This window comes from Lepidochelys kempii, chromosome 2 (assembly GCF_965140265.1).
Source record: "Lepidochelys kempii isolate rLepKem1 chromosome 2, rLepKem1.hap2, whole genome shotgun sequence".
NCBI lineage: Eukaryota > Metazoa > Chordata > Testudines > Cheloniidae > Lepidochelys > Lepidochelys kempii.
The window spans coordinates 45899326-46043504 of NC_133257.1; the positions used below are offsets into that span (position 1 = coordinate 45899326).

At 43.4% G+C, this 144179-nt stretch overlaps 3 protein-coding genes and 1 long non-coding RNA gene across 8 annotated transcripts in view; 2 read left to right on the forward strand and 2 right to left on the reverse strand.

The window, feature by feature from the left end:
• Positions 1–1918: 1918 nt before the first annotated feature.
• LRRC69 (leucine rich repeat containing 69) lies at positions 1919–55895 on the reverse strand. The gene is made up of 8 exons (XM_073330603.1): positions 55713–55895; positions 51637–51763; positions 43661–43733; positions 38378–38573; positions 35898–35969; positions 31122–31223; positions 22538–22717; positions 1919–2253 (listed from the first exon to the last, which is right to left on the reverse strand). Exons 1-8 carry the CDS (start codon positions 55893–55895, stop codon positions 2143–2145), a joined length of 1044 nt encoding a protein of 347 aa, XP_073186704.1. The 3' UTR covers positions 1919–2142.
• Positions 55896–60035: 4140 nt separating this feature from the next.
• On the reverse strand, positions 60036–84755 carry OTUD6B (OTU deubiquitinase 6B). 4 transcript variants are annotated; one of them, XR_012157135.1, is made up of 9 exons: positions 84566–84755; positions 81842–81996; positions 75366–75461; positions 72596–72908; positions 68935–68996; positions 67978–68084; positions 64901–66811; positions 62960–63153; positions 60036–60450 (listed from the first exon to the last, which is right to left on the reverse strand). XR_012157135.1 is itself a non-coding variant. In XM_073330604.1 (7 exons), the coding sequence occupies exons 1-7, from the start codon at positions 84657–84659 to the stop codon at positions 66727–66729; spliced, it is 912 nt and encodes a 303-aa protein (XP_073186705.1). In that variant the 5' UTR covers positions 84660–84755; the 3' UTR covers positions 64352–66726. The 4 variants fall into 4 exon arrangements, 1 of the variants encoding a protein (XP_073186705.1); XR_012157134.1 differs by having other exon boundaries at positions 60036–63153; XR_012157136.1 differs by lacking the exons at positions 60036–60450; positions 62960–63153 and having other exon boundaries at positions 64352–64978; positions 66633–66811.
• Positions 84756–96879: 12124 nt separating this feature from the next.
• LOC140906520 (uncharacterized) lies at positions 96880–108370 on the forward strand. Its single transcript, XR_012157137.1, has 3 exons — positions 96880–97814; positions 106399–106508; positions 107511–108370. It is a non-coding gene; the product is annotated as an uncharacterized lncRNA (long non-coding RNA).
• An 8516-nt stretch (positions 108371–116886) lies between these two features.
• The window catches only part of PIP4P2 (phosphatidylinositol-4,5-bisphosphate 4-phosphatase 2), a 60042-nt gene continuing 32749 nt past the window's right edge, over positions 116887–144179 (forward strand). Inside the window, exons 1-4 of one of the 2 annotated variants that reach the window (XM_073330606.1) lie at positions 116887–117087; positions 133558–133703; positions 135669–135775; positions 138010–138133. In XM_073330606.1, coding sequence (XP_073186707.1) covers positions 116982–117087; positions 133558–133703; positions 135669–135775; positions 138010–138133 — 483 coding nt within the window. In that variant the 5' untranslated portion in view covers positions 116887–116981. Of the gene's footprint in view, positions 117088–133554; positions 133704–135668; positions 135776–138009; positions 138134–144179 lie in introns of both variants that reach the window. The other variant, XM_073330605.1, reaches the window with a different exon arrangement.

Below are 144179 nucleotides of genomic sequence, written 5' to 3' on the forward strand. Positions count from 1 at the left end.
GAAATTAACACACAAGGCACTGAGTGACAGTGAGGTTGTGACACATCTGATACAGGCAAGGCTTTTCAAAGTTAAGGCTTATACTGCTTAACTCATCTTCTTATGCCTTGGCAATATAATCATTGTAATTAAAGACAGGACAAATCTATTAGCTCATTGAATGCATCCTGCTGGAAACTTTATGTAGTGTTCCCCAAAAGAGGATGTTTACAGATATTAAACCAATATTAATCTGGACCTTAGCCAAAAAGGAAAAAATGCAGCACATATTGTATTAGAAGCCAAGTAAAAATAACTCCACTGCAATAAAAGGAGGAGGCTAAGACAGCTTTGAATTTAACTTTTCTTGCTTCAGACAATTTGTGTCAAACTGAATTATTTTAAAAACAAATTATTTTAAAACCAAACTAACCAAATGTCTCTCTGAAGTGCCTATTAACTGAGAAAATACAACAGAAATATTGATCAGGCAGTTATTCATTCAGGGCATTAGTTATTTAATAGGACAGTCGAGACCTATGATGTAAATGTGTATTTAGAACATATTTAGTATGTATACCAAGTGTGTGCAATGCAAAGCAGATGCTCCTGTCCATGTGAAAGAGCAGAATTTCAGCATCCAAAGTTCCATCTACATCTGTTTCTTCATTTTTGATAATGTAATAAAAGTGGGATTCTCTCACAGCTTGAGTGATCACATTCTATAAGACTGTCCTACCTGGAAACTGTGGAGGATGGAGACCTTTCGCAGCTTCTACTCCATGCCCCCTGTCTGGGGTTCCTAGTCACTGAATCTGCATATGCACAGAACTGGCAGTTTGTTCCCTAGTCTATCCTCAATGCCCTCCTTCTTGTTTGTACTTTCAGAGAGGTATGGTGAAACCTCCCTTCACTCAGCCTGCGCCCACTATTATCTGCACAGCATTACCGTACTGGTTCCATGACATGCCCTCTGTCTGCAATGAATTTCACTTGAAGTGAGTACACCATATTATGAGACAAAGTTCTTGAGAAATGTTTTTTGGTGCTCCACCGATGCCTCATGGAAATGTAAAAATTACAAAAATATTCTATTTAGAGAAAATTCTGCTTGAGTTTTTTGGTATTTGTTAACTTGTTCTTTACTCCTAGGAAACATATTGTTTAAAAACAGTCTTTGCTCTTTAAATATGTGACTGTTCCTGCTTATTCTCACCTGAAATCATTCTGGACCCAATGCAGAAAGGTACTTAACCACATTCTTAACTTTCAACAGATGAACAGTCCCACTGAAATCAATAGGACTGCTCGTGCTTACATTTAAGCACATGCTTGAGCACTTTCCAGAAAAAGGGTCCCTGTTCGTAACATTATGATTCGTTGCAAAGGACAGGTTAATGACATTAACAGAGGATTATAAATTTAGGGGAGAAAGATTTAAAAATGCCTGTTTCAATCTAAAAACATCCAAAAGGATCAGAAAGCAGGGAAGAAAAGAAACCACAAAAAACAAAACATCTAAGAATTGTTTCTGTATAGAATGTTTTCTCAAAGTTTTCCATGAGGCATATGTGCCTCTTTAAAAATTAAAATTGTTTTATGCAAAAAAAAAATCTTAAAACTGGTAATCTTTCTTTTTCATTTTTAAAGCACTCATACATATTTGCTCCTGTGCTAAGACATTTGTATGCCAAGATACAAAACTTCTAAAAAACTGGATTTATAATGGCAATGAAAAAATATATAAGGAATCACTTTGACACGTCTCCATATATTTCTTTGAAGCTTTAAAATTTGATCCTAAATTCTCAGAAAAAAAAATAATTTCACATTAGAACATAACAAGACATCTGTCAATGAAGCCACAATACAATTTGTTTACAATTTACACTATAAAACTCATATTTAAACAATGTCATTGGTTTAATTCATCCACTTTTAGAAGCTGTGTTAAGTCTGCCAAAAAACATCAGCATCACACAGTTGAACGGAATAATTATGTATATGGAGATCATTTCTTTGTAATTCATTATCTCTCCATAATATATATTTTACATTGAGAACAGACACAATACTGAACTCTAAGAACTAGCTCTCGGGTAAGGGTAAACAATACCAAAGAGGGCAATCTGATTGATGTTCTGAGTGAATTCCTTGCCTGCTCTATGGTACAGCAATTCCAAAGAATCCATGGCCAGGATGGTTAAAGCATTTGTAAGAGCACAGCAATGTCCTTACAGGCAAGAGGTGCACGTTTCTGCTTATCTTCATTTTCTTTAAAAAAAAACAATACAATAAAATTCAATGTAAAAATTGCAAAAATAGAAAATATTTCTACACTACATACACAATTAAGGCAGAGCTGTAACACTGGTGTTTGATATTACTCTCAATAAAGTTGTCTCATAAGAAACTAATAACTCCCAATTTTCTGAACACCCTGTAAATGAAGTAAGTAATTCTTCTAAGGTCTGATACTGCAGGCCTTCTACAGGCAAAATCACATTATAGTTTTAGCTTGAAGAGTAATATTAAAATAGATATCCTTGGGGCCATCTTTTGTGCCTGCTGCAGCACTGAGCACATTAATAAAAACAAATGAACAGGAGTTTTGCCAGTGTAAAAACAGCAAGACTGGGTGCTAATGCAAGTCTAATATGTATAATCTAGCGTGAAAATGGATCAATAGGAGGAGTCTGTGGAAAATTTACTGATCTTTTGGTTTTGTTTTTTAAATATACTTGAAAATCAAGACACTACACCAAGAAAATGAGGTGATAAAAGACATTGAGAGCTTTGCCTCTTCCACTCTGTCTAAATAAAGCAAGCATTTAAGAAATGGAGCTATACTGGTTTCCACAGACCTCTGGAAGTTCAACGACTTGAGAAATACAGGGATCTACTACTACTACGTTTCTTGAAGTGTCATATTACAGTATTGCATAGAGGCCCCCACTGAGATTGGACCTCACTGTGCCAGGCACTGTCTGTACACAAAGTAAAATATCGTCCCCGCTTGGAACAGCATACAAATCTAAACAGACAACGGATAGGAGGGGAAACTGAGGCACAGTGACTTATCCAAGTCACACAGCAGGTCAGTGGCAGAACCTCGTAAGTCCCAGTCCATAGCCCCATCCATTGGAAGACCATCCAGGGCACAAGAGTTTCTCTTTTAAAAATTTAAATTAATTTTACAACGTTATTTCATTTGCAATATTCATTTTAATTTTAAACCTTTTTTCCCCTGCCCTTTACCATAGTTAACACATTCATAGACTTCAATAGCTTGTTGGGTCCTAAAATGTGTAGTTATTTGTAAAATGGCCATGACAGCTCTGAATTAGCAACCTAATAAAATTCTAATAATTCTATTGTAGTTTTTCAAGTCATGTTCATTCCTACAGAAATTAGTTAAATAAATTATGAGATGAAAGAGTGTACCTTAAATTGGTTAAACAACCCTGTCCTGGGTAGTTGTACAAGAAGCCAACCAACCTGTACAAGAAGTCTCCTTTAATAATGCCCATAATGAACACTCCAGCTAAATGAGTTTTATTTCTCTATTCCAAAATCTTAAGTTTTTTGTGGGGAGTTGGGTTTTTTTAAGAGCTATATATTTAAGCTGTCTGAATTTATCTGTAGGGCCAAATTTTCATATCAGACACTAAATTGTGTGGAAGTAAACCAACATAAGAACATAAGAACAACCATGCTGGGACAGACCCAAGGTCCATCTAGCCCAGTATCCTGTCTTCCGACAGTGGCCAATGCCAGGTCATCCAGAGGGAACGAACAGAATGAATGAACCAGCTTGCCAATACAAATGCAGGGGTCTGCAGGTTCAAGTACTGTATCAAGCATGAATTGAAAAAACCGGTCCTTGTAGTTTTACCTTCATACAGTTTGATTGGAAGCTTAATGGATTCAAAAACCCAAACAAACAGAGCTCAGCAGTTTAGTTACATTTACATAATAATAATCCATATGTATTCATGTGATCCCAAGTCTGAACTCCACCAAGGAGTTCAGAGACAGCATGCTCTAGTGGCTTTGAGGAAGGACTGGGTATCTGGTGACCTGACTATATCCCTCACTTTCTGCCAGTGATGTGCTGTGTAACTTTAGACCAGAGGTGGGCAAACTATGGACAGCGGGACTGTCCTGCCTGGCCCTTGAGCTCCCGGCCGGGGAGGCTCGCCCCTAGCCCCTTCCCTGCAGCCTCAGTGTGCCATGCCACCAGCGCTCTGGGCTGCGACCTCCTGCCAGGCAGTGCAGCTGTGACAGCTGACAGGTGTAGTGTATTAAATTGCTCCCCATAGGAACGTGCGACCTACCGAGCACCGGGACTGACAGCCATAAGTGGCACATTTCTACAGGGAGCAATTTAATACACTACACCCGCGTAGGGAAAGCTGTGCTTCCCAAAACAGCCTGGCTGCCACCCCCTATCCACCCCTTCCCACTTCTCACCCCGACTGCCACCCTCAGAACCCCAGACCCATCCAACCCTCCCTACTCCTTGTCCCCTTACTGCCCCCTGCCAGGACCTCCCGCCCCAACCCGCCCCCCCAGGACCCCACCCCCCCGCTCCCTGTCGGCCCCGACCCCTATCCCACCCCCAACCCCTGCCCCTTATCCAACCCGCCTGCTCCCCGCCCCCTTACCATGCTGCTTAGAGCACCAAGACTGGCAGCCGTTAAGTAGTACACGGTAAGTAGCACATTCCTACGGGGATCAATTTAATACACTACGCCCAGCCCCCCATACAGTTTCGGAACCCCAATGTGGCCATTGGGCCAAAAAGTTTTCCCGCCCCTGATTTAGACAATGGTTCATTAGCAATATATGATGCAACAAGGAGGCAGAGCTGTCAGAAAAGCAGTACATTTAATAAAGCTGTTTCCAAGAAAACATGCTCAGGATTTTACTGTTTCTATCTATACCACACGCAGGAGCAACCCACAGACTTATACTCACACCCCAGCTTCTAGTTCCTCCTGAAGCCCAATTCTCTTTCTCCAGTACAACTCATCAGACTACAGACTAGTCATTTAACCTTTCTGGCCTTATCTGCTCTAGTAAAATTAGTACCCATATTCCTAAATTGCTATTGTGGAGAAGCCTCAAGGATTTTTTACAGCATGCTATGACAATCAGGCTTGAACATGGGCATACACATTATTCCTCACTCAGAAATAAAGAATAAAAAGATGATGACATATGATACTTGGCAGGCTTGCTTCTAAACAGAGGGTCAAATTATCAAAATAGGGGCTTTATACTTAAATCTATCTCCACTACCAGTTCCAGGTTCAAATGCTACCACACTCACAAATGATTAATTAAGAGACAGAGTTCCATTTGAAAATTTGCATTAGGATACTATTCATGCCAACCAACATCCCTTTAAAAGGTCAACTGGATTTTTTTTCCCAAAGTTTAGATCTGAGTTGCTATTCCCATCTTATATGCAGCTGCTCATTCACAAGGGTCTGCTTTAGGAAGTTTAATCTCTCAACAAGCATGCATATATTTTCTGCACTGAACAGTGCACAAATCACATCCTGCAGAGCAACTCATAACTCAAGAGAACACCACACTGGGTCCTTCCTGTTTGCTGATGAAATAAAATGACTTCATTTTGGTCTAAAAGACATGACAATGTCCTCTTAAGTAATAAATATTTTGTAAGCAGACAATTTAGAATAATACTTGTTGTGGTAAAGATGTACACTGTGACAGAAATTGATTTTCATACTACAGGCAGAATCCTATCTCTTACATGTCCATGAATACTATCATCTGACCAGGAAAACTAGAAAAATAAAATGGTAATGGAGTTAAAAAGACCAATACATGTAAAGCAGGAGAGCAGAGTATTTGGGAAGTTACCAAAAACTTATAAGGCTTAGCCCTAGTCCACACTATGAGGTCAGGTCGAATTTAGCTGTGTTAGGTTGATTTTATAACCAATGCGTCTACACAACCAACCCCACTCCGTCTACCTAAAGGGCTCTTAAAATCAACTGCTGTACTCCTCCCCACTGAGGGGTGGAGCACTAAAATCGACTTTGCTGGTTTGAATTTGGGGTAGTACAGATGTAATTTCGACAGTATTGGTCTCCAGGAGCTATCCCAAGGTACTCCAATGTGACCGTTCTGGACAACACTTTGAACTCTGATGTACACAGGAAAAGCCCCGGGAAATTTTGAATTTCATTTCCTGCGCGTGGCGAGCTCAGCAACACAGGTGACCGTGCAGTCCTAGAATCGCAAATGAGCTCCAGAATGGACAAAACAAGAGACACTGGGATCTGATTGCTGTATGGGGAGAAGAATCTGTGCAGGCCGAATTCTGATCAAAAAGAAGAAATGCTAATATATTTGCAAAAATCACACAGGGCATGGTGGAGAGAGGCTACAACAGGGACACACAGCAGTGTCGCGTCAAAGTAAGGAGCTCAGGAAAGCCTACCAAAAGACAAAGGAGGCAAACAGTTGCTCCGGGTCAGAGCCCCATACATGCCGCTTCTATGATCAGCTGCATGGCATTCTAGAAGGGACCCTACCACTGTCCATGGACACCTGCAAGAGAGGAGGAGCATTTTGTGGATGAGGAGGAGGAGGAGGAGAATGCGCAGCAGGCAAGCGGTGAATCCGTTCTCCCCAGCAGCCAGGACCTTTTCATCACCCTGGAGCCAATACCCTCCCAAGGCAGGTTTCCAGACCCTGAAGCAAGAGAAGACACCTCTGGTGAGTGCACATTTGTACTACACTAGAGGCTTTAAAAGCAATTGTTTGATTTGCCCTGAAGAATTGGGATGCATTTGTGGCCAGTACAGCTACTGGAAAAGTCTGTTAACATGTCTGGGGATGGAGCGGGAATCCTCCAGGGACATCTCCATCAAGCTCTCCTGGAGGTACTCTGCCTTATTTCATCCTCCACGGTAGGACACTTTACCGCGCCAAGCAAGTAGCAAGTAGTCTGGAATCATTGCAGCACAAAGCATGGCAGCGAATGGTCCTGGGTTTTGGTCACATTCAAGCAACATTTGGTCTTTATCTTTCTGTGTTAGCCTCAGGAGAGTGATATCATTCATGGTCACCTGGTTGAAATAGAGGAATTTTTGTAAGGGAACAGTAAAAGGACCATGTTCATGCTGGGTTGTTCGCGCTTGGCTAAAAGGGATCATCCCGGAGAATAGCCACGCGGCGGGGGGAGGGGTGAAGGGATCATCCAAGAGAATAGTCACGCGGTGGGGTGGGGGGAGGTGTGTGCTGCACATCCACCCGAAAACCGTAGCCCCTCCTTTTAAACGTGAAACCCAACCAGCATTGCTTGCTATGGGAAAGGATGGCGCTGCAGTTTGAAACCATTCCCACATGTTACGAAGGTGTATGAAGCCAACCCCGTGTACCAAAAGGTTTACTGCGGCTGCATGGAAACCAAACACTGAGGTTATCGCAGATCAGAAAGCGAAAAAAATGCACACGCGATGACATGTTTTCCAAGCTCATGCAGTCCTCCCGCACTGACAGGGCACAGCTTAATGCATGGAGGCATTCAGAGGCAGAGGCCAGGAAAGCATTAAGTAAGCGCGAAGAGCAGAGGCAGGAGGCAATGTGAGGCTAATGGGGGAGAAACAGACATGTTGAAGCATATGTTGGAGCTGCAGGAAAGCCAACAAAAGCACAAACCCCCACTGCATCCATTGTATAACTTGCCCTTCTCCCCAAGTTCCATATCCTCCTCACCCAGATGCCCAAGAACGTGGGGATGGGAGGGGCGGCCCAAAGCAAGAGAAGACTGTCATTCAAACAGTTTTGATTTGTAGTGTGGCTACAATAAGCAATGTGACCTTGTTCTTTCCTCCTTCCCTCCTCCCGCACCGCACCCCACCCCACCCCACCCGGACTACCTTGTCAGTTATCTCACTTTTTTTTTAATTAATAAAGAAAGAATGCGTGGTTTCAAAACAATAGTTACTTTATTTCCTTTGCCAGCTGTGATCGAAGGGGGGAGGGTGGTTGGCTTACAGGGAATTAAAATCAACAAAGGGGATGGGTTTGCAGCAACGAGAAACACACACAACTGTCACACCATAGACTGGCCAGTCATGAAACTGGTTTTCAAAGCCTTTCTGAGGCACAGCGAGCCTAGCTGTGCTCTTCTAATCGCCCTGGTGTCTGGCTGCTCAAAATCAACCACTAGGCGATTTGCCACAACCTCCCACCTCACCATAAACTTCTCCTCCTTACTCTCACAGACGGCACATACAGCAAGCAGCAGTAACAATGGGAATGTTGGTTGCACTGAGGTTTAACCTAGTCAGCAAACAGCGCCAGCGAACTTTTGGACGTCCAAAGGCACATTCTACCACCATTCTGCACTTCCTCAGCCTGTAGTTAAACTGCTCCTTGCTACTGTCCAGGCTGCCTGAGTACGGCTTCATGAGCCATGGGAGCAAGGGGTAGGCTGGGTCCCCAAGGATAACTATTGGTGTTTCAACATCGCCAATGGTAATTTTCTGGTCTGGGAAGTAAGTTCCTTCTTGCAACTGCTAGAACACCCCCGAATTCCTAAAGATGTGAATTTCATGCACCTTTCCCGGCCATCCTATGTTGATGTAGGTGAAACGTCCCTTGTAATCCACAACTGCTTGCAGCACCATTTAGAAGTACCCCTTGCGGTTTACGTACTGGTCGGAAAGGTGGTCTGGTGCCAAGATAGGGATATGTGTTCCGTCTGTCATCTCACCAAAGTTAGGAAACCCCATTGTAGCAAAGCCATCCACTATGAGCTGCACATTTCCCGGAGTCACTACCCTTGATGGCAGACCGTCAGTGATTGCATTGGCTACTTGGATCACAGCAGTCCCCACAGTAGACTTGCCCACTACAAGTTGATTCCCAACTGACCGGTAGCAATCAGGTGTTGCAAGCTTCCACAGGGCTATTGCCACTCGCTTCTCAACTGTCAGGGCCCCTCTCATCTTGGTATTCCTGCGCTTCAGGTCAAGGGAAAGCAACTCACGAAGTTCAAGGAAAGTGGCCTTACGCATGCAAAAGTTTTGCAGGCACTGTGAATCATCCCATACCTGCAACACTATGCGGTCCCACCAGTCTGTGCTTGTTTTCCAGGCCCAGAATTGGCGTTCCACTGTATGAACCAGCCCTACTGCCACCATGATGTCCAAGTTGCCACATTTCAGAGTAACAGCCATGTTAGTCTGTATTCGCAAAAAGAAAAGGAGTACTTGTGGCACCTTAGAGACTAACCAATTTATTTGAGCATGAGCTTTCGTGAGCTACAGCTCACTTCATCGGATGCATACCGTGGAAACTGCAGAAGACATTATATACACACAGAGACCGTGAAACAATACCTCCTCCCACCCCACTGTCCTGCTGGTAATAGCTTATCTAAAGTGATCATCAAGTTGGGCCATTTCCAGCACAAATCCAGGTTTTCTCACCCTCCCCCCCCCCCCAAAACTCACTCTCCTGCTGATAATAGCCCATCCAAAGTGACCACTCTCTTCATAATGTGTATGATAATCAAGGTGGGCCATTTCCTGCACAAATCCAGGTTCTCTCACTCCCTCACCCCCCTCCAAAAACCACACACACAAACTCACTCTCCTGCTGGTAATAGCTTATCCAAAGTGACCACTCTCCCTACAATGTGCACAATAATCAAGTTGGGCCATTTCCAGCACAAATCCAGGTTTTCTCACCCCCCCACCCCCATACACACACAAACTCACTCTCCTGCTGGTAATAGCTTATCTAAAGTGATCATCAAGTTGGGCCATTTCCAGCACAAATCCAGGTTTTCTCACCCTCCGCCCCCACCCCCAAACTCACTCTCCTGCTGGTAATAACTTATCCAAAGTGACCACTCTCCTCACAATGTGTATGATAATCAAGGTGGGCCATTTCCAGCACAAATCCAGGTTTTCTCACCCCCCCACCCCCATACACACACAAACTCACTCTCCTGCTGGTAACAGCTCATCCAAAGTGACCACTCTCCCTACAATGTGCATGGTAATCAAGGTGGGCCATTTCCAGCACAAATCCAGGCTTTCTCACACACACACACACACACACAAACTCACTCTCCTGCTGGCAATAGCTCATCCAAACTGACCACTCTCCAAGTTTAAATCCAAGTTTAACCAGAACGTCTGGGGGGGAGGGGGGAAGGAAAAAACAAGGGGAAATAGGCTACCTTGCATCATGACTTAGCTATTCCCAGTCTCTATTTAAGCCTAAATTAATAGTATCCAATTTGCAAATGAATTCCAATTCAGCAGTTTCTCGCTGGAGTCTGGATTTGAAGTTTTTTTGTTGTAAGATAGCGACCTTCATGTCTGGATTGCGTGACCAGAGAGACTGAAGTGTTCTCCGACTGGTTTATGAATGTTATAATTCTTGACATCTAATTTGTGTCCATTTATTCTTTTACGTAGAGACTGTCCAGTTTGACCAATGTAAATGGCAGAGGGGCATTGCTGGCACATGATGGCATATATCACATTGGTGGATGTGCAGGTGAACAAGCCTCTGATAGTGTGGCTGATGTTATTAGGCCCTGTGATGGTGTCCAGTGAATAGATATGTGGGCACAGTTGGCAACGGGCTTTGTTGCAAGGATAGGTTCCTGGGTTAGTGGTTCTGTTGTGTGGTATGTGGTTGTTGGTGAGTATTTGCTTCAGGTTGCGGGGCTGTCTGTAAGCAAGGACTGGCCTGTCTCCCAAGATTTGTGAGAGTGTTGGGTCATCCTTTAGTCCATGCTTTCAGGAACACCTGTGTCCATGTCCTCATCACAATCTTCCTCGTGCTGGTGTCTCTTAGTCTGGTTCTGCACATACTCCACGATAATGTGCGAGGTGTTTACAATGCTCACAACAGCAGCAGTGAGCTGAGCAGGCTCCATTCTTGCTGTGGTATGGCGTCCGCACGGATAACCCAGGAAAAAAGGAGCAAAACGATTGTCTACTGTTGCTTTCATGGAGGGAGGGTCGACTCACGACAGGTACCCAAAACCACCCTCAACAATGTTTTTGCCCCATCAGGCATTGGGAGCTTAACCCAAAATTCCAATGGGCAGCGGAGACTGCGTGAACTGTGGGATAGCTACCCACAGTACACTGCTCCGTATGTCAATGCTAGCCATGGTATTGAGGACATACTCCACCGACTTAATGCGCTTCATGGGGACATACACAATCGACTGTATAAAATCGATTTCTAAAGATCGACTTCTATAAAATCGACCTAATTTTGTAATGTAGACATACCCTTAGGTGCTTAGCATTCAGGAAAAACAAGAGCCATAACCCATCCCCTCCTCACTGCTCAACAAAGCTGGCCCACACAAACAGAGTCCGCACTGAACCCTGGAAATGCTATAGCGGGGGCCACTTTGACCCACACATCCCCAGCATCCCTGGGGGAATTCCACCTGTCTAAGGGAGCTGCTGCTGCTGAGCAGTGCTTTTCACACCCCTATATTTCAGGGGCACAATGTAGGTATAACTCAGCCCTTTGTGTTTTGTTTTTAAAGTCTGTCCTGTTATGTCCATTTAGTTTCCAAAAGTAGTTTCTCATTCCTTCTATGTTACCTAGAAAACAATGAGACAGTGCTGTCTAGTCGTTAGGACAGGTCACGAGGACTCAGAAATCCTAGATTCTATTCCTGGCTCTGCCACTGATTTTTATGGTTTCAGACAAACTGCACGTTTCAGTTTACCCATCTGTGCAATGGGTATCATCAGAAGGGTGTCATAAAGCTTAATAAGACCCTCTTAAGCATGAAATCCTCAGATGTAAGGTATTATAAAAGTTCCAACCATTTTATTAACAAACAGAGTAGAGGGTGGTTTGATTTTGCTCACTGATTTTAGTTTTTCAGGTTCAACTTTGTTACAGTACATTCGTTGGGTTCAAAAAGTAGTCAAAAGGCAGGAAACAGATGGTAATAGTACTACTGTATTGCACTTCTTCACACTGAAAAGTAATTAAGAATGGAGACTCCAGCTCCTCCTTATTTTTAAGGAAGAAAAACCCCATGGCGGTGAAAGTAAGGCTTTCAAGAAAGAATGGCTATTCCAATGTAAAGAACTGCAAACAAGGAATGAACAATAGGTTCAGATACAATATATAAATACTGTGGTGGCATGCTTTAGTTAACTCATTATCAGAAGATAACATTATGTGCCAGGGTTTCTTTTAAAATGGAGCTCTCTGGCTATCACTGGGCTTCGTGACACATCACATGGTATGCTACACTGGCCAAGCTAGCGACGTGTGGCACCACTGCAGGGAGATCACAAACGCAGATAGCTATAGAATAATTAACTTGGGTGCAAACAAGAAAAGCTGCTAAGTCCTGTATCTTAACCTGGCTTGAGAATTACTATTGAATGTGCCAGTTCCAAACTACAAGTATGAGAGTAATGCAGGGTCACCAAAGATGCAAATTAGGGTCAGATTAGTCAGAACTACAGTTAATTTCCCAGATCTAGATATATGCATCTGAAAACATGGCTATCCAGACGGAAAGGCTACACCATATCTTTTTGGCATCATGGTACAGAAGATAAAAATATTATCCCAGAACAAGGAAAACAAGAAGACAGTATCTCAGGTCTACTATTAACCTTGTGACTTTTGCAAATATCTCACAATCCACTATTCTCAATGCAAAATTAAATAAATCTTGCCTGAAGTCCTATACACTCAAAAGAACTTCCTTGGTGAGAACTTGATGAGCATGAAGATTGTGCTTGTTGATTTCAAACATCTTTCCATTGTTCAAATCTGGATGCTCCAATGAGATGTCCAAATCCCATATCTGGGACACTCAAAAAAGCACTAATAAATTTGCCCTTCAATATGGCGGGGGGGTGGGGGTGGGGAGAAGCTCCGGGCACCGAGCCACTTCAGCGGATGGCCCAAGCAACAGAAGGCTTTCGTTCGAACAGTTTTGATTTTTAGCGTGGCTGCAAATCAAAAATGTGGCCTTGTCCTTCCCTCCTCCCCCACCCGACTGGGCTACCTTGTCAGTTATCTCACTTTTTTTTTAATTAATAAAGAAAGAATGCATGGTTTCAAAACGATAGTTACTTTATTTCCTTTGCCAGCTGTGATTGAAGGGGGGAGAGTGGTTGGCTTACAGGGAATTAAAATCAACAAAGGGGATGGGTTTGCAGCAACGAGAAACACATACAACTGTCACACCGAAGCCTGGCCAGTCATGAAACTGGTTTTCAAAGCCTTTCTGATGCACAGCGCGCCTAGCTGTGCTCTTCTAATCGCCCTGGTGTCTGTCTGCTCAAAATCGGCCACCAAGCGATTTGCCTCAACCTGCCACCCCACCATAAACTTCTCCTCCTTACTCTAACAGATATTATGGACCACACAGCAAGCAGCAATAACAATGAAAATGTTGGTTGCACTGAGGTTTAACCTAGTCAATAAACAGCATCAGCTAGCTTTTAAACGTCCAAAGGCACATTCTACCACCATTCTGCGCTTCCTCAGCCTATAGTTAAACTGCTCCTTACTACTGTCCAGGCTGCCTGTGTACGGCTTCATGAGCCATGGGAGCATGGGGTAGGCCGGGTCCCCAAGGATAACTATGGGCATTTCTTCATCCCAAGGGTAATTTTCTGGACTGGGAAGTATGTCCCTTCTTGCAGCTGCTCGAACAGCACTGAGTTCCTAAAGATGCGAGCGTCATGCAACTTTCCCGGCCATCCCATAGTGATGTCAGTGAAACGTCCCTTGTGATCCACCAGTGCTTGAAGCACCATTGAGAAGTACCCCTTGAGGTTTCTGTACTGTTGGCAAGATGGTCCGGTGCCAAGATAGGGATATGCGTTCCAACTATCGCCCCACCACAATTAGGGAAACCCATTGCAGCAAAGCCATCCACTATAAGCTGCACATTTCCCGGAGTCACTATCCTTGCTAGTAGAAGGTCAGTGATTGCATTGGCTACTGGGATCACAGCAGCCCCCACAGTACATTTGACCACTCCAAATTGATTCCTGACTGACCTGTAGCAGTCCAGCGTTGCAAGCTTTCACTGGGCTATCGCCACTCACTTCTCAACTGTCAGGGCAGCTCTCATCTTGGTATTCCTGTGTTTTAAGGCAGGGGAATGCAACTCACAAAGTTCAAGGAAAGTAGCCTTACGTATGCGAAAGTTTTGCAGCCACTGTGAATCATCCCATACCTGCAACACTATGCGGTCCCACCAGTCTGTGCTTGTTTTCCGGGGCCAGAATCGGCTTTCCACTGTATCAACCTGCCCCACTGCCGCCACGATGTGCCAATTGCCACATCCCATGCTTTCAGGAACATCTGTGTCCATGTCCTCCTCACAATCGTCCTCATGCTGGCAGCTCCTAGCCAGGTTCTGCACATACTGCAGGATAATGCGCAAGGTGTTTACAATGCTCACAACAGCAGCAGTGAGCTGAGTGGCTCCATGCTTGCTGTGCTATGGCATCTGCACGTGTAACCCAAGAGGCGCAAGACGATTGTCTGCCATCGCTTTCACGAAGGGTGGGAGGGAGGGAGGGAGGGGAGACTGACGACATGTACCCAAAACCACCCGTGACAATGTTTTTGCCCCATCAGGCATTGGGAGCTTAACCCAGAATTCCAATGCGCAGAGGAGACTGCGGGATAGCTACCCACAGTGCACTGCTCCATGAGTCGATGCTCACCACGGTATTGAGGACGCACTCCGCCGACTTAATGTGCTTAGTGGGGACATACACAATTGACTGTATAAAATCTCTTTCTAAAAATCAACTTCTATAAAATCAACCTAATTTCGTAGTGTAAACATACCCTTAGTTGTCAATGTTTTTGAACGAAAGAGAGCAAGTCGTAATGCAGCTATGCAGATTAAATAAAATACTGTATATTTACTATTAGTGAACTTTAGTCATACTTCTCAGTATGCACATGTTCATGACTAGAACAATCATGGTTAATTAGGAATTCTGTATAATTTGTCCTCCTTTTGTGCTTAATTATATATAGCAATAAACAAATACAAAGCTGTAACATATACAAATACATTACAACAGTTTTGTGACTTGGTCTATTTAGTTGTCAACTTCAACTGCTGACTGTATTATGTATAACTCAAACAGGTAATTTTAGCTCTTAAGCAAGTCTTTTATGCTGTAAATCATTAGTAGAATTAACAATATAAATTAAGGTGATGTATGCTTTCCTGCTGCTCAGCTGTGTTACTGAATTACATTTACAAAATGTTACAAAGTGTTACAAAATTTCATTTATTTTTCCATAATACTGATCATCCAAGTCACACTCATTTGGAGGAAGGCATATTTATTTTGATAGGTTTTGAGAGCCGTTTTTAATTATATTACATCATTTAATGCAGGGTTGAAAGTTCATTATCCAACATGAAAGTAGTTTATTCTCTAAACTCCATGACTTTAAGAGGATATAGGGAAAAGTTAAGATAAACAACAAAAAGAAATGAAATGTTCATATATATATATGAACACATACATAACCTGAGGGCTAGCTGGCTCAGGGAATTGCTAATGGAATTCAGAGCTTTTTACTTCTCAGTCACTGGGGCTTCATGACAGCCAAAGTCAGTAATAACTGAAAGCTGTTACTACAACCAAAGGTGTTGGCCTATGTGAAATCTGTTTGTTGGTCCAAGTCCTGTTCCTCGTGGAAAAGGTCTATTTTCTTAAAAAAAAATCATACTGTTGGAACTCTTGCAGGCAGTCTAAGCAGAGGCTGAGGACTGAATGGGCAGAGAATGCATTTCAGAGTTCTTTTCAGAGAAGGTTTGAGGCACACTACCACAGGGATTTATGTGTAATAGAGTTGGTGGCTGTAGTTTAGCTACAAGTGGGTGGTAAAGCATTTCAGTAAAGTATTTGATACTGTATTAAAAAATGTGTCATGAGAACATAATCCGAATTTGTTGGGATGGTAGTTCTGTCATGAAGATTGAAAACTGGTTGAAATAAAGAGTTAAAAAAAGACAGTGTATTGGCTAAGTGAGGTGCCTAGCAGTATGTGGCAAAGGTCAGTGTTACAAGGTCCAGTCTTATTTAATCTCCTCCCCACTAGTCTAGAAGAGGAAGAAAATAACATGTTAATGAAATTTGCAATTGCTACTAGAGGTGCAATGCTGCTGAAGAGAGAGAAATAATACAGAGAGACAAAATAAAAACAAAAATAAAATGAAATGAAATTCAAGTGAAAAAGCCAAAAGGGATGGGGGGGGGGAGAAGAGCTTGCCATTTGCCCGGTTGTGGTAAAAATTAGCTCCTTAGGAAGGAAGTGATTACTACTGCTATGTAATATTGCTGTCAAAGGAGACCATCTGGGCAGCTATGACACAAGAAAGGGTTGGGGCCAACCAGATGCGTTCTTATGCAACAACTTCAGCAGGCCCTGGGTCCAGTGCAGACACGAGACAACCAACTGCTGTAGACTAGTGGAGATATTTTGCAGTAGAATGATTTATGTGCAAAGATTCAAAGAGCTAAACATTATATCTTGGCTAAGAAATGAATTAGAGAGGTTAAGCATAGAACACATAAGCCTTTTCAAACATTCAAAGTGAATCAACACAGAGTTGATTAAGTATTACTGAACATAGTACAAAAGGGAATATCCCTGGGGCTGCTCTAATATATGCTGGGTCACTGTGGAACTCAAAGGCCATCCAGCAGCCAGGGACTGAAGGATAAGAGAACAACCCTGAACATACTCCTGCACTTCACCAGGACTTGCAATAGAAGGGGGGATGGCAGCCAGCTACAGCAATTCTACTTCAGTTGGGGGAATCCTCCAACAGATTTGGTGGCTTCGTGGTCACTTTGAACTGCCAGATCAGAACAAATGAGAGAATCTGGAATTCTGGATTATCTTTAATTAAAATGAAGACATTACCTCAAATCCCTTAGAATACTATCGTTGTGTCCTAAAACAGCTACAGGTTTTTTCATTTAACCACAGTCTTCCCTTAAGTGTGTCTCCTCCTGGTATCTATTTTCTATTCTATACAGGTTCTCATACCATGCTCATACTGTAGGATCCAAGTGCCTTCCAATAGCGCATTACACATCTGTCACAAGTTGTTTGTTCTGTCGTCCTCTCCCCAGAGGGAGATATATATGCAGTGGACTCTCTTAGTTTGGTAGGTCGGGTTTCATTTTTTAGTTTGGGTTTTTGGTTCTTTGTTTTTTTTTTTAAATATAAATATACCAGTTGTTCTGTGTTTATATTAGAGAAGGCGCATGGTCAAAGAAATGCTGCTTGCATTTGGAGTGGAAAATAGCAAGGTTTGTGATGGTCTGTAGTTGTTGGGGGAGTTCATTACCACATTGGGAAATGCAGAAAAGTTTACAGTGAAAGAGATTTCACAGAGGGCCGACACTGCAAGGTTCTGAGCCCCTTCTTCTTCCGGCAGCGCTTAGCACACTGAAGGATGATACTCATAATGTACAAGTTGAAATGGTATCTGTCATAGCTCATCTGTGCATGGCATTGGATAGTTGTCTGGGCGAGTTACAGCATTTAGCTTACAATAGTCCACATAAAAGTGTATTTTCCCATCTGGTTTGGGAACTAGAACCACTGGAGATACCCATGCACTTTCAGAGGAGTGGATTACACCTATCTGTAGCATGTTCTGGATCTCCCATTCTATAGCAGTTTTGGCTTGAGGAGCCACCTGGTAAGGTTAGACTCTAATTGTGCGAGCATTACCTGTGTCAATGGACTGGTATGCCCGTTCAGTCCGTCCTGGGGTGGCTGAGAACATCAGTGTTAAGCTAGTGCACAGCTCCTTGATCTGCTGTCGCTGCATACGTTCGAGGGTCATGGAGAGATTCACCTCTTCCATGTCACCATCACTTTTTCCTTCATAGTAGACACCTTCAGGCCACTCAGCGTCATCTCCTCCCTGGGCTGCAAACTGAAGAACCTTTAACTTTCTGGAATAGAAGGGCTTTAGAGAATTAACATGGTACACTTTAGGCTTTAGGTGGAAGATGCTATGAGATAGTTAACAGCTCCCAGGTGCTCTTGGACCGTGAATGGCCTTTCCCATGAAGCTTCCATCTTATGGGCCTGGAGCGCCTTCAAGACCATGACCTGGTCCCCTACTTTGAAGGAACGCCCTTTGGCATGTTTAACATACCAGGCCTTTTGTTCTTCCTGAGCATCTTTTAGGTTTTCTCTAGCAAGGGCTAAAGAGTCTTGCAGGGTGTTTTGCAGGTTGTTTACAAAGTCCAGAATGTTAGTTCCTGGAGAAGGCATAAACCTCTCCTATTGCTGCTTCACCAACTGTAATGGCCCCTTAACCTTGCGGCCATACACAAGTTCAAATGGTGGTACAGCCCTGTAGGCAAAGAGCAACTGCTGAAACACTAGGTTCCAATCGTTGGAGTCCTCATTTATGAATTTACTAACATGGCCCCCAAAGTTCCATTAAACTTTTCCACCTGCCCATTTGTTTGATGGTAGTAAGGGGTGGCAACCAAGTGATTCACCGCATGAGCTTCCCAAACGCTTTTCATGATCCCTGCCATGAAATTAGTTCCCGAATTCATAATGATGTCAGAGGGCCAAACTACCCAAGCAAAAATGTCTGTTAATGCCTCGCACACACTTTTAGCCCTGTGTTGCTTAGCGCTACTGCTTCGGCCATCGCATGGCAAAATCTATGAAAGTCAGTAAGTACTGCTTTCCTCTGGGTGTCTTTTTCAGGAAAGGATCCAGAATATCCACAGCTACTTGCTGAAATGGAACCTCCATTATGGGGAGTGGCTGGAGAGGGGCTATGACCTTTCCCACTCTTTGGTACACCTCACAAGAGCGGACATAGGAAGAAACGTCCTTGCCCATTCCCTCCCAGTAGAATGATCTCCCCAAACAGTCTTTGGTCCTGTTCACCCTAGTATGGCCACTAGGATGATCGTGGGCTAAGCTCAAGAGCTTTACCCGGTACTTAGTTGGAACTACCAACTGTCTTCGAGGATGCCCGTCGTCCTGGTGCCCACCAGAAAGAGTTTCCTTGTATAAAAGTCCTCTTTCTACAACAACCGGGATTGATTAGAAGAGCTGAGAGGCGGTGGGTTGCTCCGGCCCGCCGTCCAAGCTCTCTGGAGGCTTTCATCTGCTTCCTGCTCTGCCTGGAACTGTTCCCTTGATGCTGGAGACATCAGTTCCTCACTGGATTGTGGACCTGGGCTTGGCTCCTCTGGAAGCGATGCAGGGGATGGGGCTGTTTCCGTTCTCTGTGAACCGCTTTCCGCTGGTGCACTAGGTTGTAATTTAGGCTCCAGCAGAGCCTCTTGCACAGGTTTAGCTGCTGCTGCCAGTGCAGTCTCGGTGGTGTCCTCTGGTGTTGGGGTTGCAAGTGCTGGATTCAGTGCTGGCAATGGTTCTGGTGCTGGTGCTCTGTCAGTTCCGGTTTTGGGACAGGCTCTGGGTGAGTCTCTGCGACTGGATCCACTACATCTGTCACAGACATTGGCATGGGGTCCAGTTCCTCCACCTCAGTCTGGGTCTCTGGTAACACAGACGGGGCCCTTGTAGAAGGCTCAGGAACAGAGCTAGGTGTGAAGGCTTGCTTAGCCTGGTGTGGGTGACCATTCCCACCCTCTTGGCTACCTTCACATGGCTGGCCAAGTCTTCCCCCAGCATAGGAATGGGATAATCATCATAGACTGCAAAAGTCCACATTCCTGACCAGCCCTTGTACTGGACAGGCAACTTGGCTGTAGGCAAGTCAAAAGAGTTTGACTTGAAGGATTGAATCGTCACTTGGGCCTCTGGGTTGATGAATTTGGGGTCCACTAAGGATTGGTGGATAGCTGACACCTGTGCTCCAGTGTCCCTTCATGCGATAACCTTCTTTCCGCCCACACTCATAGTTTCCCTTCGCTCTGAGGGTACCTGGGAGGCTTCTGAGCCTGAGGACCTTTGGTGTGACCCTGGTGCAATGAACTGCAATTTGCTGGGGTTCATGGGGCAGTTGGCCTTTACATGCCCCAGCTCGTTACATCTAAAACATCACCCAGCTGACTGGTCACTGGGGTGAGGTGGGTTGCTGAAGAATGGTGTGGTGGGACGATAAGATGTCTGGGATTTTCTTTGGGGTGTAGGTGGGGCCTTGGGCTGCCCCTGGTGGTATGGTATGGTCTCGGGGTGTCCTTTCTGGTATCCGCCCAAACTGCAACCAGGGTTGTTCCTCTCTGCTACCTCCACCCGTTTTGTTCCAATTTGCCCCGCCTCTCTGGTGGTCTGGGACTGCTTGTATTGATCAGCATAAGACGCAAGACTTTCTGCTGAGTCCATTTTCTTATCTCATAAACACTGTTTTACATCATCATTGGTCATAGTCAGGAACTGCTCCTGTACAACCAAATCACATATTCCTTCAAAGCTAGTTACGCCCCTTCCTTTGACCCATTTATCTAACAGATCTTTCATCTGGTTTACATAAGCCACATTACTAAGTCCCTCTCTTAAGGGCTCTAAATTTTACTCTGTAAGTTTCAGGTGTAATTTGAAATTGTTTTAAAACCAAATCCTTAAATTTACCATAGTCAGAAGCATCCTCAATAGGCATCTTGTTGAATATGTCCAGAGCTCTTCCAGTCAATTTTGCTGTACCCAGTCAATTAGGTCATTTTTGGATCTTCAGGAATTCCATGGAGCATGCACAGTCTCTCAAAGGTGAGGAAATATTCAGCAATATCACTGGATTCCTTATACTGTGGACATAGTTGCTCCCATTTGTGGATTTTTGGGGAAATGGAGCCAGCTGCTGAAGGGTTCCGTCGTTTCCACTCCACCACCTTCAGTTCATGCTTCCTCTCTCTTTCCCTCTTCTTCTGAGCATGCTGCCTCTCTCTTTCCTTCTCCTCCAGTTCATGCTGCCTCTCTTTTTCCCTCTCTTCCTTAGCAGCTTTCTCTCTGGCCACTTGTGCAACAATTTCCATCTGTTTGAATTCCAGTTGTCTTTCATGTTCCTTCTTTCTTTCCTCAGCTTCCAATCTGGCTAATTCCATTTTTTTCTGGACCTCGCTTTCTGTCATGTTTGCTAACCTTCCTGACCTTACCGCAGCCTAGCCCGAGAGCTAGAAAAGAAAAAAAACAGCCTGTGAATTCTCTTGCTATAGCTTAACTCCTCTGCCATTAGGCAAAGAAAAAAAAAACCTCCAGCTGCTCTCAGCTTTAAAAAAAAGTGTCCTTTAAAAAAAAAACCTCCCTGGTTTTCAAGTAGCTAAAAGGAAAAAAATGTGTCCTTTTTAAAATCCTGAGGTCTGTGCTTCTGGTTCAAAATGATCCCACCGCGCTGCCACCACATCAGGGTTCCCTCCCCAGTCTGAACTCTGGGGTACAGATGTGGGGACCCGCATGAAAGACCCCCTAAACTTATAAGTACCAGCTTAGGTTAAAAACTTCCCCAAGGAGCTAATCCCTTCATTGTCCTTGGACTGCAGCCGCCACCAAGTGATTTAGACAAAGATTCAGGAAAAAGACCACTTGGAGTCCCTATTTCCCCAAAATATGCCCCCCCAACCCCTTCACCCCCTTTCCTGGGGAGGCTTGAGAATAATATACCAACCAATTGCCTTTAATAAAAGTACAGACCAGACCCTTTATCTTTAGGACACTAAAACCAATCAGATTCTTAAAAGAAGAACTTTATTATAATGAAAAAAGTAAAAGAATCACACCTGCAAAATCAGGATGGAAGGTAACTTTACAGGGTAATAAAAGATTTAAAACACAGAGGACTGCCCTCTGGACACAACTTCACAGTTCCAAAAAATAGGAATAAAACTACCTCTTAGCATAGGGAAAATTTACAAGCTAAAACAAAAGATACTCTAATGCATTTCCTTGCCTTTACTTACAATTTCTGTAATTTTAGATGTACCATTTCAGGTATCTTTTTAGGAGCTGGTTTACCTGCTTGGTCTCTCTCTTTGTCCCGAGAGGGAACAAAACAAAGAGAGCACAAACAAAACCTCTCCCCACCCCCAGATTTGAAAGTATCTTCTTTCCCCCCTTATTGGTCCTTTTGGTCAGGTGCCAACCAGGTTATTTGATTTTCTTAATTCCTTACAGGTAAAATAAAGTCTGTACCTCTGGCCAGAAGGGATTTTATGTTACTGCATACATAAAGGTTGTTACCCTTCCCTTTTATATTTATGACAGTATCCACAAAGATTCTTATCTTCAAATGACCAAATCACTTGGGAGCAATGTATTCCTGCAACCATGTGTTAGACAGACTATGGATTCAGTGCTGCCTACAAATATGCAGCTCTACACCAACTTTGTAAAGAAATCATTCCTGTGCTTGTGAACCCATTCTTACATGATTTTTCAGCTCAGAGATCTTCAAGTGAAGAGGAAACAACTGCACGTGAGTTTATTTTATGCTACTACGTATCTTCAGGCAGGACCAAGACCTATAATTTAAGGAGAAATTCATAAAAGGGTGATTTACCTGTCCGACATTCACAAAACGTACACATTCCAGCCACGTATTCAGGAATCCTTGCCCACACTGAGCACACTCTTGTTTTTTGGAAAGTATATTGCATGCTTCCAAGTTCTTCTTTACTGCAGTATGTAGAATGGAGTCCTCTTTGGTTAACTGACTGAAAATAAATCTTGCCGCTATTTCCTGGATAATTTAACAGATACAGAATACAACTCTTGAAATATTTTCACAATATGTGGTATTAGGTCAAAATAAATACTATTTTGCCACCTAAAACTTTGAATGATGACTAATCCCAACACTGGAAATCATGTTATGCACCTAAATACCAATTAGCAGTTAGAACAATGGTGAACTACGTGTACTGCTGCTGCCATTAATTGCACTGTCCATAATGTCATTGCCACTGCAGCTTTGCCATTGCTATTCAGTTCATTAACTCTGTGCTGCTCAGTCAATTTGCTGCCACCTGAACTTGTCTTCACATTTCTCACTTTCTCCCTCTCCCCTTTTCATCTTTTTCTTCTTTCCCACACCACAAATCCCTCCTACATCCTGCTGTGTTCTCACATGCATGACCCTTGCACCTCCATTAGCACGGTCAGTCACTTTTGCACAAAAAGGAATTAAGGAATTTTTAAAAAAAATTACTATGATTATTTTTAAAAAATTGTTTATAAACAGCAAAGAAAATCTATAAAAAACGCCCCCACTAGAGCCATCAAGCAATTGCTTCATCTTATTTACATTGCTCTTGTCCTCTGTTTTCCTAGCTTCCTCCCTTCCCCCAAATCCCTTTGTCATCATGATTATTTTAAAATTTAGATTGCACATTTTTCTGGGCAAGGACTGTCTTATTGTTCCACACATGGTCATGCACATCTATGGCACTGTATAAGTCACCACTTAACTTACTATATTTTTTATTGTCTACATTCATCACCTAATATTCAACTTAAATGTAATGGATATGTTATATGCTTAAAATACTTCCTAAATTTTGTTCAAGTATTGCATTCTTAGACTAATGCAGCAATCCGGACGTAGGCAGAACTCTCACTGAATTTCAGTGGGGATTCTGGTGGAGCAAAGTGTACTAGAGCAAGCTTTAAATCATTACTTTGTTCATATACTGCTCAGCCTAAAAGGACTTTCCAGATACTCATATACAAGTGTATCAAAGAAGAAATCTGACCAAAACTACAGCATATTTGTCCTGTGCAGATATTAACGTGGACTTGAAAATCTAACTGGCCAGTCCTCATAAGATCATTCTCTTTATAGCTGTGCCTTTAAGACAAAGTACACTTGTTTCTTTTCCAAGAAATAGACTTCTATAAAATTCTTATACAACTTGATTTTAATGTAACTTGTAATTTCCCAACTATTCATGCATCATTACTATTCTTAGTGTCACTGAATGGACGGCATATATGACTTTTCAGCACCATCTCATAAAATCATGAGTTTTAGGGACACAAGAGCATTTCAATCCATCCTTATGAAGAGGAAGTACAATTCAATGTATTAGAATCCTGATAATCGACAAGCAAAATGAGCATTATCAAGAGATAATGTATTCTGAGAATACATGGCCTCCCTCCCTCTGTTTCAGATTTAGTATTTGAGAAAGCTGGATTTTGGAAAATTATGGTTATTTTATGAATGGACTAAAACTATCTTAAGACTTCCTTAGACTACAGGTCCCCTAGTGGGCACAGAGGAACCTTCGGGGGTACGCAGCGGGGCTTGGGCTAGCCTCCACGGGTGGTGGAAGGAAGTGCCACCCAACCCCTCTCCGCCCCCAGCTCTGCTCCGGTTTTGCTCTCAGCCACGTCCCCGGCTCCTGGCCCGCCCCAGTCTCGGCGTGGGTCCGCTCCCATCCCCACCCTTGGATCTGTCCCCAACCCCACTCCCAGCCCCAGTTGTGGCCCCAGCCTCAGCTTCTTTGCCCCCTGAGCTGCAGCCCTGCTGCCAGCCCTGGCTGGCACCAACAGGAGTAAGGAGAGGCACAAGTTTGGGGACAACTGCAGTATAACGAAGGCTGGTGAGAGCCAGAGAGTAATTTAAATGTGGCTGGCAAGCTGCAGTTACTCGCAAACACTTAGGGTGTGGCTTGCATGCTGGAAGGCTGTTTGTGAGCAGCCCACGTGGGAATTCCCTCACCAAAGCATCATAAGGCAGCCAAGGTTGCAGGGTAAGGGTGGCACAGCTACTCAATAGTCTAGATTGTTCAAGTCCTTGAAACTTTTACTGAAGTTAATCATCGCAGCTTAATTACTTTGATTTATAGGCCTTTGTTAATGTTCTGTTAGTCTTTGAAATCCTTGACGATGAAGATTATTTTGCTACTAAACTGAAAGGGTAAGCTAATATATTTGTAGTGTAACTCTTCTGCCAGGTGGAGTTGGCAGTCCCAAGGTCTGGGTTCAATATCTAGCAGTTCCTCTTAACAATACAAAACAGAACTGGCTCCAGAACCCACCCTGTAATCTGGGAAAATTTACCACCACCCTGGATGCCTCTAAGAGGCAATACTTCCCCTCTCGCAAACACTGAGTCTGGGTATAACAAAAGAAAACTTTTAATAAAAAGGGAAAAGGAACCTGGCATTAATTTGGGAAAACACCACAACCACAATTCAAAGGCACGTGACCATGAACAAACACCCACCCCAAAGTATATTGGGCTGTGTCCTTTGCCTCAGTTTCTCATCTTGTGGTGTAAAAGTCCAACAAATGTTCCTTTAATCTGCCATTGCGCTCTCCCTCCACGGCACCCCGCTCACAGTTGCTGTCCTTGGTCAGCAAAGGCCCAGAGTTCAGAGGGTGAGTTCACCTCCCTCCCGGGGGGCCAGTGTCAAGCAATGACTGAGCTGCTGCTGCCGCCTCTGCAACTGACTCACAGTTGCCGCCATTCACTCTGTCACTGCTGCTGCCACTCTTTACTGGCTCCACCAGTTAACCCAGCTGTCAGTGATTTCAGCAGGCAGTGGTGAACCTCACTGCAGGATGGGTTATCTCTTTCACCGCAACACTGTCCCTCACCAGCTCTAAGGTTCAGCAGCTAGACCTGATTATCAGTGATTTCAGGTCTACTAATCACTTAACAAAACAAAAACTCTCAATTGAGTCTAATCCATTCTACCTTTTGTTGGGATTCCCTCCAAGACCTTTTCCACTTGGTTTAGCCAGAACACATTGTCCAGTTCTGGGAGAACACTTTATCCAGTTCTCTGGGATCCAAAATTTTCAGTTCAACTCAAGATTTCATTACTCAGGTTCCTTTATTTGGCATACAGCAAGGCTACACTGAGTTGATCAGACTCAAGCATAAGGGGGTGGGTATAGGCCATACCACACATCCAAAATTAAACAGAAAACCTCTTCCTTTATATACATTTACACACGATATTGCATTTGCTATACATTACATCACATCATTTTGGATTGGATTGGTTACTTTGCAGGAACCAATCCCTGCATAGCATGTTTTGTCCATATGCTGTTCATGTGGAACCTGCTCTTTATATTCCACGTTTATCTTGTCCATTATGCCTATCAGGTTGCTACTGCTTATCTTAGCTAGAACAGACATTTTGACTCCAGCATACTGCTTGTCTCGCCCCTATTTACAACTTAACCTTCCATTCACCTTCACTATCAAGCCTACTAAGAAATGAGGCAAGTTACTTATGACAAGACAGGCCTACACCTTTAAAAGTGAAGAGGGGGGGACAGTCAAATGATGCCTACAACTCTTTAGGCAGAGCCTACACCACCAGATACAAACACCTGTCCTCACTTCCCTGCCTTTCACTGGGATTTGGCATTCCTATCCCCTTCTTAGCTAGTGAGGTTTAGTTGAGAGTGACCCCCTCAATCAGAGCAGGCTAAGTACAGTTCTGCTGCCCTTTACTCAAACAATCAGGATAACAACATTCCATTACCCCTACACTCAGTACTAAAAGTGATTTGTAACCCACCACCAGCCACAACTGATCATTTTGGCAGAGCAGTTCCCTCTGTTGCACACCTAGGCAGAGTAGTTGTGTTTATGCAAATACAGTCTGTTCTTGAAGTCTTTTCCCCAAGCTCATCACTAGGTGTCACAGGAGAGCTCATTCAGACCCTGCTTACAATAGCAATTTTATAAAAGCTACAAAGAACAGTCGTCTGCTGCAACTCAGAAGCCCAGCTTATTCTTGATATATCCTCCACTAGACTTTTTTTTAAAGTTAACATTTTCACATAAGTAATCTTAGTAAGTTTCCAAGAGATAAACAATTACTCTTTTTGGCTAGTGCATTGCAATGCTTTCTTTATATAACAATTAATATTTGTATTACTAAATATATTCCTAAATTTCCTTATTAAGACCAAGGGAGACCTCATGTACAAAAAAAAGAATATGCAAATATATCATATTGAGCAGAGGCCATCATGACAATGGTATTATAGTCTTCCTGCTGGCATATGGCTGCAGGGAATGGAGAGGAGAGTATAAAAGGAAGGAGAAACTGGGTCAAAGAGGAACTTGGAAGGTTGTGTCCTCTCCCCTCCTGGCTGGTTAAAGCAGAAAAAGCCTATGGGAATTACTGCACATTGTTTCTCAGTTGATATTGTTTTGTGGACAATAACACATGCCCGGAGGAAAGGATCTTCAAAGACTAATGACTGAAGCTTTATTTCTCTTCCGTGCGTGGTGAAACCATTACCACCTCTGGAAGCCTGACTTGCTCATCTGTGGTTCTATTCCTTGGGAGCTATGATCAGTGGCACCCAGGGACCAGACAGCCTTCTTAGAACAATGTATTGTTTATTTATAACGAAAGCATTTCAGAGAAAAAGATCTTAAAACAATAAACAGTCTAGACACATGACATCTCCCTAAGGCTTACCATTCCGTGGAAGCTTGGGAAGGCCCCAAGCCTTCAGACATGCCTGCAAGGACCTGTCTGTGTCAGTCTGTTCCCAGCAGGAGTCGCTCACTGACAACTCCCTCCCTTTTTCCACGTTTTTTAAATGTGTAATATTCATTTGATCTCTAGGCTCCAGCACTGGCAAAACAGCCATGTGACTTTGACAGAAAGTAGCATCTTCAGTCCTAATAGCTCAACCATTGTCTTGTAATAGCCCACAAGTGTTTGTTGAGGCTACTTCTCTAGTGCTTCCTGCTCATTTTTCCAACAGCCTCTATTAAACTAAACCAATATATTCATATGGGAAAACTCAATAACCCAATACAGCTACATAGTGATTCACTCACTAAGTACTTCACATACAGTTACTGTATGTACATCATACAATTATTACTAGGGCTGTCAAGCGATTAAAAAAATTAATCACGATTAATCATTTGATTAATCACACTGTTAACCATTAATAGAATAGGATTTACTTAAATATTTTGAGGTGTCTTCTACATTTTCAAATATATTGATTTCAATTACAACACAGAATACAAAGTGTACAGTGCTCACTTTATATTTATTTTTGATTACAAGTTTTTGCATTGTAAAAAAGCAAAAGAAAAAGTATTTTTCAGTTCACCTACTACAAGTACTGTAGTGCAATTGATTTATCATGAAATTTGAACTTACAAATATAGAATTATGTACCAAAAAAACTGCATTCAAAAACAAAACAATGTAAAATTTAGGAGCCTACAAGTCCACTCAGTCCAACTTCTTGTTCAGCCAATCGCTCAGACAAACAAGTTTGTTTACGTTTGTAGGAGATAGTGCTGTCCGCTTCTTGTTTACAATGTCACCTGAAAGTGAGAACAGGTGTTTGCATGGCACTGTTGTAGCAGGCATCACAAGATGCACTAAAGATTCATATGTCCCTTCATGCTTCAACCACCATTCCAGGGGACATGGGTCCATGCTGATGACGGGTTCTTCTTGATAACAATCCAAAGCAGTACGGATCGATGCTTGTTCACTTTCATTATCTGAGTCAAATTCACCAGCAGAAGATTGTTTTTTCTTGTTTTGGTGGTTCAGGGTCAGTAGTTTCCGCATCAGAGTGTTGCTCTTTTAAGACTTCTGTTTAGGATATCTGGCACATAAATACCTTGCAATGCTGGCTACAAAAGTGCCAAGCAAATGCCTGTTCTCACTTTCTGGTGACACTGTAAATAAGAAGAGGGTAGCACTATCTCCTGTAAAGGTAAACAAACTTGTTTGTCTCTTAGTGATTGGCTGAAAAACAAGTAGGACTGAATGGACTTGTAGGCTCCGAAGTTTTACACTGTTTTGTTTTTGAGTGCAGTCATGTAACAAAAATAATCTACATTTGTAAGCTGCATTTTCATAACAGAGATTGCACTGCAGTACTTATATGAGAGGAACTGAAAAATACTATTTATTATCATTTTTACAGCGCAAATATTTATAATCGACAGCCCTAATTATTACATAAAAACCTCAGGTCCACCACAGTTTGCATGAGAAAACAGTAAATTATTAACTTTTACATACTGTAATTAGATAGAAATTAAATTAAGAAATCGACAAATATGTAGGATTGACTGCTCAGTGACACAGCCAAAGAACTCTACAGTTCTATTACCCGGTTCCACTGCAAAGAACCTGCTCTTGTTGGAGGTAAAAACTAGTAAATCTGATCTTACCTACAACAAGAGTATGGATGTAAATCATGTACACGTGTTAGCCTTGAGCATATTGTGCTTTCATCCAAAACAAACTCCTGGCTGTGTAACAGGTACCACTGGGGCCAAATCCCAAGGTCTTGGCTCTGTTTTCATTCAGTTCTTACAAAAGCAAAACTCTCACTGATATCAATAGGAGTTCGCTGGAGTGCATGCCAAGTAAGAACCTCTCCCATCCTTGAGAACAAAAAAGACTGACAATTCATTAAAATTTTAATATGTTCTTGTATTTTAAACAGATTTTACAAATAGCATTTATAACAAGAAGATACTTGTCACAGCATACATCTCTTTGACTTAGATTTAGTACCAACACACTGAAGCTGGCTCAGGGTTATTTACCAGCATTCATAAGCTGCTTAGCACTGCCTTATCTAAGCAGCATAAAAGTATTAAAAATGCAGTTAAGAGCTGCCTAGGGCAATAAGTACTCCAACTTAAACTAGATGTTCTCAAATCTCCTCCCTTGAGCATGATGTCATGTCTCTGTTCTGCTTGATCTTGAGCTGCTAGTTTTGAGTACATCACAAACTTTTCTATTGTTCTGGTTTTAGAGGGGTTATATTGCAAAGAGATGTGCCTTGCAGTGTAACCTGGAGCTGGCATTCTCTGATCTCCTTTAAGTGGGTGTCTTACAGTCCTGGACCTGAGGTGAAGAAGGCTTTGCCTTCTACTTTCTCAAATCTGTATCAAAGTTCTGATAACTGGTGAGGGGTAGCTATAGTGTAAGGTTCCTGAACAAGAAGCAGTCTGAGTTAACCTGGGTGTAGCCTACTGAGGATTTTATACATTAGAACAATGAATTAGACCCAGTAGTGCACAGAGTGCCAGGGCAGGTTATGGAGCACTGGCATAGGACCTTTGACTGCATCTACACGAGCATTTTTCAAGAGATCTCATTCCATTGCACTGCTTCCAGTGTACCTCAGAGCAGGTAGAAATGAGTGACAAAAATGCCTGCAGATGGTTTATAGAGTTACTAGTGGTGAAACTGTAACAGTGGTAGTAAAATGGAGAATGATTTCCTGAAGAATGCTAGTAACATAAAACTTCAGAGAAGAGCCACCAAATTGTGTACTACCTGCAACTTTTGTCACTCTCATGTCCATGTTGAGAAAGAATTACAGTACTTTCGCCTGGATCGGTAAAATGTTCATAAGTGCCTAAGTGGAACTTAATTCCCATTTTCAATTAAAATGAATGATGCCTAAGTTGCTTATAAAAATTTTTATCTGAGATGATTAACACATGAACCACTACAGCGAAGTTTTCTTCTGAGAGGAGTGAACAGAATCTGGGTAATGGCTGGAATTAGCAGCTTCAATATCATCCTTCAGCAGCCTTACAATTCCAAAGAAAAAAATAAGCTGACAAAAAGAGATGAATGATGCTGTCACACAGTGAGTTGTACCTGCTATGGATTAAAGCTCAGTATCTTGCCTGCATTTGAGTCAAATAACTAAGGATCATATAACAGCAAACTGGAAGCAGATTTTTAAGGCCAGAAGTGACCATTACGATCATCTACTGTTACTGCCTAAACTGCTATTCCCAGGCTGCCGTCATAAAACCTTTGGTCAGGGCAGAATTTTGTTTTATAGCAATACGCAAACGTAAATGGAAGGTTGCTAAGTAAATGCCAATGCCCTCATCTGTTCTCCCTTCAATCTTTTCACCTCCGCCTCTCCTACATTCTTCAGCAGAATAGTTATAATCAGCTATGATCAAACAATCTTATAGACAAAAGAAAATTTGACCAAACCATGTAGTTCATGAAGAATAACCTGAACAGAGATTCAGAAACTGTTTAGAATTGTTAGATTGACAAGAATACTATTCAATCTTTATTTTTATTTTAAATGTTGAATTTTTAAAATTATGAAGGTATTAGTTGAATTATCTCATTGCTCACCTTAAGAGACCAAACTTCTTCCTCTTGTATGGCAGAAACAGGCTGTTTCTGGAGCAATGGATTATCTTCACAGTAAAGTTCCATCAGCATAAGGTCCTCCATCTATTTGAATAAAATAAATAGTGTAATTATGTCAGAAAAGATAACAAAAATCTCAAATACTATTTTTATTTAAATAAGGAAAACAAATTAACAAATATGAATGTAAAGAAAGCAGGAGATATACTCATCTGCTGGAAAAAACATACAAGATTTAAGTGAAATACATATGCCATTATTCTTGCTAATAAATAATATAAAAATGTAAATCAGACAAGACTGGTTGTTCTACAAGAGAGATCTTGTGCCTAGAGTATTATTTAAAATCACATGATAGTTACAGATTATCAAAATCTCTGCATTTAACACAGTGGAAACTATTAAAATAATGATTAAAAAACCTGTCCTCTATTGTTAAACAGGAATGATTTTCTCCACATGCATTTAATTCTGACGCTCCCGTATTCAACTCTGCAATCCCAGTGGAATACCCTCTCAAGGTAAAGAGGGAAGTGAAAGGCTTGGAGTGTGACTGAGGTCACGTATAGTGTAAAGATGATCATTTTATAATAAAGTAACTGCCTATTAAATAGAGAGATCTGTATAAAGTTTCTCTAAGCAAAAGTTTGCTATTGTAATGATTATTGTTGGGTCTCTGCTATTTATTTATATAGCAAGAATTTATTCATTTTTTAAAAAAATTCTAAATAAATATTTAAAAAATGAAATGAGACTGGACAAATCATTCCCATATATACTATTCAGAAGTCGTCCAGGATTCTAAGAAAGCCTAAGTGAAATAGGCTTAATCAAACACGGAAACTTAAGTTCACTGTTCACTTGTTTTACGGTATGCCTAACAAATTCTTGTTTCTGAAGTATACAGTGCTGTGGAAAAATGCATGGAGGTCAATAAAAGCACGACATAATTTAACTCACTGTATAAGGAAAACACGTAAAACTAAAGATTCTGTTTCTGGCTCCCTCACCAACAAAATGGAACAATCTGCTAATCTTATATTTTTTAAAAAAAAAATTGTACTGCTCTTATCTCTCTAATTCATTTTGTCCAGTAAAATAGAACAGCGGGTACACAAATACTTCTCTTGCATCATAGTTGGAACATATAATAGGCACACTGGAATAATGCACATAACAATCTGTTCCCTCAGTTAATAGCTTCAAGGACAATTTAATAGAGTATCTGAAAGTCTATTATAAGATCAGTGGTACTCATTCTTGTTTCCTTTTCTAAGAGTAATGACTTTATTTTAAGAAAAATATAAGGTCTTATTTCAGGGCAAGCCTTATTTTGAACAAGACTTGTTACAAATGATCTAGCAAATGAATAGTCAAAACAGATATGATTTTCTGATTTAAGGATATTTACTTTCTATATTTTGATACGTGGTGTTGATAATTTGTGTTTTAACAATTTATAAAGCTTTTAACTTTTTTAATCTCAATGTCTATTATCAGTAAATAAATGTCTGAACCCCCTATTTTCCTGCAACTGTGAAAATTTAAATTGATAAAAATCAATATCATCCATTAATTTTTTAAAGAAAAAAAAACAAATTCTGCCAAGCCTACATATAAAGTACAGGCATTTAAGAACAAGTTGTCTGCAAGGGGTCTTAATTTGGGACAATTTGTAGATATCCCAGAACAAAGGAAGCTTACTAAAAACACAGCCACCGAAAACGGTGCTGAAATGGTTTAGGTCAGCATTTTTCAAACTGGAGTCCGCGGGCTCCGTTGATCAACTCCTCCCTCCCTCAACTCCTTCCCCTCCCTCCCAGTGCCTCCTGCACACCACGGAACAGTTGTTCAGCGGTGTGCAGGAGGCACTGGGAGGGCCAGGGGAGTGGGGATGGGGCGTGCTCAGGGGAAGAGGCAGAAAGAGGTGGGGAAGAGGAGGGGCAGGAATGGAGCAGGAGCAGGAAGAGATGGGGTGGGACCTTGGGGGAAGGGGTGGAGTGGAGGCAGGGCCTGAAGTGGAGTGTGGGGCTTGGGGGGTCCTCGAAAAAATGTAAATCAAAATGGGGGTCCTCTGGTTGCTAAAGTTTGAGAACCGCTGGTTTAGGTATTTCATTAAAATCCATAATCATTGTCAGAGAAACTTTAGAAGAAACGTTCTACAAAGCTGAAAAATTGAGTTCTACTCCAGTGACTACTGAACAAAAATCCAGAGAAGGACAATTATGAAAACATGAACAAAATTATGCAAATACTTAGATTTTGGACAATAACCCCTTTTGGAACTATCTTGCTATATAAAAGATCATTAGAAAAGTTGAAGTACTGAAAGTTGCAAATGTCCTACATTAATAAACACTGTATACACTGACATGAGAATTATGGCTCACCAAGTAAACCTAGAGGAAAGCTAAACAATCTCCCTCTTGGCCAAAACTATTTCTGGGCAAAGACTCTTTTAATGGGTTTTTGTAGTCAAATAAACGTATAGAAGAGAAAAGATTCAACATTTCTCCCAGTGGGGAAAAAGGCACTTTCTAGAGTTTTGTCTTTGCTTTCTTACATAGAAAACAAAAGGCTGTCAGGTTTCTGTTCTGCTATACAGAAAACAGACCTATCTCTTGTGTTGCATTTTGAAATAGATATAGAGATAGACTGAACATTGATAATGAGAAAAGGGGAAGACTTCCTTCAAAACTGCTGGAATTCATCAACATTTCAATCATTAGATACTTATTATTTTACCTTTTTCCCACTTGCTCCATTAATAAATAAAGCTTTTCTATCTTATTTTGCTGCATTAGAATTATACTACCAGAACACAGATGTCACCAAGTCTGATCTCATATCACGTGACGTAATGGGAATCCCTCTTGAATTCCAGGGATAGAACTCTGACAAGCACAGCTGAAACAGCTCTATCTTTCTTGGCGATTTTAGAGCCATTCAAATTTCAATTTGGCATGAGAAAACAAGAACAGCTCATCTGTGTATCTGTTAAAATAAACTGCATACTCTGATCACGTGTGGTCCCATAGAGCCTAGCAAACCATCATGATTCAGGTTATATAGAGTAGTAGTTCTCAACTCAACTACTACCAGGGCCCCTAAGGGGGCCTCGCGCAGGTTTCAGGGGGGCCTCCAAGCAGACCCAGCATTAGATTCGCTGGGGCCCAGGGCAGAAAGCCAAAGCCCCACCACATGGGGCTGAAGTCCAGGACCCTGAGCCCAATCACTCGGGGCTGAAGCTGAAGCCTGAACAATGTAGCTTTGTAGGGGCCCCTGTGGCATGGGGCCCCAGGAAATTGCTCTGCTTGCTACCCCTTAACAACGGCCCTGGCTTTTATATGCAGAAAACCAGTTACCGTGGCACAGGTGGGCCGTGCAGTTTTTATAGCATGGTGGGGGGGGCTCAGAAAGAAAAAGGTTGAGAACCTCTGATTATAGAGCATCTCCTCTTTTTAAGGGTTCCTAGTATGGGATTATTGTTTCCTCTGACACATCTCTTCTCAATTTCTTTATGAAAGTATACCCACAGGGGCTGAAGAACTTTGCTAAAGAGTCCTAAGACCTTGTCATAAAGTTTTGAAATGGATATTACCACAAAAAAGGAATGTTTATACACTAAAGATTTCTACCTATATATACTTACTTTGTTTAAAAGAAAACAAAAAGGCCTTGAAATATTCCAGATTAATTTTGCTGCTAATGTTTACGCTACAGCTTTATCAGAATTCCTTGTTCAGTTACATAAATTGTATCCGTGTAATAGAGGAAGAGCGCTACTTGTTGTTGCTAGGAGGGCTATCCTTGTTGCAGAAGTAATTTAGTCTGTGAATACTGTACTGAAAATGCTAACTGAAATGAGCCTCCTGCACCTAGTGCTGTCTTATAAAAAAAATGATTGCATCTAATCACCCAAACTAAAACTGTTCAGACTCTTAAAATTAAGTTTAAATAGTCAGTAAATAATTTCCCTTAAAATAATATTTTTTCACGGAAGAGGATCACATTTACATTTTGAATTAACAATACAGAACCCCACCCTGAACCTTTTACTCCATTCTCCCCCTCTTTGCTCCATCCCTGTTTTTTCAAAGATCCTTAGCCAAGCTTCAACTTTGATGGATCAACCAAGACTCCAGAAACAGCAAAATGTGCAGCAGCCCTGAAGATTACCTGAGAGTTGTGGAAAAATATACCGAAGTATCTAAACGATTCTTGCAGCAGAGAAATCAGCTAGAGAGCAAAAACTAGAACTAAATCCATGATCATAGGCTAGATTGCTAAATGTTCACAAATTCAGATTACCAAAGGGTTGCTATTAAAATCAATCCAAAGAGGTGCGATAAAGGGCCAGATTGTTCCCAGCTGCTCTGCAGGTTAGCAAAATATGGGAAAAGGTATGAGAAGCCTCCTTGCCCGCTTGTGCAGCAGTTAGGCACAACTGCAATCCATGAACTGACTAAAACAAAGGAAATGTTCCGTCCTAGCACAAGCTACGCCAAAGGGTAAGGAGGAACTGGGATTATTGAGCTACCCTGACACCACTGGCCAATGAAACCTAGGCAGATAATGTAGAGTGGAATAAGCTGCATCCCTGAAAGGGGCATAGCACTAGGCACACTCCCTCCTGTTTGCCAGGGAACTCAATGCTATTAATCGCTACAAGTTACATAGGCTGCCCATATAATTCATTTAATAGATCTGCAGCAGAAATTTCATATTAGAGAATAACATATAGAAAATAATACTTACTGCTATTGGGAAAATCTGAATTTTGTTCCCTGCTACATCTAGAATTCTTAGTTTTCTCAATTTGCAAAGGCCCTAGATGGAAGGGGGGAAACAACGTAATAAAAATTAAAGAATATCAACAACAGTGAACGTGAAGTTAAAATCCCCATGAGACGAGAGAGCAGTCTCGGGCATCAGGAAGCAACAGTACTGACGAAGAGAAACTGAGTTAGCAGATAAAAGAGAAAACAGGAGGAAAACTGAAAATGAATTACAAAAGGGAAGAAGGTATCCATTCTTTTGGTATTATAAAAATAACACCTGCGTTTATCATTCAAAATTCCCATGGATCTCTTATCCCCCTCCCACACATCCTCCCTCGCACCTCATTCTGAATTATTTATAATACCAGTATCTTCTTCTCTACATCAAGGCTTTTCCTGTTTACCACACTGAGCAGCATGTGAATCCACACTTCTCAGACTCCTATCTCTAATTAAAAAAAAACTTTTAAATAGAGCTCCTTCACTTTCAGAATTACTATTGGTTTCCAGCCCTCAATATCTAACTCAATTTTCATTTCTTAAGATAATTGCTTGCATCTGTTTGAATACACAGGATTTTAGTTTCTGCTGGTATTTTTTAAGTGTTTTCAATGACAACTCAAGCAGTAGCTGAAAGCAGCTACCAAGATACAATGGTATTAACAAATGTTTTTAACATTTTCTTTTGTGGCAGCCATCTTCAATTCATTTTATTGATTGGCTTTTACAGATGACAAAGTGAATACAGAAATCAAAGACAAACATTGTGCAATGTACATCCAATACTCCAGTATTCTTTGTAACAAGACAAAGCAAATTCCATCACATACAAGCTTTAAATGTTCCACATTTTATTTCCTCCTCCTTGATGCACATACTGTTGATTGTCCTCTGGTGCTGAGCAAGGGGTAATAGAAAAAGTATTACAATTCCAATCAGAAACAATCTACTAGACACAGGCAGGATTAGTATATGCAATATTCCTGAGAACGTAAGATGAAGACCACTCACTTACTGACATTAATAATACAGCAATTTGTAACTAAAATGCTAGGCAAAAATACATATTTATTTTGATTATTTTAAACTGACAGATGTCCTTTATCTTTTCTTCTAACTTGATAGGATGACAAATGAAAGCTAAGCACAAGTACAATAAATGCAAAATGAAATTTCTCAGTGGATATGCATTTAGGGCCAAATTTTCAAAAGGCAATGGGGCTTAGTGCATCTGCAAAGGGGGGCTTGAGTTAAAAGGAAAACCAGTATGTGAGGTTACTTTTCTTCTGTGGAAGCTGACTAGAATGAGCCAGAGTTTAGACTTTTAACATTTAATATCTAATGCATTTTAGACCTTTATTTAGATTTGACTAAAGCAAGCCCAGCCTTCCAACTCTGACTGAGAGAAATGCTGTTGTATGTATTGGACCCATAAAGAGGCAGAACAGTATTTACATTTATGTTTCTGTTTTATAATACACACACTATGAAGGTGTTTATACTCCACCTGTGCATGTAGAATCCTTTCCAGCTATAACAGAGCTACCACATATTCTCTTAAAGGCGTCACTTTGAGGAATCATGAAGCTAGCTGACATTGTCTATTTAAGTCTTTGCCTAGTATATGTCAAAACAATGAATACAATGAATTTGCATTATAAGTTGCTTCTGGTTCTTTATTGCTTCAGACTTTATGTAATGAGATTCCTTGCAGTCAGGGATGTTATTTCACTCTTTTTTACAATTACTTTCAAAACCTTTCTATCAATTCAGCCAGGACCACTATAGAGAAATGTGCCCTGAGATTTCAAGGGCACTAAACACCTGTATCTCTTCTTGATTCTCAAATGAGATTAGTGGAGCAACCACACATTGTTCGGCAAGCAACTAGTTAGTATGTTTCAAAGTATAGCCCTCTTTGTAGATTTTCTAGAATTAACAGGCTAATTTTCAAAAATGGTCTAACTCTGCATGCTTATGAAACCTAAATTGGTACATGCACGTGGCATGTGTGAATAAATAAGGTAGCCAAGCATCTAATTCCCCTGCTCTGGGCATGAATATTTCAATTCTTGAGTTTCATAGAAGTTGCAAGGCCAAAACTAGGTGCACAAAGATAGAGAAGCTGAGTTGGGGCCCTTTGAAAATTTGACCCCTACTTGTCTAATTTAACTAATAAGGTTTTGGTCCTATTTTGAGAAATAACTAAACCAATCTATTAATCCTTATGAAATTTGAGATGTCCATATTCCTAAAGAAAACAGTATTTTAACAACATATCTCTAAGGGTGGGATTATCAAATGTGCCTTAGTCATAAAAGTCTGACATGTGCACCCAAATCACAAAGCCACTTTGGAAAATTCCACCCTTAAAGATGTGGTATTCAAATGCTTTCTTAAGATATCCATATTCACTGAAAAAGAAAATACTACCATTGAAAGCACAACATTACTCACGTCAGGGAGCACTCCTATTTGGTTTCTTGACAGGCACAGCATTCTGAGATTCGTCATGTATCCAATCTCTTCAGGTACTGTGATGAGACAATTGTGAGATAGATGGAGTTCAGAGAGCTTTTGCAAGGAACATAGCTCTTTGGGAACACTTTCCAGCTGGTTATTGTTTAAATTCATGTTTTCAAGATTTTCTAACCTGTAAAATTAATAAAGGATTTCAATGTACAGCCATGGTAGGCTACAATATGTATCAATTTATTTAAACTTTTACTGTAGAATTTGCTGTACATGGATTACTTCTATTTTTTATTATATACTTTTATATTGAGTAACATATTTATATAAACTGAACTTTATGCTGGCCAACTGTTAAGAGCTAACCCTAGTGGGTAATTGTTAAGGGTTTTCATACAATCACAGAATCATAGGACTGGAAGGGACCTCGAGAGGTCATCTAGTCCTGCACTTACGGCAGGACTAAGTACTATCTAGACCAGTGGTTCTCAAAGCTGGTCCACTGCTTGTTCAGGAAAAGCCCCTGGCTGGCCGGGCTGGTTTGTTTACCTGCTGTGTCCGCAGGTTCAGCTGATCGCGGCTCCCACTGGCCGCGGTTTACCACTCCAGGTCAATGGGAGCTGCGGGAAGCGGTGGGGGCCGAGGGATGTGCTGGCCGCCCTTCCTGCAGCCCCCATTGGCCTGGAGCGGTGAACCGCGGCCAGCGGGAGCTGCGATCGGCCGAAGCTGCGGACGCGGCAGGTAAACAAACCAGCCCAGCCCGCCAGGGGCTTTCCCTGAACAAGCGGCGGACCGGCTTTGAGAACCACTGATCTAGACCATCCCTGACAGGTGTTTGTCTAACCTGCTCTTTAAAATCCCCAACACAGAGATTCCACAACCTCCCTAGGCGACTTATTCCAATGCTTAACTACCCTGACAGGACATTTTTCCTAATGTTCAACCTAAACCATCCTTGCTGCAATTTAAGACCAATGTTTCTTTTCCTATCCTCAGAAGTTAAGGAGAACAATTTACCTCCCTCCTCCTTGTAACAACCTTTTATGTACTTGAAAACTGTTATGTCTCCACACAGTCTTCTCTTCTCCAGACTAAACAAACCCAATTTTTTCAATCTTTCCTCATAGGTCATGTTTTCTAGACTTTTCATCATTTTTGTTGCTCTTCTCTGGACTTTCTCCCATTTGTACACATCTTTCCCAAAATGTTTTAAGTATGTTTTTAAAGTATCCATATGTATACAGTGATAACCACAAATTGTTTGCTCTTATTAAAGGCTCCAAAAACAAAGGAATTGGCCAGAGACATTAAAAGCATAGAAGAAATTGCAGTCTGAATTCCAAACATTTATTATTTTTAAATCCACTCTTCTATTACTAATATATATTAAATAAACTACTTTGGGCTCTTCTACACTTACAGTGCTGTAGCATTTAGTGAAGACGCTACCTATGCTGAGGGGAGAGCTTCTCCCGTCTGCTTAGGTACTCCAACTCCCCAAGGGGTGGCAGCTATGTCGAAGGACGAAGCCCTCCTGTTAACATAGCGCTGTCTACACTAGGAGTTATGTCAGTATCCACACCCTGAGTGATGTAGTTACACCAACATAAATTTGTTGTGTAGACCAGGGCTTATTGTGTTCACGAAACACACATGCTCATCCTGCAGCAGTCAATGAACAAGTAGTTGGAGGCAAGCTGGGGTTACAATGGGGTATGGCTGTTGAGGTACTGACAAGAAATTGTCCTAACAACAACGGGTGACCTATGTAAAATGAGTTAATGGTCTTGGTGGGCACCATGTGAAATGGCACCTTTATCAGCAGCCACAACAGGAAGGTCAAGTACCTTTCTCAACTGTGATCCTCCTAAAACACGCTTTTACACACTTTGTAGCAGAATCAGTAAGAGAAAGCTTGTACTGCTGCTGCTTGTGGTGTGTAACTATTCTATAAGTAAAGGGTTTCAATTTTCTGGTACTGTCCATCTGGCATCGCTCTCAAAATTAACATTTTTTTAAAAAGGAAAAAACATTTTCTCAGATCTACATTAAATGCGATGCTGAAACACAGTCAATTGTCGTGTTGACTTCAGCACTATTTGAAAGGTAGCACAAAACATATGCTCAATGGAAAAGTACACAAGTGCTACAGAAAATATCATTTACGAGCAACTACAAACAATTAAAAAATTATATTAAGAAGTAATCAATGACCTATTCATGTACAAGTACTCACAGTAAGATATCTAGTTTGGGATGTAAATATTATTTTAAAAAGTTAACTGTTTAAACTATTAAAATTATATTATTTAACCGGTTAACTGCTGGGGCTGGGGCTGAGGCTCCTCCCGCTGGCTGGCCAGCAGCTAAAGCTGGGGTTGCTCTGACCGGCTGACGGCTAGGGTTGGGGTTACTCCAGCTGGCTGCGACTGGGGCTGCTTCCGCCAACCGGCCGGCCCGGTGCAGCTGGGGCTGGGGCAGCTCCCGCCGGCCGGCTCAGTGCAGCTGGGGCAGCTCCTACCCACCCGCCTGCCGGGGTTGCTCTGGGGGCCGGCGCAGCCAGAGCGACTCCCGCCGGCTGGACGGCAGCTGGGGTTGCTACCGCCAGCCAGTGGCTAACATCTGGGACTGGAGCTGCTCCAGCTGGCTGGGTGGGGTTGCTCCAGCCAGCCTACCAGCATGGCTGAGGTCACTCTGGCTGGCTGGCCGGCAACCCGCCAGCTGGCCGGCCGCCTCCCAGCTGGCCAGCACAGCTAGGGTTAACAGCTAGGGTAGTTAACCAGTGAGACTAATGCTTACCGTTAACCATCCGTTTACTATTTTATTTATGGAACGGCTGCCGTATGATGAGAGATTAATAAGACCGGGACTTTTCGGCTTGCAAAAGAGATGCCTAAGGGGGAATATGATAGAGGTCTATAAAATCATGATTGGTGTGGAGAAAGTAAATAAGGCAGTGTTATTTACTCCTTCTCATAACACAAGAACTAGGGGCCACAAAATGAAATTAATATGCAGCAGGTTTCATACAAACAAAAGGAAGTATTTTTTCACACAATGCACAGTCGACCTGTGGAACTCCTTGCCAGAGGAGGTTGTGAAGGCCAAACCTATAACAGAGTTCAAAAGAGAACTAGATAAATTCATGGAGGATAGGTCCATCAATGGCTATTAGCCAGAATAGGCAGGTATAGTGTCCATAGCCTCTGTTTGCCAGAAGCTAGGAATGGGCGACAGGGGATGGATCACTTGATGATTACCTGTTCTGTTCATTCCCTCTGGGGCACCTGGCATTGGGCACTGTCAGAAGACCGGATACTGGGCTAGATGGACCTTTAGTCTGACTCCGTACGATCTTAACGGTGCATAGAGCTTTATATAACCCAAACTTATATTTTCTTCCTCTTACTCCTCTTTCCAGTTATTTTTTTTTAAAAAAGATTCTATCACTAGATTCTTCCCATTTTGAGTACAAAACATGGAGCATTTTGCATTTGAAGGTACAAAAATCATTCATTACAAACTACATGTATGGGTCAGAAAAAGCAAACCAAGAAACTGAGGACAGGAAAATCAGACAAAAATGTCAGAATGTAATCATGATTATTTTAAAATCATTTGCTGCTTTTCTGATAAAATGGTTCTTAACATTTTCCAGTGTGAAAACATCTTGAGCCAAATTCAACATTGAAATCAATGGCATTACAACCAGGGATAAACATGGTCCTGTGTGTCTGAAACAGGGTATATTTTTAAAGGATAAGATTACTTGGGTAACTGAAATGTTAGTAAAGATTTTGTACTTTTCATTCCAACTTAATGTTATTCTGCTTGAACATACTGAACATTTTCTTCTATGCAGTTAAGACACTTTTGATGTGCTTACTTGGTAAAATAACTTCTGTTCAAAATGCACTGAAGAAAATATACACCACCACACTGGGAAGATCACAACATATTCACCCAACTACAGAACAGACAGGATGAACTTCTTGGTCAGAAAAACTTGACTAATTAGTGGCCAGAGGGGGCTTCACCCTCCACAATATTTATGAGATTAACCTTTTGTCTACAAAAGACCTCCTTCATCCTCTCCAGCTTCTCTGACATCCATAATATCCTTCAAGCCCATAAAAAAACCACAGTAGTTAGATCATCATCTTTGCCCCATCTAAGTCATCCCCTGTCCTTGAATCCCTCGACCTCAAAGATTCATAGATTCTAAGGCCAGACAGGACCACTGTGTTCATCTGGTCTTGACCCCTTGTATACCACAGGCCACATAACTTCCCCAAAATAATTCCTAAAGCATATCTTTGCTTTCCTAAAGCACTGGTTTGTCCTTCCACATCACATCAAATTCAAGCTTCTCGTCCTTACCACTAAGACCCTGCACAACTCTTCTCCTGTGGCCACTCTTCATCTTGAGTTCAGCCCTCCTGAACTTCCACCCTTAGTCTGGGTTCTGGGGCTTTTGTTTTTGTGAAGACTGCAAACTCTCCAGGGAAGAAACCATGATGTCCTCCTATGCAGTACCTAGCCTAAGTGGCACAATCGCAATAATAGCATAACCCAGGTTGTGCTTTTTAATCTCACAAGCTAAATTTTTGCAATAATGTTAACAACTTTACACGCTAAGGCTTTCTTGAAAAGTTCTTGCTATAAAAGAAGACTGGGATAAAAATTAGAAAGAAATAGCATAGCTATACCTAGTTTCATTCGCTAAAGCACAAGAAATGAGAAGTATATGGTAATAAGAAACAGTACACAGCTTCAATTTTGTAGTTCAGCATATTTTAAAAGATAACACACAAAAGCCAAACTGTTCAGAGAGAATATTTAAAAGATTGGCTTTAGTAGAATTGCTAGCTGGAAGGCCTGTGTGTAGGAACCAAGTCAGAACCGCAACTCTCAAAAGATCTACAAAAAAGTATTTTGAGACAATTATATTCCATTCCTGAGAATGAGGAGGAGTTCATAGTGCATCCCTTTCAAGAAAAGTATCAAAAAGGTAACCTGACCATGTAAGAGTGAGTATACAAGGGAAATGACCACTTTAAAAACAAAACACACCTACAGTTTTTATTTCTTGGTGCTCAACTGTAAATGAAAACGTAGCAGAAGCTTTCCCAACAGTTGAAATTAGTCGTTTGTCAAAATGATAACCATAGAAAAATACTGCATCTAATGTCCACAAAAACTGTACATGAGTATAACATGTACAATATACAGTCAACACAGAGTAAGCCACATAATAACCAAAATTACCTGTGTATTTCTGGAGGAAGATATTTAAGCTTGTTGTTGTTCAGATTGAGAAGTATCAATTTTTCTAATCCATCTGTTAAGAAATACATTCTTACCCAAATGCATATAAAATGTACAATTTTTATTCATCTTTACACTCACTCTCTCTTGGTTTTCTCCTTAGACATACACGTAATGACCCCCCTCTGGCAGGCTGACAATCTACTCTCTTTACTTTCCGTGCCTTGTAGAGTGCTTAAAAGGCAGGCATTTATAACAGGTGAATATCCTGTAAAATTACTAGATCATCTGACAGGTAAAGTTTAACTTCCCTAAATTAACATACAGATGCTGCAGACTTCAAGTATGCACAATTTATATTGAAGTCAATGGGAGCTTTGCATGTGGAAGGATTGTAAAATTATTAGGATTTTATTATGGTGTGTGAATGACAAAATATATTACAAAGACAAGGGTGGGTGAGGTAATATCTTTTATTGGACCAACTTCTGTTAGTGAGAGAGACAAGCTTTCGAGCTACACAGAGCTCTTCTTTAGGTCTGTCTGAGAAAGCTAGGCATGGTATCACAGCTAAATACAAGATCCTCTGAGCATACTCTGTGATATCTGAGTACTTGGCTGTAAATAATAATTTTCTTGGTGTGTTTGTGGTTACTGCTGGACCTACGAAGGTAGGAGTGGTGATCCATAGGTCACATTGAAGGTGATCACTCATGGGCCACCTTGAAGAAAAATTTCTGGACAAATGCACCATGAAACCCATGATATACCTGAGACACACTGATAATATTTTCATCCTCTCAACAAAAGATTTAAACTCCCTCATAGATTTCCACCACAACTTCAACAACCACCAGCCATCCATTAAACTCTCTCTGGAACACTTCCACATTAGCATCATAGAATCATAGAATATCAGGGTTGGAAGGGACCCCAGAAGGTCATCTAGTCCAACCCCCTGCTCAAAGCAGGACCAATTCCCAGTTAAATCATCCCAGCCAGGGCTTTGTCAAGCCTGACCTTAAAAACCATCAACTACCTGGATACAACAATCAGCTTCAGAAACAGAACCCTGAAGACAGCTATGTACAAGAAAGCCACTGATCACCTCACACACCTTCATAGATCCAGTAACCACCCCAAACACACCCAAGAAATCCTTACCTACAACCAGACACTCAGATACCACAGAATATGCTCTAAGAAGAAAGCCCAGAATATACATCTTAACACACACAAAATCGCCTTCACCAAACAAGGACACTCCACCAGAGAAGTTTCATAGAACAGGTCACCCAAATACCCCAAGAGAACTTGCTTCAATACAGAAATGAAACCCCTGCTGATCACACATCCCTAGCTGTCACTTACCACCCCACAATGGAAGCCATCCTGAGTATCAACAAACATCTACAACCCATACTCGATGGGGACCCCATCCTGAAATCTTTCCTGAACCCCATCGTCTGGCCTTCAAACAATGCCCCAATCTCTCCAAGGTCATCATCAGAAACAAGCTCCCCACTGACCAAGACACACCAACTCAAAGCAGCATCAGACCCTGCGAGAACAGATGCAAAACCTGCAAACATATTTCCATTGGTATAACGATCAACAACACCTGTCATAACCATACAGCTAAAGGTAGCCTACAATTCCTCCTTACCTGTAAGGGATTAAGAAGCTCAAATAACCTGGTTGGCACCTGACCAAACGGACCAATGGGGAAAGAAGATACTTTCAAATCTTGGGGGTGGGGAGGGGGCTTTGTTTTGGTGTGTTCTCTTGGGCAGCAGAGAAGCATCAGCTCAGGAAACTCCTTCTCCTATAAAACCACCCTAAAAGTCTCTCATATTACAAAAATTGTAAGTAAAAGCCAGGCAAGGTGTGTTAGATTATCTTTTGTTTTGCTTATGAATTTTTCCTTTGCTGGAGGAAGGTTTATTCCTGTTTTTTGTAACTTTGAAACTAAGCCTAGAGGAAGTTCTGTTGTGTTTTTGAATCTTTTGTTACCCTGTAAAGTTATTTTCCATCCTGATTCTATAGAGGTGATTTTTACCTTTTTTTTAAATAAAATGTTTCTTTTAAAGAACCTGACTGATTTCTCTATTGTCCTAAGACCCAGGGGTTTGGGTCTGTGATCACTTTGTAACCAATTGGTTAGGATATTATTCTCAAGACTCCCCAGGAAATGGGGTATAAGGGCTTGGGGGGATATTTTGGGGGAATAGGAACTCCAAGTGGTCCTTCTCCTGATTCTTTGTTAAATCACTTGGTGGTGGCAGCGCAGTGGGATCATTTTGAACCAAAAGCACAGTAGGATTTTAAAAGGACAATTTTTTTTTCCTTTTGGCTGCTTGGAAAGCAGGGGGGGGGTTTTTTTTAGGATTTTTTTATTTTTAAGCTGTGAGAGGCTGGAGTTTTCTTTCTCTGCCTGAGGACAGGGTAGTTAACCTCCTGCAGGGAAATTCACACGCTTTTTTTTTTCTTTCTAGCTCCCGGGTAGGCTAGATTAAACACAGAAAGGCTAGGATGACTGATGGTGACGTCCAAAAGAAATCAGAATTAGCCAGATTTGAAGCTGATGAGAAACAAAAAGAACATGATAGACGGATGGAGGCAGAAAAAGCTGCCCATGAGAGAGCTATGGAGGCCCAGCAGCATGCTCAGGAGGAGAGGGAAAGAGAGAGGAAGCATGAACTGGAGTTAGAGACAAAACGCTTAGAGATAGAAGGGGCTAAGCAGAATATACCAGACAACCCTAGCAATCCTTCTCCAGGTACCACTTCCCATCCCAGAAAATTCCCCACCTACAAGGTAGGCGATGATACAGAGGCCTTCTTAGAAAATTTCGAAAGGGCCTGCCTTGGGTACAGCATCTCTACAGACTAGTACATGGTGGAGCTGAGGCTGCAGCTCAGTGGACCCTTAGCAGAGCTGGCGGCTAAAATGCCTAAGGAACACATGAACAGTTATGAACTTTTTTAAAAACAAGCCAGAATCAGAATAGGGCTAACACCTGAGCATGCCCGTCAGCGGTTCAAAGCTCTAAAGTGGAAACCGGATGTGGCATTTTCCTGACACGCCTACCATATTGTGAAAAATTGGGATGCCTGGATATCAGGAGCAAGCGTTAAATCTCTGGAAGATCTGTCTTTCCTAATGCAAATGGAGCAGTTCTTAGAGGGCATTCCTGAAGAAATAGAAAGGTACATCCTAGATGGGAAACCCAAAATGGTAATCGAGACGGGGGAGATTGGACCCAAATGTGTTGAGGTGGCGGAAAAGAAAAAAAACTAGCAGCAGTTGGAGCAGCTATCAGAAGGGGCAACCCAAGACAACACCTTATCACCGGGGGCAGCCCAAGGCCCCACCTACATCCCAAGGAAAAACCCAAACACTCTGTCACCCCACACCAGTCTCCAGCAACCCACCTCACCCCAGTGACCAGTCAGCTGGGCAATGTTTTAAATGTAATGAGCTGGGGCATGTGAAGGCCAACTGCCCCAAGAAACCCAACAGACTGCAGTTCATTACACCAGAGTCACACCAAAGGTCCTCAGACTCAGATGCCTCCCAGGTACCCTCAGAGCAAAGGGAAACTGTGAGCGTGGGCGGGAAGAAGGTTATCGCGTGAAGGGACACTGGAGCACAGGTGTCAGCTATCCACCAATCCTTAGTGGACCCCAAATTCATCAACCCAGAGGCCCAAGTGACGATTCAACCCTTCATGTCAAAATCTTTAAACTTTCCTACAGCTGAGTTGCCTGTCCAGTACAAGGGCTGGTCAGGAATGTGGACTTTTGCAGTCTATGATAATTATCCCATTCCCATGCTGCTGGGGGAAGACTTGGCCAACCATGTGAAGCTAGCCAAGAAGGTGGAAATGGTCACCCGCAGCCAGGCTAAGGGAGCTGTCACACCTAGCTCTGTTCCTGAGCCTTCAACAAGGGCCCAGTCTGTGTTATCAGAGACCAGACTGAGGTGGTGGAACCAGACCCCATGCCAATGTCTCCGACAGCAGTAGTGCAATTGGTTAGGATATTATTCTCAAGCCTCCCCAGGAAAGGGGGTGTAAGGGTTTGGGGGGATATTTTGGGGGAATAGGAACTCCAAGTGGTCCTTTCCCTGATTCTTTGTTAAATCACTTGGTGGTGGCAGCATACCGTCCCAGGGCAAAGAATTTCTGCCTTGGGGAAGTTTTAACCTAAGCTGGTAGAAATAAACTTAGGGTTTTTTTCATGCAGGTCCCCCCATCTGTACCCTAGATTTCAGAGTGGGGAGGGAACCCTGAAATGGTAGCAGAGGATGGTTTATAGGAGAAGGAGTTTTCTGACCTGATGCTTCTCTGCTTCCCAAGAGAACACACCAATACGAAGCCTTCCACCCACACCCCCAAGTTTGAAAGTATCTTCTTTCCCCATTGGTCCTTTTGGTCAGGTGCCAACCAGGTTATCTGAGCTTCTTGACCCCTTACAGGTAAGGAGGAATTCTAGGCTACCCTTAGCTGTATGGTTATGACACCCCACACAATGCACCTATCAAGATCCCTGTGTCCTACACATACCTATCACAACAACATGTGGTGTTCCTCATCCAGTGTACTAAATGCTCTAATAACAAGTATGTGGGCAAAACCGGACAGTCACTATGCTCTCAAATGAACTCACGCCGGAAAATGATTAAAGGTAAAAACACCATATGACGTCTGGGCGAACACTTTTCACAAAGTGATAACTTTGTCTGACCTATCAGTCCTCATCCTTAAAGGAAATTTGCATAACACTTTCAAAAAATAAGCCTGGGAGCTTAAATTCATAATTTTGATAGACACCTGAAAAACCATGATATTCATAAAGACATTGGATTTACGGCCTATTGCAACAATCCATAACTCAGCAATCCCCCTTTTATGACTACAGAGCTGTTAATGGCCCACTTCACCCTGAATGGTCCCTTAGAATGTATACTAACTACTTATACACCTCCACCCCAATATAACACGGCCCGATATAACGCGGGTTCGCATACAACGAGGTAAAGCTCTGACACGCTGCTCTGAGCAGCATGTTAAGGATGCCAGGCCAGGGATGAGGGGTTGCATAAGGGGCAGAGGGTCTCAAGGGTGGTCAGGGGCTCCCCCCCTGCAAAGGTCTGGGAGGCAGACGCTGCAGGGGGCACTTTTGGGGGCCCCACAGTCGCAGAGTGGCACAGGGGATTAGATGGGGGCCAGGAGCAGCCCTCTCTGCTTCCCTCGTCCCAGCCCCAACAGCGTTGCTCGAGGGAGGAGGTTTGGGGGAAGGGATCCCCCCTGCACTCACTGGCAGCGGTGGAAGCAGAGCAGCCCGGCCCCAGCCCGCTCCACTCCACCAGCTCCCAGCCATGGCACTCCGTTTCCCGATGCAGGTGAGTGCAGGGGGCGTTCTTTCCCCAACCTCCCCACACTCACCGGCAGCAGGAGGCGGAGCGCCGCGGCTGGGAGGTGGCAGAGTGGAGTGAGCTGGGGCCGCGTTGCTCCGCTTCCTGCCGCTGCCGGTGAGTGCCTGTCAGGGGGCGGGGGTGTGGATAGGGGTTGGAGCAGTCAGGGGAGAGGGAGCAGGGGGTGGGGTCCTGGGAGTGATTAGGGATAGGGGGGGTCTCTGGAGGAGGCAGTCAGGGAACAAGGAAAAGGGGGGGTGGGAGGAGGCAAAGCAAGTTCTATATAATGTGGTCTCACCTATAACACGGTGAGATTTTTTGTCTCCTGAGGACCGCGTTATGTCGGGGTAGAGGTGAACTAAACTATTTGTTCCATCTTGTTGTTAGCTGTGACACTCTGCATACTTTTCCCAGACCTGAAAAGGAGCTCTGTGTAGCACGAACACTTGTCTCTTTCTCCAACAGAAGCTGGTCCAATAAAAGATACTACCTTGCCTCCCTTGTCTCTCTCATATCCTGGGACAAACTTAGCTATAACAACACTGGATACAAATAAATAGTTGACTCTTTTATATATATTCTTTCTGAAGAAAGGCACATAAGGATAATGAATCATTGCTCATTCATAACTTATGCTGGTACTGATGTAGTATACTGACTTTGGGGTGCAATTATTCCATCATAGAAAGACAGCATACTTATGGCAAGTACCTCTTTTTATGACTTATTTTCTTTCTTGCTTTTTTTGCAAATGGTTGTTAATAATAGCTGTCATTCATTCATTCATCTATATGTAGACCTGTGTGAAAACTTTGGCTTTGCACAGATTTCTGAGAACATTTTCTTTACTTCTGAGCCCTGAAGTTATTTAATCTTGCCATGACGATAGGTGGTTTCATTCTGACTTGTACAGCTCTGCCTTCATAGGTTATAAGCCAAGAAGGGACCACTGTGATCATCTACTCTAACCTCCTGCATAACACAGACCAGAGGACTTCACCACATTAATTCATTTTAACTAGAGTGTATCTTTTAGAAAGATAGCCAATCTTGATTTAATAATTTCCAATGTTGGAGAAATCCACCACAGTCCTTGGTAAATTGTTCCTATGGTTAATGTTTCTGTATCAGCCAACACAACAAGGTTGCAATCCTGATAAGGGCCTCTGAGCGCTAGTGCAATAAATATGATAATTAATAAATAAATAAAATGTTATTTTTTTTGGCAGATGTCTGGTTAAGGAGTCAAATACCAGGCAGATTTTTAAAATAAAAGAAGCTGGAAACATTTATTAATAAACGCATTTGTATTTTTAGTTATAAATGCCAAAATAATATCTCAAGCAGAAGCAGGAGGTAATCCCCCACATGTTGTACAATACTGCACAACCAGGTAGCTGCATTTTAGGAAATTTCTGCTTCCTTGTGAAATATCTACCATAGGCAACTACTGAAGGCATAACATCACTAGTTCTGCCCGAGATGGAAAAGCTTAGGTGTGTAGGTATTTCAGAGAATGTTGTTAAAGAGAATTTAGTCAGATTGTTGCTAATGCTTACGGTTACCACTTCAGTGGCACAGGAATAGGGGGGCACAGAGGGCCATGGCCCTCCCACTCACTGGGGCAAACCCTGCCCCCTTCTCCTCCTCTCCCCCCCCCCCCCCCCCCCCCCCGAGACCCCACACCCCCGGCCAGGCCAGCAGTCGGTGGAGCCCAGCCCAGCAGTCGGTGGAGCCCAGCCCGGCCAAGCTGTGGGAGCTGCGCAGACTCTCCACCTGCCCATGGTGCAGCAGGGCTGAAAGCAGCCACCGGGCCATGTTCCCGCTCTCCAGGCTCCCTGCCTGGCCCATGGAAGATCGAGGTGGAGGGTCCACAACTCTGCACCAGCTCCCCACAGCTGCCTGCGTGGCTCTCACCAACCTAGCTCCGGGGGGGGGGGCAGGAATACCCTGCCTCAGAGCCGCAGCCCAGCTGTGGTAAGGGTCGCGTGGGCAGCTGTGGGGATCCGCGGAATGGACTCTCCATACCGCAGGCAGGTGGAGGGTCCGTCATGGCTCCCCACAGCTGCCCGCACAGCTCTTATCATGGCCAGGCTGCAGCTCCAAGGCACTCCCGGGCCAGAGTTGGGTCAGGGAGAGCCGCATGGGCAGCTGTGGGGAGCACGGGACACAGACAGTAGTTTGATCCCACCCCCACCATGGCCGGGAGGGGCTTCCTAGACCCCTCCGACTTCCAGCTTGGGCAGGGGCCCTCCACCGCCCCCCCACACACACACTTTTGGGAAAGCTCTGACGCCCTTGCTACTGGTCACATAACTAATTTAATAAGACATATAAAGAAAATTGCATACTGCATTAATATGTAACTTTTTCTTCCAAACATAACAATTTTCCATACAGAGCAATAAAAAGTTTATAAAACAGGTATGAAAAATACTGCACTCTTTACCAAACAATCCTGTTCAGTCTGAATATATAAAATAGCTAAAGTATTATTATAGTTTAAGTCTAAAAACACTAATTACTTAATTGTCTGTTTTGATTTGACTTTGATTTACCAAATATTGTGGGCGATATTGTAGTAATCTTATTTCCAAACAAGTGAAGCTTTTGCAGTGAACTGAGATATTTCAGCTGTTCTGGAACTTCCTCAAAGATATTGTTTCCCAAATTTAGTTCCCTCAACTATAAAGAGATATTTATAAATGTTCTTTCACATTGTATCCTCCTTAGCAAAGAAAGACTGAAAAACATAAGCTGATCACATTTTAAACACAAGTGCCCAGGAAATTAAGACCTTTATTAAATTTCCCTTCTATTCTCCCTATATTACAGAAAATTAATGCATACATTCAAAGTACATATAATAAAACAATTTCATGTAGCATAAGATTAGTTTTAGGAAAATTCCATTTTACTCTTCTAATTAGTTAACATAAAATAACTAATTAAATTGTCAACAAAATATATAACAAACCAACAATACTAAGAAAAGGGGTGGATCCTGTTACACAAATATAAATGCAGTATAACTCTGTTGAAATCAATAGTTACTGGTGTAACTAAGAACAATTTTACGTTGGAATTTCAATAATTTCTGGAGGGATGAGGGTAAAGGAATGTTTAATCACATCTAGGAATTAGTGTAGTTTATTTAGTACACACATATTTGCACACTCAAAACTAATCTTAACACCCCAGAAAAATTCACACATCTTACACAGATTACATAAATAAATTAGGGCTGTCAAGTGATTAAAAAAATTAATCGTGATTAATTGCATTGTTAAACAATAATAGAATACCATTTATTTAAATATTTTGGATGTTTTCTACATTTTCAAATATATTTATTTCAATCAGAATACAGAATACAAAGTGTACAGTGCTCATATTTCTTTTTTATTACAACCTAATATAAGTACTGTAGTGCAATCTCTTTATAATGAAAGTTGAATTTACAAATGTAGAATTATGTACAAAAAAACTGCATTAAAAAATAAAAATGTAAAACTTTAGAACCTACAAATTCACTCAGTCCTACTTCAGCCAATCCCTCAGACAAACAAGTTTGGTTACAATTTACAGGAGATAATACTGCCCACGGCTTGTTTACAATGTCACCTGAAAGTGAGAACAGGTTTTCGCATGGCATTGTTGTAGCTGGCATCGCAAGATATTTACATGCCAGATGCGCTAAATATTCACATGTCCCTTCGTGCTTCAACCATCATTCCAGAAGACACGCATCCATGCTGATGACGAGTTCTGCTTGATAATGATCCAAAGCGGAGTGGACCGATGCATGTTCATTTTCATCAGGAGTTAGATACCGCCATCAGAAGGCTGATTTTCTTTTTTAGTGGTTCGGGTTCTGTAGTTTCCGCATTGGAGTGTTTCTCTTTTAAGACTTCTGACAGCATGCTCCACACCTCATCCCTCTCAGATTTTGGAAGACTCTTAAACCTTGAGTCAAGTGCCATAGCTATCTTTAGAAATCTTACATTGGTACCTTCTTTGCGTTTTGTGAAATCTGCAGTGAAAGAGTTCTTAAAATGAACAACATGTGCTGGGTGATCATTCGAGACTGCTATAACATGAAATATATGGCAGAATATGGATAAAACAGAGCAGGGGACATACAATTCTCCCCCAAAAGTTCAGTCACAAATTTAATTAACACATTTTTTTTTAACAAGCATCATCAGCATAGAAGCATGTCCTCTGGAATGGTTGCCAAAGCACGAAGGGGCATATTAATGTTTAGCATATCTGACACGTAAATACCTTGCAATGCCAACTACAAAAGTGCCATGCGAACGCCTTTTCTCACTTTCAGGCGACATTGTAAATGAGAAGCAGTCAGCAGTATCTCCCATAAATCTAAACAAACTTGTTTGTCTTAGCAACTGGCTGAACAAGAAGTCGGACTGAGTGCACTTGTAGGCTCTAAAGTTTTACATTGTTTTGTTTTTGAGTGCAGGTATGTAACAAAATCTACATTTGTAAATTGCACTTTCACGATAGAGATTGCACTACAGTACTTGTATGAGGTGAGCAATATTGCTTGTGTTTATTTTTACACTGCAAATATTTGTAATCAAAATAATAATATAAAATGAGCACGTGTTCTGTGTTGTAATAAAAAAATCAATATATTTGAAAATGCAGAAAAACATCAAAAATATTTAATACATTTCAATTGGTATTCTATTAACAGTGCGATTGTGATTAATTTTTTTAATCACAGTTAATTTTTTTGAGATAATCACGTGAGTTAACTGTGATCAATTGACAGCCCTAAAATAAATCTAAAATCCAGAGGCTGACATAGATAAACCCTAGGATGCAACAATGAAGAGACTTTTCCAGAATCACACACATTGAATAGCAAAGGCTCTGCCTCAGGACATCTCCAGATCACATTGGGGGACGATCAGCACTTCCTGTGTCCCCTCAGCATAGAGTAAAAGTCCTTTTTAAAATAATGGAAAAATATATGCATTTGTTTTCTTGCCACAGTTACAGGTTTTGAGTATTTCTAAAGTAAAGTAGTTTGAATTTTACCAGAATGTTAAAAAAATTTTGGTTTAAAGAAATGTATAATCATCCCACACTGATCCATGATAAAGCCAAATTTCAGCCTGTATTCAAACTTCCACTATCAAGTTTCAGAGTGGTAGCCATGTTAGTCTGTATGAGCAAAAAGAACGAGAAGTACTTGTGGCACTTTAGAGACTAACAAATTTATTTTAGCATAAACTTTCGTGGGCTAAAACCCACTTCATCAGTCAGTGGGTTTTAGCCCACGAAAGCTCATGCTCAAATAAATTCATTAGTCTCTAAAATGCCACAAGTACTCCTCGTTCTTTTTACTATCAAGTTTATGATCCATTAAAAACACAATCTTAGAATGGAAAAGCTGGCACACCCTAACTACATATACGGTAATAAACAGTACGAGACTATTTCCCAGCACCACCTTCCACTTGATTCAATAGGTGGTTAATTTAGTCCTTATTTAATCTGATCAAACCTCAAGAACCAAATCATTTGTATTACAAATACAGCTTCCACATTTCAGAGTAGCAGCCGTGTTAGTCTGTATCCGCAAAAAGATACATGTCATCTCCACATGTCATCTCAATTAATTTTGGATAGTTTAGACAGGTATTACTGGGCAATTCAGTCACTAATGATAGATATTTGCCATTAACCAGGGTGCTCAAAATTCTGAATGAAATATCAGGGAAAAAGAGACCAAGGAGGACCTACAATAAAATATGACCAACTAAAAACTAGGGTTTTGAGACAATGTGTTTTTCTAACTGTATGCACCTTACTGTTATATTGTCAGGACTGACCACTTATTTCAGCTAAAGTTAGGAAAAAAGTTTATTACAATGAGATGCAAATGGCAATAAGACTGACCCCCAGAGGTCCTGCACTTTCTTATAAGTTACATATGGAGGGGGGCCTTGAGGTCAGCTAGCAGCTACAGTCAAGGGATCTCTGCACCACCTGACGTCTGAGATAAGCTCTTCTTTCCACATCTGGAGTTGCCACAACTCCCATCCCTGCTTTTGACATTTTTAGTGATCAAAAAAAGAGGCATGGATTATAAAACCGGACGGGGCCCCACATCATCAACTAGTATGGCCCTCAAAACTAAGCTTTCTATGAGCAGGGAATCAAACCCAGGTCTCCCAATTGGCAAAAATTCTACCCGTGAGCCACCAATGCGAGGAGCAGCCAAGGGACCACAGCGTCAGCAATGCGATGGGGAGACGCGGCACCGAAGAAGGGGCAGGCGTGGGGCGGAGAGGGGAGAAAGGGCAGCGGCACAGGCACTACGGGTCAGGCCGGTAGCGAGGGGAGCTGCTGAGAGGCCACGCCTGAGGCTCGTGGGGGTGACTGCAGCCCTCCGGGATGGCAGCGGGGCAGCCTCTGCGTGGGCGAGGAGCGACGCCGAGCGAGCTGTGCGGAGCCTCCGCACCCGAGACCCTGGGCTGGGGCGGCAGGAGGCTCAGCGCGCCCTTGCCGGGAGCGCTCCGTAAATCCAGCGAGCTGGCCGCGACCCCGGGTAGCGCCGCCCGCCCTGGGGCCGCATCCGCTGGGGCCTGCGGGGCCTCACCCGGCTCAGGCCGCCCAGCTCCGCGGGCAGACAGCGCAGCTCGTTGTCGCGCAGGCTCAGGGCCCGCAGCCCCGGGAGGCTCGCCAGGCCCCGGGGTACGCGCTGCAGCCGCAGCCCGCGGAGCGACACCGAGCGGGTGCCAGGACCGCCCCGCCGCGCCCGCAGCAGCAGCCGCTCCACCATGGCCCCAACGTGACGCGGCAGCGACCGCGGCTTGACCGTTACCTACCGCGCTGCCGCGCATGCTCCGAGACAGCGAGCCGCTGCCCTCTGGCGGGCGCACACGCCGCGTGCCGGGCCCCGCTCTCCGGGCTGATGGCGGAGGGACGCGCAGGGGCCGAACTGCGCGTGCGCGGGTGGATCGAGCGTTGGCGGCAGCGGGGGGAGAGGGGCGAAGTCACGGGCTGGGAGCAAGAGCCGGGGCTAAGAACAGGGTTGAGACACAGCCTGGCAGTGGCGGCCAGTGACCCCAAATAGGGTGAGACCGAGGCTGCAGTGGCTGCACAAATGGGGGGGGGGGCAGAGTCGTGCGTCCTCCCGCCTGGCAGGGCAGCATCTCTCAGCACCCGCTTCCCCAGGCTGTGTTCTCGAAGGCATCGTGCACGACCCTCCCCGCATCCCCAATACAAGGCAGCGCGTCCTTGGCTGATGAGATATACTGAGCTGCCACAGGAGACTTGAGTCCCTGAAATATTTCGACCTCCCTTCCCCCCCCCCTCCAAAAATTATAATTCTCAGACACGTTTTTAGTGTTAAAAACAAACCCTTCTCCATTTATTTGTCTGCACGAAGCATCACAGCAGTTCATAAACTTGCAAACAGACTGCTGTTCTGAGTGCCTGAATGGGACACCTTTTCTTGTAATCCAAATTTCATGCCTTTAAATTATTTACTTTTTAAAATGTTATTTTCACGAGTCTTAGCACTCCATCATTAACCTCCATTACCAGGGTGCAGAGGGCTGTCATTGTGCTATTTACACTTTAATAACATAATCATTGCAAATAATAGTTGCGAGTAGCTTCAGCAATCACATCTCAATGTTTCTAATCCAACACTTCCTGTTTGTAGGGCTATTAGTTTTTAATTCTACATTTTTTGTTCCTTTCTCATGTATAAATTTATTTTTTGGAATTACATGACTTCAAGACTAACTGATTTCCTGGACTGGTCAAAACTTCTCCAGCTTCCTTTGATCCACCAATGAGGATTGCCTTTGTGAACTTTTATTTTGCCTCTATCCAGGACCTTGGTGTTTTTTCACACCACCACATGTGTGTACAATTTGGTTCCCAAATATCAACTAAAGGCCAGATTTTTAAGGTTGAAAGCGGCTAGATGCTTTTGAAAATCCCACTAGTGACCTAAAATTTAAGGTGATCTTGCTCTCTCTCTGCCCTGCACTACTCAGGACATATTTCGTGATCATAAGAATGGCCATAATGGGTCAGATCAAAGGTCCAGCCAGCCCAGTATCCGGTCTACCAACAGTGGCCAATACCAGGTGCCCCAGAAGGAGTGAACCTAACAGGTAACGATCAAGTGATCTCTCTCCTGCCATCCATCTCCACCCTCTGACAAACAGGCTACGGCCACTATTCCTTACCCATCCTGGCTAATGGCCATTAATGGGCTTAAGCTCCATGAATTTATCCCCTTCTCTTCTAAACCCTGTTATAGTCCTAGCCTTCACAACCTCCTCAGGCAAGGAGTTCCACAGGTTGACTGTGCGCTGAGTGAAGAACTTCCTTTTATTTGTTTTAAACCTGCTACTCATTAATTTCATTTGGTGGCCCCTAGTTCTTATATTGTGGGAACAAGTAAATAACTTTTCCTTATTCACTTTCTCCACACCACTCATGATTTTATATATCTCTATCATATCTACCCTTAGTCTCCTCTTTTCCACATTGAAAAGTCCTAGCCTCTTTAATCTCTCCTCATATGGGACCCGTTCCAAACCCCTAATCATTTTAGTTGCCCTTTTCTGAACCTTTTCTAATGCCAGTATATCTTTTTTCAGATAAAGGGACCACATCTGTATGCAATATTCAAGATGTGGACATACCATGGATTTATATAAGGGCAATAAGATTTTCTCCATCTTATTCTCTCTCCCTGTTTTAATGATTCCTAATATCCCATTTGCTTTTTTTGACTGCCGATGCACAGTGTGTGTGCAGGAGAATGAAGATCTGACTGTCATGGTAGATCCTGCTGTGCAGATAGATAGATGGTGGCCTCGCTGTATAGCAATCCTCTTGATAAGCAATGTATGTAAAATAGTGTCACTCTTCTCCCATTATAATTAACCAACTGATCCACATTTTTGGTGCTTTAACTGTAAAGATCCCTCTTTGAACTCAGCCTCTACCTGGTCACTAACCACACGTGATATAAACCTCGTCTTTTCTAACTATGCTCCAGGAAAATTTAACTTACAAACACAACATTGTCTCTTACATCTTTCTTGCATTATCACTGAGTCCATGACTCTGATGTCCACAAAGCTGCAAGGATACAGTGTGATAACTTGCAACAAAAACATTTTCAGATGACTTAAAACATTGTAATGTTGTGTCTGAGCACACATGCAAAGTTGGTCACCCGGCCCAAAAACATCCAGGAATAGGATGTGGCATTTACTACACATGCTACGTATTTGTTTCTGAAGCTGTACAGGTGGTTTTCATGATCAGCCAGGGACCTGGCAGGTCGTTCCCTATTTCATCGTGTGGTAGCTGAACCAATCAGAGCTCAAGGGGAAAAACGTTATACATATATCTGCTTAAGACAAACATATTACATCAGTGGCCGATCAATGCAAGAGCATGGCATGTGTCTCCTGTAAGAGATGGTTTTGCTGAGAATACATAGAAGTGTTTTGAAAAGGAAAACACTGACGTTCTTATGAAGATCTAACAAAGCCAGGCACATACACTACATCTTATGGCCACATTAGAGAAACTCAGGGCTAAATTCACAAAGGTACTTAGGCAACTAAGTCTGGGTTTAGGTGCCTAAATCCCTGATATAGTCTCCACTGTGATTTCCAAATCTCCCACCAAACACTTTAGACACCTAAACTCAGCACCTATGCTTTCAGAGTAAAAGCTCCCTAGGCATCTTAAGTTTCTGCCTCAGAGCATGTGTATTGCTGCCTTACTCTAACCACCTGAATGCCTGTTTCCCACCGAAGCCCCAGAGTGATCACGAACCAGGAAAAATATGCAGGCAAATGCCTACCTTGAAAGTGGGGCCTGATCTGGTAGGCATGCTCAGAAGCCACCGACTGGATTGGGTTCCATTCATAATCTGGCCAGAGGAAGATGTTAAGGTGTTACCATCCACCTTATAAATACCACTTTACAAACCAGTATTAGAGCAGATGCCTGGCATGTTGGAGACTAAGATTCAATTCTCCCTACAAGCAGAGAGAAAGAAGGGATTTGAACAGGGATTTCCCACATCCCAGGTGAATGCTTTAATACTGGGCTAGAAGTTATAAAGTGGACATCTCATCCAGCTGTTTTGTTTGGAGTCAGGCATCTGCCTAGCTCCTTCTCACAAGAAACAGCTTACATACCTATGCCATTTGACTCCAGGAGGGGTTCCCATTCATGGATCACTATGCAGAGCTAGGCACCTACCTGCAGTGGGTATTTAGGCACTGAACTCTGAAGAGGGACAGGACTTTGAAGACACCGCTCTAGTTGGCATCTCCCATTAATTAGTTGAGGCAATTCCCCACTGAGGATGTAGGCTTTTGTGGACCACATTCTAAAGCACTTTTCTCTCTATATTCATTGTAAAGGGAGCCTAGGCACCTAATTCAGGCTTTGTGGATCACAGTGATGTTCCTATGACTTTCTAGGCAGCTAAAAGGCATTGTGATGCTCAGTATCACAATGCCCAAGTCTCTTTATGAATCTATCCTTTAGGGCTTTTCCTCACAGCTTAAAATGGTGATTTTTTTTTTAAAACCGTGGGATAACTAAGGTGCAAGAGCTATTCTGAGGTAAAAAATACAGTGAGGCTGAAACTCTTGCATTTCAGCACTCAGGAAAAGATCCGAGACAACGTTTCTGAAATAAAATCAGAGGGCAATGAACGTGTGTGCGCGCACCAAAGTACAGATTTAGTGTTGTAAATAGGGCTGTCGATTAATTGCAGTTAACTCGTGATTAACACAAAAAAATTGTGATTAATCACAGTTTTAATCGCACTGTTAAACAATAGAATACCAATTGAAGTGTATTAAATATTTGGGTTGTTTTTCTGCATTCTCAAATATTTGATTTTAATTTACAACAGAATACAAAGTGTATAGTGCTCACTTTATTTTTTTATTACAAATATTTGCACTGTAAAAATGATAAAAGAAATAGTATTTTTCAATTCACCTCATACAAGTACTGTAGTGCAAACTCTATCGTGAAAGTGCAATTTACAAATGTAGATTTTGTTACATAACTGCATTCAAAAACAAAATGATGTAAAACTTCAGACCCAAGAAATCCACTCAGTCCTACTTCTTGTTCAGACAATCACTAAAACAAACAAGTTTGTTTACATTTACGGGAAATAATACTGCCAGCTTCTTATTTACAATGTCACCTGAACATGAGAACAGGTATTCGCATGGCATTGTTGTAGCTGGCATTGTTAGGTATTTACATGCCAGGTCTCCTAAACATCCATATGCCCCTTCATGCTTTGGCCACCGTTCCGGAGGACACTGAAAACAAGAAGCAGACAGCATTATCTCCTGAAAAGGTAATTAAACTTGTTTGTCTGTGTGACTGACTGAACAAGAAGTAAGACTGAGTGGACTTTTAGGCTCTAAAGTTTTACATTATTTTCACTTGAGTGCATTAAATGTTTATTATAGAAACTGTATGGCCTAATATACAATGGAAAGAGACTAAAAGAAACAACACTTTCATTCAGGGCTTTACATACAATAGGCCTGAGGTTTAACTCTGTAGAAAGTTTTTCTAGATTACCAAAATACCGTTTTGTGTGTCCAAATCTGAGAGAGATATTTCACAATGGTAGCAAATTGTAGTGAGATGTCTCCCTATCTGTCACAATTTGTTACCCCTACATCAGAGGATTGGGAAAGATGAGAGATAGTAAATTGTGACAGATGGATCCCCACCCATCACCACTTACTATCCCTGGACTAGATAATGGGAAAGGGAGAGGCTGCAAGTTGTGACAGGCCAGTAAAAGAACACCTAGATGTCAGTAACTGCTACCACTAGCAAACTGTGCCAATAGCAGTTTGTAACTACGCTGGGCAGGGATCCCCTCACCGTGCAGACAGTGGCAGGACCCAGCCCCATCCCAGACCTTGGAGACCCCTCACATGACCATGGGAACAGCCACAGTGCAATGCTATGGATGTGGCCAGGGAAGCACTAGTGGGGGGCTCAGGAGGAGCCCCCACCTCCCAAAGGAAAAGGGTGCATCTGGGGGAGCAGCAGAGCCTAGTAGTCAGTGCCCTCTACCACATCTAAGCAAACCAAACACAGGAACAGCATAACAATGTGCAGTACTAGCCACGCTGGCTACTACTGAAGATAGTGTAAGGAGTTGCAGTGTTAAGGGGAAGGTGAGGGATGTGCGGCTGTGACATGGTGGTCTGGTGCTGTATGGAGTTACCTTAATGACAAGTTAAGCAGAAGAGACTTGCTGAGCCAGTAAGTGAAGTGCACATGCCACCCTGGACATTTAAAGCCATACTGACCAATGTTTTCAAATTACTGTAATTTTCCCAATATTCCCAAATGCAAACCTCACCCCCTCCAGTCCCATAACATCCCCACTGCCCTCCAATACCTCCACTGCCATCCACAGTTGTTAACTTTCACATGGTAAATAAGCACCCCGACTTTCACAATAAACCAAAAATCAAGCTAATTTCATTTCAAAACAAGGTCAAAACAGGCCAATCCCTAAGAACCCCAACACTCTATGTGACTAGATCCCCCCAGCGTGCCGTCTGGGACTGTGGTGAGCCCTCTGTCCACCCCTGATTCTCTTCCCCCGCCTCTTGCCCCTGCTTGCCACGAGCCAATCAAAAAAAGAAGCAACAAGCCAAACAAGCTACAAGCCACAAACAAGCCAACAAGCAATTTACAAGCCAATTAAGCCAAAAACAAGCCCAATTTCTGTAGGTTTTTTTTTTTTTTTTTTTTTTGCAGGTTTAGCATGTCTTCTGCCATCTCTTTCCCCCACTAATACCCAGTTCAGTCTCCCTGCCCACCCTCCACACCTTGTACTCCACAGAACACTTATCAAGGAGAGCAGAGGTTAGGCCCCACACAGCAGGGCTATAATAAGCTTCCATTTGTGGAAATAGGGCTGCAACACCACCTGGGGAAGCAGAGACAAGACATTTGCTCTCAGCAGGCGGTTTGCAGAACAGAACCATGCAGGCCCACCATCTCCCTTATGCGCCAAGTCTGAGGAGAGGAACGGGCACATTATCCCCCCTGCAATACTCTCCCACTGCACCCATAGGTTGGGGGAGAAAGGAGCATGAACTCACTGCCTGCTCCACAAACCCTCCCTGCTGCAGAGTCCTGGGGTAAAAGGGGCTGTTCCTTGCTCCCTGCTGCAGCCACAGCCTGTGGAAAATGGGGCATGGCTGGTATGTCAAGGTCATCACCCACTCACACCCCCTGCCTCCATCTCATGCTAGCAAGACTCTGTGTTATCTCAGCTCTGCACTTCTAATCTACCCCCATCCTGCCATTAGCTGCTGAGCCTTTGGCTGACCCCGCCTCTCCCACACTCCATTGGCAGAACCAAAGCAGAGGGCAACTATCACCACCTCAAATCTTGGGCATCAACAGCCACACATGTGCATCAGTCTGTCTCAGACTATGTCTACAATGGGGGGAAAAAAACCCACAGCAGCAAGTTTAAGAGCCCAGGTAAACTGAATCAGGCTCGTGTCACAAGGCTAAAAGGCACAGACATTCCGCCACTCAGACCCACATTCCCCGTCCCACCCATTGTGACTCCGCTATACAGACTACAAACTCCTCAGGCAGATCCTGGTTGTGCAGTGTCTAAGACAATGGGGCCCTAATCTCGGCAGAGCGCTCTCAAACATAATCCAAGGCCTACACCTTGGTTAAGAACATTACAAACCCAAAGTTTATATTTGATCTGCCCCTTAAAGTACACGATGTAAAGAGAGAACATGGCTGTAATGACCAGAGCATTTTACATACCGATAGTCAAGTCACCCTATTTGCATCAAGTAACAAAGATGAACAGCAATAGGAAGCACAGGTCATTGGTAACATGCCAACAATGTAGCAAGAGGAGGTTTGGAGCCAGATAGCATTGAAATGCCTTGTTTGATGAGCTGACTGTGAATTTCATTAATGTTCTTTCTGTTCACTCTGTTTTTCAGTGATAATACCTGTAATAAAGAGATTAATGTCCCATGTTTAGTATCCCACTGACCATCTCTCCCCACTGCAGTTTTATAATCCTGTAGCCAGTTTTCAACACACATGAATGCGCAGCCTGAACCAAGTCAGCCTGAATTAATTCTGGGAAAGTTTGATATGATGTTTTATTGAAATGCTTCACTAAAGTTCAGATTTATGGCAACCCCTTCAGCCACTAATTCTGTAACTTTATCAAAAACAAAAAAATGTTTGCCTGGAAAGAACAGGAATAATCTAAAAGCACTGATTTATGCGAATGTTTACAGCTTGGCTAAACATGGCAAAAAGGGGACATGATTAGAGCCCTTCAAATCCATGGATATTCGGAAACCATTTTTGGGAACCGCGGCTCAGATGCGGCTATAAATTGCATATCCGCATAGGGTTCTAGATATAACTTTCTATGAGTATTTGAAGGGTGAAACACCAATCAGAAAGTGCAGGAATATTTTGTGGCACAAGGGACATAACTATAATAATGGGATAAAATGGAGACATTAAATATGTGAACTGAATAGCAAGAAAGATCTGCGTTGAAGTCTATAATTTTAGAAGAGTCAATGGAAATCATGGGTTTCAGAGTAACAGCCGTGTTAGTCTGTATTCGCAAAAAGAAAAGGAGTACTTGTGGCACCTTAGAGACTAACCAATTTATTTGAGCATGAGCTTTCGTGAGCTACAGCTCACTTCATCAGATGCATGCAGTTTCCACGGCATGCATCTGATGAAGTGAGCTGTAGCTCACGAAAGCTCATGCTCAAATAAATTGGTTAGTCTCTAAGGTACCACAAGTACTCCTTTTCTTAATGGAAATCATGTAAGCCATGCTTTAATATGCAGCAAAAAGTTAAAACGCAAAGTGAACCAGGGAGTTTTTGTAGTATCTAGCTGGCCACATTTCACGTAAGATGGAAAAATTCTATAATATGCTGGAGTGGATGCTACTGAAAAAGGCCATGGCAAGTACAACTGGTGACATTAAGAGATAACATTGGTTTAAAAACAGGAGAAAAATGAGCTTTTGGATCTCTATTTCTTTAATAGAGAGTTGTCTTCTTGAATGGAACTTGTGGTTGACTAAGACATGACGATGTTGTAGGATCATGACAAACGTGAAAATCATTAAGTTCACTAGTTTCAGAGGGAACAGGAAGTACTGCAGAGAAATTCTGTGATAGATAATCTATTTCAGGACAAACTGATAAGTGGAAATCTTATCCAATTCAATAAATACAAATAAGTTTCTAACTTCTTAATTCAAGGCCCATACAGCATAAGCAAAGGTCCTTTGCTCACTATAATTAAATATTCTTTTGCTTTGTACAAGTTGAAAACATCTTAAATTGGACAAATTGTTGGATACAGACATATTCCAGAATTCCAATATCATCTTTTTCCCCTTTCAATTAGTGACCCAGGAATAAATTCTGATGAAGCCTCAATTAACTGACCATTATTCAGCTACATAAATCAGCAAGTGCACTGCCTAATACATCAATTTTAGGTAACACTAAAAACAGTATATTATTGTATTATGGTGAAAATCTTTATGGCATTAAAGGAGATTTCTATATTAACTCTCTCTCACTAATGCATCCATTTCAAGTAACAGGCATTGCAAAAAAAGTCTGACTCCTGCAATCAAGACATCAATTGGGTTCATCCAGTTATTACAATAAATACCAAACGAATAAAGATTGCCAAATGATGTTATACCTGGTTAACACTTGTTTTGCCTGGCAAGCTCCACGCTGTGAAATTCATAATCAAACATTCTTTATGTGGGAAGACTGACTATAAAACAAATAAATATGGCATTTGTAAAGTCCTCATTTGCATCTCTTTCACAAGACCACAAAGTGCTTTCATTAAATGACCCACAGAAGAAAAATAGTTGGGTTTGTGTCTTACTTTTTTGAGATATATAAAGAAGGTATGAAGAAATACCAGGAATGTAAATTTGTTTTCTGGTTTTACTGTACAATTCAGATTTCTTGGATGTGGACTATAAACTCTCTCAGCCCTCAGCTGAGGGGCAGCACTGTTACATCTTTAACAACTGCATTTTTCCCTAACTGTTTATGCAGCCAGTTAAAAAAAATCAGTGTAAAAAAGTTTTAAACAGTCGATATAAAAAAATAATTTCCTGGTATTAGCAGGCTTTCCTTATATATTTCAGTCTTCTCTGTGTGTCATAAAGAAGCAAAACAGACAATGCAAACCCAAATTTCTTTGCAGGTCATCTTTAAAGTTACTTACAAGAATTAAGTGATCACAATTTTTACAACTGTTTGCAAATGGCTATATAAGGCAGCGTCTACACTACAGGGACTATAGTGGCGTAACTACAGCACCATAGTTTTGCCGGTATAACCCCATAACATAGATGTAACCTACGACAGAAGAGTTTTCTCCATTGCTGTAAGAACACCATCTCCCCGAACGACGTAAGTAGGTTGATGGAAGCATTCTTCCAGCGATCTAGCTACATCTACACCAGGGATCAGGTCAGGATGGCTATGGTGCTCAAGAGTGTGGATTTTTCACACTGCTGAGCACCATAACTACATTGACCTAAATTTAAGTACAGACCACACCTGAGTATTGTTAACGGCATTCCAAACTGCAGATCTGATGGAATGGCAGTACTATAAACAGTATGTTTGGATTAGTTCACTAAGTCTTCATCTGAAATGACAACATTGTAAAGAAAAATAAATTACAAAGGAACGAAAAGTTGAATGTCCCCTGTTCTACAGGTGGGACTAAGTGGACCGGCAGTCCCATTATCAATTCTCACCCCTGTTCTGTCATCTATGGCCATAAGCAGAAATGCCAGTGGCAGAAGACAAGGCAGTTTTCGAAACCTGATTAAAAAATTAAGAGGAGAATCCATAAAAACAGAAGTTAGGTTTGCGAAGTTTTGAGTCAGATAAGGATAAGATATTCAGCATCACTGGCTTTGCCTCTGGCTCTTATGTAACTAAAGTATTAGGAGGGTCCTTACTATTGTTTAACTATGTTTTAGCTATGCCTTGTTGGGACTATTAAAGCAGTATCTTTACGGTCATTCCAGTCTAGAATATTATTTAACAGTCATTTAAATGCCTTAATAAAATCTCCATGATCACCACAATCTACTTGAAATGACCTATAAGAGCCTGCAAATCATGTCAATTCTTCAGTAGAAATGCACAGAAGCAGGAAATTAAAAAAAAACCCACAAGCTACCTGAAACATATACTATTGATCTTTTCACTGTGGCAGAGTATGCTATGTAAACCAAAATACACAAACTATGCAAGTTACTCTGGCTTACACAGCCAACATTTTATAGAATATTTTCTAAAACATGATCTAAATCAGCAAAGTCTAGGTACTGTTTTAAACTGCTATTTCTAATACGTAGCCAAATCTTTTGTCTCTCTTAAAAGTTCCTTCCCGTTACTTTTGTTTTCCAGTCTGCTTGGGAACCGTCCACAGATGAAGAGCCCAAAGTGTCAAGCGGCATCCATTATCCATGTGGACTTATGACTTGTATACTAGCTACCATTTTCTGGAGCAGTGTCTGTTAGCAGTTTTACAGAATTATAATGCTCTCCTAATCCATATGCATGTCTCATATACCTAAAATCAAAACAAAAAAGCCATTTAAAAAAATTAATATTTAACTAAAATTAAAACATACATAATACACATGTATACACATACCTACTTTCTACTCTCAAATAGTTTAAAGACATTCAATTAAAGTTAAAGACAGCATGGAAAAATGTATTATCCTGGAAACCATGGAAGTTTGACTGCATGTTTTCATGAGGAAGGAGTGTTTCTTTAGTTTTGCTAATAATGATAAAACCTACACATCATTAATGGAGCTTTTATATAAAATAATACGTTAAATCCATTTATAATTGTGACTAAAATAGCTTTTCTTGAATAACTGAAGGCTGCTAATGAATCAGTCAACTGACAGAAAAGTGACAGACGTCTAAGTTCCCTCTAAGCTGTGTAGCTGCACAGCTGCCTATTAAGCCTTGCACAGGGGCTCAGGGCTGCAGTGGGGAGATGCGCCCCTCCCCACCGGCCCAAACATGGACTTGCAGTAGCGGGGAGAGGCACCCTTCCCCGCCGGCCCCAGTACGGACTTGCCGTGGCCGGGGGAGAGGTGTACCTCTCCGCCAGCCCCAGCATCGACCTGCCCTGGACTTGCTGCAGCCAGGGGAGAGGAGCCCCTCCCTCGGCCCCAAGCTGCTGTGGCGAGAGAGGGCTGGTGGGAGCCTGCACCCCGAGGCAGCCTGCACCCCAAACCTGTCATCCCCGGCCCTACCCCAGAACCCACACCTCCCGCATCCCAACCCTCTGCCCAGCCCTGAGCCCCCTCCCACATCCCAACCCTCTCCTCTCCAGCCCCAATCCAGAGCCCTCCCCCCCACACCCCAGCCCTGAGCCCCCTCCCACACCTCAAACTCCTTGGCCCCACCCCCATCACATGAATTTTGTTATGTGCACCAATATGAAGGTGATGTGTCACACATCACCTACATATTGGTGCACATAACATTCATTCTGCACATGGATGTAAAAAATTAGAGGGAACACTGACAATAAGCTTCTTTAGTTTCCTAACCTGATTTATTGATGGCTATTTTGCATTTTCAAGCCAACTCATTCTGTAACATTCTCTAGTCAGACAAGCTAGATGAAGTTTTGCAATCACTTACTATCAGTCCTTAAATACTCTCCTGTGGGAAAAACAAGATTAAAAAATAGGAATAAAAATATCTACTTACACTAGTATTAATGGTTTGCTTGAATATTCTTCACCAACAATGATGGGAGGAGAATCCATTTGCACTACTTCAATTGGTTTTTGCAAAATATGTGATAGAGCCCTTAGCTTTAAGACAGGAAAACAATATACTGAGAAGTATAATTAAATACCATGAAAAACACTTAGTTCTAACACACATACCATTAGGTCAGTTTAAGCCTGAAATTTAGGGGTTTTTTTAGAAGTGAGATTTTACAAAAATCTTCCTGTGGTTAGTTTTTAAATTCCTACGAAAAGTTTCTATGAACCATCTCCTGCTTTGTTGATAAAAGCAATGCAGCACAGTGCTAGTTCTCAAGAACTTGAGAGAGCAACTAGTCTATTTTCAATGCTGAAGGGGAATGAAATGCAAAAACAGAGCAGAAGTGCTAAAAAGTTTTTTATTTCAGTATTAATTATAAATCTCACTAACTACACTTTGCTGTACGATAGCTTGCTGTGCTGTGAAGTATGTTGACCCTGTTTAAACAAAGAAAATAAAACCAACTTTCTGTCTCTATTTTTTATTCTTTCCCTCCACGTTGTCAACCATCATATGTAGAACAGGTGTTTCTAAAGTTTTAAAGACTTAAGCTGCTGCGAGCAATACAAACACAGACAAAACTGGTAATGCTCTGAGAAAATATATGACCACAATGTAAAGTTTGTCAAGAGGTTAAAAAGGGGAATAATGATACTTACTTACTTTCTTTGTAAAATGCTTTGACATATACTGATAAAACACACTATATAAGAGTAGGTATTGTTATATTTCTTTACAACCATGCTTGATTAGGCCTCCAGAAATTTCTCTATTACAGAAAATCCCCTTCTTTGAACTGGAGAAGGGGCATTTCTAAGAATTTGCATCTAAAAATCCATTAGTTTTCAATCACTTCAGAGTTTCATCAACAAAAATAAACAGTACCATACTTACTTCCAGCTGACCACCCCATGCAGCTGTGTTGACTATATCATCACAGTACTTTTCAAACTCCCCTGCAGGAAAAAAATAAATGGAGTAAACCTCTCAGTAAATCTCTTTCCTGGATGTGGGTGGGTGAGGAAGATATTGATGGGATAAATTAAAAATAAATTTTGGCCTGGAAAAGTAGAACACAATGTAGGGGAATAAGAATATGTAACTGTGGGGAAAGAGAAAACAAATAGCAAACAGACACCTACGACAAAGGAAGAAGTATAGTATGATCTCTTGTTGACAAGAAAAGAGGGAAAAGGAGAGCAAAGACAGGAAAGATAATGTAATAAAAATACAGGAAACAGCAAGTTATATTTTAAGTACTTCTTGAATACATTTTATGGACAATATAATCTAATTAAATATTGTACCCAATAAGTGGTACATAATAGCTTTAAACTGCAGGAGTCATAGCTTTGGGACACAGCATGCAGTGGAAGTATCTTTCTATCTAATTAGTAGGCTTGGCTCTTGTGCAATATAGATGTCAGATAAATTTTTCAGGTCCTGTAACTAGCTGCAGTTCTACTATGTTTTTCTCCAGACTGACTTTTATTTTTCAGTAAACTGAAATATTTAGAATCCAGAGAACATTCCCTTCTATGCATGTCTCCAGAAGACAGTTTTAAGGCAATCCCCAATCTTACTTGCAAGTAAGATCTGTGCTCTTATAAATTAAAAGAATAAAATTAGCTGACCTCTTCATAAAAAACACTAATAAATATGTTCTGGGTGAAGAATAAACTGAACAAAATTACACACTGCAAGACAAAAAGCATTTCTTGGAGAAATCACCCGTCTCAACAATGAAAGAAAATCAGTTTGGATTTCAAAAAGGCTATCACGGTTAAAGATTTAATGAGGCAAACTGAAGGTTTATCTATTTTGATACCCAGGAAATAAACCTACCAATAAAATCATAGAATCATAGACTTTAAGGTCAGAAGGGACCATTGTGATCGTCTAGTCCGACCTCCTGTACAACGCAAGCCACAGAATCTCACCCACCCTCTCCTGTAACAAACCTCTAACCTATGTCTGAGCTACTGAAGTCCTCAAATCATGGTTTAAAGACTTCGAGATGCAGAGAATCCTCCAGCAAGTGACCCGTGCCCCACGCTGCAGAGGAAGGCGAAAAACCCCCCAGGGCCTCTGCCAATCTGCCCTGGAGGAAAATTCTTTCCCGACCCCAAATATGGTGATCAGCTAAACCCTGAGCATGTGGGCAAGACTCACCAGCCAGACACCCAGGAAAGAATTCTCTGTAGTAACTCAGATCCCACCCCATCTAACATCCCATCCATCACAGGCCATTGGGCATATCTACCACTAATAGTTGAAGATCAATTAATTGCCAAATTAGGCTATCCCATCATATCATCCCTTCCATAAACTTATCAAGTTTAGTCTTGAAGCCAGATAGGTCTTTTGCCCTCACTGCTTCCCTTGGAAGGCTGTTCCAGAACTTCACTCCTCTGATAGTTAGAAACCTTTGTCTAATTTCAAGTCTAAACTTCCTGATGGCCAGTTTATATCCATTTGTTCTTGTCTCCACACTGGTACTGAGCTTAAATAATTCTTCTCCCTCCATGGTATTTGTCCCTCGGATATATTTATAGAGAGCAATCATATCTCCCCTCAGCCTTCTTTTGGTTAGGCTAAACAAGCCAAGCTCTTTGAGTCTCCTTTCATAAGACAGGTTTTCCATTCCTCGGATCATCCTAGTAGCCCTTCTCTGTACCTGTTCCAGTTTGAATTCATCTTTCTTAAACATGGGAGACCAGAACTGCACACAATATTCCAGATGAGGTCTCACCAGTGCCTTGTATAATGGTACTAACACCTCCTTATCTCTACTGGAAATACCTCGCCTGATGCATCCCAAGACTGCATTAGCTTTTTTCACGGCCATATCACATTGGCGGCTCAGTCATCCTGTGATCAACCAATACTCCGAGGTCCTTCTCCTCCTCTGTTACTTCCAAATGATGCGTCCCCAGTTTATAACAAAAATTCTTGTTATTAATCCCTAAATGCATGACCTTGCACTTTTCACTATTAAATTTCATCATATTACTATTACTCCAGTTTAGAAGGTCATCCAGATCTTCCTGTATGATATCCTGGTCCTTCTCTGTATTGGCAATACCTCCCAGCTTTGTGTCATCCACAAACTTTATTGGCACATTCCCGCTTTTTGTGCCAAGGTCAGTAATAAAAAGATTAAATAAGATTGGTCCCGAAACCAGTCCCTGAAGAACTCCACTAGTAACCTCCTTCCAGCCTGACAGTTCACCTTTTAATGTGACCCATTGTAATCTCCCCTTTAACCAGTTTCTTTTCCACCTTTCAATTTTCATATTGATCCCCATCTTTTCTAATTTAGCTAATAATTCCCCACGTGGAACTGTATTAAATGCCTTACTGAAATAGAGGTAAATTAGATCCACTGCGTTTCCTTTGTCTAAAAAATCTGTTACCTTCTCAAAGAAGGATATCAGGTTGGTTTGACATGATCTACCTTTTGTAAAACCATGTTGTATTTTGTCCCAATTACCATTGACTTCAAAATAGAAAGGTAATTTAAATTTAAGAAAGGAAGTTTAGCCTAAGACAAGACAAGATAGAGCCGGCCAGAAGTGCTACTGTGCTGCTAACAACACTGCAGCAGTACCTGTAACACTGTCTCTCTCTCAGGGAGCTAATATGAAGAGGCAGGGAATATGAGGATGCTAGCATCACAAGAGGTGAACATGAAGACTAGCTAATTTTCACAATACTGTTCTAATACTCAGCTCTACGGTACATGTGGTAACTATGTGAATAACACTTGACTCTGGACTCTCTAACGGCCATGTTAATAGGAACAGCAAAACATACCACACTTTCCTTTATCATGGTTCCACGGAAGCTTAAGCTTTAATTGAAAAAAATTTTGTAGAGTGATTTTTTGGGCTATTGAAACATGCTTAAAGGCTCCCTTCTGCTAAATGCCTATTCTTGATACAGGATATGAACAGTACCACTGAGCATCTTTAAAGAAAGAGCTATTTTGCTTTTGAGGCATAGATGGACTTGAAAGCCATTGTCCAACTAAATCTTCTTCATTATTTCATGCCAAGGTCAATTTACAATGTACGTCTCCCAGACAGCTTAATCAAAGGCATATTTTTTTCCAAAACAAAATTCAACAGAGAGAATAGTAACATTGATCCCTGCAGGATTTCAACTGTAAACAAGATTATCCTTATGTTAGAGGTCCTATCTACATTACAATTTCAGCTCACTCATGGAACACGATTACCGCACCATTGTTACCTGGTCAAGGTGTAACAGAGTTCCATTTTATATCATAGATGAGGTTAACTGTGTTACATAACCAGGCTGAAGTTACCTTTCCTACATGTAGACAAACATCTTCAAGACATTTGCTTAGTTACAGAGGACATTACGATCCTGTCTACACTACCAAACAGAAGTATGACATACAGATCAGTGGACACCCATGCTGTAACTGGTCACAAGTCAGCTATAACTAATACTGATAAGCTCCAGAACTACTGGTAACATTTGTAAAAAGACACTTTTTAAGAACCATTTATTAAACTATAATTCTTACCTCGGCTATACATGTCTCCCGTGTTGGGATTTGTTAGAAACGGCAGGAAATCATCAACATGACTTTGCATATACTCTGCAGTTTGACTTCTCAGAGTTGCAACAGTCCAGGAGTTTTGCTGATTCTTGAGCTGGTCTTCAATAGCTCGGTACATGCAGTGGCCATCTGATGGAATCTGTTTCATCTCTAACTGCCTTGTTGCCAATATCTGGGTAAGCCTTTGACTTTCAAGATGTCTGGCTCCTGTTAAATTTTCTATCTCAGCTTCAGCTATCCTTTCTTCTCTTTCCTTCTCCAATGCAGCTTTCTTTTCCTTGGATGGAAAACACAATAAAGAATGCTACAAGAGGATGTTCATTTCAAATGAAAGTTATATGAAAAATAATGTTCAAGCTTACAAGAGGTCCCAAGTGTCTGTGCAACTGTTGGTTTGCTGCTCAGATCTATGAAATTCAGAATTTTGTTGCTCAGATTTAGGTCTGTGTGTTCATTACCACTGTGCCACCGAAGGAAGGTCAGAATCTTTCCAGTTAATAAATATACTGAAATTCACCCTTTAGGAAATAATAACCTTTGTATAGTATATTAGCAAATTAGACTAACATTTTCCAAGTTGGTGCCTAAAGTTAAGTGTCTAAATCCAAAAACAGCTAATCTCTTGTTTATATAGGTGCCTAACTTTAGGCATACATTTGAAAATTATGGCCTATGAGTTTATCTTGAAGCCATGCTATACTGAAGCATCATATGGATATGAGTCAACAGTGTGCCATTGTTGCCAAGAAGGCCAATGGCATTTTGGGATGTATAAGTAGGGGCATTGCCAGCAGATCGAGGGATGTGATCATTCACCTCTCTTGGACATTGGGTGAGGCCTCATCTGGAGTACTGTGTCCAGTTTTGGGCCCCACACTACAAGAAGGATGTGGAAAAACTGGAAAACTTCCAGCGGAGGGCAACAAAAATGATTAGGGGACTGGAACACATGACTTATGAGGAGAGGCTGAGGGAACTGGGATTGTTTAGTCTGCAGAAGAGAAGAATGAGGGGGGATTTGATAGCTGCTTTCAACTACCTGAAAGGGGGTTCCAAAGAGGATGGCTCTAGACTGTTCTCAATGATAGCAGATGACAGAACGAGGAGTAATGGTCTCAAGTTGCAGTGGGGGAGGTTTAGGTTGGATATTAGGGAAAACTTTTTCACTAGGAGGGTGGTGAAATGCTAGAGTGTGTTACCTAGGGAGGTGGCGGAATCTCCTTCCTTAGAAGTTTTTAAGGTCAGGCTTGACAAAGCCCTGGCTGGGATGATTTAGTTGGGGATCGGTCCTGCTTTGAGCAGGGGGTTGGACTAGATGACCTCCTGAGGTCCCTTCCAACCCTGATATTCTATGATTCTACGATCAGTTCATGAAGCCAAATTGCAGGAACATAAGAATTTTGTAGAGCAAATACTGTGAGACACATTGCCTGTTTCACTTTGTTTCACTAGAGGACTTATTTTTGTGTGTGGTATTTCCAAGATTTTCATTTTACCATCTGATCTCAAGTTAAGTGGGCTCAGAAGTTAGTACTTTGATGGAAGACCTTCAGAAGAACTGCAGAAAGAAGCACTGGCAATTCAGTAGATAGCACTCTCCTAAGTCATTCATCTTTTGGAAGAGTTATAAAATGGGAGCTCTGAATACCTGTAGTCCTTAAAAATCTCAAAATATCTTTTGTGTGAAAAGAAAGATGGATAAACTTCAGTGTCCTGGCCAATTCCAGCTGAGATAATATACTGGCTACCCAAGTGTTGCCTCTGCATATTCATTCTTGTGGGGTACTTCCTTTTCTCAGAACTACTGAGCTTTAAGAACCATGCAGGTAACCTACCAATTAGAGTTGGCTAAAACTCAGGAATTCTGGTTTGTGGGAAATTTTGATATTTAGTTTCATTCCAAATCAGAATGAAACAAAATTTTTCGAAGTTTCCCACAAATCAGAAATTCTGAAAAATTTCATTTCGGAAACATCAAAATGTGGTGTTTCTGAAATAGAGTCTGTTCACTGGGACTCTGGCAAGTTGAAACTGACAAGAATTGTTCATTTCAGTCAGCAGCTGCCAACTGGCTCCCATGACCCCACTGAGGAGTCATCAGCTGGATTTCCCAGGACTTCCAGGCTCCCTACTGCAGAACCAGAAGCTGAGAAGCCCAGAGAGTCCTGGCTCAAGTAGAAGCTCTCAGGGCTTCCTTGTTCTCTGCAACAGACCAGAGTACAGATTGGCTAGAGCCAGGGCTTCCAGGCTTCTAGCTCCATGGTAGTAAGACTGGGAGCCCTGATGGTCCTCAGGGTTTCCAGACTCCTGGCTCCAACATAGGGACCCTGGAAGCTTTGGCATGGCATAGCTGCCCTGGAACCCCTGCCCCTGGATGTGCTGGGGTCCCTGACAGAGATGCCCTTAAATCACAAACCCTAGAATACTGGGGTCCCCGAGCAGCCTGCCAGGAAACCAACTTGTGGTTCAATTAAAGTTTGCCAAATCCAAGATGGGTTTCTTGAATTAGCATTTTCTGATGGGAATTTTCTGACAAAAGTTTCAAGCAGCTCTACCACCAAAGCTGTGTTAGACTTGGTAGAGCCCATTGGGAAGATGCCTGCATTTCTTTAGAGATTTAAGTAAACTTAATGGAACTAGCAGATGTTGAGCCTAGACATAAGTTAGTAAATGTATACTCTGGTGTGAAAACGCCAGCACTTCTTCGCAGAAAATATTGAAACTGGTGTCATACCCGCCTTTTCTGTGCTTTTGATATTCGAGGTTGCTGTATCTGTTGCTCTCTTTCCTCAAGCTGAAAACTTGCAATACTATCAGCCAGAGAATCTAGCTAGAGGGAAACAAAATTTTAAACATTTTAGTTAATATGAGTGAGAATGGAGAATTACAACAGATCCTTGGAAATGTCTCTTAAATACGTTTCAGTCAATACCAGGTTACACTTTTAAATATTGAACAGTATTATCAACGTTTAAAATATTTTAAGAGAAACCATTTTAGCTTACTTTTATTTGTAGGAAGGCAGCCAATACTTTATTCTATTATCTATTAACTTACCATATTTACTCCTTGACCTAGACACCCTCCCCCCCAACCTTTTATTCTTTACTATCAGGAATGTTAAGCCAATCCACTTAAGAACACTTTGATTGAGAACCATATAGCATAATGTGTAGTGAAAATTACACTAAAGACAACCTCCAACAGTAGACTCAGTCTTAAGGCATAAATGGAGCCTTTACCTGATCACCTGAACTGCAAACCTTAAAATCCAATATCATAAAACTTTAGAATTTGAGACAGTTAGTCAACATAATTAAATCTGCCAAATGTCACAAAAAGATAAGGTTACAAGTTATGCATCCAACTTTCCTGAATGTTAACCATGCGATCCAACAGTCTCTTAAGACTCTTTTAAATAAAATCTCATCATTAGGACATATTAGGCCAGATGGAACTGTAATGTTTTTGCCACACTTTGCAAGGTCCTCTGAACTGAGCTAATTCCCTGTATATATTAAAAGGTGCGGGCTTTACCTTCTCTCTACAGCCCTAGCTCATTTACTGCACAATTGCTAAATTTTTCAGTATTGTATGCAGTGTTGTGGTAGCCATGCTGGTCCCAGGATATTAGAGAGACAAGGTGAGTGAGGTATTATTGGACCAATAACCGGCAGGGGAGACAGCAGGCTGACTGACCTATCCTTAGGTAGTGCGGGAGGAGGACACCCTTCCCCCCACATCAGCCTCCAACTCAGACATGACAAACTCGCAAAAAAAATGCAAAAATTGGGCTTGTTTTTGGCTAATTGGCTTGCGAGTTGCTTGTTGGCTATTTTTGGCTTGTAGCTTGTTGCTTTTTTTTTTTTTTTGGATCGGCTCTTGGCAAGCAGGGGCAAGGGGGACAAGCAGGGGGGGAAAGAGTCAGGAGGGCACAGTGGGCCCACCACAGTCCCAGACTACATGCCAGGGGAATCTAGTCACATAGAGAGTTGGGGTTCTTAGGGATTGGCCTGCTTTGGCCTTGTTTTGAAATGGAATTAGCTTGATTTTTGCTTATTGTGAAAGTCGGGGGGTTTATTTACCATGTGAAAGCTGGCAACTGTGCATCCCGCTCTGCTCTGCACAGCAGTCTCTCCTGAAGCAGCCCACTCTGGCTGCCTATGGTTCTGCGATTCCCTCCAAATTCTCCCACAGCCTCCTCACTTACTGCGAGCAGCATCCTGAGCAGCTCTGTGAGCTCTCAGTGCTGAGGAATGTCAAAGTAGCACAGCAGTCTCACACACACACACACACTCCCTACAGCAGCAGTCTGCCTGCCCCTGTGTTCCTAGTGAAGGGCAGAACAGGAGCATTCCACATTAATGATTTGCTCTCTGTTCCCCAAAAGGAGCATGCTCATCTGTCAGATACTTCCAGGAGCTTTGAAAGGAAGGGAGGTGTGCATGCCTGCAGGGCAGCAGAGATCAAAACAGTGAGTCCAGAGGTCATGGCAGGCATTGTGGGATACTGGTGGAAGCCAGTTATGTTGACAAAACCAACAGCAGTGTCTACACTGATGTTTTTTCGCTTTAATTTTGCCACAAAAGCTTTATGCCTCTCATTAAGGTGGTTTTGTTTTGTCAGCAAAACAGCATAGTTTTGCCGCCAAAAATAGCTTTGTAGAGCATACACTACTCCTGTTTTGTCAGCAAAAGACAGCTTTTAATGATAAAACTTTGTCGTGTAGACAAGGCCTTCACATCCACTACTTTTATTTCCCTCTTCTGGCATTCAAAAAATGGGATAAGGCCTTCTGCAGGTTCTTATCCATGAGTGGATGGGGCAATTAACAAGACTTATCTTACAATGGCCCACTTAATTTTTGATAGTCCTTCTGGTTGCGGGTGATGATTCCCATGCCTGGGTTCACACTTCAGATCAGCGACACTGCTATGGGTACCCGCATGGCCTCACAGCATGCCAACATTTTTATGGCTGACTTAGAACAACATTTCCTCAGCTCTCGTCCCCTAACATCCCTACTTTACTTGCGCTATATTGATGACATCTTCATCATCTGGACCCATGGAAAAGAAGCCCTTGAGGAATTCCACCATGATTTCAACAATTTCCATCCCACCATCAACCTCAGCCTGGACCAGTCCACACAAGAGATCCATTTCCTGGACACTACAGTGCTAATAAACGATGGTCACATAAACACACCCTATACTGGAAACCTACTGACCACTATTCCTACCTACATGCCTCCAGCTTTCACCCTGACCACACCACACGATCCATTGCCTACAGCCAAGCTCTGCGATACAACCGCACTTGCTCCAACCCCTCAGACAGAGACAAACACCTACAAGATCTCTATCAAGCATTCTTACAACTACAATACCCACCTGCAGAAGTGAAGAAACAGATTGATAGAGCCAGAAGAGTTCCCAGAAGTCACCTACTACAGGACAGGCCTAACAAAGAAAATAACAGAACGCCACTAGCCGTCACCTTCAGCCCCCAACTAAAACCCCTCCAACGCATTATCAAGGATCTACAACCTATCCTGAAGGACGACCCAACACTCTCACAAATCTTGGGAAACAGGCCAGTCCTAGCCTACAGACAGCCCCCCAAACTGAAGCGAATACTCACCAGCAACCACATACCACACAACAGAACCACTAACCCAGGAACCTATCCTTGCAACAAAGCCCGTTGCCAACTGTGCCCACATATCTATTCAGGGGACACCATCACAGGGCCTAATAACATCAGCCACACTATCAGAGACTCGTTCACCTGCACATCTAACAACGTGATATATGCCATCATGTGCCAGCAATGCCCCTCTGCCATGTACACTGGGCAAACTGGACAGGCTCTACGTAAAAGAATAAATGGACACAAATCAGATGTCAAGAATTATAACATTCATAAACCAGTCGGAGAACACTTCAATCTCTCTGGTCACTTGATTTCTGATCTCAAAGTGACTATCCTTCAACAAAAAAACTTCGAAAACAGACTCCAATGAGAGACTGCTGAATTGGAATTAATTTGCAAATTGGATACAATTAACTTAGGCTTGAATAGAGACTGGGAATGGTTGATTCATTATAAAAAGTAACCTATTTCCCCTTGTTTATTCCTCCCCCCCACTGTTCCTCAGACGTTCTTGTTAAACCCTGGATTTGTGCTGGAAATGGCACCTTGATTATCATACACATTGTAAAGAGAGTGATCACTTTAGATAAGCTATTACCAGCAGGAGAGTGGGGTGGGGGGAGAGAAAACCTTTTGTAGTGATAAACATCCATTTTTTTCCTGGTCTGTGTGTATAAAAACCATCTTCTGTATTTTCCACAGTATGCATCCGATGAAGTGAGCTGTAGCTCACAAAAGCTTATGCTCAAATAAATTGGTTAGTCTCTAAGGTGCCATAAGTACTCCTTTTCTTTTTGCGAATACAGACTAACACGGCGGTTACTCTGAAACATTCAGAGCAAACATTTTCAAAGTCATAAAGCAAAACTTACATATTTCCTTATAGCATGGAATACGGTCATTACAAGTGAGATTAATGCACACAGTAACTTAGCATTTCATTGAATCTAAACACTAAATACATTCTTATAAGACTAATACTCGTTTTGAACAAAACCAACATACAGATGAGCTGCTTTGGTTTCCAGCTATGAGCTTGTCAGTTCTTAGCTAATGACACACAGCCTTGGTCAGAGCTGGCACTTGAATTACCAGCATCACAGCACCCACAGAGACTGTAAGCTCCTCAGTGCAGGACTTTGTTTTTCTACTTGATTAAAAAGTGTCACACAATTATGTAATTATTTACAGAGCACAAAGGATTGTAATTGTAGAAAGATTGCCCTACAGGTCCACATTTTTCAAAAAAATATATAATTACTTTTGAAAAGAGCAGAAGTATACCACCAGGTTGTAAAGATTATGTGACTGCAAATGTAACTGTTTTAATAGCAGAAAGGAAGTCTTTAAATAGATACAAATAAAGGTCATAAAATGGAAAAATTGATAGGATTACTCCTGGGGGAATTCTGCACCACTGCGCATGCGCAGAATTCAAGTCCCACACAGATTTTTTTTTTTCTCCACAGAGAGGTCCTACAGTTACATCTTTCACCCACCAGGGACTGCTTTAGCATCAAAACAGAGGGCAGCTGCTCCTGGGTGGGAGCAGCCTGGTACAGATAGGGCAGAGAAGAAGCTGTGTTCCTCACAGCACCCTGCCCATGGGGCCAGGTCAGGAGGCTTGGGATATTGGAGGGATTGACAGAGTGGGGCACATGGGGCTGCTGGGAGATCACAGACTGGGTTTCATAGGGCCAAGTGGGTAGGGACAGACTGGGTCGGGGGCTAAATGGGAGTGGGGGAGGGGGTGATGGGACAGATGAGGATGCGCAGGGGCAGATGTGTCCGTCGATCTGAATGAATGAGAGGGGCTAGGGGTCAGTGAGAGAGAGGCTCCCCCAAATCCCTAACAATCCCTCACACACACCCCAAATTTATCCCACCCATTCCCAACAACCCTCCAGGTTCACTCCTTCTTCCCAGGAATTACTTCCCTCTCCCTCAGCTCCTACACTACCTCTGACTCCCCTGAGCCTTTGCACTGCTTCTCAGGGGTGTAAGAAATACATGTCTGTATTGCAGTTTAAATGAATTATTACTCAAAGTTCAGTACTAATATGCCTAGTAAGAAATCTATTGGTCAAAAAACATTTCCTGAATCTTATTTGTCTGTTTTGTTACAGATGTACCTGCAGACAGATATTTTGAAATAAATTACCAAAATAATTGAAACAGACATGATTATTTTGTGTTATTTTGACAGATACAATATGAAGAATTTTGCAGAACTTGAAAATTTTGCACGCAATATTTTAATGTTTTTGGTACAGAACATATAGGACGGGGTCGGCAAACTTTTTGGCCCGAGGGCCACAGCTGGGTATGGAAATTGTATGGTGGTCCATAAATGCTCATGAAATTGGGGGTTGGGGTGTGGGCTCTGGCTGGGGGTGCGGGCTGTGGAATGGGGCCAGAAACAAGGAGTTCAGGGTGCGGGAGGGGACTCCGGGTTGGAGGTTGGGGTTGGGGGGAGGGGGAGCGAGAGCTCCGGCTGGGGGTGTGGGCTCTGGGGATGAGGAGTTGGGGGTGCAGGAAGGTACTCCCGGTTGGGACCGAGGGGTTTGCAGGGCTGGAGAGGTGCAGGCTTCTGGCGGCGCTTACCCCAAGCAGCTCCTGGAAGCAGGGGCATGTCCCCCATCTGGCTCTTATGCGGCGGCGGAGCCAGGTGGCTCTGCGTACTGCCCCGTGGCTCTGTGCGCTGCCCCATCCGCAGGCGTTACCCCTGCAGTTCCCACTGGCCATGGCTCCCGGCCAATTGGAGCTGCGGGCGTGGTGCTTGGGGCAGCGGCAGCGTGCGGAGCCCCCTGGCTGCCGCTATATGTAGGAGCCGGATGGAGGACATGCCGCTGCTTCCAGGAGCCGCGCAGAGCCACAGCATGCATGGAGTGGGGTAAGCCCTCAACCCTGCTCCCTGGCTGGAGAGTCAGAGCAGGGCAAGCCCTGGACCCTGCTCCCTGGTGGGATCTCAAGGGCCCGATTAAAATGTCTGAAGGGCTGGATGCAGCCCCCAGACCGTAGTTTGCCCACCCCGATATAGGAAGTGCTCAGAGTTCAGGCACAAATTCTTGACAAGAATCACAATACAAGAACCACATCACTGAACCTCTCACAAAAGCAGCATCAATAAACTGACACACAACTAGATTAGGTATTTAGCATGAAGACATACTATGGGAGCTAAAAGTTAAATTTTTTTTTAAAAGCAAAGACAGAAAAGAATGAGCTGCTAACACTCTTAATTGGACATATGATTTTGCTCTTAAAACTCTCTCAAAAATAATTTGTTGATATGGTTTTTTCTATAGCACTCATTACCCTCAGTATCTGAACACCACACAAGCTTTATTATCACCATAATCCTGATAGAGCGGCAGCGGGGGGCGCGACAACGACGACTGGGTTCAGACCTGAAATCTATTAATCTATGATTAAACCCTTTAATAGTTCTATCCTCAGTTACATATATATACAGTTACACAATTTCAATGAAAGCTGATTGAAGTTCATATTCGCTCCCAAAACCTTACAGACAAGACTAAACATGACTAGTACCTTATTCTGCTCAGGTAAAGTTTCCTTTAGCTGCTTCAGTTCTTCCTTGTGCTTCTGTTCCATTTCTGCCTCCAGTTTGGCAACATCATCAATCAATTGTTTTCTTCTCTTTTTGTCATTCTTAGGAACAGCATTTTTCATACCTTGAATTTTTGCTGTAGGAACACCCAGTAGAATGATCAATGGTTTACCTCTAATAAATGAAATATGCTAAATTTATTGGTGCAACTGTGATTAAAATTGGGCTATATAAATAAGGTAATCAAGATCTGACATACTAGTATGTCATAACAGTTAGGTTATGAGACTGCCTAGCATGATTACTACATTTTAAAATAGCTATACATTCTGAAAGATACAATTATCAACCCCAGGGAAAGCAAGAAAATATTCCAGCCCCATCATTATTAAAGTATTTGCTACCTGTATGGAACTCAGCCATAGCCTTCTCAAAATTATATGGGGCTAAAATTTTCCATACTTTGCCTCAGCAAACTGTTTATTTTGAAAAGCTAGTGAAAAGTCTGTAGAAATTTGTTTGCATAACTCAAATGTCTGGAACCAAAAACTCTGAATTTGGATTGTTTTACAATCTCTATTGAAGAACATAAATATTCAAGACTTATGAAAGTTAGTTCAGTATTTTTAAAATAATGAACTATGGGTCCGATTCTGAAAATACGGACCATTCAACATCACACATCTGAGAAGCCCCATTGAATCCAATCAGAACTTAAAATATGTACATGTTTGCAGGATTGGGGGTCTACAGATGGGCTCAAATCAAAACCCTGCATTCCATTACCCCCATACTTCAAGGATGCGCAAAATTAAAATTATGCAGATAGATTCAGAGCACTATAATGAGTGGGGCTGAGATTTTGAACAAATCTTGGAGTTTTGAAATCTAGATGTGAATCCTACTATCTGAGCCACTCTGTTATTAATATTTAAATGGAAATCAACTTAGAAAAATCACACATCTGTGATTTGTTTTAATATACCTATTATAACAATAAATTACTATAAATGAACAGTTTTGGTTTGTTTGGGGGTTTATTTAAGTATTGACTTTGGTCCTTTGACAGTACTTTGTGTATGGTCAGCTAGCTCGTTTCCTCTTTGGTTTGGGTGGTCTTTCACACAATATGATATGACTGTAAAAATCACTGGCAGATGTAGTACCCTATAACTCTTTTTAAATTGATTAGCTTTGCGGGAATAAGATTTTAAGATTGGCATGTTTGCAAGTGGACATTAGAACTTTTTTTGTAACTCCCTTTACCCTAGAATAGCGTAGAAGACCAGACATCCTCAGTTTCTCTTTTTTTTAAATTAAAAACAGAAATGAAGTGCAGGGGTAGCAAGCAGGGAAATTGCCTGGGTCCTGATACTTGTGGGTTTCATTGTTCATAACTGCACCAGTAGTAGTTTTTGTACCTTTTATTCAAGTTAAGTGTTGTCCATAATGCAGTAAAAAAGCTACACAGAGATATAGACTGGGAGACAAATTCCTGGGCCCTAACCCTGCCTCTCAAAATGATTCACCAAGTGGGGAAATCACTTCACCACTCTGCTTCTCTTTCTTCGTCTGTAAAAAGAATTATTTCCTACTTCCCAGAAGGGTCTTGACGTTTAGTTAACACTCATGAACTGCTTTGAAGTGCGACGTACATGCTGCACTGCTACCAGCAGAGAAAGCTAGCTCTGGCAGCAGCACAGCCTAGGGTCCCAGCACAGACGTGGTGCCCCCCACCACTGTTTCCTTCTAAGCCGTGCACGTGTGCACACGCACACAGATCCTAAACCCCACAAACACGGCAAAACACCATGCGCACAGAAATTTGCACAGAACCATAACAATCTGCACAGAAGAAATTGTTTGCGCACATGGCCTGTCAAAAATTACAGGCAACACTGCCCGCCACCCTTCCCAGGCCAGACCAGGAGCTCTCATCTGCCCTGTGGATAAATTGGAGAGAGTCCAGCGAAGGGCAACAAAAATGATTAGGGGACTGGAACACATGAGTTATGAGGAGAGGCTGAGGGAGCTGGGATTGTTTAGTCTGCAGAAGAGAAGAATGAGGGGGGATTTGATAGCTGCTTTCAACTACCTGAAAGGGGGTTCCAAAGAGGATGGCTCTAGACTGTTCTCAGTGGCAGCAGATGACAGAACGAGGAGTAATGGTCTCAAGTTGCAGTGGGGGAGGTTTAGATTGGATATTAGGAAAAACTTTTTCACTAAGAGGGTGATGAAACACTGGAATGCGTTACCTAGGGAGGTGGTAGAATCTCCTTCCTTAGAGGTTTTTAAGGTCAGGCTTGACAAAGCCCTGGCTGGGATGATTTAACTGGGAATTGGTCCTGCTTCGAGCAGGGGGTTGGACTAGATGACCTTCAGGGGTCCCTTCCAACCCTGATATTCTATGATTCTAGGATTCTCTCTGACTCCATGTCCGGCACACCCCCCCTCTTCCCCTCCACCCCCTTTCTACCGCCCCTGCCCCAACACCCCGCACACACCCCTCCGCGACTCCCGCAACCCCACGCCCTGCATTCACCCCTCCACCCCACCCGACCCCTGGGCCCTCCCTGTCCCCCCGCCCCGCACAGACAGACACCCCCGCCCCGCTGCGCCCCCACGCCCCGCACACGCGCCCCTGCCCTTGGGCCCTCCCTCTCCTCAAGCCCCGCGCCCGCCCGGACCCCACGGCCGCTCCTCGCCTTGCAGCTCCCGCTTCTCCCTGCGCTGATTCCTGACGAGCAGCTCGAAGTCGCCCGCCGCCGCCGCCGGCTCCTCCCCCCCGTGCCCCTCCATGACCCCGAGCTCGAGCCGGGCGGCGGCCCCGCACAGCGCCACACCGCGCCCCCAGGCCCCGGCACCGCACCCGACGTGAGAGGGAGACGGCCCCGCTCGCGCGCAGCCGGGAGCGCGCACGCAGCCCGCTCCTCCCGGGCCGCGCCTCTCAGGCGTTCGGAGGCTGCCCGTGGGACGCGCGCCGGGGAGAGCCAGGGGCAGGGATCGTTCCCAGGCGGTCCTAGCGCCGCCGAATGCCGGGGCTCAGTGCAGCGGGGGTTCCTTTGCCCCTAGGGGCGGCTCGATCGGGCTCCCGCCGCGCCGGGCGCCAGGCTGTGCCGCTTGGTCTGCCCGGGCGCGGAGCCTGGGGTCGGTCGCTCAGAGCGGGAGAGACCCGACCCGCCTCTGTTTGACAGGCCAGTGAGACTCGTTCGGGGTTTGTTGGGTCTGTCTCCCCCCCCCGCCCCCTGGCCGCTGATATCGGGGGTGCGGGGGAGAAACGCATTATAATCAACGCCCCTAGCAAGTGCTGGGAAGTGTCAGAGCCACGATTTCCCCCCCCCCCCCCCCGAAATTTCTGTTTGCCAGCAAGGGCCGTTTTTCTCGGGGGGAACCCTTCATTTTGTTTGTAACAGTTCAACCAGTTCTAGAACAGTGGTTCCCAGCCAGGGCTCTGGGGGGACCGCGATCATGTTTCAGGGGGTCCGCCCAAATGAACCAGAAATTAGGGCCACCATTAGACTCGTTAGGGCCCCAGGCACAAAGCCCAAGGCTCATGGCCGGGGCCTGAAACAGAAGCCGGAGTAACAAGGCCCCAGGCAATTTCCCTGCTTGCTACCCCTGCCCTGGCTTTTAATCTACTGGCTATACAGAAGTTGTTGCGGCACAGGTGGGCCCTGAAGTTTTTATAGCATGTTGGGGGGCCTGGGGACTCCAAAAGGAAACAGTTAAGAAGAGAAGGTTACTCACCTTGCAGTAACTGAGGTTCTTCGAGATGTGTGTCCCTGTGGGTGCTCCACTCTCGGTGACGGTGCGTCCTGGCGCCATTGATCGGAGATCTTCCGTAGCAGTGCCTGGTCTGGACACATGCACTGAGTTGGTATCTCCCGTCTCGTTGGAATCTTCCTGAGCGCGTGCGTCCTGCACCCTCCTCAGTTCCTTCTCTACAGGGGAGAAATCGTACTAGTACTCCAAAGTAGAGGGGTGGAGGGCGGGGAGTGGAGCACCCACAGGGGGACACATCTCTAAGAACCTCAGTTATTGCAAGGTGAGTAACTTTCTCTTCTTCTTCGAGTGCTGTCCCTGTGGGTGCTCCACTGTAGGTGAATGTGAAGCAGTACCCACTATGGTTGGTGGGATTTTGGAGTTGTATGAGGGACAACGGTAGACAGTACCGTATGACCAACTATGGTGTCTGCTATGGTATCCCGTGTGATAGCACAATGTTTGGCAAATGTGTGGCAAATGTGTAGTTGTCCACGTGGCCACCTTGCATATGTCTGTAACAGGTCCGTTTTGGAGGAAGGCAATGGATGTTGACATTGCTCTAGTAAAATGAGTCCTAACACCCTCTGGTGGTTGAACATTCTGACTCTGATAGCAGGATCTGATGCAGACTGAGATCCACTTGGAGAGTCTTTGCTTAGAGATAGCATCACCCTTTGATCTCTCGGTTGTAGAAACAAATAGCCTAGGGGATTCACAAAATGGTTTAGTTCTGTCAAGATAGAATGCAAGAGCCTGTCCGACGTTGAAGGTATGTAATGCAGCTTCCTGTGGAGTCGTGTGAGGCTTGGGATGGAATACAGGTAAATGTATTGACTGGTTAAGGTGGAAGGTAGATGCCACCTTGGGGAGGAATTTGGAGCGGGTTCGTATAGTAAGCTTGTGTTTAGAGAAAATGGTGTAGGGAGGGTAGGCCATCAGGGCACTTATTTCACCAACCCTTCTCGTTCACGTTATGACAACCAAGAAAGCCACTTTCATGGACATGTGGAGCAGGGATGAGGTGGCCAGGGGCTTGAAAGGGGGTTTCATAACAGCGCAGAGAACTAGGTTGAGACTCCAGGAGGCTACTGGTGAATGAATCTCAGGGTAGAGATTCTGCAGGCCTGTGAGGAAGCGTTTCATGGTGGGGTGGGTGAAAGTGAATAGCCGTCCAGAATGTCATGGAAGGTGGTAAGGGCTGTGAGGTGTACTCTGATAGAACTGAGCGAAAGCCCATCCTGTTTAGTTCAAAAAGATAGTCTAAGATGTCAGGGAGGGTTGCAGTCTGCGATATTAGGCTTCTGTGGAAGCACCAGATGGAGAAGCGTTTTCACTTTTGCGGGTAAGTCTTAGGAGTGGAGTCGCTTCCACTGTGCAGGAGAACATGCTGGACCTGTTCCAAGCAGGCTAATTCGTGGGATTGAAACCACGAAGGAACGACGCCGTCAGATGAAGTTTCCAGAGCTGCAGATGAAGAAGCCGACCGGAGTTCTGGGAGAGGAGATCTGGTCTGTTGGGGAGAGTCCGGGGAGGACGGATGGACATGTGTAGCAGGTAAGGATAACATGTCTGCTTGGGCCAAGCTGGGGCAATAAGTATGACCTGGGCCTTGTCCTCTGTGATGTTGTGTAGAACCCTGTGTATGAGTGGAATCAGTGAAAAAGCATACATGAGGGAGTTGTTTCAAGGAATGAGGAATGCATCCCCTAGAGATGCATTTCTGAGTCCCGTTCTGGAGTAAAATAGATGGCATTTGCAGTTTTGAGGAGTGGCAAACAGGTCTATCAACAGAGTGCCCCAGTGGGAGGAGAGCTGTCAGAGTAACGTGGGATGTAATTCCCATTCGTGTTCCTCCGAGAAGTGTCTGCTGAGTGTGTCTGTGGTAGTGTTGTGACACGCGGGCAGGTAGGAAGCGGTGACTTTTATGTGGTGTTGTATGCACCAATTCCATAGTTTAATGGCTGCTGTGCATAGGGAGTGATATTGTGCCTCCCTGCCTGACAGCTCTGAGTTCTAGGAGATTGATGTGCAGACGCGTCTCTGATAGGGACCAGCAGCCCCAAGCCTTGTGGTCGCCTAAGTGCGCGCCGCAATCTATCTGGGAAGCGTCCGTGCTAAGCATGAGTACTGGGGAGTGTGGATGGAGGGGAACACCCATGCATAGGTTCTCTGGTTTTGTCCACCAATGTAGGGAGGCCAATGCGTTCGGTGATGGTGTTGTACCAATAAAATAAAAACCAGCAGGATCTTATTAAAGGGAAAAAGGCAAAATACCACATTTATTGTGAATACAGAAAGAATCATAGTAAGCAGTTAGTTATAGTTATAACATTCCATTCAATCTCAAATTTATTCTCACATTCATTCACACACACACACACACACACGTTCTGCAAGGTTGTTATCATAGTTACCAGCCTTAGAGTTGCTCATGCCAAGCCACTGACCAGGTGGCCTGGACATGAGGAGGGAGCAGGGCCTTGTCAGATGTTCATCTGATGCTCCTGGAAGTTGGTTTGCAGAATCAGACCCCAAAGTTCTCACTTTTTAGAGTCTATTTTTATAGGAATTTCTTCCTATGCCAGTCTATGGGAATTGCTTCATCATGCTGTTGCTGAATCAATCAGCAGATGTCACATTCCTGACGGCTCCAAGATGTTATCTTGTTCTTTGGTTCTCCCATCCTTGAGGCTGTTGGGTGGATTCCAGTCTGCCCTCCGGGGGGGTCGTCTGGTTATTTCCACTTGACGCCTTCTTCAGTCGATGGACACTGGATTCTTAGGCTGGCACCTCCCTGATCATTCAGTTATTATCCACACCAAGCATCCACCACATACATCCTCTATCTCTATTTTAATCACAATTGTTAATACAACAAAAGGGCGGGGAGTCTCTGGGTGCTGTTTCTGTTGTTAGAGTATTGCTTTGAGTCTCTCTCTGTGTGAATTGCTTTGAGAACAGACTCTGTCTTAGAATGTACTAACGCAATTAGCAGCTTGCAAGTTTCACACATAGAGGGAGAGAAACAGTACCAAAAACCAAGAGACCTCTTAATTAGTAATACCCTGGAATTTAAACTCTGGGGAATCAAACTCATTTGTGATTTTAATACAGAACTTCTTTAATATGATCCAACAATGGAGTCAGTGTTATGCAGAAACTATGTCTGCTGGGTTGGATGAATGGATATATGGAAATAGGCGTCTTGTAGGACGAGGTCTGTGAACCAGTGCCCTTGTTCCAGCATGGGTATTATTGTGTCCAATGTGACCATCTTAAATTTTTGTACATGTACCAACTTGTTCAGTCTGCATAGGTCCAATATAGATCTCCAGCCCCCACCTTTCTTTTGGGTTAGAAAGTAGTGGGAGTAGAATCCTTTTCCCCGATGTTGCAGTGGTACATGTTCGACTGCACTTAGGTGGAGAAGATGAGCCACCTCCACGTAGAGAAGGTGCTCATGAGAGGGGTCCCGAAGGGGAAGAGGAAAGGGTGGGCGGGGAAGATAGGAAAGGGATGGAATAACCTAAATTGAGCTATTTCCAGGACCCAGCAGTCCTGTGTGATCAGTTGCCAGACATGGTGGAAAGCTTGGAGGCGGTAGCCAAATGGGCAAATAGGCGGCGGAGTCAAGGGGTGGTGGCACAGACCCTTGACCAGCACTTCAAAATTATTTGTTACCCAGCAGTGGGAAGTAATTGGTTTCGCCTGGTTTTGCCTGTGCCTAGGAGGTCTGTTGCGGTTTTCCCCAGTGTCATACAGTCTGGACTGGGGTCAGTGATATTGTTGTGCGCTGGGACTCTGATAAGGTTGATACCGTGGTCTCCTGGGGATGAATAGGTATATGCCCAGTGTGCGCAAAGTGGCTCTAGAGTCTTTCATAGTGTGAAGGACTTCATCATTTGTTTGTTTGTTTGTTTGTTTTTTGAAAAGAGTTTATCTTTGTCAAAGGGGAGATCCTCCACTTTGGACTACAAATCTTTGGGGATACCGGATGCCGAGAGCCAGGAAGAGCAGCACATCGCCACGGCAGTGGTGCGGGCTGCTGCATCAGCCATGTCCATGGACACTTGTAGTGCCGTCCTAGACACCAATTGACCTTCGACGAGGACTAACTTGAAGTCCGCTCTCCTGTCCGGTATATGGGAGGCAAATCAAAGAGCTTGTTGTAGTTGTCATGGTCATAGCTTGCAAGGAGGGCGGAATAATTTGTAATTCTAAATTGTAGAGTAGAAGAGGTATAAACCTTGCGGTCCAGGAGGTCAAGGCGTTTGAGTCCTTGTCCTGCGGAGTGGGCCGGTAGTGTGGCTGCTTTGTTCTCTGCGTCGCTGCATCCACCACAATAGAATTGAGTTGTGGGTGGGAAAATAAGAAATTGATGTCCCTTGCGGTCATGTCGTATTTATGTTCAGCTTTCTTGCATGTTGGTGGAATGGAGGCGGGGTCTGCCAGAGAGAACCAGCTGGTTCTAGGAGAGCTTCCTTTATGGGTAGTGTTATCTTCGAAGGTGCAGAGGGTTGGAGGATTTTGAGAAGCCTATGTTCTGTCTCCTGGACTTCCTCCAAAGGGATGTCCTGGCTGAGTGCTATTCTCTTAAAAAGTTCCTGGAATTGCTTAAAGTCGTTCACGTTTTGTGGAGGTGGAGGCATGAGGGCGACTTCTGCGGCTGATGGTGAGGCAGGAGCCGGTAAAACCAGGAAGGGTTCATATCCCATGTCTTCAGGAGGGGGTTCAGGAGCTCTAGATGTTGATAGAGCTGGAGATATAGGCGTAGTATGAGCTTGCGGTCTGGTAGAAGGGGCGCAAGGAGGAGTGGTGGCAGGAACCAACCATGGGTACCACTGAGGCCAGGGCACCGGGTAGGAAAAAGTTGGGTCCCGGCCATGGGGCACAAAGTAGGGAAACTGAGGCTCATTGTTATGATGCCCCATGTCTTGGGGTATGTATGGCTCCAGTGGAGGGGAAGACTCAGGCAGGGAAAACTCTGCCTGCTGCTGTGTGTCCTTCTCACGATCAGTGAAAGTATCCAGGTAAGGTGGTGAGAGCTGCTGTTCAAACAGTGAGTGCTCCATGTCTAGGAGCGGAGTCAGGCTTAGGGGCCACAGAGATATCCTGCTGATGCAGGAATTGTTGCTGTTCCCTAGGCTGGTGTGCTGCAGAGCATGAAGCGTGAGCTGGAGCCTGGAGTGATTTTAGTTTCACTTTTGCAGGAGCGGAGAGCCGTTTGTCAGAGCCCCGCAGGGGGTGTGAATCTGCTCCGGGGGTGGCAGGCAGGCTCGCTGCCGACATGCTTGTCTTCACTGGGTCAATTGTCAGTGCCGAGGAGAGCTTCCCGCTGCGGGAAGTCGGGTCCCTGCTTTTGAGCCCTGTGTAAGTTGCTTGTGAAGTGCAGGGGCGGTCAGAGTTGCCTGCTCTCAGCGCTGACAGCCCCAAGGGTAAAGACCCTGCGGGAGATCCTTTACCCTCTTGAGTGTCTCTGAGAGGAGACGTTAGGGCTTCTTGCCTCTTCACCTGAGAGGATGAAGCCGGGCTCCTGGTGGGTTCTGATCTGGTAGGGGAGCCTGAGGGAGAGGGTTTATTGCCCTGCTCCGTAGGCACCTGCAGAGCTTCTTGCCTCTGCTCCAGAGAGGGTGAAGCCGGGCTCCCAGTCCGTTCGGACCTGGCCGGGGAGCGTGAGAGAGAGGATTTGCCATTGCCCGTCTCCAGAGGCAGCTGCAGGGATTTCTGCATGAGAAGCATTTTCAGCCGCAGGTCCCTGTCACGACGAGGCCTGGTTTTGAGGCTCGTGCAGTGGACACACTTGGCAGGGACGTGTGTCTCGCTGAGGCACTTCACACAACATGAGTGTCCATTGGACCTTGGCATAAAATTCTGACTGGAAGTGCATTTCTTGAATCCTTTATTCCACTAATAATGCCAGGAGAGAGTGTCTCAGAGGAAGACAAACTTGAAGAAAAAAGTTGTTTTTTTTTAAAACTAAGTAACTATCCTAAAGAAAAGGAAACAACTGGGATGTTACTAACTATTTCAATGTTCTTCCTAATTGTTCCCTTCAGAAACCAGGGAAGAGGATCAGCACTGCCCCAAGTCCCGTCTTCAGCCGAGGACAGTTGTGAAGGAACTGAGGAGGGTGCACGACGCACACACTCAGGAAGATTCCAAGAAGACGGGAGATGCTTGAGTCCCGACCAGTCACTGTTAGCGAAGATCTCTGATCAACGGCGCCGGGATGCACCATCACCTAGCCCTGGTCTACACTAGGACTTTAGGTCGAATTTAGCAGCTTTAAATCGATGTAAACCTGCACCTGTCCACACGATGAAGCCCTTTATTTCGACTTAAAGGGCTCTTAAAATCGATTTCCTTACTCCACCCGACAAGTGGATTAGCGCTTAAATCGGCCTTGCCGGGTCGAATTTGGGGTACTGTGGACACAATTCGACGGTATTGGCTTCCGGGAGCTATCCCAGAGTGCTCCATTGTGACTGCTCTGGATTGCACTCTCAACTCAGATGCACGATTGTTTGCTTTTGCTCTGATGCAGGGAGGGGCGACTGACGACACGGCTTACAGGGTTGGCTTACAGGGAGCTAAAATCAACAAAGGGGGTGGCTTTACATCAAGGAGTATTTCAGGCAGGACTTCACGGAGGGTTCCAATAAGAAATGGTGCACCTAAGTTATTGTTCTTATTGGAACAAACAGGTTGGTCTGGCCTCTGGTTGATACATGGCTAGATTTACATGGCTAGATCTGTGAGTGACTGCAGTGTGACCTAGAGGAATGAGTCCCCTAGACGGGGGGCAAAAGGAGGGGTTTGCAAATGAGTACAAAACAAATCTCGTCTATTTCTTGTTTTGATACACTCCATCTATCTTTTACATCTTTGACTGGCAGCAGATGGTGCAGAAGGACTGCATGCCATCCACATCTCATGGCTGCTCGGCAGAAGATGGTACAATAGGACTGCTAGCCATCCTCATCTCTTGCCTGCCCGGCAGAAGATGATGCAATAGGACTGCTAGCAATCTGTATCACCTGCCTGCTCACCATAAGATGGTTCAATAGGACTGACTGCAGGACTAAAGAGAATGACTTGATCAAGTCACTCCAAATTTAGTCCCTGTGCCCATGTCTGCCCAGGTGCTCCTGATTGACCTCACACAGGCGACTAGGAGCACCTTGGACATGACGATGACAGCTACCAGTCGTACTGTACCGTCTGCTGCCACAAGGCAATGGGTTGCTGCTGCTGTGTAGCAATGCAGTACCACGTCTGCCAGCACCCAGGAGACATACGGAGACGGTTACCTGAGCGGGCTCCATGCTTGCCATGGTATGGCGTCTGCACAAGTAACTCAGGAAAAAAGGCGCAAAACGATTGTCTGCCCTTGCTTTCACGGAGGGAGGGAGGGAACGGGGGCCTGACGATATGTACCCAGAACCACCCGCGACAATGTTTTAGCCCCATCAGGGATTGGGATCTCAACCCAGAATTCCAATGGGCAGTGGAGACTGCGGGAACTGTGGGATAGCTACCCACAGTGCAACGCTCCGGAAGTCGACTCTAGCCTCCGTACTGTGGAAGCACTCCGCCGAGTTAATGCACTTAATGCACTTAGAGCATTTTCTGTGGGGACACACACACTCAAATATATAAAACCGATTTCTAAAAAAAATGACTTCTATAAATTTGACCTAATTTCATAGTGTAGACATACCCCTAGAGTGGAGCACCTATAGGGACAGCACTTGAAGAAGAATCCATTCTAGAATAAATCAACAGCATCATTTGTTAACCTTCTTGCTCAGTCCACTCATGTTCATGGGTTTATCTTCACTAGGGAAAAAAATGTGTCTTTAACTTGACTTACCTGACTGGAGGTAAAAGCCTAGTGAAGTTAGGGTAGCTTGTAGTTTTCACACATATCATAAGCAAGCACTGAACTCATCCTGCTAAAACATGTGAAAACTACAAATTGCCTTGTCTTTTCTAGGATTTTATTTCAAGTTTGCTAACTCAGTTTAAGAATACACCTTTTTCCTAGTGAAGGCAAGGCCCAAGTGTCTTGAGTCCTCAGGTGGTGGGATATGGCACTGTGTGTCACTCCAGAGCAGTTATGTGATTGTGTGATCAAAGTCCTTAGGATAAAGGCCCTATCATGCTAGTTGCTCAGTCTCTGTCCTGAAGAGAATGGAAACCCATTTATAGACATTCATTTGAGTATAAGTGCACTTTGCCACAAATTCCTTGGTGCTATCACTAAAATTCTTCTTTGGAATATCGCCATAGATGGGCAGAATACAATCAGTGAATTTTGATAGTTTCAGTTGTTTTTAAAATGTTTTCAAATTTGGCAAAGGTTATACAGTAGAGAAGTTTATTTCATACTTAACTGTCATGGCAGTACTATAACCAACAAATTTCCTACGGGGTGAGCTAAAATGTATAATGCAAACAAAAATGACAGAAACCTTTAAAAAACATTAGTCCAGATCTTCCGATCCTCACATTGCAAAATATGCCTATGTACCAGCAGCACATTTCCAATTAGACACAGTAGGCACATAGGGTTGCTGGTGTTCTAGGAGAACAAGTTGCTAAGCTTGCAATTTTCTAGCCCAACTGGGCTATTTTTAGCTGCCAGCTGCCTGGGGTATTAGCAGTTGCCTGTTACAGTATTTGGGGCTATTTTGCTGCTGCTGGTGGCAGTGATTAGTTCTCCAGAGGAAGAGAGCCTCCTGATCTGTCCCACCCCCTGCCTAGAAGCCTCACAAGCCTCTAGTCTCATCCGATGAAGTGAGCTGTAGCTCACAAAAGCTTATGCTCAAATACATTTATTAGTCTCTAAGGTGCCACAAGTCCTCCTTTTCTTTTTGCGGATACAGACTAACACGGCTGCTACTCTGAAACTAGTCTCACGTTGTGCCCCCTCCTCTTAAGTGACGTTTGCAGCATGCGCAGAATTCTTGAGGGAGGGAAGCAGATTTTTTTCCTGCAAAAAATTTGCTACAGTTCTGCCTTTTGCCCACGAGGGGCCGCTGCGGTGCCAGAACAGCCTGAGCTGAGCTAACCGGTCTGCAGCAAACAGCTAGCTGTGCCTAGGGGCACGTAAGGTGTAAATCTGGCCCTGCTAGATACATTAACTTCAACGGAGCTATGCCAATCTATAACAGCTGCAAAGGTAGCCCAGTGTCTACAAATATTAAAGTACAAAATTATGATGTTATGGACTGTACCACTTGGTAATTGACTATGAGATAGGCTAAATGACCCATGACATAGGAGAACACAATGTGAATATGTAGGTCCATGTAAGAAGCCTGTAGTTATGAGAACATACCATTAAAAATTGAGCATTTGGTAACTGCTTCTTTCTCCAACACAGCTGTTAGTCTAGGACCTATAATTGAGCTGTTAGGCCAATATTTTCAAAAGTAACCATTTATTCTGAGAGGTTTCAGAGTAGCAGCTGTGTTAATCTGTATCTGCAAAAAGAAACGGAGGATTTGTGGCACCTTAGAGATGAACAAATTTATTTGAGCATAAGCTTTCGTGAGCTACAGCTCACTTCATCTGTAGCTTATGCTCAAACAAATTTGTTCATCTCTAAGGTGCCACAAGTCCTCCTTTTCTTTTTGCATTTATTCTGAGTGCCTCAATGTTTCAGTGCCCAACTTGAGAAATATTGGGCCCTTTGATCTTGATATTTAACAAATGTGGAATACTGAGTAAGGACTGGGAAGAAAGCTAATATTGTTTCAATATTTTAAAAGGATAAATGAGATAACTTGGGTAACAGGGAATCAGTTAGACTGACATTGTTCCTGGACAAAATCAACAATTTAGGAAAAAATAATTTGTTTGTTTGTTTTTTCTTTGCCTTCTGGTTTCGGAGCCTTGATGGGTCATTTGAGTCATATTTTGTCATTTTTGGGTGACATTTCTCAATTGTAAAGGCTAGAAACTTAAAAAAATTCTCACATAACCACTTGACTCCAGAAACTGGAGCTTTAAGAACCCCAATTATTGCAAGACTCACAGTAAATTTGTGAAAGCTGGCAACACTAAGCTCATCTCAGTCTTCTGAAATCAATGCCTATGGTTTTTCTAGAGCACTCAAAGCCCAGTTGTGGGTGGCTCTAAGGAAGTTGTGAACATGTGGAAAAAGCAGGAACCCCTTTAGGAAAAAGCAGTCTGGGTGGCGAGTTGTGTAGGCCCGTGGTGCCCGTGCTTCACCAATATGAGAGCACGGGGACCCAGCTCCACCAAAATTAGGGGCTGGGTCTCTCCTCCGGCCCCGCCTGCCACCCCCACGTGCCTCCCCCAGAAAGTTCCCCCCCAGCCCTGCCTGCCGCCCCTAGACAATTTAAAAGGGCCCGGGAGGGCCGCCGCTACCACCGGCAGTGCAACAGGGCTAAGGCAGTTTCCTGCCCACCCGCTCCATTTCTGGAAGCAGCCGGCATGTTCCGCGGGGGGGGGTGTCTCCACACGCTGCCTCCGTCCTGAGCTGTGCCCAATGGGAGCTGCGGGGATGGTACCTGCAGGCAGCGGCATGTGGAGACCCCTCCGGCTCCCCACCTAGGAGCTGCTGCCAGAGGGGGGTGCAGGTCACTTCCGGGAGCCACCCAAGGTAAGCACTGCACCCCTCACCCTTTCCCACACCCCAACCTCCTGCCCAGCTCAGACTCAACACCCTAACTCCCTCCCAGAGCCCGACCCTGGCACCTCCTCCCGCACCCCAACCCCCAGCCTAGACTCTGCACCCAAACTGCGTCCCAGAACCTGACCCCTCCCACACCCAAACTCCCTCCCAGAGACTGGGGGGAGGACTTGGACCCATTCTGGGCACCACTAAAAATTATATAAATCTGCCACCCCTGAAAGCAGTGACAAGCTTTCTACCTTAATGACCAGTGCACATCTGTTTACATTTTTAAAATTATGTTTAAGGCTCAGAAACCAGAAGTCAAACAAAAAAAAATTATTTTTTTCTAAATCCTATGATTTTTAAGTTAGTCTTGTGCTTTTTTGGAGCATGCTTTTTGTATTTTGGGATTAGCAATATTGTAAAAAATTTGTCATCTTTAATTTTGTCGTTGCAGCCCTGAGCAAGATATTTGGCCCACAGTCCATCCCCTCCCAGACCCGTGAGGCTGCAATAACTTTCACTAGGCTAAATTTTCCTCTGCTTGCCCCCCTGAGTTAGGGGAGTGGCAAGCTGTTCTGCTATAAAGAAGCAGGTTGGTGCAGACAGACACGTATTCCCATTACTTAATAATCTTTTCTGATTGCATGTTAGAGAATGGGAGCAAACCCTAAATACTCAATAAACTGCCACTGAAATATGCTGCAATTAACCCATTTGAGCATTAGCTAGTTACTGCAGTCCCCAGTCCAGAAATAATTATCACTCTGCAATTACTCCTGACAGATAAGCACTTGGGAGCTGCAAGAGTTGTATTTTACTCAGATATACAACAGTTAAGGATCTGATCACTAACATAAAACCTACATATAACTAAACATGTTAACATTGGGAACTTTAACATAGCTTATATCATACACATGTAAAAGGATGGTTATATTTCATATTCTAGGTCACAACAGAGGGGATAATTCTCTTTCCATTTTGGGGGAGGCTGAAATTTTCCCTTTAAAAATCCATTAGCATTGGGGGGGGGGGAATGCTAATAATTAAATCAATACATTTAAAAAGCTAAGACTACAAAAACAGCATGTAAGCTAACTTTTACTACCAGACTTATTGATTGGGAGAGCCAGCACCATATGCAGGGAAGTACAGATCTCCCAAGGCTGCTCAAGTACCCTCAGACACACGAGTGCAGACCTCTCCATTTAAAAGGATAGAATGTCTTATGAGACTGTTGCTGTTTCCAGCACATAGCAGGGAAAAAAGCCCCATCTGCAGTAACTGTGCAGCTGTTAAGGCCCCAATTCTGTGAATGACCTCTGTACCCATGCTCAGGAAGAGAGCTGAAGAGTATGAACTCATTCAAAGTAAGTTAATTCTTTACTATGTGTTACCATCAGTAACATAATAAAATGGAGACTGCTGGATTAGATCCACAGCTTCAAGGTGAGAGTCTCTGATATGGAGAGAATGATGATTACAATCCTATTATCCTGGATTTACTCAAGGACAATCAGAAGGTGTTTCTCCAAAAAGTAAGTAAAATGGAGAAAGGTTATTTTCACCTCAGTAGAATCCCTGAGATAAAGAGAGTCAGGTGAGGAAATACTGGGGAGTCAAAGGTATACTGAGTTGCTGAGATTCTTATTAGCCTATAGCTCTAGTCTGTTTGAAGACTCACAGATGAAAGAAATCTGTGAGGTCATTTACTAGTAGATGTGTCCAGTTCTGGAAATAAAAATATTAGGAATAAAATCTATAGATGTTAGTGGGAGGTTGAAAATATTAGGTTTGATAGTGGAAGGACTGAAATCTTTTCATATTTTCAGAAAATTATTTGTTTAATAAAAAAGATTCGTGATGGAGCTTCCCCATACAAAAAGGAATTCAATCAATACATAAAGTGTTTGTCATTTGTACTGTACCAGCTTAGTGACAAAAAAAGAAACCTTATCCATGTGTTGGATGTGGTAAGAGGAAGAAAGAGCAGCAGATTTAAGTCTGTAGGCAGTTGCAGTATAGGTATGGAGCAGAGGCGGATTAGGGGTTTGTGGGGCCCTGGGCCAGAGCAAGTGGGGGCCCCTCCTCACCCCTTCCACCTGTACTTCCTCTCCCCAGCGCTCCTGCTAGAGAAATGGGGTCAGGGTGCAGGGGCTGGAGCAAGAGTGGAGTGGAGAAAGCCCCTGCACCTCAACCCCACTCCCTGGCAGGAGCACCGGAGTGGGTCAGGGCATGAGGGTGCCCCAATTGGCTGGGCCCCTGGGCATGGGCCCTATTGGCCCAGTGGCTAATCCACCACTGGTAAGGAGGAGCAATGCAAAGAGGACGGGGCTAAGTGCCAGGATATGGCCCATTATATATATTTTTGTCCATCTAGTGCTCTTGAAAGAGGGAGAACACCGCCACTCTATAATAAAATAGATCCTTGTCAAGCTAGGATTTCACAAACATTATTATGCGGGGGAGAGGGCTGGTAGCATTGCCTATTATTAATGTTGACCTATACTTCCCATTATAAGCACCTTTTTTCAGTTGCTTATTACTTTTCCATACCTGAACTATTTGGACTGAAAATTTCCATGCCAGGTGTCTCCTCAAGCTGAATTTTTTAGGAAAGTTTCCACCACAATAGTTGAGCCATTTACAACAAGGATAGAGAAAAATACATTTTGCCATGTTAAAACAAATTCTGGCAACCTTTCCTTTGAACAGCCCTAGCACCCCTATGCATTGGAGAAGGCATAGGCACCAACTCCGTGGGTACTCCAGGGCTAGAGTACCCACAGAAAAAAAACAGGGATGGGGAGGAGCAGAGATGGGAAGAGGCAGGGCGGGGAAGTGGGTGGGGGTGAGGCCTCGGACGGAGTGGAGGTCGAGCACCCCTGGCGCAAGGAGAAAGCCGGTGCTTGTGGGAGCAGGGACTTGAGGTTTGGTGAGGGGCTGGAAGTAAGGGGTGGCCTTTGCATCTGGGATGTACCTTGTGCAGTCCCTGAGAAAATCCACCAAAATGTGGCCAAGTTATAAGCCAAGGAAAAATCTGTAGAGACTTCTTTGAAAGTAGTGCTAAAATTCCTGAAGATTTCATCCTCGTTAAGCGAGCCGTAGTGCCATAGCTCCTAGTGCTAACCAGACTGAGCATGCATCATCCTCGGCGTGACTGAGCATGCTCCATCCTCTCAAAGCTCCCGCCCGTAACTGGGCTCTCAAGAGCGGCAGAAGTTCCCTAAAAGTGGGGGGTCACTAGTGCCCTCCCCGCCGCAGCGCCCCTTCCCCCCGAGGCCCCGCCCCCGTGCCACCCCTTCTCCCTGAGCCTCTGCCCTCGCGCCACCCATTCCTCCCATGGCCCTGCCCTCATGCCACCCATTCTCCCTAAGACCCCACCCTTGTGCCACCCCGTTCTCCAAGGCCCGGCCGCTGCACCGCCTCTTCCCCGAGGACCCACTCCTGCGCCACCTCTTCCCCCCCCCCCAAGACCCTGCCTCCCACTCGCTCCTCTTTGCCCCTCCCCACCCCGTTGCTCACCCTTATGGCGGGTAAAAATTGATGGAGCCATGGCCCCCTGCCCCTGCCCCCATTCCAGTACCCCTGACTGGACTGTGCATGCACCCTTCGTACAGAGCGACTGACTGCTCCAGCCCCTCACAGCTCCTAGCATAGAGCAGAATGCACATGCACCATCCTCAGAGTGACTGAGCATGTTGCAGCCTTGGGTTGAGAAGCCAAGTGGGAATTTCCTAGAAATGGCAGTCTCTGGCTGCTCTGGACCAGGGTGGCACCAGGCACTGGAGCTGAGTGTAGAGAGCCTGACTCTCCCTTGGTGCCAGCTGGGGTGTTAATGAGAGCACAGAAGCATGGAGAAAGAAACCATCTGCCTCAAATGCAGAGGGGACAAGAACCAGACCAGGGAATGAAACAGGAGAAGATTGGGACAAGGAACCTGTTTGGACTGGGACTGGTTGGACATGGAGAACAGGACTGGGAGCCAAAGTGCGGAAGAGGAGGCTGTGAATGATTGGGCAAGGAGATGGAAATTGGAAGTCAGCGGGGTAGGGCAGAGGAGGCTTGAAATGATTTGTCAAGAATTCTGGGAGCTGGTGAGGAAAATGCAGGTGACTGAAAGACAGTTGGCAGGAGAAAGGGAACATTGAGATCAGATGAGGAACTGGGGAAAGAGGAAAAACTGAGTCTGGGAGCAGTGGGAGGAGAGACAAATCTCACAAGGAGTTGTGGTATGAGGAGACAACTGAGGCTAGCTCAGCAAAGAGACTGGAACAAGAAGCCAGAGAGAAGGGAGAGTAGAGCAAGGAGCCAAGGAGGTTGGGGGAATTATCAGGAAAATGGAGATGATGGGTTGGGGGCATACAGAGAAACCGGATGAAGAGCTGGGAGGTGGAAACTGGGGCTGGCTGGGCAAGGATACTGGGGACAAGGGGTCAACGGAGGGGGCAACTGGGACTAGCTGCACTAAGAAAGTGGGAGTGGGGAGAGACACTGGGCCTTAGGTGGGGAGTCTGGAGCGGGAGAGACTAGGACTCGCTGGGCAAGGTGATTAGGACTAAAATGAGAAGCCTGGAGAGTAGAGACTAGGACTGGGTAGGCAGGAAGGATGGGATAGGTACGAGGAGCCAGGGGTGAGGGAGAGACAGGACTGGGACAGCTTGGAGGGATGGGGAGAAAGGGTCAATCTTTGGTGTATCAGGCAAAAGTGTCTGTGACCACTAGAGCACATTTCCTTACAGAACCTGGAATGGAACCAAAGATTCCTAAGTCCCAAAATTCTTCTGCTGACACCAAATATCTGTGAAAAATCCACTGCGAAGTGTGTGTTTCATCCCCCTCTAATGCTAGTCCACATAGAGGATCACAACCTACTATTACTATCAGTTACTCCTTTAGTTCTAGAGGTAGAGATCTGTGCAGGTTATCTAAAGGCTCATGATGAACCATATCGATGTCAATATGATGCCACACAATGAACAGAACAGGTAATCATCAAGTGATCCATCCACTGTCGCCCATTCCCAGCTTCTGACAAACAGAGGCTAGGAACACCATCCCTACCCATCCTAGCTAATAGGTCCACCAATAGCTATCCTCCATGAATTTATCTAGTTCATTTTTGAACCCTGTTGTAGTTTTGGCCTTCACAACATCCTCTGGAAAAGCGTTCCACAGGTTGACTATGTTTTGTGTGAACAAGTACTTCCTTTTATTTGTTTTAAACCTGCTGCATATTAATTTCAATTGGTGACCCCCTAGTTCTTGTGTTATGAGAAGGCATAAATAACACTTCCTTATTTACTTTCTCCACTCCAGTCATGATTTTATAGACCTCAATCATATGCCCCCTTAGTTGTCTCTTTTCCAAACTGAAAAGTCAGTTTTATTCATTTATTCTCATACAAAAGTTGTTCCATATGCCTAATCATTTTGGTTGCTCTTTTCTGTACCTTTTCCAATTCCAACATATCTTTTTTGAGATGGGGCAACCACATCTGCATGTAGTATTCAAGATGTGGGCGTATCATGGATTTATATAGAGTTAATATGATATTTTCTGTCTTATTATCTATCCCTTTCTTAATGATTCCCAACATTCTGTTCACTTTTTTGACTGCCGCTGCACATTGAGTGGATGTTTTCAGAGAAATATCCACAATGACTCCAAGATCTCTTTCTTGAGTGGTAATGGCTAATTTAGACCACATCATTTTATATGTATAGTTGAGATTATGTTTTCCAATGTGCATTGCTTTGCATTTATCAACACTGAATTTCATCTGCCCTTTTGTTGCCCAGTCACCCAGTTTTGTGAGATCCCTTTGTAACTCTTCGCAGTCTGCTTAGGACTTAGCTATCTTGAGTAGTTTTGTATCCCCTGCAAATTTTGCCACCTCACTGTTTACCCCTTTTTCCAGATCATTTATGAATAAGTTGAATAGGACTAGTCCCAGTACAGCTCCTGGGGGACACCACTATTTACCTTTCTCCATTCTGAAAACTTACCATTTATTCCTACTCTTTGTTTCCTATCTTTTAACCAGTTACCAATCCGTAAGAGGACCTTGCCCTCTTATCCCATGACAGCTTACTTTGCTTAAGAGCCTTTGGTGAGGGACCTTGTCAGAGGTTCTCTGAAAATCAAAGTACACTATATCCACCGGATCACCCTTGTCCACATGCTTGTTGACCCTCTCAAGGAATTCTAGTAGACTGCTGAGGCGTGATTTCCCTTTACAATAATCATGTTGACTCTTCCCCAACAAATCCTGTTCATCTGTATGTCTGATAATTCTGATAAAACCCTGCTGTATCCCGGCTACTTCCTACCCCACTCTGCTGGCATTGGTCCTTCAGCACTGGGCTCCATCTTTACTATAGTTTTGACCAGTTTGCCAGGTACTGAAGTTAGGTTTACTGGCCTATAATTGCCAGGATTACCTGAAGGAGGTAAATATTCTTTGTGGGTTCCATGCATAAGGGTCAGCAATGATGAAGATACAAAAGTACTTGTGGAAGGAATGAACAAGCTCGTTATGGAGGCTAACATCACTGGCAGGGGTAGGGGGGAAGGTGGTGAGACATGACATAGTAAAATATAAGAGCAGATAAGTTTGGAGGGAGTAGGTTGTGGAGGACCTTACAGGTAAGGACCAGAATCATAGAATCATAGAATATCAGGGTTGAAAGGGACCCCAGAAGGTCATCTAGTCCAACCCCCTGCTCAAAGCAGGACCAATTCCCAGTTAAATCATCCCAGCCAGGGCTTTGTCAAGCCTGACCTTAAAAACCTCTAAGGAAGGAGATTCTACCACCTCCCTAGGTAATGCATTCCAGTGTTTCACCACCCTCTTAGTGAAAAAGTTTTTCCTAATATCCAATCTAAACCTCCCCCACTGCAACTTGAGACTCCTCGTTCTGTCATCTGCTACCATTGAGAACAGTCTAGAGCCATCCTCTTTGGAACCCCCTTTCAGGTAGTTGAAAGCAGCTATCAAATCCCCCCTCATTCTTCTCTTCTGCAGGCTAAACAATCCCAGCTCCCTCAGCCTCTCCTCATAACTCATGTGTTCCAGTCCCCTAATCATTTTTGTTGCCCTTCGCTGGACTCTCTCCAATTTATCCACATCCTTCTTGTAGTGTGGGGCCCAAAACTGGACACAGTACTCCAGATGAGGCCTCACCAATGTCGAATAGAGGGGGACGATCACGTCCCTCGATCTGCTCGCTATGCCCCTACTTATACATCCCAAAATGCCATTGGCCTTCTTGGCAACAAGGGCACACTGCTGACTCATATCCAGCTTCTCGTCCACGGTCACCCCTAGGTCCTTTTCCGCAGAACTGCTGCCTAGCCATTCGGTCCCTAGTCTGTAGCTGTGCATTGGGTTCTTCCGTCCTAAGTGCAGGACCCTGCACTTATCCTTATTGAACCTCATCAGATTCCTTTTGGCCCAATCCTCCAATTTGTCTAGGTCCTTCTGTATCCTATCCCTCCCCTCCAGCGTATCTACCACTCCTCCCAGTTTAGTATCATCCGCAAATTTGCTGAGAGTGCAATCCACACCATCCTCCAGATCATTTATGAAGATATTGAATAAAACCGGCCCCAGGACCGACCCTTGGGGCACTCCACTTGATACCGGCTGCCAACTAGACATGGAGCCATTGATCACTACCCGTTGAGCCTGACAATCTAGCCAGCTTTCTACCCACCTTATAGTGCATTCATCCAGCCCATACTTCCTTAACTTGCTGACAAGAATACTATGGGAGACCGTGTCAAAAGCTTTGCTAAAGTCAAGAAACAATACATCCACTGCTTTCCCTTCATCCACAGAACCAGTAATCTCATCATAAAAGGCGATTAGATTAGTCAGGCATGACCTTCCCTTGGTGAATCCATGCTGGCTGTTTCTGATCACTTTCCTCTCATGCAAGTGCTTCAGGATTGATTCTTTGAGGACCTGCTCCATGATTTTTCCAGGGACTGAGGTGAGGCTGACTGGCCTGTAGTTCCCAGGATCCTCCTTCTTCCCTTTTTTAAAGATTGGCACTACATTAGCCTTTTTCCAGTCATCCGGGACTTCCCCGGTTCGCCACGAGTTTTCAAAGATAATGGCCAATGACTCTGCAATCACAGCCGCCAATTCCTTCAGCACTCTCGGATGCAACTCGTCCGGCCCCATGGACTTTTGTTTGTGCTTGATGTGTGGAGGAAGAGGAGACAGTAGAGAGACTCAAAAATGAGTGATATGGTCAAACCAAGGGCCAACAATGTGATCTTAGCAGTCGTGTTTGAATGGATATGAATGGGGCACGTGTGTTAGGAAGGCCAGAGAGGAGAAGGTAAGGATCCAGATGAGATTTTTAGTAAAGTGTACAGTGTGGTAAAACATGCTCTACCCAAGAAAAAACATTGCAAAGAGGGAAAAAAATATTACCAGACTGCACTTAGCCAATCTGAAGTGACCCGTGCCCATGTTTGCAGTAGATGCAATCCGTGACCCTGAAACCTGCGTAGATATGGAAAAGATCTGCTCTGCCATAAAGAAACTGAGGTGGGCATGCTGCTGGACCCAACTATATAAAACCTGAACTTCTCAGGTGCTCCATAGAGACCATAATGCAAACATTACACCAACTTTTTGTCTGGCTTGGACTACTGGGAAGGCACCAGCAGAGTGAAAGGAAGGGATCATCATCCCGCTTTATAAAGGGAAAGTTCCACACACTGAGAGCAGCAGCTAAAGTGCAATAATTCTGTTTTCTGTTCTTGGAAGAGTTTTTAAACATGACCTACTTGCCCAGCTCTAGCATCTCCTTGTGAAAAACCATCCAGAAAAATCGGGCTTCACTGCTGGGTGATCTGCCATGGATGCTATACCTTACTCTTCATTTTTTTACCTGAGATCTATCCGATAATTCAATTGCCCTTTGACAGCAGCATACGTAGACTTGAAGGCAGCCTTTGATTCTGTCAGTAGAGCTGCCCTGTGGACAGGGCTGGCTCTAGATACCGGCAGAACAAGCAGGTGCTTGGGGCGGCACATTTCTAGGGGCGGCGTTCCGGCACCGGCCATGACATCCCTAGAAATGTGCCCCTGCCACCCCAGCTCGCCTCCGCTCCACCTCCGCCTGCTCCCCTGAGCGCGCGACTGCCCTTCCGCTTCTCCCCGCTCCCTCCCTCCCTCCCAGGCTTGCCGCGTGCCAAACAGCTGTTTCACACTGCAAGCCTGGGAGGGAGAAGCCGAGCGGCAGCGTGCTCGGCGGCAGTGGTGGAGCAGAGGTGAGCTGAGGCGGGGAGTGGTTCCTCTACCCCCCCCCCGTTACTTCCTGCATTCCCCACCCACCCTCGCTCGCCTCCGCTCCACCCGATTCCCCTGAACGCGCTGCCTCTCCCTTGCCTGAGAGGGAGGGGGGAGAAGCAGAGCGGTGGCGTGTTCAGGGGAGCAGGCGGAGCGGAGGTGAGCAAGGGCATGGAGTTGCTGGGGGGAGCCGCAGGAAACAATGGGGGGGGGAATGTGGCACACCCGGGGGAGGAGGCGGGGCCAGGGATTTGGGGAAGGGGCGGAGTGGGGGCGGGCACAAAAAAAAGCAGGGATGGCCAAAAATTTTTTTGTTTGGGGTGGCAAAAATTTTAGAGCCGGCCCTGCCTGTGGAAGGCCCTATGAGGCACTGGTGGTCGTAACATCTTTCTGAGGTTAATCCAAGATCTACGTAATGACTCAGTGGCATGGGTGCAATGGAGAACTGTAACGGGACTCCCTCTCAGGTTCAGAGGGAGTAGGGATGCCAGGTGTCTGTTTTTCAACTAGAACATCTGATTGAAATGGGAAACTGGCAGCAGCCGGTCAGCACAACTTCCCGGAGGATAGAAGTCAGGTTATCTGCAGTAGCTGGCTTCTGCCAGCAGGGGGTGGAAAGAGCAGCAGCTGCTGTAGCCCAGAGGAGCAGCTCTGCTTAGCAGCTGCTGTTCTTCTGGCCCCCCAGCCTGACGGGGAGAACTAGCAGTCTCCTGGACTGGGCTCCAAAGTAGGTACCAGTGCCATCCGGAGGGGGTGAGGGGTAACCTGTCTGCACCCCCCACCTCACTGTGTTCTGATTACTCCACTGCAGCCCCTCACTCCAGGGATCAACCCCGCTGTATCCCGGCCCCTTGTTCCAGCGCTCCCACTCCACTCCTGCTGTACCCTGCTGTGCTCCAATCCTGGCTCTGCAGGTGTCAGGTGAGTCGCGGAGGATGAGGAAGCAAGTGGCAAGGGTGGGGGTGGAGAGCTAGCAACAGAGGAGGGGACAGGTCGGGCCGGGGCTGGGCAGGGGTGTTCGGTTTTCAGGGGTTAGAAAGTTGGCAACCTAAGAGGGAAGCCATGCCGCCGCACTACATTGCAGTTAGCAGAGTTGGGTCCTGGGCCTTGGGGCGGGGCAGAGCAAGTAAAGCAGTCTGTAGCTATCAGCCTCCTGGCTGGACCAGTGGTAACAGTCTGGCACAGGCCTTTGGGCTTAGTAAGCAGCCAGCTCCAGCTGTGGGGCGGCAGCAGGGGGATGCTGCCTGCTTTACTCCACTGGGTCTCAGCCCTGGGCCCAAATAGCCATGGGCAGTCCCACCACTGGGTAAACGGTGAAACACAAACTCGCTGCCTTGCGTCCCTACAGCACAACTGGAGCAATGTCTGGTTTCCCAGGGCTACTTCCTACCCCACTCTGCTGGCATTGGTCCTTCAGCACTGGGCTCCATCTTCCCGCTTCACAGTTGGGCTGCGTCCCCTCCAGTCACTCCCCGGGCCTTCTGCTGCCTTGGTCATTAGGGACTGGTCTGCTCAGTTACTGGTCCAAGATCAGACAGAGGGCTCAGCTTCCTAGCAGCAACATCTGCCTCCTTCCCTGGTCCAGCACCAACTGAGCTTCAAAATTCCCTTTATAATTCCTGTCCTTCCCTGTACTTCCTGAGAGGGGGCAGGGAGGACTTAGCTCCACTCACCAAGGGGAAGGTAAAGAGCCCTCACTCTCGGGTCCAGAGAGGCCACTCTGCCTCACTACAAGAACTCATAGGTCCACCATGTTATTCACTAGAACTAGGGTGAAGAAGGGATGTATCCTGGCCCCAGCCCTGTTTTGCCACACACGGCATTGGCTCCTTGAACATGTCTCTGCAAATATTGGTGTAACTGTTTGGTTCGACTTCTTTTACTGACCTGGATTATATGGATGATGTTGTCCTTTTTGGCCAGGATGCAAACAACCTTAAAGACACACTAGAGAACCTTGAGCACGTGACTGCTGCCTTGGGCTAAGGATTTCTTGGACAAAAACCAAGTGTGGTACAAAAGTTGTGATGGAAAACATCTGTGCTGCCAGAAAAATTGTGGAAGTGCTGGATGATTTCATCTATCTATGCAGTAAATTGTCATCAAGTGGGTGCAGCCAGTCAGATATCTTAAGGAGAATCAATTTAGTAGCCTGCAGTCAAGGCAGCATGCGGAGCCCCCTGGCTACCCCTACGTGTAGGAGCCAGAGGGAGGACATGCCGCTGCTTCCGGGAGCTGCTTGAGGTAAGCACCTCCTGGAGCCTGCACTCCTGACCCCCTCCTGAGCCCCAACCCCCTGCCCTAGCCCTGATCCCTGTCCTGCCCTCTCAGCCCCTTGGTCCCAGCCCAGATCACCCTCCTGCACCCCAAACCCCTCATCCTCAGACCCAGCCCAGAGCCCGCATCCCTAGCTGGAGCCCTCACCCCCTTGCCACACCCCAACTCCCTGCCCCAGTCCAGAGCCCTTTCCCACACCCTGAACTCTCAATTTCTGGCCCCACTCCAGAGCCCTCACCCCCTCCAGCACCCCAACGCCCAATTTCATGAGCATTCATGGCCTGCCATACAATTTCCATACCCTGATGCGGCCCTTGGGCCAAAAAGTTTGCCCACCCCTGCTCTAAAGTATTACATTGTTTGTTTTGTTTTTGAGTACACTTATGTAACAAAACTGTATTTGTAAGTTTCACTCATGATGAAGAGATTGCATTACACTACTTGTATGAGGTGAATTGAAAAATACTATTTCTTTATCATTTTTACAGTGCAAATATTTGTAATAAAATATGAAGTGAGCTCTGTACACTTTGTATTCTATGTTGTACTTGAAATCAATATATTTGAAAATGTGGAAAACATCAAAAAATATTTAAATAAACGGTATCCTATTGTTTAACAGTGTAATTAATTGTGCAATTAATCACAGTTTTTTTTAATTGCTTGACAGCCCTAAAAATCATGTAAATGGAATTATTACAACAGAATTGTAGAGAGGATTAAGTGATGAGATGGGGTAAAACAATAAGTTACTACACAATAAGCACAATTTTGTTCTTTAAAAAATGTGTAAGAGACCCCAAGGAGAGCAGCAGAAACTGCAAACAAAAAGATCATCAGATATGAGGTCGAAGGAACCAAAACAAGCTGTAAATTACAAGTGTGGAGTTGAAAATGTAAATCCTCAGTTCAAAAGGATTTAAAATTGAATCATGGACTATATGGCACCATATGTCTTTCAGTATACCTCCCAACATGCTTTACGAGGTCCTCTATTTAGATTTATACAGTGCATTAAAAAGCACCTACCCAAAGCTCTAGATATCTTTCTATATATTAAAAATGCAGTAATATTAGTGAAAACAAAAGCAAACCCAGTAGCTTCCCCCAAACCGAAAAAAAAATATCTGACCTCAGCTACAAGTTCCAGCCCTTTAAAATATGGCTTAGCTTTAAGGGCCCAATACTGATCCTATTGAAGTGAGTGGAAATTTTACCACTCATTTCAAGCAGCAGCTTAATCAGGTATGAGGCAAGATTGGATAGGAGCATAAGTAGGCGTACACACACATACAGCTGAATAATATCATTCTAAACTAAAAAAAACAAAACGCATTGTGCATTGGTCACCTGTAGCCAGGTCTCTCCAAACCCAGCATCAGACTCTGCCTCTGCCTCAGTTTCCCATTCATTCTTCAGAGCTGTTAGGTCACTTCAGTGACTTAACCCTCCAGTTAATCCCCTTAAAGGGCCAACTCACCATGTGAGATCACCACAAGAAACTCCCTCCAGATGAAAGAATCCAAGGGTGAGACCCAAAGATAAAACAGTCATTATATATTTGAGTTTTATACATTGTAGCAGAAACAAGACAGACGAGCACCACTACCTTTTTACTCCCTAGTATGCCAATAGTCCACCTCTTCCAGGATTTAATTCAAAGTCCATCATAAACCCACAGCTAAGTCTTCCACCCTAGACTCTTTCAGTAGCCACAGCCCCTTCCTCTGAATGACTAACCTCTTCCACCTTTCTCCTGGGCTCAGTTGTCAGTCCGACTCTAATCAGTTACTCTTCCTCTAGTATGCAGGTGTTGCTGCACCCTTTCACAGGGTGGCAGTATAGAGGGACCTCCTCCCAATCCACTATGTTTTGTCAACCCTGGAACTCTTAAACCACTAGGCTATTTGCCCCAAAGGCTAAATTTTCCTCATCTTTCTGTCTAGCTCTTCTTCCAAAACACTCCCAGCTAATGGACCACTCATTCCTTGGTCTGCTCTCACTGGAATGCCTGTCTCATATCCATTCCTATTTAAAGCATAGGCTGCATTTATATCTGAGGCCTGGTTTTTAATCATATGGGTCCAGTCCTCAAAGGCATTTAGGCTCCTAACTCCCATTGATTTCACTAGAAGTTAGGAGTCTAAATACTTCTAAAGGTCTGGGCCTCTATATCTGAGTTTTATACATGGTAGCTAAAACCATAGTAGGAGAGTATCACCACCTTCCCCCTCCCACAATCTGACCCTGTGACAGAGTGCTAAGTATGAGTCAGAACTGTGTTCACAGCAGCTCCAATCAGGCAATGCAGGTTGGAGCTAAGAAGAGCTGTGCCTAATTTGTGGGTGGGGCAGGGTAGAAAGGCGACGGGCAACAAAAATGATTAGGGGACTAGAACACATGAGTTATGAGGAGAGGTCGAGGGAACTGGGATTGTTTAGTCTACGGAAGCGAAGAATGAGGGGGGATTTGATAGTTGCTTTTAACTACCTGAAAGGTGGATCCAGAGAGGATGGATCTAGACTATTCTCAGTGATAGCAGATGACAGGACAAGGAGTAATGGTCTCAAGTTGCAGTGGGGGGGGGGGGTTAGGTTGGATATTAGGAAAAACTTTTTCACTAGGAGGCTGGTGAAACACTGGAATGCGTTACCTAGGGAGGTGGTGGAATCCCCTTCCTTAGAAGCTTTAAGGTCAGGCTTGACAAAGCCCTGGCTGGGATGATTTAGTTGGGATTGGTCCTGCTCTGGGCAGGGGGTTGGACTAGATGGCCTCCAGAGGTCCCTTCCAACTCTGTTATTCTATGAAACTATGATAAGGCTAATTAAGCCATTAGCCAGAGCTCACAAATAGGCATAGGAAGAAAGTAAAAAGGGGGAAAGCAGTGACAGGGAGAGAGAGATTGCTTGCTCTCCCCTGCTTGTTAAAGGTGCTATGTATGTTGTGAAGGTGGTGGGACTCATTTATAAATAAACTGCACAAGGTGTTGGACCAGCACAAAGGTCTCTGCGTAGTTTGTTGACCGAGACAGAAGCAGGACCAAGGAGGCCCTGTTACAGACCCCAAATATTAAAATTAATGGCATTTTCTAGATTGCCACCTAAATGAATGTTTGGCAAGTTGTATTTGACATATAAGAATGGCCATACTGGGTCAGACCAAAGGTACATCCAACCCAGTATCCTGTCTTCTGACAGTGGCCAATGCCAGGTGCCCCAGAGGGAGTGAACCTAACAGGTAACGATCAAGTGATCTCTCTCCTGTCATCCATCTCCACCCTCTGACAAACAGAGGCTAGGGACACCATTCCTTGAGACTCTTGTTAGTAATTCAAGCCAAAGAGAACTGCACCTTTACTATCTATACTGAAATATCTACAAAGGACAGTACTGAATAGAGAATCTGGAGAATTGCACAAGATCTTCTCTGGGAGTTATGCACACAAAGAGATGCAATAACAGGCCCTATTATTTTTTATGCTGTTGGCTAGATTTAATCACACCAATATCAAAGATAAAACATCATTTTATTAGTCTCTCTCTAAAGGAATGTATAGCTAAATTGCAGGGAATTTGTTTCTATCATTACATTTTTTAGTGTGGAATCAAAGCCCACAGTAAATTGTCTGATTTCCATTTAATTTTACAACACTAATCCCTGTGGATATTAGTGTCCTATAGGGCCTGATCCTGCAATGGATTCTGTGGAGTCACTTACTTCGATGGGGCTTTGTGTGGGAACAGGGGTCAGCCTGCAGAACCCCAGTTGCAGGACTGGATGCTTTGTTTGAACTCTGAAGATCTTATTTTTACTAAGTTTTCCTAGATCATTTAGCTCAATAATACCTCTAAATTCCCATGCAGCGGATAAAGTGTTTGCATTAAATTGCAAAGGCAGCATGTTGAAATAACAGTGTAATGTTATATTTATTTAATGCATTTCACACAGCAGGAATCCAGAGAACTTTACAAACATTTGTACCTGTACATGAATTGTTTCATCCACCGGTGAAATGTGGCAACTGTTTAATGAACACATTGCACTAAACAGCAGTTTCAGCCAGAAAGTGAAGAAGGATGGTCATTCAAATTGAAATGACAAAGGAAATTTAAGTAGGCAGAATAATTATCCAAACTGGAATTTGGCCAAGATGCTGCTATGCTTGTGATAAGTGCCATGGGATCTTTAATGATCAAAAGCTGTCAGGACCTCTGTTTTAATTCTCATTAAAATGATGTCAACTCACTCCTTTTCACAGTCCCCTCATAGCACCATTCTGGTGCATTGGCTCATTCCTTAGGACTTGGCTACACTTGCGAGTTACAGCGCAATAAAGGAGCCCTGGGTGCACTAGCTCACTACCTGTCCACACTGGCAAGGCACGTAGAGCGCTCTGACTCTGCAGCTACAGCGCTGCTGGTACTCCACCTCAGTGAGTTGAATAACCTTTGCTGCACCCCCGCTGGAGCGCCACGGCACCAATGTGGACGAGGTGTTGCATTACTGCGCTCTGATCAGACTCCGGAAACATCCCATAATCCCCTTAAGTCAAGTGGCCATTCTTGTCATTGTTTTTGAATCACTGTAGGAATGCGGATATGACCTTTGGAAGCTCTGTTTCTGACAGCTGACATGCTTATCTGCTCCGAGACAAAGCAATCATTAGTGTGAAATGCTGTGTGTGTGAGAGAGAGAGGCTGGAGGGGAGGGGGGGGTCTGCTGCTACCTGAACTTACAAGACAGCATGCTGACATGCTCTCAGCCCCCCAAAAACCCACTCTCTCTCCCCGCACATACACACAACACACTCCCTGTCACACTCCAGCCCACTCACCCCCATTTGAAAAGCATGTTGCAGTCACTTGCATGCTGGGATAGCTGCCCATAATGCACCACAACCAATGCTGCTGCAAGTGCCGCAAATGTGGCCACGCCAGTGCGCTTGAAGCTGTCAGTGTGGACAGACTGCGGCCCTTTCCCTACTGCGCTCTACGAAGGCTGGTTTAACTCAAAGCGCTCAACATCTGCAAGCGTAGCCAACTCAGAGAGAAGAGTGCCACCTAGCGAAGTGCCAGAACCAACCTTGGATCACCCTGGGTTTTTCTTGAACATCTTTCATCTAAGAACTAACATTATTTCATTTTTTAGATCAAAGACCAAGAGGGCTTAAATGATAAACAGGTAACTTAAATCCAAACTGCTGTGCTCAAAATAACTGTGTAATGTTGAAAAAAAACAACCCGGAGATGTAACTAGAAATCAGAGATCAAATAAAAAAATCTAGGATGCCAAAACATAGAAGATACATCTAAAAACCAAGGATCAAATGAAATTCATCTAGCTAGACAGATGTAACAGAAAAGAAGAAAGCAGAAAATTGCTCAGAAACAGCTAGTATAGTAACGTTTGATTGAAGTTACTAAATGAATTGAATGTTTTTACAGCAGGAAAGGATATACATACATATTTATTGAGTTGTGAACTCAGATACAAAGAAAAAGAGGAATCTTGAGAACCGGTAATGTGATTAGGTGCAGATGAAGCAATTAAATTATGTTTTTGAAAGGAACTAGTACTTTCCAGGGGAACAGGGAAGGGTTCACTGTGCTCAAAATAACTATGTAGTGTTGAACACTCCCCCATCCTACCCCCCGAAGATGTAACTAGAAATCAGGGATCAAATACAGTGTTTGTAATACACTGACTAATACAAAGCTAGACTAGAAAAAAATGTACATCGTGTAAGCAGTTTTCCTGCCAATCAAGATTACAGTTTCCAATGAGAATTATTTCAGATTTGGGACTGTGTGTTACTTTTATACTTACTTAATAGGCAATTATTTAGACACCAATCATTCTCCAGGTATAGGTCAGTATAATGAGATGCTTAGCTACAATAATTGTTGCCCATATACCCAGAGTTCAACTAATTAACAGATCTGAATTGTAATGTAGTTTTCCATTTAGGCAGTTGGCAGTGATATTAGGGTTTTTAAGTCTTCCTCTGAGGCATGGAAAAATGCAGTGGATGGGTCTCACACAATCAATTTCCTGTAACTGCAGTGCAGTGGGCATTGGTGAACCTGCCTATCTTCTACCTCTTTTTATTTATCCTTTCTAGCTATTGTATCTTTCACAGTACAGCAGAAATGGTAAGGGTGTGTGGCTGGAAATGTCAGTTCCTTTATTAGAAATCCGTATATTTATTGAAAACTGGGTACTTCATAGCAGGGCCACAGTAGGAAGCTGCACTGGAGGTACATTTCAACTATAAATACTGAAGACCTATTATTGAGATTCTGATATTAGCCTAACACTATCTTAGAACACCAACAAGAGTTGGGGTTAAGCAGCATGTTAGCCCAGATCCTCAAAGGTATTTAGGCATCTAACCAATGGGAGTTTAAAGGGTCCTTGCAGGAAAAGGCTCTAAAGTCTACCCTGATCCTGAGCAGTGCTGAGAACCACCAGCTCTTATTTAAATCTATGGGAATTTGGGTTGCTCAGCACCTCTCAGGATCAGTCTAATTTAATGAAAGGACAAAAACAAAATCACATGGTTCAGAACTATGTAGCCTTGAAGTTTGCCTCTTGAAAAGTCAGTTATAGCATTTTCAGAGGGGAACAGAACACGGGGGAGGTTTAGGTTGGATATTAGGAAAAACTTTTTCACTAGGAGAACGGTGAAACACTAGAATGTGTTACCTAGGGAGGTGGCGGAATCTCCTTCCTTTGAAGTTTTTAAGGTCAGGCTTGACAAAGCCCTGGCTGGGATGATTTAGTTGGGGATTGGTCGTGCTTTGAGTAGGGGGTTGGACTAAATGACCTCCTGAGGTCCCTTCCAACCCTGATATTCTATGATTTTATGAAAGCAAACTCCAGAGAGCACAGTGTTTGGAGACGACAAGAGGGCACTTGCTGGGTGAGGGAAAAACTTGGCCTTCAGCCTGGTTCCTTGCCAATATGCACCTAACCACCAGGTTCTCTGTCAGGTATTATTCTTCACATGGCAACATTAGAGCTGGTCAAAAATCAGAATTTCCATTCTGCAGGAAATGCCAACATTTCAAAATTATTTTTCATCCTGAATCAAAACGATTAGTTGAAATTTCTCGTGAAAGGACAATCCTGAAATACTTCATTTCAGAAATGTCAAAATGTTTCAATAAGATTGAAATGTTTTGTTATGTTTGAATTGTTTCATTTAAATTTATAATTGGCTATCGTATCATATTAACCAGTCAAATGATAAATTCAAAATGAAACACATCATCCTTATTGAAATGAAACATTTCAATCTCAGTTAAGTGGAAATGTTTTGATAACTTCCCATCTAAAATTTTGACAAAATCAATATGTTCCTGTGAAATGTTTCTATTTCCTTGAATCAGCATTTTCCAATGGAAAACTGTTCTGTCAGAATTTTTTTGGCCAGTTCTAAGTAATAAATCTTATAAAATAAAATTAAGAGGGAAGGAATCTGACTAGCTAATGAAATCGCTGTGTGTGCATCCAACTTCAAAGTTCAGGATCAGGACTTATTATCCTGTTGTTACAAAAATGTAAGAGCATTTTCCCAATTCACACTTCAGGAAGTTCAATTGTCCTAGATAACCACACTTCTGGGATGGCTGATGATACTTGGCAATCCACCTAATGCCTCAGGCATATGATATTATCCAGAATAACTGCACACCTTCTTGTGTTATCACTTACATGCCACACATTAGGAGGGCCTTGAAATCTCTAATCTGTGGGTAATGTATCAAGATGACACAGTGTGACAAGCATATGTCTCTTTGCAATCTAGGGCAAAAAATACAATAGGAAAGATTATCCCCAGTTCTTCAGTTGGGATTTCCAGCTGGTGCCTGAGGGGGATTTCAGGCAGAGACAGTATTAAGTGGTGCCTTGTGTCCTCAGGGAGTTCACTGACACCAGAAGAGGAGACCCTTCCCAGATGAGCAGCAGACTCAAATGACAAAAAGAGTATGAATTTCCTTATGCATATTTAAAACTGTAATAAAGGTCACTGATTTGCTATCATCTTCATAAGCACATCAGTATTTACAATCACAGGGAGGAAACATCTGCCTCCTCATCAGGTTTTTGAAAGATGCAATTGAAAAAGTAGTAACAACAAGGCCAGCTACTACATGGATCAACTCCCTTTGCTTTTTGTTATTTACTCTATCTTTATCTCTTTTTTTTAGTTTATTTTTAAAAACATTATTTTTTTCATGGGATCTTTAATTTTGTGCAGACACCCCCCTGCAAACTGTCATATAAAAACCTTGAGAGTGAGCGAGAGAGACATAACAGATCAAACCACTAGTAAAAAAGCAGAGTGAGAAAATACTAATTTTTCCTCCTTTGTTTAGTAAACTTCCAGATGAAAAAGCAAAATGTACCCATCTCTTTATCTCCCCATGCTAATGGTGTCTGCATGCAATTCTGGAATGAAAATCTTATTTATAATGTTAGAGAGACAAAGTGGGTGAGGTGCTATATTTTATTGGACCAACTTTGGTTGGCGCAAGAGACAGCTCTTGACTAGTGACAGGACAGTGAGAGAACAGGTGTAGCAAGCAAGGAGGAGGGGGGTCCTGTGTGTGTGTGTGCGGGCACCTCATGACAAACCCCCAGGTGCAAGGGCTGTCCTCTCCTGCTGCAGTGGTGGCCTGGGCAACCATAGGCATTCTGGCTCCTGCTCATGTCCCAGTTTCTCTCGGGAGAAGAGCCTGCACACCAGTTGCTCCTTCCTGCAATCCTCATCTTAAGGCTCAGGCATCAGCTAGCCTGGAAAACAAAAACAGCTGCCACATAAGCTATCCCCCTCACCCCCATCAACTCCGGCCGAGGCTGCAGGGAGTGGAAGCTCTGCCCTTCCCCATCCTCCGCCTCTTTAGCTTGTGACATAGAGAGGGCCAGCTAGTCCCACCCCCTCCCCTTCAGGTCCCGCTCCCTCTCCTGGGCCCGCTCCCAGTCCCTCCCCCGTCTTCTAGCGCGGCTGGTGCCGCTCCCCCCCCCGCTCCCGCGCCGTGTGACACGCTCGCACGCCGGCCGAGCGAGGAGAGCGCTTCCCCGGGCTGAGCCTGCCCTGCTGCCGCAGTAGTCATGGCAGCTGACGGGGTGGACGAGCGCTCCCCGCTGCTGTCCGCGCCCAGCTCCGGCAATGTCACCCCCACCGCGCCGCCCTATTTACCGGAGAGCAGCCCCAGAGGTAAGTCCCTACTGCCCCCCCCCCCGCTCTCCGGCCGGCCTTTCCAACCTGCGCGGGGGCGGGGGGCCCCGGCGGGGGTTTCTCGGCGTGCCCCGGAGGCGGGGGTATTGTCTTGGCGGGGGTGGGAAAGGCTGCACGATGAGTTTGCAACGTGCCGCATTCCCGGCTCCCCCGCAGCAGCCATCAGTGCATTGTTACCGGCGGCGAGTCAGACCTGCAGAGCCGGGCGCGCATCGCTCAGCAGCCTCTGCTTGGCCGAGGCAGGGGCAGGGTGTGTTTGGTGCACACGTTGTTCCCGTGCCCTTGAGAGGCTGTTGCTTAAAAAAACAAACAAGAAAAACCATGCAATCTGTATTGATCTTCATTGAAAGCCTCCTCCCCCGCCCCCCTCCCCCGACTTGGGGGTTCCCTGTTCCTACGACCCACCAGCAAGTCATATTTTTTAACCTCCGTTCAGATCTCAGTAATTATGGTTATACTGAAAATCGTTTTTTTTTTTTTTTTTTTTAAATCTGGGTGGGATATTGCATATTTAATTGGTCTTCATTTAAAAATGCACGCACCTTTTGGTGCTGCTTGTGAAGCACCTCTTAGTGAAAAGTGACTCCAAACTTCTTGTGGAGCTGACAGTACCTTTCACCTTTCAATATCTTCTGCTTCAGTTGTCTTGACAGGAAATAATGCTTGCATTATTATTAGGCTTCGAGAAAATCGCCTCTGATTTGTGCCTGATTGCTGACAGCTGCTTTTGATGGGGCTGCCTGGCCTTGAGGAGGGGGACGGGCCCTTCTTGGGCCTTGAGACAAGCAGGCATGTGTATAGTTTAGTGAACAATAGGCTGAAGGAGGAAAGGAATAAACAAATGGCAGTTTCTCAGGTAAAAAAGCAATCTCACTTTCTTTATTGCATGGACATTTGGGTAGCAAAGAAAAAACTGAGAAACAATGGATAATGCTTTAAAAAAGGTAGGGTAGAGCATGTTTCTGGCAACACTGTTCACATTTGAACTTTTTTTTTTAAGCTAATTGTTCACAACTTCAGAGCAGGCTTGAACAGGTATAGTTATAATAGCAGATTCACACGTTACAGTTTGAAAAGTAAATTATTGGACTTTAGTCCTTCCATTAATTAGAGGTGGGATTAAACCAAAGATATTTTAACTGCGAAAAACTAAATTCAGTATGGTTAACTGTTGGAGACAGAATCTTACCAGCAAGCATATCTTAAAGAATCAAACCGGAACAAATGGAAAAAAGACATGAAAAGACCCCATTTAATTCCCAACGGTCATTGAAGTCTTGTACCAGTAGGCACCAGGTGGTGGAATTCTAGTCTGGTGGGCAAACTGGTACCAGAGAGTAGCTCTCTGTACAGTAGCATCTATACAGAATAAAGCAGGGTGGATTTGATTTAAATCATGATTTAAATCACTAGTCAGAAAGACCTGATTTAATCATGGATTTCTGCATAAAAGTGCATTCTTGTTGGTTGTTATAACCTTAATACATATTCTTCACAACTCAGAGATAGATGTAGGTTTCATTTTTAGAAGGTGCATGCAATACATTTTTAAAGTGATTTATTTTGAAAACTTTTCAGATTAGTTTTACAGCTATATCAGAAAATGAATGATTTGTTTCGTTATTTAATTTACCAAAGGTAAATGAAGCAGATAGTTCACGTCCCAATGACTTCATAAATATCTCCAATTCAACAGGTTAATCATTAATATTTGGAGGATTTTCTCGCCATGCTTTATTAGGAGGAGAACATTACCAGACAGACATTTAAATTGTTTTATTTAACTAAAACAACAGTGTTATATATTCTGGATTTTTTTTCTTCAACAGCAAACATTTAATACTTTAACAAAGCAAGCATATGATTTTTTTGAATTTAGTTAAACATTCAAGTTTTTTAAAATCAGGTTTGTTTTTGTTAAAATTGTTTTTAACTCAAATAGTTAAATGAAATATTTAAAAAACAAATAAAAAATTAAATCAGCTATGTCAGCCAGGTCAACATGAGAAACTTAAAATATTGGCTTCTGCAGGTAACTCGGTCGTCTTCACCTTCATTTTCCTCTTTCTTCATAATCTGGAAAAGAAAAACAAGCTTTCCTGCTTTTTCAGGTCCCAAACGATTTCTCAATTTGGAATGAATTAGTCCAAAGGAAGAAAATATTCTTTCTACACTGGCAGAAGAAGCTACTGCTGTTAAAAGTGAGATTATCACTTCAACAGTCTCTAAGTGCTTAAGTGACTTTCACCAGTTCACTGGTGTGACTTTCTTTGAAACATCATCAGCAAACATATATTTCTTGAATGGTTCACCCTTAGCTCTGAAGTTCATTATAGTTGGCATTATGGAGGGATGATTGCTGGAAGTCCATGCCATAGCCAACTTCTCTTCTTCAGCAGTTAAGGTTTGACCCTGATACCAAGTATTGAGAATATTTGCAAGAAAATGAACTGGAGATAGTGCTTGTCCCATTTGTTTTTTTAATGCTTGTAATTTAACTCTGAAATCTTTGGCTAGGAGGTGCATCAATGAGCACTGCAACCGTATGTTATTAGCTTGGGACTCTCTTCTAAATTTCTTCTAGTCTTGGATACATTTGCAGCATTGTCTGTGACCAAGCTGGGTACTAGACATTTGAATTTTTTTTCACAGTTTGTTATAGCTTTTACTGCTACTTCTTGTAAGTATTCTGCTGTGTGTGCATTTCCTGATGTATCAATTGTTTCTGTAAGGAAGACATTCCCTTCTTCTGTTGTCACATAAACACATGCAACAGGATCATTGTGGACATTGCTCCACCCATTAAGACTCAGGTTAAGGATTTCACCCTCTAGATCTTTTGCATACTGCTAAATTTCTCTTTCATACACTTTATCCAGCAATTTGCCTGTGACATCTGCTCTGTTGGGTGGACTGTTGGGTAGACTTTTGGGTGGACTGCTCTGTTGGATGGTCTTAATGACTGTACCATGTGAATGAAGTGTGGGTTCTCAATCATACGGAAAGGAGAGTTTGTTGCATAAACAAACAGGGCAGTTTTTTCTTCAATTACCTCTTTTTGTAATTTGCTGATTCTTATCACAAACTTATCTATGGTTGTTTCTGGATGATGGAGATTTTTTTTTTCTTTTTGCTACAGGTGATATACTGTGGCTGTGTGACATACATGATGTGATTGAAACACTGTCATTGGCAGATAACTCTGAAACTATAGAAAATGATGGTGATCTTGAAGGGGGATAGTCTTCAGAATCCTGTATGTTGAGGATGGATTTTCCTAAACAAAATAAGTCAATGCAGTTATTTAATTATTATTACCATACTGCTCATTTAGTATTACTCATTGCATTCGCTGACACTCAGTACTACTTTAAAGGTGAAATTGTAAAAGGAAGATCTGCCTATTTCAGCTATTTTTTATCACAACTGCATCTAAAATGATAGTACCGCAGAGTAACAACTATTTTTTTGCTCAAACATGAGAATTCAGGAATAGTCCAGAAGGAAGACAGGCAGTCCTTAAGAAAGAAGTATGAAATAAAAAAGTTTACCAACCTGAAGATCCTGCATGTTCAGACGTGTTCCTTTCATCATCACCAACGCAGCTTCCTCCTGAGAATGAGCACTTCTCTTGATGTTTCATTTGGGCAACCAGGCCTTGCATTTATTTGTTGCACTGTTTGCATTTTGCACGCATGCCTGTCTTACCCTCAGGTAGAGGAACTTCATTAAAATATTCCCAAACTGTATCTCTTTTATGGCCTGCTGCCATTATAGGTTTTCTCAAACCAATGAAGGCTACTCTCAGAAAGACCTCAAGACTTCTGTGATATGCTGCTCAGTTTCACTTCTGTTTCTACTGCCTGTCCCTCCCTTCTCACATTTATCTCCAGACTTCTTCTCCTTGTCCAGATCTATTCCGCCCCCAACAATCTTCTATTCATTGAACTTTTTGAAACTTTGCACGTTTAGAGAGAGGTAAGGGATTGACTCTGGGTACACAAATTTGCAGAGGGATAATAGGGTCTGTTATTTTTCACCTCTATATATTTATTTATTTATTTAAAAACATTTTTGCTGTTAAAAAAGCACGTTATCTTTGGAGACACAAATCCGCAGTTTGAGAACTGCAAAACTAAGCATCTCTGATGCTTTTACTAAGTGTCTTCTTGACTGAGCACTGAGTCTCATTGGGTAGATAGAAAGATTAACCTAAATAATCTATGCAGAAGCCCCTGGAACCCCATAAAATTGGGTCCCGAATCCATGAACTGTTGGAACTCATTTACAAAACTTTTCTTAAACATTGTATGAATATATTGTCTCATACTGTAGAATTAGAATTTATAATCCCAATTCCATGATGAGATATCTTTGAGCTATAATGTATCTTTATCTTTAGATAGATTTTTTTTCCCCTCAAAAAACATTTTATCAAACAAATCCAATTTAAATAAAAAAAATCTGATTTTTTTAAATTTATTTTTTATTTTTTTAAAAAAATCATTGATTTTTATCCACCCTGGAATAAAGTGACTAACACATCATTGCGAGTTTGCTTTTGCAGGCCACACCCAAAAAAAGAAAGTTTGATAGAAAGTCATTGACTTGTGAATCTGGGATCCAGATTAATGCTGTGTTGTTAAACTCTCTTCCATAGGAGTAATAAAATTGGCCTGTTGGTAAAGGTTGAATGTGCAGTAAGAGGGAGTTAATTTTTACTTAAGAAAGTAACTTAGATTTGGAGCTAGGAATAGTAATAAATTTGATCTAAAATTTAAATGTAATTATGAATCTATGGTTTGCAAAATCATTGGTATAGATGTTTTTTAAACTGGTTAAACCTCTTGAATGAAACAGAATGTCAGAAAAAGCTCAGACTGTCTAAACTAAATGAGATTAGTTCAGTGTTAGTGGCAGCATTTAAAGTATGAGGTTCCAATCCTACTCAGGCTGGCTTTAATAGGAGCAGATTTGGGTCTCTATTTTTACCAGGCTTGTTACAAATTAGGATCTCCAGTTTTCAGGTACAGATTAAACAGTAACTAAATATAAACCAAAAAGTGGTTTATGTGAGAATACACTCTAGATGGGAGTACTAAAGAAAGTGGACAAATGCTGCAGGTGAGCAAATATATATTTTGTATACTGTAATCTTTAAACTGTCAGAAAATCAGGGCTGGATATGAAAATGTAGCTCTGCTGTGCTCTTGGTTAACATTAACCATCATCTACCATTCTTAATTGCGCAAACCAGTAACAGAGGTCATGGAGATTGCATTTTCTTTCCCTGGGATCTAATTATGCCTTTACTCCTTATATTTATAACTTCCTTAGCTTTAAAGTATATAGGTTTTCAGGCATTTTGAATTCTCATATTCAGTTACTTTTTTCCTAGGAGTCTTTGTTTTGTAACTATTACTCTATGTACAGTTCAGAGTATTTTGAAAATGTGATTATTAATTATGTAATGGGAATGAATCAGTGCAGTGACTTAGGTTTGGACCTAGATATAAGCCTATGTTGTAGCACTTTTCTTAAACCTGGTTTTCCTGCCAATTGATATTGTTACTTAATAGTTTCTATGATGTCAGCAGTGAAAATTTGTAAGAGAGCCCAGCGCTTATATTTCACGTTCAGATGGTAGGAGGAAGCAACAAGCTTGAATGATTTTGAAGTGTAATATTTTTATTAAAACACTCTATACTCCTCCCATAGAAAAGGTGCAGAATCCCTGTGTTAATAGGGTCCTTAAGCATTTTGTTGTGCTAAGTATGTATGCCAGATTGCCTGTAAAAGTCACTTACATGAAAGTCAAAATTATTTTGTTTTGCTAGTATGGCTTAAAGCAGTGTTTTCCAAACTTTGTTTACCTGCCGTGTCCGCAGGTTTAGCCAATCGTGGCTCCCACTGGCCGCGGTTCGCCACTGCAAAAAGTGGCGCGGGCCGAGGGATGTACTGGTTGCCGCTTCCCACAGCCCCCATTGGCCTGCCGTGGCGAACTGCGGCCAGTGGGAGCCATGATTGGCCGAACCTGCAGACGCAGCAGGTAAACAAACCGGCCTGGCCTGCCAGGGGCTTTCCCTGAACAAGTGGTGTCCCAAATTTGGGAAACTCTGGCTTAAAGGAATAGTGAAAATTTGCTGGCATACAGTATATAGGCTAAGTTGCTGTAGCTTACTAGTTAATTGCTTCTCTACCTCAGTTACCCTTGAGGAAGGCAAGTTGCTAGTTAAAAAGAAAATGTATACTATATGGCTGCTGAGCGCACTGTAATGTATACACAAAAGAGTTAAGGTTGCACATTCTGCAATCTGAAACTGTTAAGCTACACACAGCTAGATAGGCTGGCCCATACACCTTAGGAGACTTGCAGGAGAAACTCCTCTCTCTTGTATGTCTTAGGAGCTGCAGAGATGCTGAAGCAGGAGTTCTTCAGTGGTGAGGTGCCAAAAGTAGATCATGGGGGAGCACCCAGTGGATCGCACCTGCTGGTTGAGCAAGCAAGAAAATCCATTGATCACTGGGACCCAGCAAGAGCGCAGGCAGTCGAAAGAAGGAGACGTTCCCACCTTCGGCTTTCACCCCCTTTCACCTAGCACCCAGTCAGAGATCAGTTCCTCTGTCCCTACCCACCCTCGGTTCTAGGTCTAGGGATGTGGTGTGCCAAGGAGCCTTGGAGCTTGCTTTCTAACCCCTCAGAGTAGTGCCCCCTAGTCATAGAATCATAGAATATCAGGGTTGGAAGGGACCTCAGGAGGTCATCTAGTTCAACCCCCTACTCAAAGCAGGACTGATCCCCAATTAAATCATCCCAGCCAGGGCTTTGTCTCCAGAGCTGAGTGCAGGGCTGCACAGAGGTTTTTTGGGGGTAGGGGCAAAAGCTGAAACAGAGACCTCCCACCGTTCCAAAAATTCCCTAGGGTGCAAAAACACTGAGGGGAAACCTGGGTGGGGAGCAAGCAAGCCCATTCTGCACTCCCCTCTTTATGGCAGCTCCTGTCCCAAGGGACTGGGTCCAGCTCCCTGCTCAGTGGATTGTGACCTGGAGCATGGAGTTGCAGCGCCACTCTATTTGGTTTCAGAGTAACAGCCGTGTTAGTCTGTATTTGCAAAAAGAAAAGGAGTACTTGTGGCACCTTAGAGACTAACCAATTTATTTGAGCATGAGCTTTCGTGAGCTACAGCTCACTTCATCGGATGCCTTTTCAAACAGAGGGCCTGGGGCACTGCCCCTTTTGCCTCCTGCCCTGTCTGAGTACATTAAATATTTGGACATGTTCTAATTAAATACAGTACCCATTAGATAGTACACAGCTGATTTATTCCTGTAAATTGGAGAGGATGTGGCTTGGAGGTGTAGCAGCACTGCTTTGTGGGGAGGAAACTGCTGCTTCTTTCCTCCACCTTTGCTCCTAGCAATCTGTGTATTTTTCACCTAGGCTAGCAGGCTTAGTTTTCAGGCTAGTAGATGCTGGATACACTTTTCAAGTGCTGGCAATGTCTTAATTATGTTCTTATTTATGAAGTCTTCTAAGAGGAAGAACCACCTTTTTAATAATGACAGGTTTCAGAGTAGCAGCCGTGTTAGTCTGTATCCGCAAAAAGAAAAGGAGGACTTGTGGCACCTTAGAGACTAACCCATTTGTTAGTCTCTAAGGTTCCACAAGTCCTCCTTTTCTTTTTAATAATGAGGACTGTGTGGCTGGTGACAAATCCCCAGGGCTCAATGTGATGCATTGGAAGCATCGATAGGTAAGGAGCATCTTCTCTTCACACAAGCAGCAGGGCAGGATCTTTCAAAAGCACACAGAGTGTGGTAGGGATTGTTGTATCCCAGAAGGGCCTGGTTTGTTGAGTTAGGGAGTTGGAAATGCCTATCCCACAAGTGTGCGTGCTATGGCAAGCAGAGAGTAGGCATGCATATTCCTACTGAGAGGAGCAGCAGAATATATTATAGAGAAATAATCCAGCAGCATGCCTATGACAGAGGATGCATTGGGCCGTGGTTCTACTGGCCAGGGCAGGATTTAGATTATAACCTCTTACTGGCAGTTGTTATTCTGCAGTGCACATTGAGGGGAACCTTTTTCTGGACCATCTCCCAGTCACTAACTGCCTGAGTCCCTAACAACCTGTCTGCCTTATTTTGTGGACCACCATCAATGGCTCTGCAGACCACTGGATGGCTGTAGACCAGGGGTAGGCAACCTATGGCACGCGTGCCAAAGGCAGCACACAAGCTGATTTTCAGTGGCACTCTCACTGCCCTGGTCCTGTCCACCAGTCCGGGGGGCTCTGCATTTTAATTTAATTTTAAATGAAGCTTCTTAAACATTTTAAAAACCTTATTTACTTTACATACAACAATAGTTTAGTTATATATGATAGACTTGTGGAAAGAGACCTTCTAAAAATATTAAACTGTATAACAGGCATGTGAAACCTTAAATTAGAGTGAATAAATGAAGACTCGGCACACCACTTCTGAAAGACTGCCGACCCCTGCTGTAGACTGTAGTTTGAGAGGCACTGAAATAGAGCAATAACTTCTTTTTCTCAACGTATTCTTGGTTACCTCCATATACACATGCTCCTTTTTAGGCCCAGAATCACAGCACCTACCTGTGAGGAAACCTGGATGCAGATCCCTTTGGAGATGGTCTCTGCTTTTCTGAATGTCGGGCAGAGGAAGATTTTCAAGAGTAATGTGAGATATGGCTTCCTAGGAAGCCAGTACGTTACCACATCCACAGCATTCCTATCCTGGGGAGAAAGGGACCCACCTCCTAGCTTGATACTCTGCATTCTGCTGTCAGAGCATTCTGCTGTCATTGCTGATCTGATATAGCTGTTCATAGAATCATAGAATATCAGGGTTGGAAGGGACCTCAGGAGGTCATCTAGTCCAACCCCCTACTCAAAGCAGGACCAATCCCCAACTAAATCATCCTAGCCAGGGCTTTGTCAAGCCTGACCTTAAAAACCTCAAAGGAAGGAGATTCCACCACCTCCCTAGGTAACGCATTCCAGTGTTTCACCACCCTCCTAGTGAAAAAGTTTTTCCTAATGTCCAACCTAAACCTCCCCCTCTGCAACTTGAGACCATTACTCCTCGTTCTGTCATCTGCTACCACTGAAAACAGTCTAGATCCATCCTCTTTGGAACCCCACTTCAGGTCATTGAAAGCAGCTATCAAATCCCCCCTCATTCTTCTCTTCCGCAGACTAAAGAATCCCAGTTCCCTCAGCCTCTCCTCATAAGTCATGTGTTCCAGTCCCCTAATGTTGTTTGTCTTTTGTTAGAAGTAACATCAAAAATGTAGCTATAAACCATAATGTCAATACAAGAATCAGATTTCATTACATGTGCTCTGAAAAGATCTATGGCTTGTAAAAACAAGATTTGCTGGCAATGACTGGATATCAGGAATACTAGGCCTACGCATCTGAATTGTTTTACTGCTGTCAGTATATGGTATCTTACAAATGCCACAAATATTTAGTCTGAAATTCAAACTGTTAAAAAAGCCATCTATAAGTGCTACATTAATGTACTTTGAAAGCTGTCTGCATTTCTATTAAGAGTTCATGACTGACAGACTCGTAACCCAGCTAGGGAATCTGTTTTTCTTCTCCTCACAATATACTCTTTGCTGAAATTTAATTCCTGGTACTGATTTGTTTTTGGAATGCCTCTAAATGCATTTTTTAGCACAAAGATTATAGGCCCAATATTTCCTTAATTTTTTTGGTGGATATTTTTGCCCAGTTTACAATCAGCCTTGTTGTTCTAGCTCAGATGTGAAAATCAGGTCCAGTGCCATTCTAAAAGATAATCATAATTTATCCTGATGTATTGGAAGTAGCTGATGGGGCAGGATACTAGAATCTGTGCTGCTCACCTGGGAGTCAGACAGCTCTTATATAGGGCTTTGGTAGCGATTCTTTCCATTACAAGTCTTATTTGACTAATCTCAAGTCTCCATCAGACTTCTGCTGCTGCAGTGGAAGAAGATTGCTGCTTGTGCTGGCTTCCATCAAGCATAGTTGCCAGTATTTAAAAGGGCATGCAAGGACAGTTCTCCAGGCAAACAGCAGTTCTGTGGGCTGGTAGGCTCCCAGACACTGGGAACTTTTGTGTGCATTCTGGTGATCTCCAGGACTTAAAGTATTTTGCAAACAATTGTCACAGCACAATAGCTGACACTTGTTGCCACCCTTCTTTTATGGAGGGGGAAAATGAGGCAGAGATTACAGCCTCGCAATGAATTGCTCTTGGGGCTAGGATTAGAAGGCAGGAGTCCCTTTGTGACTCTTCCCAGTGATACCCAGGATTGGGAGGCAGCTTGCTATCACCTGCCCTTAGCATGAGGAAGTCTTGTTTGTACCTGGCAGGGGCCAGCTCCCAGCCACAGGCAACACCTGCACACCCTTCTCAGCCTCTGTGGACTCTGCTCTCCCTCGTGCAGGCTAGCAATAGGCACACTCCAACCCCTGAGTCCTCCAAGCTTCACCCTGTGGTGTCCAGCCCCATAACCACTGGACACTCACAGAATTAGCAGGCCCACTGTTCCCAAAGGAACAGTACACTGCAGCTTACTAGTTACATCTTAGAACCTAGCTTTGCTTAACACACAGCATTCAGATATGTTTAGAGAGAGAGTAAATATAACAAAGAACGGAGATTCAAGTGATAGCAAACAGAAATATTGGCAACAAAGGGTCACATGTAAAATAAAATCAGAACGTGCATTCTAGAAACTAAGCTTAGCTAACGTGATGCCCTCTTGTCTAATAAGGCACTGCTTAACCAAAGTCTTTCACACAGCATTTTTCCACCAGGAAAGCCAAGATCCTCCTTTTATGGGACCAAGTGCGCTGGCAGCTTTCCTCCTGATGAAGGATGCCCTTGCTTCTTTCTGCACCCCTAGATATATTAGACAGTTCTTTATTCCTAACCTATATAGGGCCCTACCAAATTCACAGCCATGAAGAACGCGTCACGGACCGTAAAATCTGGTCTCCTCCCGTGAAATCTGATCGTTTGTGTGCTTTTACCCTGTACTATGCAGATTGCACAGGGCAGACCAGTGTTACTCAAACTGGGGGTCCTGACCCAAAAGGGAGTTGCAGGTGGTCACAAGGTTATTTTAGGGGGGATCGTGGTGTTGCCACCCTCACTTCTGCACTGCTGCCCTCAGAGCTGGGTGGCTGGAAAGCGGCGGCTGCTGACTGAGGGCCCAGCTCTGTAGGCAGCAGTGCAGAAGTGCGGGTGGCAGTACCATACCAGGCCAGCCTTACTTCTGCTCCGCTGCTGATGGTGGCTGTCTTCAGAGCTGAGCTCCTGGCCAGCAGCTGTCGCTCTCCAGCTGCCCAGCTCTGAAGAGAGTGCCGCCGCCAGCAGGAGTGCAGAAGTAACAGTAGTGGTACCGCAACCCCTCTACAGTAACCTTGTGACCCTCCTCCCCCAACGCTTTTTGGAGTCAGGAGCCCTACAGTTACAAAACTGAAATTTCAGATTTAAATAGTTGAAATAATTAAATTTACAAAATGGACCGTGAATTTGGTAGGCCCCTACCTATATACAGTTCCCACCCAGCCGTTCACCTCTTCATTTCTTCTCCTGAAATCCTCACCCTCTCGTCATTAGCGTTTGTAAGACATGCAATACACAATTGTCAGCTAGGGAGATGAGTGTCTCCCACCTCCTGTCTTGTGGAACCTGCCTTAAGGCACACTACCTGTGGGTGACCTGCCTGTAACTCCAATGGCCTAAGAATGTGATTGGCAATGTGAGTATCTATATATATTCTTACATATTATCTGCACATATGTTTCACAAAGATAATGGCTTCAGTAGAAACCTTATATGACCCTCTTTGGTGAACTAGAATGTAAATACCAGACCCAGGGGGTCTCTCTAACTACTGAATGTATCAGATGAAGTGAGCTGTAGCTCACGAAAGCTTATGCTCTAATAAATTGGTTAGTCTCTAAGGTGCCACGAGTCCTCCTTTTCTTTTTGCGAATACAGACTAACACGGCTGCTACCCTGAAATCTAACCCTTTTGTGTCACTGTGATTTCTACCAGTTTGCATCCAAGGATCCTTGGGTCTCCCCTTTGTTCTTAGTTGTCTTCAGAGCCTGCTAGATGTGATGCCTTTTGTTACTGAGCTAGCCCTTCTTTGGCTACAGCTTCCTGCTCAACAGATGAGCCAGCTCTGCGGTAGGCAGCTTGCCTGATGCTGGAAAGGTGTTTATGGGAGCAGTAGCAGCAACAGCCCAGACACCACCACCTGTCTGATTTTTTCCAGCTTTCAGTCATGTACAGTTTTTTGTTTTGTTTTAAATTACACTGATCTATTTACAATGCGCGTGCAGTAGAAAATATTGCCAGACTCCAAACGTATTTACTTTGGGTTCTTACGGATTATGGTATCTTTTTCTGTCTCTACTAGTGGATAGTCTTGATCTGAGAATGTGGAGAGCTTTACTTGTGTCTCCAAATATAGGCATGCTCAGGCATTAATCCAGACGGCAGTGCAGTTCTTCAGAAAACAACCAATTATTAAAATGTTCTGAAGTTACTCCAAACTCTTCAAAAGTGTATTGGTTTCTGCAAAGGGTGATGGCAAGGCTGAGTTTCTGAAAGTGAGCCTATCCTAAATAATGAAGGGCCAGATTCTGCTCTCAGTTGCACTGGTGTAATTCTGGAGTAACTCCATATTTGTCAGTGGGGTTACTCCAGAATTTTGCCAGTGCAAATGATGATAGACTTGAGTCTTGAAATTTACAAAAATTATGTTTTGTTTTATTTTTTCAGAGTAGAGAGACATTTAACATGCATGCACCCAAAAATGCAAACAAATTGAAGGTCTTGGGTAGCTTGTGTGTAGGCTACACAGCAAAGAAACAGACTTTAACAGCATCTTAGAGGATTGTGATTTCTCATCATGAGGAAATGTGTTGTAGGTTTTTTTGTGTACTTCAGTACCCTACCTGCTCACAAAAATGGAGGGAAAGAATGAGGTATAGTGTTAGGGTTTCCAACTTTGTAATATTTAAAAATCAGACACTCCAGCAGGAGTACCAGCACCTCCCCTGCTCCGCCTCTTCCCCCAAGGCCCCACCCTGCCTCTTCTCTCCAAGGCCCCACCCACCATTTGCTCCTCTTCCCCTGTCTCACCCTCAGGTAGGGAGGGACTTGCCTGCGGAGCTGGGGCTGGGAGTTGCAGGCTCTCGACACAGGTAGGAGGCAGCCCCGGCTGAGTAGGATGATCAGGTGTCCGGTTTTGGCCCGGAACACCCGGTCAAAAAAGGATCCTGGCAGCTCCAGTCAGGGCTGCTGGCTGGGCCATTGACTGTCCAGTTGGCGGCACCGCACAGTGGGGCTGGCAGGCTCTCTGCTAACTGCCGCACCATGCTGCTCCTGGGAAACAGCCAGCATGGGGGCGGCCAGGGGGTTCCGCGTGCTGCCGCGCCCGCAGGCATAGCTCCCGTTGGCCGGGTCAGGGCAGGGGACGAACTCATGCGATTTGTGAGCGCTCAGCAAGTGGCTGTTGAGGAGTCGTGGCGCGCACCTCTCCTGATGCTGCCGGCCCTCTTCTCCTCACTCTCCTCCTGTGGCTGGGCTTGAGCTGCAGCATGTGCCCTCACTGCCTTGTGGCGAACTGTGGTGTGTCGCCCCATCACTGGCACCCAGGAGTTTGAGATATGTATCCAAGTGCTGTCTCCAAGTGCTGGGAATAGGGCTGCATCCTCCTCACTGCATCCCTCCCCGTCCCATCCCCCGCATCCCTATCCCTCGCACCCCCATCATTCCCCATCCCAACCCCCCCGCATCCTTATCTCCCCGTCATTGTATCTCTCCCCGTCCCATCCTTCCCTGCCTCCCACATCTACCCATCCCATCTCTGTACCCCTTACAGCGCTCTCCCACCCATCCTTTCCACCTCCCAGATCTGCCACCCAATGTTCTTCACCCCCACAACCCTGCACCCCATTCACCTCCATACACTGCTGCACTCCCATTATGCCTCAGACACCCCTGTGCCCCCCACATCCTCATGCACCTGTAGCTTTCTGCCTCCTCATCCACCTCATATACCTCCCACACCCCCTCCTCTCTTCATCAGTGCCCCCTCTCCCCCTCGCCCTGCTCTTGTCCCTGGCCTCTTTCCCTTCCCATCTTCCCTCCTCCACCCCCACCTCCGTCATCTTTTCCCTACAGCCCATCCTCCTCCCTTCCCAGCTGGATGATTTAGGCAGCCCCTGGAAGAGTGGAGTCCTCCCGGGCACCATCATAGTCAGAGAGAGAAAACAAAAAGGCAATAAAACCAGACAATAAAACTCAGCCAGCAGCCTGGGGCCCAGGTAGAGCAGAGCTCTTGCAATGCCACGCGGCCAGCCTCCAACCCCTTCGCGCTGGGGCACGACCTTAACGCCGGGTATTTGAATCACACATTCCATCTCCCATGTTCAAACTGTTGCAGCTCCTGGCCTTCTCCTGCTGTCTGTTTGGACCCTGCAGTGAAAATGAGCACATGAGCGAGGGTGGAGGATTGCAAGCGATGGAGGGAGGTGGGATGGAGTGAGTGGGGGCGGGGCCTCAGCGAAGGGGCGGGGCAAGGGTGTTCGGTTTTCTGGAATTAGAAAGTTGGCAACCCTACGGCTGAGTAGGGAGTTGGTGCAGGTGATGACCCCAGAGCCTCCCCACTCCCCTGCCCGTGATAACTGGACTTCGGGTGTTCGATCAGTCCTAAGGATCTGAGGGAAAAGGTGGGGCAGTATTTCCAGAGCTGACAGAAAAAAAAAGAGATCTGACCGGACTTTCTGGTTGAAAACCAGATACTTGGCTACCCTATATAGTGTCTCCACAAGCTAAAACAAACTAGTAGAACTAAATTTGGGCCTGTCGGCTTGAATAGTAGCCCTTTAATTCTTTACAGCAGCTGCTGCTTTGCTGAGCACTGCTTTTTTGTAGGAATATGTTGTGACTCTTGGTTTCTTTGAAACATTTGTTGATTTGGCTGTGAACTACTGTATAGTTTATTCAGTGTCTCTTGGCTCCATGCTTAAAGGGGAGCTCTTTTGTACACATTTCCTACTTTATGCTGTTTTCAAGCCTTGGGCTTCAGTAATTTTTATCTCTTCCTCCTCACACATGCACATATTTAATGCTCTTATTTCAAGACACTAATTTACATAAAAAGAGACTAAAATAGACTCAAGCTATTATCTCCAGTAAAACTTTACTTAGGACTGGGTCATGTATTCAAATGAATTTTGCAGTGTTACTGTGATGTGTTAGATTGTGTTTTCTATTGCCTACTGCAATTCCCTATTTAAGAACACATGTATAAACTGTAATGGGGACCTAGTACCTTATTGCCTTCCTGGCTTTTTACAGACACTGGGGTAGAGAAAGGGAAATCTTGTAATTCAAAAGGGCAGAAGGCCTTTTTCTTCCCTCATCGTGCTGAGCTGTTGTTTTTAAATGACTAACATTTCGTTTTAGTCCATTACATAAGCTGCATTTGCATTTACACTCCCAGTCAACAGAATACCTTTCCCTAAAACCCGAAACTTGTCTGCGTGACTGCTGAAAGCTGGAGCCCCAAGGTTGGTCAGTCCAGCCTACTACTGCCAAAAACAGAATTGTTTTCCGGAAATTTCCATCAAGGGACTAATCCACATTTTTAAAGGGCCCAAATCCGTGAGGTGCTAAGTATTCGCCACTCCCTTTGACTTCAGTGGAAGTTGAGGGATCTCAGAACCTTCAGGGTGTACCTTAAGCAACTTGCGGGATTGGGCCCATAGCTCTCACTCTAGGGGAGCTATTCTTGGGAGTCAGCAAAAATTTCCTTTCTTTTCATTTTACCTGATTTCTTCTAGCATTGCCCTTTTGTATGCCACACTAAATATATCTGTCCCAGTATTGCATCCTCTTCAGGTAATATAAATGCTTGCCAGGACTTTCCCACTTACCCAAGCTATGCATATTTTATTTATCTGTTTTCATTTTCCCTCCAGAAGTCAATCTTTTTCACCCCCACCCCTCAGTCATTTTTTTTTTTGTTTCTCTCTGAACTCTTTTGAATTTGGCCACATATCTCTGGTATTGAAGTGCCTGGATACAAATGCAGTATTTCAGAGGCGGACGTGTCACCTCTTATCGCCTTCCTAGTATGTGATGTGATGATTCTGTATTGTCAGTATTCTATAGTATGGTTATAGAACTAGGACTAATGTATCAATACAGAATATTAGGGGAAATCTGTAAATCAGTTTTGTGATTACTTTAGATAAACAATAACACCAACCACTAACTTTCTGATTCTGTGTCTTAAGTTATTGTGACCATTGGAAATATTTTCTGCTGTAGAATGACCCTGATCACCTTGTTGGTTTGGTTATTGAACTGTTTTATCATTTCTTTGCAGCAGAACTCCCCCCTCCGTATACTGCCATTGCCAGTCCTGATGCCAGTGGTGTTCCTGTAATAAACTGCCGCGTGTGCCAATCACTAATCAATTTGGATGGCAAGCTTCACCAACATGTTGTTAAGTGCACAGTTTGCAATGAAGCTACGGTAAATGGGTTTTTAGGTTTTCCATTGTTGTTGATATGCTCTATTACCTTCCTACGTAACAAGGAGTTATGTCAGTATTACTGATCACCTTGCATGTTTATTCAAGGGTTATTGACATTTGGTGGGCTCGTATCTGTTAGCAATGAAAATGTACAAAGGCAGTAAAGTCTTCAGGCTTCTAAGCCTACTTGTTTCAGGTGGAATGCATGCTGCTTTCCATCTCTTAGTAAGCGGGAATTCAAAGGGTTAAAAGAGTCAGTTAAAGCAGAAGCTACCTCCCTGATGTTTTAGTGAGAGATGAGACAGCATGAGATGATAGGCTTTGCAGGGAGGGGTTGAGGGAAGAGGTGGGGCAGTATTTCCAGACCTGACAGAAAAAAAAATCAAGGTGCCTTAAGTATTTTAGATGTACATTAAGGAACACAATGCCTAATCTACCCAGTGGACTACATATGAGTACTTGACTGAATATGCACTATTTTGTTAAATAATACTCTAAAGACTTTAGTTTTAAATATTGTTTAGAAAGTTTTGTGCTGTATATATAAACTCCACCCTTCCCCCTCTTATTTAAAAAACAAGTTTTCTCAGGACCTGAAATCTATAGTGTCCTCTTGACATACTTATAAAAGCAACCAATGGAAGGAAAACTATGATGATCTAAAGAAAAGGAGTACTTGTGGCACCTTAGAGACTCTGAAACCTATGATCATCTAGTTTCATCTTTTGGATAACCCAGAGAAAATTAAGAGAACTTAAAATATTTTTTAAGATATATATTTTTAATTTGTTGAAAAGAAAAGAGGGAGTGAGTTGTTCTAGCAGTAAAAATGTGCTGATAGCAGGAACTTCTGAGAGAGAAAAAATGCAGGTCCTAGCTTTAGGTGTTTGTGATTATCTCTTAGAGAACGAACAAGCTACCTGATTCTCTTACTATTATTGATTTAATTTATATTACCACAGCACCTAGGAGACCTCTCATGCACCAGGACCTTATTGCGTTAGGCTCTATACAAACACAGGCAGATATTTCCGATATTTTGTTCTAAATTATATTGTAACTTCAGTCTATCCATTCTGTTAATTATTTTAGTCCAGATTCTTAAGGTATTTAGGCACATAACTCCCAAAGGGTCTTAGCCTTTATGACAAATCTTGCTCCCTTACTTATGTGAATATACCTATTGCAGTCAGTGGGATTAAGTTTTAGAGTAAAACCGGTAGGCTTCGTCTCTTAAGCAGCAGTATTTGTTTAGAAAACATTTCAGTTAATGTTGAATAAAACTAAACTTTGTAGGGTTTGAACTCTGTATTTCTAAAATATGAACTAGACACTTTGTCCACCAGGCTACAAACTCCTTGGTTGCTTGCTTTTGTTTGTTTGTTTGTTTTTTATTTATATATATAATATAAAAGTAAAAGCATATTTTTCTCTCAGTAAAGACTGCATATTACTTGACTGAGGGGTGTGTGTATATAATAGTGAGTATATAGACAGAGTGAGAGAATAATGAGGGTAAACCCTTTGGAGATGTGGCTATTTTAAGCATTCAAGTGACAGTGTGTGACATATAAGTGTTTTTAGGATTAATTTTATAAAATCAAATATAAGGGCTACAAAGTTCAAACAACATGCATTCACTAATTCATGCAAACACACACATGCGTGGAACTGGGACCTAATTTAAAGTTATGCTTCCTCAGCTAAATAGTGAGAAACAAGCATTTTCCTACTCTTTAAACTAAAGTTAGGGTGCCGATCAATAACTTTAATTGTTTGTTGTTAAAACTTTAACCATGTCTCCTGTCATGTTCTGTCCTGTAAGGAGAGAACCTGTACTTCCCCTTTCTTAACTTGGATTCATGTCATATCAGTTACTCTGTTTAAGATACTTAGGAAACTAACAAAAAAAATTAGTTTGCTTTTTTGTATAAAATTTCTGGTGGTATTTTTTTTTTGTCTAGCCAATCAAAAATCCTCCTTCAGGAAAGAAGTATGTTAGATGTCCATGTAATTGTCTCCTTATCTGTAAGGATACATCTCGGCGAATAGGGTGTCCGAGACCCAACTGGTAAGACCTAAAGAATCTTAATGACAGATACCATGGTGATGTGAATGTTATAAATATTTTCATGTCATTGTTAGTCATTCATTTATGTTCTGCTTTCGTTAACACTACACAAATATTTGTCCGTGGATCTGTGTAGACCTAAATTTAGTGGATTCATTATGTTAACATATTCAAAGAAGAAAACTATATTACTTGTGCCATAATAACTATTTCTCTAACATGATTGATAGTTTTGAGAATATTTTTTAATATATTTAATATGGAATAGTATATTGTAGAAGTTGTATAAGGATTATATGAAGTGAATAGCATACAATATAGTGGGGAAACAACTTAAAAGTTCTGGGAAATACGGTGCATAATTTCCTGCAAGCTCAGTTCTATGGTAATTCCATGGGAAAGCGTTGAACACGCAACTTGCACTATAGTAACTCTGTTGCTTGGTATCGGTGAATAACTTGACACACTTGTTAAATCTTTCATTGCAGAAATCCCTCCTACTCCTTTCTCAAAAAAAAAAAAAAATTAGTCAGTGAACATATCTGCTCTTTGTTTAGAAAAAACTAGTTAATATAAAGTGATCTGATGTTTTATGTGAATCTTTAGAATTCTAAAATAAATAAGAGACATGTGTCTGGACACACCAGATGCCACTGCGTACTTTAACACAATAAGTGAAATCCCGGCCTCATTGAAGTCAAGGATTTCATCCAATAAATCTAAGTAAGCAGGAATCCATAACACATAATATAATGTACTGGATAACCAGGAAGCACAAAAATAAACAAATTTCCCTCATTTTGTTAAAACATCAGTCCCAATAGTATATGCTGCCTGGCCTGTCATGCTTGCTTCTTGAAGGAGAGCAAGATTGGGAGTGTGCATTCTGTGGGAGAGGGCCCTTCACAGAGCATGCTGTGCTGCTGTTTCTTGCCTTCCACACTGAAGGGGGTCTGTCCCAACCTGAGCTGTGGCAGCATGGCATGGGGAGGGATGATGTGGATTACGTGATTCTTTGTGCATGCATTTTTGCTTCATATACTGTCATTTTTGTTGTATGTTCAAACCACGTGAGCAAACTGGAAACATGAAAAGATACAGTATAGTTAACTTAAAAATACAAAGCCAAGCATGTGACAAAATTGACATTAAATGGTCTTTGAAGCTCAAAATTGATTTTTTTTTCTAGTTGATACAAAGTGGGCTATTTAGGACTAACTTAATGTTAAATGACTTAGTATATAGAAAAAGTTTTCCTTTAAATAGAGTTTTCTCTTAAGTGGGCTTAACTGTACTGGATTCCTGGTATTTTCTGACCTTCTGCATTTGAATGACGCTATGCCAGTTCTCATTCCCATTGCCAACTCGAGGGTGGATATAAAGAATGGCTAATGTCATCTAAGTCACCCTCTGTGGGGTTCCCAGGTGAGCAAACCTCCTGGGCAATAAATAGGGATCTCCCACAGTCTTTCAAAGCCTCATGCTGTGGGATTTACAAAACCTGGTGTTTTCTCCCATTGTGCGTGTGTGAGAGAGAGCTTGTAAATCAGGCATATTCTCACTGCTTGCCAGACCTGCCAGCTGAGCAGCCTGAGGTGAATGTTGGACATGCCCTTTGTGGGCAAAGACTGTTGACACAGAAGAGGCAAGGAGGCTGCCTGGCCTGTCTTGGCTTGGAGTGTGTGGGAAAGAGGGAGAGAATCGTATGAGAAGAAGAAATCTGCTTGGAGAAGGGGGGAGGAGGGATGCTTGATTTTTGAAGGGAATTGAAAGGAAAGTTTGAATGGTTAAGGATGTTGGCTGGAAGGCCAAGAGAGAGAGAGTCCCGCTCCTGCTATGTGTTTCCCCAGCCATTGCTACATATCTCTGCTCACAAGCCTGAATATCTGGTCATCTCACCCAGACTTTCTGCACTCTCAATACTTCCCTCTTCATGAGGGTCAGTGTCCCAAGCTGGACTCTGCCATTTGCTAGCTAAGTCTTCTTGAAATTGCTGCTATTTACACTTGTATAATAACCTTTCAGTAAAAAAAAAAAAAAGGTGTCTTCCTTACCTGTTTGGAAAAAACTAATACGAGAGATTTAAATTGGATGCACGTATAATAAGAAGTAGGTTCTACTTTACAGTCATAAAATATCTGGTAAGTTCTTGCAGAGCTAATAACCTAAATGCATCATCCCTTCCCCTCGTTAGTGTAATGACATGGCATATATGTTTAATGTTCCTACCACAGTAGACGCATCATTAACCTTGGTCCAGTGATGTTGATTCCAGAAGAGCAGCCAGCTCAGCCTGCCTTGCCAGTTCAGCCAGAAGGTACTCGGGTGGTGTGCGGACACTGTGGAAATACATTCCTGGTAAGTAACCAATGTGCATTGTAATGTCAGGGTTTTTGTGTACACTTGGAACTGGGGTTGTGGTTCCCAGCTCAAATAGATGCGTCTGCACTAGCTCAAGCAAGTGTGCTAAAAATAGCAGTGTAGCATGGATGGCAGCTCAAGGCTAGTTGCCCAAGTACCTATCCTGTCCCCCTGGGCATGTACTCAAATGGTTAGCCTGAGCCACTACCTGTGCTATCCCAGCTATGCAGCGTGGGTATGTCTGTGTCATCTGGGAATCACACCCCACCTCTAAGTGTAGATGTAGCCGAAGGGCTAAATTCTCCTCTGTTACATCAATGCAATATCACTGAAATCAATGGAACTCCTTCCAAGAACCTATCCCACTTGGACAGCGTGGATGTGGAACCAAATCCCTTTGGGAGTTGATTGTTAAGACACAGATATCACTTTGGATATGCAGTTTGTATCGGAGTATTTACTTGTGCTTCTTCAAGAAAATCCGGCAGTATTCTCTCCATCTAGGAAAGGGTCAGGCCCATAATCAATATAATACTGATGGAAAACTATTGTTAAAGGATCTGTTGTTGTTACAATCCAGTGATGATTATATTCTGCAATAAGTAAACTTGTGTAATTGTTTGTATTATAGTTCATTTTTCAGATGCTCATAACTTTCTGAAACTTTCACCTCTGGATAAAATTCTCCATGCTTAGACTCCAGTTTTGCAAAGATTTATGCACATCCATAACTTTTATCAAGTGGGTAGTCCTTTTGAAGCTATGCTCATGTGTAAATTTGTGTAGGACTGAAGCTTTAGTTTGAAGCCAGACGTAAAAATTCATTTGAAAGATTGAGCAAAAAGTTCAACTGTTTTAGAATAGGAGGACTGGGGAACGTATTTTTTTTCCCTACTGTACAAACATTTTTGCAACCATTTGTTGATCAGCCCTGTTGTCATAATGCTTAAAGTTTCAATGTTGAAATTGACTGTAGATATAGTCCTTGTAGAGATGTAATGCATAGCCTTACGCTGGAGGAAATTAACTTTGATTTCACCAACATACTAGGGTTTGAAAATTATGTTGTGAACGTGCATAGTAGACAACTAATGCACTTTGCAACAAATATGTCCCTATGAAAAATGGCCAGTGCAGGTCCTTGAAGCTAAACTGTTTTCATAATCAACTGACCAATGTCACCTTGCTAAAGCAAGGGCTCTATCCAAAAATGTAAGGTGTGCAAGGGCTACAGATAGACTTCTTTATATCTGTAGCTAAATGTAAAGGGGATGAGGAAGGGCTTCAGCTTGCCTTGTAATGGGTGCAAGAGAGGGGCTCCCTTGTGGCAGTTTTGCTGCAGAACGTGTTTTTTTTTTTGTGTGTGGGTATATTTACAGATCAATTAAAGTGCACGCTAACCACCTTAAATACTGTTGCTGTTTAAATGTGAGTTTGCGAGGTGTGCTGTAAGTTCTGAGGGGCACTAGTTAGGGAGCTGGATCATGGATTTACACATGCTATTTGCAAGGTTTTTTTTGCAATGCTAAGGTTGTGAAGTCTTGGAGACAGAAATTCCTTCTATTGACTTTTCTTTTTTCCATTTTTTTTCTTAAAAATAAATTAAAAATCATACCTAGTGCAATCTATACCTCCCCTCCCACCCAAAATATCCAGTGTTAAGGTTTCACAGTTAAACATTCAGAAATCCGTACATTTCAGCTTGTATGCACAACCTTAACTCGGACTGCTTCCTTGTAATTACAGGAACACAGTATTTCTTAAATAATAGGATATCACTTTTAAAAAAGACTTCAACCTTCAAGATCAAATTCTTCTAAGGGCCCATCTACAGTACACATTTTATCAAAGATCACCTTAGAACATGGGTTGACTTTTGCCTACGTAGATAGTTTTAATTCAGTTTGGGACTGTGTTACGGAATCCTTTTAGAGCTCTGACATGATACAAAAGAGTACAGTCTGGTATATGATTCTGTGACATGGTTAAAATGCTGTTTGGCTCCATCTACATAGGCAAAACAAAGCAGTTATTAAATAGTCATTGTATTATGTTTTAATGCATTCTCTTGACACAATAATATTATAGTGCAGACAGACCCTTACACTGCATTGTTTTATTAGAAACAGTGGTCTATGCAATCAAATTCTATTGGCTAACGTGCCAGACCCCGTATTCAGGTGTTTTTGCAAACACTGAGATTTTAATTTTTTGTCCACTCTGCTGCATCTGTAGGAGTAATGCATATTTGTAAGCTACATAATTTACTATGGGCCTTCTTTTGTTGGAGAGGAGATGACACCCCTTGTGGTAAACTAGTATATCACACTTAGGCCTTGGCTACACTTGCAAGTTAGAGCGGATTAAATCAGCCCTGGGCACCCTAACTCCTGAGGTGTCCACACTGTCAAGGCACGTAGAGCGCCTGGACGCTGCAGCTGGAGCGCTCCTGGTAATTCACCTCCACGAGAAGCATAAAGCTTGCTGCGCCCCGGCTGAAACACCTGGACGTCAGTGTGGACGACAAGTTGCATTACTGTGCTGTGATTGGCCTCTGGAAATGTCTCATAATCCCTTGAAGTCAAGTGGCCTCTCTTCTCATTTTTTTGAACTCGGCTGCAGGCATGTGGATATCCCCTTTCAAAGCTCCGTTTCTAACAGCCGACTGCTTATCTGCTCTGGGACAAAGCAAACCATTAGTGTGGAATGCTCCTGCTGCAGAGGTAGGTGTATATGTGTGGTGGGGAGGGGGCAGGGATGGGGGCTGATGTTGGGGTTTCCCTCTTCCACTGTCTGAACTTACAAGAAGCCTGCCGACACACTCTGCCCCCCAAAACAGTCTTCCCCCCCCCACACACAACACACTTGTCGCCCCCTTCCCCCCACTGATTTGAAAAGCTTGCTGCAGTCACTTGCACACTGGGATAGCTACCACAATGCACTGCTCTCTGTGGCGTTGCAAGAGCTGCTAATGTGGCCATGCCACTGCGCTTGCAGCTGACAGTGTGAACACAGGGCAGCGTTTTCCTTGCTGCGGTCTCCAAGGGCTGGTTTAACTCCCAGCGCTCTACATCTGCAAGTGTAGCCATGCCCTGAGTAATGCTTTTTTCCTGACTTGGTTTACAGTTGCAGAGCAAATAATACTTTTTTATAGTTACTGAGCAAACACTTAAATATTACCTTTATAACATGGGATACAGATATTATAAGTGAGAATAATACATGCAGCAACTCACAAGTATTTCATAAAGTCTGAACACATTTTTATAAATCTAATACCTATTTTAATAATACATGGATGAGCCAGACTGCTTTCCTGCTATGCATTTGTCAGTGTTCAGCTGAGACCTTGGCACAAGCTGTTGTAACCTTTGGGTGGGCTTGGGTTTAAAGTTTCACTACCCTTCTCCTAGTGCCTAAAAATAAGTCCCTCAGAAAAGCACATGGAGACCCAGAATTCAGTCATTGAGGATTTTCAGGAAGGATTGCACAGCGTTAACCTCCCCACAACCAAATCCAAAAGAACAAAAGGAATGACACTTAATTCTTAAGTACAGATTTGTTATAAAATCTTATAATAAAGCAACAACAATAATAATAAATAACATAACTTGGCTACTTTATAATCCTCAGACATTATCTTCATAGTTCTACATAAACATAAATAAAGAAAACAAATTAAATCTAAACAGGTCAGTCCCCACAGAAACACAGTGAGAAGAAACTCAAGAGTTCCCAAAAGCGTAGGCTGTGTTCACCTGAGTCTAAGTTACAGTCTTTGATCACCACAATCTATACATTCTGCTGAGTCAAAAGCACTGCAACAACATCATCTCTTCTCTTGCTTGTAGAAACCTCCAGCTGGAGTCCTTGCAGACTCTTCCTTCTCCTCTGCTGAAATCACTCAGTTAGCTAATCAGCTGACTAATTAACCAACTACTCAGTTTAAGTATATATCTTAAAAAAAAAAAAAAAACAACCAGAATGGAGAACAGCAAAATATAACGGACTCTTTCCCCACCATCACATTTCAATAGGAGAAGAGTTGGTGAATCATACTAGTTGAGACAATATAACTAAAACAGTTTAACTAAAACCATATAGCATTCGAAGTTTACAATTAAAATAAAAGAAATTAGTTTCCCTCCCAATTTCCCCCTTCTGTAATTAACATTGCCAGGGCTTCCCTGTTGGGAGGGTTAACAATATCACTAACCTGCTGTAAAGTGATTCAGAGTTAGAGAAAACCAGTCTGCTTTCTGCTCGTGTGGCTCAGCTTCTCCCAGTCCGCACAGGACACGTGCCTTTTGTAAAGCAGCTGCCCTGACAGACTCCATGGGGGCAAGTAGAGTCCAGTTACAGGGGACCTATTGAACATATCCAAAACTACAACACCCAATTCCAGAAACTTCTGAGTGTGGAGTGCTAATGGTGCATCTGCCTAGCAACAATGACCCTGACGCAACTCATTCCTGCCCACCCCCCTGTTCTCTGCAGATCTCTTAAAGACATCTCTCTCTATTGGGCACACGGGTTACACTGGCACCTGCTGTGCCAGTGTCACAGATAGAATCAGACCGCCATCTTGTAGGTGGGTCCTCTGGATGTGTAAATAGTCCCAAAGACCGCCATCTTGTAGGTGGGTCCTCTGGATGTGTAAATAGTCCCAAAGCCCTCTGCTTACCTCTGGAGACCCAGCAAATGCCTCTTCAGGTCCAGTCTCTTGAGTAGTACCTATAGTAGACCTTATTAGTCAGAAATTTCCACTAAAACTGGTTTAGTTACACCAATACATGTCTACAGTGGTGTAGTTAAGGTGCCAGCAGTTGCTGCCATTGTGTCCACTAGACTTTCTCTCATTGCTTCTCACTAGACAATAGGGTAGACATATACACCAGAAATTGCAAGAGCCTTTTGTGTGCTAGGGCTTAGGTCTGGGAAGTAGGAGTCAAAGTTCAAAATCTCTGATCTCTGACTGTACCGCCTGAAAAAGTATCATTTGAAGTGTTTTAGGTATTTTTTTTTAATATAGCAGTGTTTATTGATCCATGGGTATAGACAGTATTTACAGCTGGTTAAAATATGGCCCAAAGCTTGTTCTGTAAAGTTAAGGGAAACTGTCAACTTGATAATCTTGAAACTGACTAATTTAAAAACAAGAGTTTCTGAGAGACTAGGCTTAAATAAATGAATAAAATGAAAGAAAACCAGGACATAGTATTTAAAGCATGTGAAAGGATTTTCTTTTCCATAGGGATGCTGTCATAAATATAAAGGGAAGGGTAAACCCCTTTAAGATCCCTCCTGGCCAGAGGAAAAATCCTCTCACCTGTAAAGGGTTAAGAAGCTAAAGGTAACCTCGCTGGCACCTGACCAAAATGACCAATGAGGAGACAAGACACTTTCAAAAGCTGGGAGGAGGGAGAGAATCAAAGGGTCTGTGTCTGTCTGTATGCTGCTTTTGCCGGGGATAGAACAGGAATGGAGTCTTAGAACTTTTAGTAAGTAACCTAGCTAGGTATGTGTTAGATTATGATTTCTTTAAATGGCTGAGAAAAGAACTGTGCTGAATAGAATGACTATTCCTGACTGTGTGTCTTTTTTGTAACTTAAGGTTTTGCCTAGAGGGATTCTCTATGTTTTGAATCTAATTACCCTGTAAGGTATCTACCATCCTAATTTTACAGAGGTGATTCCTTTATTTCTATTAAAAGTCTTCTTGTAAGAAAACTGCTTTTTCATTGTTCTCAGATCCAAGGGTTTGGGTCTGTGGTCACCTATGCAAATTGGTGAGGATTTTTGCCAAACCTTCCCCAGGAAGTGGGGTGCAAGGGTTGGGAGGATTTTGGGGGGAAAGACGTGTCCAAACTGGGTTTCCCAGTAAACCCAGGTAGAGTTTGGTGGTGGCAGTGGAGATCCAGGGACAAAGGCTAAAATTAACTTGTGCCTTGGGGAAATTTTAACCTAAACTGGTGAAAGTAAGCTTCGGAAAAAGAAAAGGAGTACTTGTGGCACCTTAGAGACTAACCAATTTATTTGAGCA

Excerpts from the sequence above, each read along its gene's own strand:
- OTUD6B (XM_073330604.1), bottom strand. The coding sequence starts at position 84,659 with ATGGAGGGGCACGGGGGGGAGGAGCCGGCGGCGGCGGCGGGCGACTTC. Across the intron at positions 81,997-84,565 it reads GGAGAAGCGGGAGCTGCAAG|CAAAAATTCAAGGTATGAAA; the intron begins GCGAGGAGCGGC and ends GTGTTCCTACAG. Across the intron at positions 68,085-68,934 it reads CATGGGGTGGTCAGCTGGAA|CTAAGGGCTCTATCACATAT; the intron begins GTAAGTATGGTA and ends CCTGTCTTAAAG.
- LRRC69 (XM_073330603.1), bottom strand. The coding sequence starts at position 55,895 with ATGGTGGAGCGGCTGCTGCTGCGGGCGCGGCGGGGCGGTCCTGGCACC. Across the intron at positions 43,734-51,636 it reads AATATCGCCCACAATATTTG|ATGGATTAGAAAAATTGATA; the intron begins GTAAATCAAAGT and ends ATTTCTTAACAG. Across the intron at positions 2,254-22,537 it reads GTTTTGTGAATGTCGGACAG|AAAATGAAGATAAGCAGAAA; the intron begins GTAAATCACCCT and ends TTTTTTTTAAAG.